Source organism: Lacerta agilis, chromosome 6 (assembly GCF_009819535.1).
Source record: "Lacerta agilis isolate rLacAgi1 chromosome 6, rLacAgi1.pri, whole genome shotgun sequence".
Classification (NCBI taxonomy): domain Eukaryota; kingdom Metazoa; phylum Chordata; class Lepidosauria; order Squamata; family Lacertidae; genus Lacerta; species Lacerta agilis.
Window position 1 is genome coordinate 81,040,321 of NC_046317.1, and position 144,179 is coordinate 81,184,499.

Here is a 144,179-nt window from a genome sequence, read left to right on the forward strand (position 1 = left end):
GACCCCCAAAGGTCATCAAGTCCAACCCCCTGCAATGCAGGAAGCTCATCTAAAGCATCCATGACAGATGGCCACCCAACCAACAGCTTCCCAAGGGAGACTGTTCCACTGTTGAACACCTCTTACTGTCAGAAAGTTTTTCCTGATGTTTAGTCGGAATCTCCTTTATTGTAACTTGAAGCCATTGGTTTGGGTCCTACCCATCTTATTCATCCAGCTGAGAAGGCTTGTCAGAACAAAAAAGTCAGAAATTAAATCGTTATAACAAAAGAAAAACGCTATGGAAAATCACTTAATTTATTTTTGCTCTCAAGCGCCATCTGGTGTTGCATGTTTATAACACATTCAAAATGCTGTTTTTTGATTAATGTAGCTGAGTCCCCAGTTGACTCTAGTGATTTCAGGATTGGCCAAACACCGAAATACTTGCAAAAAGAAACACATAGCTGGTAGTCAAAACCATGTGTGTGCCATGGTGACATTGTGATGTGTATTTCCCTACACCTGTCAATAAATGACATGGAACCAAGCAGTAGAAGCAAATAATGCCATGATGTCATAATCCAGGATGTCCCTACACCCACTCTGGGATTTATATGAAGGGCAGGATATAAGTTTAAATAAATCATGGAAAAGGAAGGGAGAACTCAATGCTGCAATGCTGTTTTTGAGCCAGTCCGGTGGCTTCCATGAGACGGAGGTTAATTGGGAGAGGGGAAGGGAGGAGGGCAGACCCCCCCCCCAAGAGTGTCTGTGATATAATTTGCAGCCAGTTGCTTCTGGGCTGAAGCTTACAAGCTCCATGCCAAGTCTTTATAAATAATAAATTATTATTATACAGGCAGAGGGCCTCCTCGGTAGTGGCGCCTGCCCTGTGGAATGCCCACCCAGCAGATGTCAAGGCAATAAGCAACTATCTTACTTTTAAAAGACATCTGAAGGCAGCCCTGTTTAGGGAAGTTTTCAAAGTTTGATGCTGTATTGTGTTTTTAATATTCGGTTGGAAGCTGCCCAGAGTGGCTGGGGAAACCCAGCCAGATGAGCGGGGTATAAATAAATTATTATTATTATTATTATTATTATTATTATTATTATTATTATTATTATTTGTTGTTGTTGTTTGTTGTTGTTAAAGGGACTCTTCCCCACCTGGAGACTCAAGCTCTCCACGTGCCACCTGGAAAAGGTCAAGCAAACCTCTAGGTAAGACCTAGAGCTCTGGCAATCCCATCTTCCACCCCACCCACCCACCAGACCATATCAGATCCCCTGGCTGGAATGGCTGGTGGGAGAATTGGAAACAGCTCATGGGATTATCTGGGTCCTATTCCTGGCCTTCTGAAATGGGCATGCTGGGAACGGATGGTGTTATTCCTTTCTTTCTTGCCCACCTAAAATTATATTTTGCCCTTCTGTGCACCCCTATAGGTTTCTCCTCTTCTCTCCCCCCCCCCCCGGTGCCACTGCTGCTTCAAAGGCAGCTTGTATCCTGAATTTAGAATTACACAGCTTCACTCCGACTGACGAAATTTATGATGGCAAACATGTACTTGCTTAGTTGTGAATGAATGCATAGCGTGAGGTTAATATTGCATGTTATCTTTAGCAGGGCACGCCGCTGGTGTCCAGAGAAACAGCTCTCTCTGTGACTCCCTCATGGACGAACCTACATAGTTTCTGTTGTCCAGCTCTGGAGGGTACAGCATTCGTCCCCAGGGACACAACAGTGGCTACTTCCCTGCAACGTGATCCCATGCCTTGTGGGAGGCCTCATTATGGATGGGGGGGGCCCTATGCGGAGTCAAAAAAACAAGGAATTGATTCCAGATCTCCAGCTATATTTACTAAACCAACAAACAAGCAAACAAAGGCTTTCCCCTTCGTGATACATTTCTTAAATTATAGGTTTACTGCTTCCTGGCAGGCTAATAAAGTCTAGATGAATGATGAGAGAGTCTGCTGTGAGAATGAGTAAACATCTCCTACTGTCTGGGGAATGTAAGATGACTACTGTCTTATCCTTTGTTACAGGTTGTTAAGATAAAATTGCCCTATATATCACGGCTGCTGTCAATTAAATTAGAAAGAGCAAGCTACCTCCCAGCTCCCAGCGCTTGCGCGCTCTCTCTCTCTCTCTCTCTCCAGTACAAAGGAAAAACAAGGTACGCACATAGACACGAAACACCAGCGTGATTGTCTTAGGCCTTGTTCTCCCAAGCAGCCAACAATGTAGTAAAATACACTGGCCATGCATCTGACCTTTCAGAGGACAGTTGTCTATCTGAAGGCTGTGCTCAGTTTGAAGGGCTGTCTGGTCCAAGTCCGATTTAAAGAGGAAGAACCACCAGACAGGATCACAGAGGCATTTAAGTTGCTCATCAGTACCAACCAGGACAACAGACTGAGCAGGCACACAGAATTTTACCCACTACTTATTTCTAACTTCTGCAGATAAGAATTAGCAGAAGAATATAGACCATAAAGAAAGCTGATCACCCAAGAACTGATGCTTTTGAATTACAGTATGGTGCTAGAGGAGACTCTTTAGAGTCCCATGGACTGCAAGAAGAACAAACCTATCCATTCTGAAGGAAATCAGCCCTGAGTGCACACTAGAAGGGCAGATCCTGAAGTTGAGGCTCCAGTACTTTGGCCACCTCATGAGAAGAGAAGACTCCCTGAAAAAGACCCTGATGTTGGGAAAGATGGAGGGCACAAGGAGAAGGGGACGACAGAGGACAAGATGGTTGGACACGAGTCTGACAAACTGTGGGAGGCAGTGGAAGACAGTAACCTCATTTCTCACCCATCTCGCTTTAAAATGCACTTGGGGACTCGTGTATTGGAATGCTTCCACATGCAAAATAAAAATCTTTTCACAATCTTGTTAGGAAGGAGAAGGATTCTAGCTTAACCTTATTCCTGATATGCCACCATCAAATCCCCACCTAATCTTGAAACTCAGTGGATGGGTCAATCACAGTCTCTCAGTCTTAGCTACCTCACAAGGCCGTTGTATGGTGGTAGGAATTGGGGGAGGAAAGAGGACAAATGTCCATTGTCTTGAGTGCCTTGGAGGAAAGGTGGAATATGAATGAAATAAATATTTGACAATATGAGACACAGCTATCACCATGAAGCAATATCTGACAGCAGGCTTGTAGTGGTCAACATTTGGCAATATTAAATGTTTTATCAGTAAGTATTTGACAATACAACAATGCCCTACTACCTTAGAGTAAGAAGAGTACATCTCCACGCATGCTAGTTTCATTATATAAAACCAACAGCGTAATAATAGAGCCAAGATCTAAACTCCATCTGCATGTATACTCAATGCCCAAACAAACACAGAGGCAGAATCAATTGAAAGTCATATTATAGTAATGATTTCCTTACTTTTGGTTGGATGTACAACAGCAGGGATCATTTGGTTAGTAACCTAAGGGTTACTAATTCTGTTGACAGACAGCCAATGAAGGGGTGAAGTGTTTTCTAGCAACCTGTCAGAATTGCATGAGCCTTGCTGAGGTAACACGTGCTCTGGTCGTCTGCATTGTCTGAAGGAGTTTTCCTCTGAATGTGTCTTCTTGCCATGTACGAGGCCTGACTACTAAGAAAGTGAAAACTTCTCTGGTTTATTTCTCCTCATATTATATGCTGTTTTTCTCCGTTTATCCAGTGAAGTGTCATTGGGATTTCTTTCCCTTTTGCACTCCATCTGTTATTTAAGTGACTTTGCTAACAACTTTCACTGCATTTTTCAGTGGATGATACATGGTTGTTCAAGTGCAGTTACAAAGTACATTTGAAACAAAATAGAAAATTCTTTCCAGTAGCACCTTAGAGACCAACTGAGTTTGTTCTTGGTATGAGCTTTCGCGAAAGCTCATACCAAGAACAAACTCAGTTGGTCTCTAAGGTGCTACTGGAAAGAATTTTCTATTGTTTTGACTATGGCAGACCAACACGGCTACCCACCTGTAAAGTACATTTGGGAATCCTTCCTGGCATAAATTATCAGAGCTTGAAAGACAAACTAGGTATGACGCTGGAGTTTCGTGATTTGTTGTCCAAAAGTGAGCCAAAGGCAAGCATGATTATGATCAAACTCTTTACCCGCACATCAGTTCCTTGCTGCACCTCACATGCTTACTCTGAACATGCTATTAGCTGGGTGGAGCAGGAGGGGGCAGGGAAGAGTAGTCCCCGTATTGGGCCTGTATGCTGTCTCCTCCACAGCTAATAGCAATTTTCAGGGGGTGATTTTCATTGGAGAATCATTGTGAGGGACAGGCCTGATGTCAGCATACAGGAAACTTAGGCTGTCCCTGGGCTCCCCCTGTAACCAATGCCTGACTCCAGGAGCTGCCATTTTGATTTCCTGCAATGCTCCCAACATTGTACTACTCCAGGGCATTGTGGTAAATGTTTAAATGCCAGCTCCCTCACCCAGGTAACTTGCCAATGTTATCCACTGAATGCCACCACCATTAAACAACCAGAAGGGGCCCACTGACGTAGGAAGGAGCCCACAAGAGGACACTTTGCCAAGGACTTCACTCGATCCTAGAGCCTGTCCAGGCAAAGCGAAAGAGTTAAGCTCCATTCACATCCTCTGGCTCCAAACCAAATAGTGCCTCCAGCAGACATCACATGTTTCAGTCATGGAACTCTTACCTCACATTCAATGTTCCCCCAAGTTTGCTTGTTTACACCTTCCTGATTCATATTGTGTCAAACTATATGCCATTGTTTTAATTGTCACTGCCTTGGTAAAAAGATAAGGTAAAAAGACCCATGGATGGTTAATTCCAGTCAAAGGCGACTATGGGGTTGCGGCGCTCATCTCACTTTCAGGCTGAGGGAGCCGGCGTTTGTCCACAGACAGCTTTCCAGGTCATGTGGCCAGCATAACTAAGCCACTTATGGCACAACGGGACACTGTGATAGAAAACAGAACACACGGAAATGCCATTTAACTTCCCGCCTCAGCAGTACCTATTTATCTACTTGCACTGGTGTGCTTTCAAACTGCTAGGTTGGCAGAAGCTGGGACAGAGCAACAGGAGATCATCCCATCGTGCTGATTCGAACTGCCAGCCTTCTGATAGGCAAGCCCAAGAGGCTCAGTGGTTTAGACCTTAGTAAAAAGTTAAGGTAAAGGACCCCTGGGCAGTTAAGTCCAATGGAATTTGACTGTGGGGTGTGGCGCTCATCTCCACTATCAGGCCAAGGGAGCCAGCATTTGTCTGCAGACAGCTTTCTGGTGGCCAGCATGACTAAACCGCTTCTGGCGCATGAGATACCATGACGAGTGCCGGAGTGCACGGAAATGCCGTTTACCTTCCCATCGCAGCAGTACCTGTTTATTTACTCACGGTACCTATTTATCTACTATTTATCTACTCAACACCTTGACTGCCCTGGCAAAAATGCAACATATAAATGTACTAAAATAAAGAGTAAACCTGTATCAAGAAGGCTCCCAGGCACTTCTTCCATATGCTCAGCCTCAATGTGGCTGGGGAAAAACAACATTTCAGAATATATATATTGTTTTAAAGCAGAACATTTTCTCCTCCACATTTCTTTTAAGCCCAAGAAGTATTCCGAATATTTGCACAATACCTCGTGTCAGAGTAAACACATGGCATTTGTTTTTGAAAAGTGAGGTTAGCAACATTCCCGAGCACTTTTAATTACACTCCCGAGCCAAAAGGTCTCCGCTCACAGTGACCCAAGAGGTGTTTGTGCTTCTCTCAGAACTTTTCAGTTGATCAGCCAAGAATATAACACCAACAAAGTTAATGTGTTACTGTTTCTATAGACGAGCTATTCACTGGCAGGGACTGGACAACAGCGTGAAAATAAGGAGAAGGAACTGATCTAAGAGGTTGATTTGGCAGACAGCTGTAAATAAATAAATCAAAGATGTTTCCACCTCTGCAGAACTCACTTAATTTTTCAAAATCTGAAGGCATGGCTTACAACCTCATAAACTATTTTAGATCCAAATTTGGTTAATAAATGCCAGTCTAGTAGTCACAGAGAACATCAGCTTATATGCATACTGACCTAGGCCCCAAATATCTGAGAGACTGCCTCCTTCTCTAGAGACCATCTCAGATGTTAATATCAGTAGAGAGAGCCCTCTTGGTAGATCCACTGCCCTCAAACTTTGGGGAGGGTGGCCTGGAAGAGGGCCATTGTCCGTAGCAGCCCCTATGTTGTGTGAAGACCCGCCACTTTAACCTTCCCTTAGACACCTGAAATATGTGTTTTCAGGACCCAGCCTATTTCTGTGATTGCAATTTGCTTTAATTGTTTTTAATACTGAATTTTAAACGGTTGTAACTCAGCCTGCAACCTGCTGATGAAGGGCAGGTGATAAATTTAACAGCAACAACAAACCATGGGCTCAGCAAACCATGGTGGTGGAGTAGTGATACGCGGATGTTTTTTTTTTCCCCCCACATCCGAAGATTATGGGCCTCTCTCCGTAAGTTATTTTTTGTGCATTCTACTAGCAGTGCACTAAGGTGGAGCACAATTCGGCTGCACTTCTTCACTTCCCCAAATCAGTGTGATGTACAAAACCACCCAGCGACATTGGGAGAATCTGATTGTGAGCCAATGGGTTTGTTTGCCAACCTCGAAGGGGGTGATTAAATAAGAAAGGCATAAAAAATATACCAGAACACTTCACACACGCATAAAGAATAACAGCATCACAATCATTACCCAACAAAATCTGCTCCTGAAAGAGACCTGCCCAAGCTTGACTTGCAAATGCTTAAATATATGTATGTTTTAAAAGACTTAGTGGTTTGATATTGTATTTTATGTGACATTTATATATTATAAATGCACTTCATTAGGAGTTCTAATGGAACTGTACTAGTGCTAGGTTCATCACTTTGGGAATTCTAGGAAGGAAGGAAGGAAGGAAGGAAGGAAGGAAGGAAGGAAGGAAGGAAGGAAGGATTTTGAAAACTTGATTTCTACAAACTCCAACTTCTTCCAAAAGTTCAGGATAGAGAGTCTGTCTGTCTGCCTCTCCATCTTACACAGAAACACTCTCTCACACACTGCAAGTTGAATTTGGTCAAGAAACAAATGGAAAAGTGCGACCTGACCACAAAAGTTTTTCCTCATAAGCAAGACCCTGTCATAGAATGTAATTGGATGCACATTTTTATTCAGTTTGTGGAATGTTAAAAACTAGCAGATCCAAATTGACTGACCAGCTTTCTGTTGCTTGGGGGCTATTCAATGCATCTGCATCTCTCTCTCTCTGTGTGTGTGTGTGTCCCTCCCTCCACCCTGAATTTGATTTAATGTATGTTTAATAGTTCCATGTCACTCACATGCACATTCCGTCAAGAACAACAAAAAGTTTATGGTTTCTCCTACTTCAGAATCAGCCTGTACTGAGGAACAAGCACAGGCTCAGAAGTGCAAAACGACTTGAACCAGTTTGCAACTACTCTTGTGGCTGACTTGGTGGGATTCTTCGGGGCTGGGCAAAGTCATTTTGCTGCCAAGAAGCAAAGGACAAGATGGCACGTCCTTCCATTCTCACTCCACTCCCAATAACATCTGCTGCCTGAGGCACGTGCCTCACTGCGCCTAACAATAGGGCTGGCCCTGGCAAGCTTGTCGCTCCCCAAGCCATGCTAAGGAGTTTGCCTGAATATGCAATTTTTAAAAGTGGGGGCAAGGGCAGGGACACCACCCCCACCCCAATGTCCCTGTTCTCATCCATCCCTGAGCACACTGGCCCTAGCCTTCCCATGGTAAATGGGAAAGGTCTGCAGGGCACCTTCATGCACATCCACTTGAATAATGATGTCTATAATGACTGGTGGAAGCTCTCCAGAGCTTCTGGCATGGTTTCCTCCTCACCCTATGCAGAGATGCCAGGAATTGAACCTGAGACCTTCTTTCTGCATTCAAAGCAGATGCTCTACCACCGAGCTGTGGCCTTTTGCTAGAATCAGGGACCCGCCAGCTGCTATTTGCACTGGGAGAGTCTGACTCACCTCCTTCCCAAGAGGATTGCCTAGTAAAAGCTTGGGACCTTGCACGGTCAGAACTCCTGACACACGGAGAGCCCTTAATGGTTCATCAAAAACAGACCACTTTTATTCGACTTGTTATCAGTTTTTCTCCTATGTTAACTTGTACGCTGTCATGTACTGAGCTTGGATCCTAGAACAAGAGGCAGGTAGGATCCTAGAAGGCAGCAACTTGATTGGTCTGCGGGAGCTGCCCAATCTGGCTCCAGGAGGAAGTGAATCAGCAACCTGATTGGCTTGCAGGAGCAGCCCAATCAGGGTTCAGGAGGGGAGTTGAATCAGCCAATCACGTGGGACCCATTGTGTAAATAATGTATATATAGCCAGAGGTTTGGAGGGGAGAAATTGCTCACTGTTGACCATGAGCTGAAATAAAGAGCAAGTATATTTCATACGCACAGCCCACTAAACCCCCTGCTCCACAGACAAATATACGGAAAGACTTTACTGAGAACTAAATTGTCTCACCCTTTTCTTCTTATATGTGATATTTGTATGGGGCATTGCACTCTCAGTTGTCTCCTGGCTTTCCTCTCCCCTTCCGCTTTTATTTGTTACACTCATCATTCTTTCTGCAATTTGTATGTGCTCATGTCAATAACCATTCTTTGTGAAAAATGGCAATTAAAAAATAAAGCCATAGATAGATAGATAGATAGATAGATAGATAGATAGATAGATAGATAGATAGATAGAGGTACCTTGGTTGTCGAACGGCTTGGCTCCCGAACAAATCAGCTCCTGAACGCTGCAAACCCAGAAGTGAGTGTTCCGGTTTGCTAACGTTTGTTTGGAAGCCGAATGTCCAACGTGGCTTCCATGGCTTCCGACTGAGTGCAGGAAGCTCCTGCAGCCAATCGGAAGCGGCGCCTTGGTTTTTGAATGGTTCTGGAAGTCGAATGGACTCTCAGAATGGATTAAGTTTGACAACCAAGGTACCACCGTAGAAGTATTTGGGGTCTCCGCTTGTGGTGGGGAACCCGTGGCTCTCCAAATTACTGGCAGGCTTCAATTTCCTACAGCCTCCAAGTAGCATAGCCAATGGATGGGGAAGGGGGGCTCTAGATGAAGGGTTGCAGGGACCCCACATTGGCCTGAACTGTTCACGGCTTTGTGTGTAACAAGCAGCTTCTTGGATTGTGCCCAGAAGGGAACAGGCATCCAGTGCTGAAGCTGGCTCCCCCCACTGCATGTTCCTTTTAAGCAAGCACTCAAATAGCTTGGTAATACATAATTCCTCTACGAAGAGCTGCGACTCAGTGCTCAGGAAAGAAATAATAATTTTATTTGTTGAATAGCGCTCATTCTTGTGATGATGCATGGCCTGCAAACAGTCTCCTATCAAATGGGGTAGGTCATTTTTCATTACCCCGCAGAGGACGTGGCTCAAAGCAGTAGATTATAGGAACTCATTTCCTTTGTTTAGGGGAGGGGGGGGGGAGAATATAACTTAATGTTCAATAAACCCAAGAGCTATGACGCAGTGCGACCCTCCGAATGTTCCAAGCGTAGCTGTTAATAGTTTCCTCTCCCAGGACGCAGCAGCTTTACCCCCCTTCCGCCTATCGACTTTGATACATTAGCGAACGAAAACCTCGGACCCTCATAATTCTCCAAAATGATACAATACATCATTGGAAAAGCAACCCCGGATCAACACATTGTTAGCCGTTTGATCTCTCAAGTCAAAACTCATGAAAGGTGTTTTGTGTGCCCGTGCGCAAGTGCGCGCACGCTCATGCACACACCCACACAACACATGCACGCGCGCACACTCACACACATGCACAAATGTTAAAAGCCCGAGTTAACTAAAGACATCCATACAACATCAGGGTTGAATTGCGGGTGATTTCCTGCAATGCAGCTGTTATAAGTTTATCAAGCTGCGGGTGGCTGTAAGCCGTAATCATAACCAGATTGCACAAGAGATGTAGAGGGGGGGTGGGGGGGGAGCAGAGGGAGAACAGATCTTTAAATAGAAGCGGGGGGGGGGAATAACTGGCTAGCTGAAAACAAGAAAAAAGCAGGTCACATGTTAAGAGTTTGCAGCAGGATCGGCTATTACTCAGTAAGGGTGGAAGATGCCAGATTTTGCCATGTGCTTACAGGCATGGAATAGATCTGTAGATTTGACTGCTGATCCGTGGTGGAACTTGATTTCCCAGAGCAGTTCTGCTGCACAGCAGTTGTGTTTTCAAAAGAGCTCGGCTCCCATCAAGGTGAAAAAAGATAAGGCACGAGGCCTACTTGAGAAGCATCCAGAACCCCCTACTGTGGCCAGATTTTTCAAGGGCAGGAGGTGAGGCTGCTTGGGTCTGGGTTGTTGTTGTTTTCCGGCCCCTTCCATCCTTTGGATTCTACTATTGTGGGACGTGCAATGAAATGTTGCATCGTGGAGTGCTGCTGTTCCGGGTTCCAGTCCCTCCGTCCCTCCTCCCACTGCCTGTTTTCCTTCCTTACCCCCACAGCATTTCACACTCAGAGAGCATGAAAAGCCATCCAAGCAGATGGCCATCACTACCTCTTGTGGAAACAAATTCCAGAGTTTAACTATGCGCTGTGTGAAGAAGTAAAGATTCACCTGTTGACATTCTGGCCATCAAACATCTTATTTCTTGTGTGTGTGACCCCTGATTCAGACCCTCCAGGTGTCCCTATTTTGCAGGGACAGTCCCAGATTTACAGAAGCTGTCCCGGTTTCTGATTTGATCTTGGAATATCCCGCTTGTCCTCAGGATGACCCTATTTTCATCGGAGAAATGCTGGAGCGTATGCTGATTTACTTTTGGACCCTATACAGTGCCTTGTAACATGGACAATTGCTCCCATCACCCCTTGCTGCTGGCCATGCTGGCAGGGGCTGATGGGAGTCCACTCAGTCCTCCTCTGAGGAATAGGGTAGAAATTCAGTCCTCCTCTGAGGAATAGGGTAGAAATTCAATTCACTTTGAATTTAAAGGCAAACCTACCTGATCCACACTTTCCAAAACAATAATGGAACCGAAACACAACCATCCTTTGAAATTTGCTCCCCAACAAATTTTGCAATGGGGTTCTCCCGTAAAGTAAATGTATACAAAAATGCATATACTGAGGTAAAGTGTGGATTAAATGCACATATAAGTGAAAATAACCCACAAAAATGCATTATGTGGTGGGAAATGGCATTACCTGCATAACTTCCAACATTTCTTTCATGAAAATAGGGACATCCCATTCCATAATGATAATTTTTCTATTTATACCCCCACACATCTTACTGGGTTGCCCCAGCCCCTCTGGGCAGTTTCCAACATATATAAAAACGTAATAAAACATTAAACATTTTTTTTTAAAAAAAACTTCCCTATACAGGATTGCCTTCAGACGGCTCGGGGGTTGATAACTCCATACCCTCTAACATTTCTCTGATGAAAATAGGGACATCCTAAGGAAAAGCTGGACATTCTGGGATCAAATCAGAAACCGAGATGGCTTCTCGAAATCAGGGATGTCCATGGAAAATAGGGCCACTTGGAGACTCTGTACCTGCCCTACACCTGACATCACACCTATTGTTAGGTGCAAGGTAGGTGGGCATGGCTTGAGGGAAACAACCTCACCTGACCAATTAGGACCCCAAATGGACTTAATTTAGCCTGGAGGCCAGAGGTTCCCCACCACTGGATTAGAACTAAAAGAATTGATCTACAGAGGTGCATTAGCATATGCAAATACATGTCCTCTTTCGCTCTCTCTTTTGGGTGATGCGGAAGTGGCCACCTGAAGTGCCAAGACATAGAGCCATAGGAAGATGGGTCAAACAAACCATTGTTTCCTTTAGCTTGGTACTACCTGCACTTACTGGCAGCAGCTCTCCAGGATTCAAAGAGGGTTGTTTCCCAGTCCTATCTGGAGATGGTCAGGGATTGAAGCTGAGACCTTATGGATGGAAAACAGATGTTCTACCACTGAGCTAGGGTCCTTTTCAGTCATGCCTCTTCAGTCATGGAGTGGAATCGTATCTTTAGGGAGGAGAAACGATTGAAGTAGCCATCAACAAAATCCTCCAAACATCTAAACAGAAATACTTCAGAGCAGCCCAATTGCCCCCATCACAGTCAGTCCACTAGATTTTAATAGAAGCTGAATTGTTTCCATCCACAGTTAATCCAACCACTGGAAACATTTATTTGCTTTGCTATAACCTCTAATTTCTGCTCTCCCCCCCCCCCAACTCTGTGTGGGCAGTAACAGCAAGCAGTAATAATCTTCCCCATCCCCGAAATGGAATTAGAGAAAACAAGTTGAGTTTTCTAGGCATTATTTTGCTTTCAGGGCCAGGTGGTGTCTGCTGTTAAACTATACTGTAGGATGAGAGAGTGAGTTGCAATAATGCACTGAGGGTGGCAGTGGCATGGAGTACTGTAGGTTGGAAAACCTTCAGAGGTGATCCCAGGCATGGGAGACGAATGAATATTTGAAGCTGCCTTATCAGTCAGAATATAGGCCCACCTAATTTAGTGCTGTGTAGTCTGATTTGAAATGACTCTCCAAGTTCTGGCACACTTAGCCCCACCACCTGAGTTCCAGGGATGCCAGGAATTGACTATGGGGCAATAACTAAGAACACCTTTTTAGAGAGAGTCTCTCTGGCTAACTGCTCCCGTGAAAGTGTTTACAGGATCAGTGCATGGAGTTATATTTGCTGGAACTGCAAATATCCAGAAGCAACACTAGTTTGGCCACACAGGTGCATCCTGAACATGCTCTATAGAAAAATATGATGGTTGAGGGTCAAGCTACATGTTACACTCGCCACATGAAAATTTGCCTGGCTTTGGCTGTTCAAAATCACATAGGAAAGGGAAGGAGATGCCATGAATTTTCCATAAGTGTTATCTCTCTAGTTATCTTGCTCAACTAACCCCTGCTGCTGTACTCTTTCTGGGGGATATTCGCTGTGGAAGATAGCTGAAGGAGAAAGCCCTGCCAGCTTACAATAGATTCTTCTTTTGCAATATAGGACTTCAGGGTGCGACTCTACAAAACTTCCCTGAGAATTAAAAGGGAGACTTCAGGATTCCAAATGGCCAGTTTGCATTTGGGTGATGTGAAACATCTATCTGTGATGGCCTCACTCACCCATGCAAGTCCTCACTTGATGGTTTAGTCAATGAATGATAAACATGACAGTATGGGTAGGCCCCTAGTCTTTTTTTGTGCAAATGGAACCCTTCATCTCTGAACTGAAGCCCATTTTTCAACAAAAGGATGCATAGCGATATAGGTTGTGAGGAAAGCAGCACTCCTCTGCAACTCCATGTCGCATGCACAAATTCCATCCTAACAATGTTGTTGCACGCCACCCCAATCTCTGAGTGGTGCAAGATTCCAGGAGTTCCAGGCACTTACCCAGGGTTCGTGTTTTCTTTTGAGAATGAGGCACAATGGAGACTGTGGTGTCTTTGTGATATAGGGTTTATTTACACTTATATACAACCTGAGCCGACAAAGGCCAACAGCATAATCACCCCAAGTGGGTCTTGTTTCTCCCATAGCCACAGTCTTTGATTCAGACATTGCTCTCAAACATTGCTCTGACTTTCTCTCTAGCTTGCTGCTTTACTTCTAAGTCACATCACTGAAAATCTCCACTCCAAACTCTGGCTCTGTCTGTTGACATTTGTCCTCTCGCACCAAGCACCTTAATCCCTCATCACCTCACCAGGAAGCTAATTTAACTTGATTAGCTTTTAACACTTGCTGCATCCAGGGATGAGAAGGGTCTGGCATACAGCTTCACACCCAAAACTCATAACGATTTATTATTATTATTATTATTATTATCATCATCATCATCATCATCATCATCACATTGTTATTGAAATTTCTGACCCCATACCCAACCTCTACAGCAGGGATGGGCGAACCTACGGGTCTCCAGATACTGTTGAACTCCAACTCCCATCAGCCCAGCCAGCATTGTGAGTAAGATGGTGGGAGCTGTAGTCTAGAGTGTCACAGGTTCCCCACTCATCTAAATCTTCCTTCCACTTGGGGCAGAGTCCACTGGGCGTTTCTCCAGCACAAGTGCCATTGAAATGGCAGGAGCTGAGCAATTGGATTGCTCTGTGCCCTTTGCAGGGCTCCCACACACTTGCACTGGAGGAGTTCACAAGAGATTGCGCTCTTGGATACCATGCTCCGCAACCCACAACTGGAAATGATGCTAATTATTATTACTATTGCAGTTTTGACATCTGGAAAATATTGTAGCCATCAGCAAACCAAAGAGAAATCCAATCTGCAACAAGATACGGACACAGCAGGATATCTAGTGAACAACTCATTAAGCAGCTCGGCACCAGGATACCACTAGCATCAGGCCGCTCTTCCAGATCATCATCAAGTGCAGAACTCCAAAATGTGGAACCCAGATGCAAAAATAACAAGGACCACATCAAAGTTCCCCTAAGGGTACAAGCTGCAGATTTAGGAAAGCAGGAGGAAGTGTGTGGTAAAGAAATAGGTGAAAGCTAAAGTTGCCATCTTTTTGCGGAAAGATTTGAAATAAAGGGCTTGAGGGATAACTGCTGTAGGCAAGTGTCCAAGTGTGCTTAATTTAATATATGCATCATCCTCTCTACCCAAGTGAAGCTGAAATGAACTTACAAGTGTTAGGGAATAGGGATGTAAGGAGACATCGTTTTCTGTTCTGCCCTGTGTTTGTCCCACACAGCGCTGTTCCTGTTTCACTGCAATTTGCTTTCTGCAAAAAAAAAAAGCTGTTTGTCTTGCTGTCCACTGTGGTGAAATTGTGTGTCTTACATCACTAATTATGAAATTACGTAATCGCTACATTATTCCACCCCCTTCATTTCAAGGCAGAGGAAACACAATACAAATTGGGGCAGCAGCTTATAGTGTCATGCGTAGCCAGTGTGGTGTAATGGTTAGAGTGTTGGACTATGACCTCGGAGAGCAGGGTTCAAATCCTCACTGGGTCACGAACCTCCCTGGCTGACCCTGGGCCAGTCACTGTCTCTCAGCCTAACCTACCTCACACAGTGGTTGTGAGGATACACTACTTTGTGCTATTTGGATGAAAAGGTGGTATATACAGGTAATACATAAATAAATAAGACAATCAACTTTAATAACCCCCCCTTGTAGAACTACTGTGTCTTTCTAGCATGTATTTAACCAGACATCACCATTTAGATGTTTAAATCAGTGGAAGGCAGCGATGTCTAATGGATGGAGAGGGGAGAGTTCGGACAGGTGACCCATTTGCCATGAGGTGGGATGATATTTCCATCTGTGAAGTGATGGATGGGTGCAGCACTGCCTGGCACACAGCTCACAAGATGATGGCACTTCGCTGCTAACATCCGAAATGAGGACCAACAAAGGGATGGTGCAAAAGAGGTTATGTGAATCTGACCAAAAGCACTGGGGGACCGGAGTGCTGTGATCTCCTGGCTAAACCAGGCATCTGCAGGAGTTTCAGCAGGCAACTGACGCGCTTGGCTGGGCTTGCATCTGGCACCAGGAGGGGCAAACAGTGAAAATGTAAATCACTGGGGAGCTCAGCAGTTGCTCAGCACTTCTCTAAAGCAGCTCTTCTGAAATCTTTAATAAAAATACTTCCAAAAATATATATATTTTTAATGAAGTAGATGGGAGACAAGCTCCCTTGCCTAAGGCCACCATCGTAACACACAATAGGAAGTTTACAACAAATAAAACATTGCCAGGACAGCTGTTCTGCCGACATTTTTTATACAGGGAAAAGCAAAGAATCTTGGGTGACCTTAGAAAGACAGGTTCTTACTTGCCTCTGAATGACCTAGCTCAGGACCTCTCAAGCAGAGCACTGCTGTGGGGTATTTACAGATTGTGTGCCCCCCCCCCCACGGACACACAAGGTGCATAGCTGTGCATCCAAGCAGACCCTGGCTGAGAAGGAAACTGACCCTAAGTTCACCCCAAACATGCCAGCTGTTCACCTGGTTAGAGATGCTAATAGTTTCCCACACAAAATCTTGGAAAATAGTGTCCTCGGTCTGAAACTCTGGAGACCTGCTGCCCTTCAGTGTAGGCAATACTGAGCTTAATGGACTAAAGGTCGGTCTCAGTATAAGGCAGCTTCCTGTGTTTTGAAACAGTGTTTCCCGGAATTGGGTCTCCAGCTGTGATTGGACTACAACTCCCACACCATCCCTGACCACTGGTCCTTCTAGCAGGGATGATAGGAGTTGTGGTCCAAAAAACACCTGAAGACCCAAGTTTGGGGAACACATGAAGCATTTTAGAAAGGCCTTTTGAGAAATAAAATAATGTCGGGGCCAGGCAAGCTTCCATGGGGAGAACGTTCCACAAGCAGGGAGCTGCCATCCACAAGGCCTGTTCTCCCTCTGACACCCTGTGGACATCTGCTGGACGGGGAGTGCAAAGAAGGGCCTCAGGTGGTGAACTCAACAGTTTTGGGGGGTGTCATATGGAGGGAAAGGCACTTATGAGACACTTAACAGGATAGAGAAGCTTGTTTTTGTCCCTCTTGTGCCTTCCACCCATTAGATATCCTTTAATCCAGTTCCTTTTGCCCTGTCTTTAGATGTTGTCTTGGTGTTTACTTTGTTAGCATGCTCCTTACTCATTACTCACCAGGAGGCAGTGATTTTATTTTTTGGATTTATTTTTTATTTTTTTAATCCTAGTGACTTCCAACCTCTCTGTTGTGGGCACTATAAAATTTGCTGGAAGAATCTTCCTCTCGTCCTTTCATCTCATAGGAAGAAACCCACAGCAGCTGCAAATGTCATGTCTGTGAGAGATAAGGTAGTGCTCGGAGGCCATCGGTCGTTGGAACATTGTGCAAGGGGGTGTATTGTAAATGCATTACAAAACGAAGCAGTGTAGAAACACAGGGTTGGATTGAGGGGCAAGAGAGCCTTGTACTTATCCTCTGGCCATGCACATTTCTGACTCATGAGAAATTTGCCTCTGTTAACAAACACACCCCGAAAGACACAGAGAGGAGCAACAAAGTTAGGGTTTTTTTGGGGGGGGTAGTTATGATGGCACTGCTCTCAGCCTACAAGGCAAGCCTTGCATTCTCCTCCTCAGCTGTGCTTCATAGTTGTTGTGGAGGTTTTCTCTCCACCACCACTGGTGAAAGACAGGGGTAGAAGGAAGGCTGCCTGAGGAGAGACAACTGCAGTGGTTTGGTGGCTCAGGAATGGGGAGGAGAATGGGAATTCACCACCAGGACTCTTCTTTCCAAAGCAGCAGCAGTAATGATGATCACCAGAGCACCATGGTAATGGATTGGCCCTCCTTGCTCTACCAAATGAATAAGGTGATAACAAGGATTTCAAGTTTAACCGCTGCCTATGGCAGAATAGCCTAGAAAGAGTCAGAGAATTGGAGGAATGATCCAGCAGGGGCTGGGTATTTTGACAGGGGTTACAATTTTATGCTAGCAGTTTAAGTGGCAACACTTCTTTGCAAGATCCTCTGCCATTCTAATTTACAGCTAAGGACTGCTTTTCAGCTGACTGGAGACCTTTGGGAAAAGCTTGGTGTGTTTAACAACAATCAGAAGTTACTCCACTCACTTTAGTGGAGCTTACTCCCAGGGAGCTGTGCACAGGTTTGCGCAACTACACGACTCAGCGGATCAGGGGTGTGAACTCAGGTCTCCCTAACCAGAGGAGAGCATTAAGGCCATAGGTAAAGATAAAGGGACCCCTGACCATTAGGTCCAGTCACGGACGACTCTGGAGTTGTGGCGCTCATCTCGCTTTACATATAGCTTCCGGGTCATGTGGCCAGCATGACTAAGCCTCTTCTGGTAAACCAGAGCAGTGCACGGAAACACCGTTTACCGTCCCGCCAGAGCAGTACCTATTTATCTACTTGCACTTTGACATGCTTTCGAACTGCTAGGTTGGCAGGAGCAGGGACCGAGCAACGGGAGATCACTCTGTTGCGGGGACTCAAACCGCAGATCCTTCTGATTGGCAAGCCCTAGGCTCTGTGGTTTACACCACAGCGCCAGAGAGTTGCCCCTTTAAGGCTCTGAAACTTTCTCAATCAGTTGGTGCTTGGAGGAGGTAGTAGAGGCTCACCTGTAGCTGTCCATGGTCCAGGAGTCTTGCCATTTTCCCTGTGGGTTCTGGCATCAGCTCAGAACACAACAGGGCTTCTCCCAAGGCTGTCCTCATCAGCTGTCCTCTGTGCCTTTTCCAAGTGTTTTTTTGTGATGTTGGAATGTGTCCTTGAAATATAGTAATGCCTCTTACTTGCCTGGATGGAGGTCCATGTAAACCACGAAGGTCTACCAGGCTTCCATGTTGAGCACACTGCTTCGTGGAAGTGAGTCATGGGCAACTTACACCTGCCACAAGCAACATCTCAATGCCTCCCACATGTGCTGCACCAGGAAGATTTTGGGCATCATATGGCAGGACAGAGACGTGCTCTGCCAAACCCACATTCCCAGCATGTGCACATTCCTGTCTCAGCAACTTCTTCTCTGGCTTGGTCATGTCCACAGAAGGAAAGATGGGGAGCTGTCTTCAGGCACCAGGCCCATTGGCAGACCAACTCTGTGCTACAAAGATGTCTGGAAATGAGACATGAAGGCTGGCAACATCAAACCTGCCTTTGAATGAGAAAACTTTGCAGGCAACCAGAGTGCCTGGAGACAGACCTCCTTCTTTGGAGGTCTTTAAGCGGAGGCTTGACAGCCATCTGTCAGGAATGCTTTGATAGTGTTTCCTGCTTGGCAGGGGGTTGGACTGGATGGCCCTTGTGGTCTCTTCCAACTCTAGGATTCTATGGTTCTATGATTCTAGGTTGTGGATCCACAGCAGTGACCAGAGCAAAGAAATATCATGGTGCATCTGCAGCAACACAACCGGACTGGGCCTTAATCTGCCCCAGCTGCAACAAAACATGTCTCTCCCATAATGCTTTCTACAGCCACAGCAGGTGGTGTAACTCCCCAACAGTGTGACTCCACCCCCAAAGGTGCACTCCTCCATTGTCTCCCGAGACAGATGGATGCCAACAATGTATCCTATTGTACAAAAGTAAGAGTCACATCTCTTGCCTTGCCCAATATTGGCTCAGTCCCCACCCATGCAACCCCTGGACCATATCAGACTGCCATAAGTCTCCAGATTCAGTGACTGACACTCCATTTCCAGAGCTGGTCCTTACAAGCACCATTTAAAATGTTTTTGCTTGATTACAGTGGATTTGTCAGTCCCACTGCTAGAGCACACGATAGAGTGTCTTGGATGTTTCTTCTGCAGCTAGCAATTTTGGAAATGACAGTAATTCATACCATCTATCTCAGTGGCATTGTGGTTGACAGAAGTAAAGTAGTTCATTTGGTTGTTCAGCAATGCCTATATATAGCTCTGCGGCTCTTGAAATTACCCTCTCATCACCATATTCTGATGCCATTCCCCCCCCCCTTTTTAACATGAAGATGCTCAAGTAAGTGGATTAAGAAGATTGAAAGATAAGTTTCAGAGGAAATTGCAGGAATGTAACCCGGTATTTATTCATGGACAGAGAGAAGCCCTGCTATTTCAGAGACTAACAAGACAAGACATTGGGAAATGGCTCTCTGAACTCTTTTAATCTCTTTTAAACGCAGCCACAAGTATGTTTGCTTTAACAGAGTAAACAGCAGTAGGAGGGAGCAATTTGGATCAGGAAAATGACAGATGGATGGATTTAACCACTTCCCCCAGCACTGGGGTTCTGGTCCAGTTCAGGGCTTCCCCACCATTGCTTTCCAAATAAATGAAATGAGGTGGGAGATCTGATCAGAGTTGAAAGGTCTGTAGATTCTTACACTTAGTGTGTATGTGGGGGTTTTATGTCAGCATCATTTGGGTAGGTTCTCTTTCTGTTTGTTTATTGTATTTCCTTGGTAGTGAGAGAGGTTGGTTGGGGGCCCCAGGGCATGGTTGGTTGTGATAAGTTGGCTGCAGTGAGATTTGTTTGAGGGGGGGGGATTGTTGGGTCAAGTAAGCCATATTGATTCATATGCTGTCGGTGGGTTCTTCTTGTTGTCTTGTTGGGCTGTGTATGTGATATAGGGGAGCCATACTGGGGTGAAGGAGTCCTCTTTGTCCCCATGTCTGTTTCCGTCTCTTGGTTAGCTTTTCTAGTAAGCTAGAAAATATACTATTTGATACCATTGGTCCATGCTTACTGCTGACAGGTCTCTCCGGTGTCTGGATATGAGGCTTCTGGCTGCTGAGAGTAGGTGGGTTATAAGCTCTTTATAATGTGAGTGGGCATTATGATCTTGGAAAATGTTCAATAGGGCCAGTTCTGAGTTCTAATACCTAGAAAATGTTCAATAGGGCCAGGGTGAGTTCTAATACCTGTTTAGTTATTTTGCATATCTCTTGTAGGACTGCTTTCCAAAAGGGTTGGATTTTGGGGCATTCCAACCACATGTGGAGGTGTGTGCCTATGGAGGTATCGCCTCTCCAACGTTTACCACTTCCCTCCCTCCCCCCTTTTTTCTTCTCCCCCAACCTTATTCTGTATACAACACTAATGTCTCACATCAGATGTAACTGATATATGGAAAAAACTTTACAACCTGAGAAAAGAGGCAATGCACGTACTTTTGTAAAGAGAATCTTTAATCATAATAATAAAAATATTTTAAAAATTGTTTGAGGATTCCACCACAGGGTTTATGGTAGATCCATAACAAGATACTAACTCATTGCCTAGAACAGTGGTTCTCAAACTTCACACAAACACTTAAATATTGCTGAGGGTCTTGGCGGACCATTTAATGATTTTGTCTGCCAGCTGTAGCAATTGCAATGTGCTGTGTTAGGTGCTATATTATTTTATTTGTATTTTTACAAACATAGCATGGACCATCTGAATGAAGGGGGTTGGACTGGATGGCCCTTGTGGTCTCTTCCAACTCTATGATTCTATGATTCTATGAAGCTTGCAGATCACTGAAGGTCTGTAGACCATGGGCTGGATGGAGTCAACTAACAAGTCCTGCTAGTGGAAGCCTGTGCAAGGACGTCTAGCACAATGGGTCTTTCCTCCCCCCTCCCCCATGCCTACCCCCAAATTGGCTCGGGGTGGGGGTGGGGGTCAGGAGAGCCCCCAGAACAGCATGCTGCAGGTGGAAAGAAGAGATGGTTCCACCAGGCAAGGAGAAATGTCTGCACTGATGGAGTGATCTGCTTAGTACTGCTTTGAATTCCTCCGTACAGTTTTGTAACGCCTGGCTAGGACAACCTCAGATGCCAGATGTTCATCCATGCCAGATCTTGTCTTGGATTAGGAAGACCCCTGGGAACTGGCTAAAGGAGCTCATCTCCACCAGTGAAATAAGACTTCTGCAAGATTCTACAGTCCATTAGAGGCCAGCTAGCTGGCTATAGGACCACAGCCATAATTTGCTAAGGGCTTTACCCCTCACAGCTTCGCCACTAGGTTCAATACAATATCTCCTGCTTCCCAGGAATTGTGATTGAGAGGGCAGGAGAACATTTGTCAAGAGCATGAGTCACTGGAAAGATCCAAGGTGACAGACTTTCTCCATGACACATTAGCTTCCCACAGGAAGGGAGTCTAACTGGGTGGAACATTCCACAAGGTGGAGAGCCAGTGTGGTGTAGTGGATCACAAAGAACCGAATTCAAGACAGAATATGAATGTGGTCACTGAAAGATCCAAATAATTACTCACCAAATCTTCATTCTTAAGCGGCATAGTCCACTGTTCCACATCCCCTCATCCAAACATTCGACTTATCTCCTCTTTTCCGAAGTTTCGGCTCATAAATGCTCTGTGCAAACATGTACTAACATGATACATGTTTCTGTCCCTTTTTCTTGACACACTCTTCCAAACAATGTTTTCCAGAATTGGAAGATACATAGGTGTGAGTGCACAAATGTGTTTTCCTAGAAAGTTGGTAAGTTTCCTAACCAGCACTTATTCCGATTTGTATCCATGTTCCTTCAGATTTTCATCCAACCTGTGCTTTGAGTCATAATTGCATTTATGTGTAGTTTCATGCTTTTGCACATGTACCTTTGAAAGTTGTAACTCCATGTGTTACAGTCCCCAGCTAAATTTGACATGCTTTGAATTTGTGGTCTAGTGGTGTTAACAGGAAATTCCATACATTTTGGCAGACTCCACTCACTCTGACTCCTAGCTTCCCAGGAGGCTACTATTGGTGGTTTAGTGGGTCCGTCCCCCCCAAGAAAGCTGAAGGTTTCATTTTCCAACTTTTTGGCTAAGTGGTCAAACCACTACATTTTCAGAAAACAGCATGGCATATTATAACCACACAAGTGCTTCAGGTTTGCCGCAGTGTCCGAAGAGGTGGATTATTATTTATTTAATTATGGTGGGAGAAGATGTACTAAAGCAACGAATAAGTTGACATGAACAGACTAGGACTGGAAGTTGACTTTAATTTGGAAATGCACCATAAAAGCTGGGTTCATGCACAAATTGCACAAATTCTCTGTATCTGAAGAAGTGTGCATGCACACGAAAGCTCATACCAAGAACAAACTTAGTTGGTCTCTAAGGTGCTACTGGAAATAATTTTTTATTTTGTTTTGACTATGGCAGACCAACACGGCTACCCACCTGTAACTGGAACAAATTCTCTGTGATCTTCCATGTTATTTCTTCTGATGAGTCAATGTCAGGGGTAACAAATGTACTGGTAGTTGTTGGCGCACTCGAGAGACAATGGAGTGCACCTTCAGGGGTGAAGTCCCAGGCTGACAAGCCCCACCTGCCCCTCACTTCCCTGAAGACGCTGAAGAGATGCGTTTTCGGCATTCGCCAAAAGCAGTATAGCAAAGAACCCAGACACACTTCCGAGGGGAGGGTGTTCTGCAACTTAGAGGCTGCCACAGTGAATGCCCTCTCCTGGGCCACCACCCCTGAACTTCTGAGGCAGGTGGGACTACCAAGAGCAAATGTTCCGTGCACACCACATTACAAACCAGTGGTGGGAGTGTACTGGGTGCAGGATGAATAGGTGTGTGAGGGAGTGGTGGGCACCATTTGTTGTTCTACCCCAGGAAGCAGATCCATTTGGGCTAGCCCTTAAGAACCAACCTTAAGAACCTCATGGCTCCCTTAAGAACCAACACCCGCTTCCTCAAGCCTTCAGCTCTGACATTATCCACGTCTTCCCTAACCATATTTCTGGATGTTCTTCAGATTCTTGGCAGTGCTGCATCTAACACATTCTGTTATTTTGTGACTTCTTGGCCAGGGATGTTCATTCTTTAATTCCTGCTGTTTGGATTCATGCTATTGGTTCGAGGCAACCCTTGGCCGAGTCCAAGATGTGCAGGGCAAGATGGCTGCCACCGTATGCCTACCCTTGGCTTGTATTTGTGAGCCTTTTAAAGAAGGAAAGAAAATGTCTCTGTTGCCCTACAGTTGTAGTGTTCTGAACAAGAACCATTGTCTGCAGGGGGTCCTTGGTTTCCTGCTAAGCACAAAATATGTCAATAATCATTCTTAAAATAAAAATAAAAAATGGAGGTAAACAGTGCTACAGTTACATGATCCACTGAAATTCATAACAGACAAATTGAATCCATCCCGCCCAGCATGCAGGACAAACTACAAAAATAAACGCTTGATAGCTAAAACTCATGCGCTGAGGTCCAAGGGAATCCAATCTCTCTTCCACCACCCTCTTCTCCCCTCCCTTCCCAAAATAAAGATATAAATCTCAGAAAATAAGAGTTTCCAATGGCAGTGCTGACAGAAAGTTAACTACAGCTTCTTAAACCCAGATGCCCTAACAGTATTTATCGCTGCACATTCTGTGTATGGTACGTGCGTGTTTTTACCTTGCCCTTGTTACAGCCGACTTCTCAGTAGTAATGTGAAACCAAAATAATGGATGGGTTAACCAAAAAAAGGAGGGGGGCGGGAAACCTGGAACATTCTGTCATCTGCAATGTTACATTTTGTTTTCACTTTTCTTTGTCGTGAAAAACTTACTTCGCAAAAACTAAGCGAGAGGGTTGGGGGGAAAGTGACTCATATAAACATGAGTCCCAAATCTTTCGGGAGTGCGGGGAATTAGTGTTATTTGTTTATTAAAAATACCTTGGGCCAGTCAGCATCTCTCAACCTAACCTGCCTCACAGGGGTGTTGTGAGGATGAAATGGGGAGGGGGAGGAGGTCCAGGTACAACACCTTGAGGGAATGTGAGATAGAAACATAATACATAAATGAAAAAAACAACAACAACCACCACACAATGTAGTTCAAGTCGGTAGGGCAACTTCAGAGAAAGGAGGAATAATAATAATAATAATAATAATAATAATAATAATAATAATAATAATAATTTATTTATACCCCGCCCATCTGGCCGGGTCTCCCCAGCCACTCTGGGAATGGAGAACTACAATGTCAGCCACTCATATAAAAGATTTCTGTTAAGCTGTGTGTGTGTGTGTTGTACTGGTTTTATTGTTGGTATTAATACTGTACACATCCAATAACCGGAGCTGCCTCAACATAATTGCAATAAATTTACTAGCAATTTAATTCCCCCTCCAATGAATGCATTTATTATTTACTTGGAACGTGCACACGCCATTGACAGCAATGGAACCTTGCCCCCCAACCCCCAACCCAAGCGAATGTGTTTAGGATTAGGGGTAACGGTTAAATAAGATTCCCAAATAGCAGAGGGGGGAAAGTGGTTTCGCTTGCAAGAGAACTGGGAGACAACATAGCTGAACTTTGACCCTTTGTAACTCATTCCAGACTCGGCATCTTTCCACTTTCACATAGTTTATGTGAAGTCATCCAAGGAACTTGACACATCAGTAGCACATTGCATAGGGATAAATCCACCAACTTTGAATAGTTTCCCTCCATTAGCCGGGCCAAAGTTCATATCAGAGCCAGATACATTAACGGCTGGGTTAAGGATGTTGCAGTAAAGAAATCTGACCAAAATATCCCTTCGCAGTCAGCACTGGGCTGAGAATATACCGGTAGTTGCTCCCTACCCTGCTCTGGGCTCCTTTCAAATACTTTGCTCACGCTTCATCACTTATCCAGTTACTCCCCCTTAACAGGACTCCTTGTCCGTGAGATCTTTATGGCAGGTAGAAGTTCAATAGGAGCAGCTTTCCCTACCCTTGGTGGGTGAAACGGCACCTGCTGAATTTCTTCCTCTCTCCTGCACCTATTCTATCTCCAAAGTGACCTCTGCTGTGCAAAAGTGCTTGGGGAGAGGGACTAAGGAGAAGTAAATGTTTGGCACGATTGTGAAGGTTCATCACCACTTAAATCCATCCAATCGCTTTCTTCTCAAAACTGAATCCACGCAATTGGGGGAGTCCCATATTTTAACACATGGAACTGTCTCATCCTCTAATTCCAAGCACCCTGGCAGCATGAATACTGAAAGAGACCGAGAAATAAGATAGTAAGGAGCTTCAAGAAAAGCCACCAAGGGCGACTGTCTTTCTCCCACCTGATCATTTGAAATGTGCAGTGTGAATGCATCCACAGGCAGCAGGGCTTCCAAAGGTTGTTTCTGCCCATCTGCAATGTAGGCTGTGGCAAGCACACTATGAGTAGCATAGGAGCATAATATGATCCCTCTTGAGACCACAGCATTAGAGACACAAGCAGGATCTGCAACATGAAGTGCTGCTGTTCAGGATCCCAGTCACTCTGTTCCATGGCTCCTCCGCTCAATCAATTCCCAATTGGGAATTTCACTGGGCTGTTTTGAGGGTTTCCATTCCTTTCGGAAGTCACATATTATATGTGAGTGCGCGTGTGAGAGAGAGGTAAGAGAGAACCTTGCGGTTCCCCTGAGCCTGCTGGTATATTGTCTCTTGAGGGGGAAGTGGGTGTAGTGCTGCTTTGGCTACAGAAGAAATGGCACTCACATCCTGAATATTGGAAATAGGAAGGAAATGTACCTTTTTGGAGTTTGTGGGGTACCTCAGTATGTTCTGTGCAAGGTTCCAGTTCAGTTTCTGGAACAACAGGCAAACATTTGTCTAACAATTAGGGGAACATACAGAGGCATGTCCCTAGTGAATTTTCCTGCTGCAAACAAGTACTTTCAAACTTTATGGCTTGTATCTAACATAGTACTGCGTAACCAGGCTTTGCTTCTTCTCCTTCTCCCTGCTCTTCCCAGATCTGCTCCAGAGGGTTGGAGGAACCTCCAAAGCAGATTTAGAGGGTACACAGTGGGGAGTCCCATTCTGCAAGCAAAAATCCTTGCGCTGAGACTGTTCTGAGCACTACATTGGGTACAAGCCTATTTATTTATTTTTACTTATTGTTCCGTTTCTATCCCGCCCTTCCTCCAAGGATCTCAGGGTGGTGCACGCAGAATCATAGAATTGCAGATCTAGTCCAACCCCCTGCAATGCAGGGATCTCAACACACACGTCTCCTGTCCAGTTTGAAACCATACTAGACCCTGCTTAGCTTTGCAAATGTGCTAGCAGTTTTATTGCTGCACCACTAGGAGTACATGGTTCTCATTTTGTCCTCCCCACACCCCTGTGAGGTACGTTAGAGGTGGTTACTGGTCCAAGGTGAGGCTTACGACTGCAGGAAGTTTTGAACCCCAGTTTCCCAGAACCTGGCCTGACACTCTAACCACTACTCTATATGCTGCCTCCGGAGCAAGAATATACGCTCCATTAAGTGGTGTCAAGGCGTCAGGAGAGAACCTTAATGCTGACAGCATCTTCAGAAATATATCCACTTAAATTGGGCAGTAGGGGAAAGGAGAGAGATTCAACTCCTTGGCTGATGTTTCCTTAGCATGTTTCTCTCCCCCTGCCTTTCTTGTGCCTCTGCAATTTTACTGGAATGACTAAATCTCTGAACTATGTCAGCAGTAAACAGAATTAATTTACCTCTTGATTCTTTGAAACAGCTGCCGACAGCTGTGCTAGAATCAACTGGGCATCTTTGCAGGGCTGCCAGCAATGGATTTACGTTTTTCCCTTGGGGCTCTTACCCCCCCCCCCCACCCCCCACATTTCTGCATTAAGATCTATGTGGCTGCTGTGACTGTTGACAAGTAACCATGGCACAGAATCTAAGCAGTTAGGAATACAAGGAAATAGGAGGTGGGAATGAATCAAAGCAAGGGGGGGCAAGCAGTGATCGAGTTCCTCTCTCTTAGGTGATCTTGAGATGTAGAAGACTGCCAGGCCTTGTGACTAAGGAGGAAAGAAGGAATGTAACTGCATAGGATGCCGGGGTTGTTGTTTTTAACTGAACCAGACCATTGGTCCATTTAGCTCAGGGTAGTCTACCAAGACTTGCAGAGGCTCTGTAAGGTGTCAGGCGAGGGAATATTACCGTACCAGTCTTAACTGGAGACATTGGGGATGAACTTGGGACCTTCTCAATATTATATTTCGAGTTGACAATTGACATGCCCAGTGACTAGGGTGAAGTGGAGGCAGTGGAGGTTAACAGTGATGGAGTTTGGGGAACTTTATATATTTAAAGCACATGATTTCCCTCCCACATACACACACAGAGAGAATCCTGGGTACTGCAGTTCAGCCTTCACATAGCTGGAATTCCCGGCACCCATTAAAAAAAACTACAGTTCCCAGGATTCTTTGGGAGGGGGGATGTATGGTGTGTAACCAGAGACAGTAAGTGGAGACAATGGGTTGAATCTAACGCAAGCCTGAATAAAGGTTTACTTCTAGCAGTATTAGCAAGGATGCCTTGACATATTTTTAAGTTCATCATTTCTGCACTGCTAACACGGCCAACAAAATTACCATGGTAGACACGTTAAATACAATTGCCTGTCTCTTGAAAGGATAGATCTTGTCACTCATGTTCATGTGCACTAGATGGACTATAAGTACACAGCTGAAATCCTGAGTGTACCTGTTTGGGAGTAAGGCCACTGAGCTTAGTGGGACTTTATTCAAGTTCTGAATAAATGTGCACAGGTCTGGGGTGCAAGCACAGGTAGGGCGGAGAGCAGAGGAAAAAAGAGAAATGATCCCATCAACACACAAAACTAGGCATTCTTTTTTAAAACATGTAAAACAGCAATGATTTATTTGATTAAATTGTACAAACAACCTTCTAAAAACAACTGCTCTAAGGGGGGGGAGACCCAAAATGTATAATTTTCTTTTTGCGCCAACAGTTGTTAATAAATATATTTAAATAAGGAAACAAAATGTGCTCAAAGGAGAGATGAATATATATATATATATTTCCTGAACGTGATTGGAAGGAGAGAAAAAATCCAGAAGCTGAAATAAATAATTTTTGTTCTTGCTTTCCTGAAAACTATTTACACAAACATGTACAAACAATGCGGAGTTTACACAGAGATGGGCAGAAAGCCTGCCATTTATTACCCCAGGAAAAACAATATCCCCATAAAACATACTTTAAAAAAAGAGACTGGAGGGTATACAGTGAAACGGTTTATGCCACCTATAGAACAGCAACCAACAGGGGAACAAGGCACTGGAGCTCACCCATATAATATACGCGTACACAATCAGAAGGTGTTATGTATCATTAGCCTTAAAAGAAGCATCTTGAGTTCCCTGAACAAGGCTTATCAAACCCCTAGAAGTAAATAGGTGGTTGAACTTTTCTATAATAATGCACCAGAGGTCTAGGCACTTTCTCATCCTGGCTTCACTGGCCTGGGCTGCCTGGGCAGGGACTGTTGCAAAGCTAAGTGGGGGGAGAAGATAACAAGGCAGGAACAGTTCCAGGTCTTGCGGAGGCCCCTGATGGTCCACAACAGGTAAGCCAGACTTCGCTGCAGGGCCTTGTGTGAAATATTTGTTGGCCCCGACCAATTTTGTGTGGTTATATGCCAGTATCTGATTATGTACCTTCTGATCAGAGATAAAGCACGGCGAGAAAAAGTTTTTAATATACTTTGATCCCAATGCTGTCCATCAAGATAAAGGAGCTATATATGTATATTCCAGGATTGCCTAATTTGGAAAATTTATCGCTAGTTTGGTGTTTCCAGTATCTAATATTTGACTATAAATAAGCTTGGGGGTGTGGTTCTGGATTTGGAATACCAAATCCTCCTTGTTTAACTTGTAATTGCATTTTTAATAATTGCAGTCTTGGAGTCGAAGAACCCCATAGGCATTTTCCTAATAAAGAAATTTGTTTTTTTTGGGGGGGGGGAAATTGGGGGGGAATGTGAACTGATCAGAAAGTGAAAGTAAAGACATGCCGAGGTAATTGTATAACCACTGCATATGACGGTATGGTTATTTAAAGGGTTTCTGGGTGTGGGTGGGCGTCCCTCGTGAAATACACACACCCTATCTGGGGTCCACTCCTCCTCACAGAGACCAACCCCTCCACCCTCATGCTGCCAGAGGGAGAATTAGGTAGGCAAGCAGAGACGTCCACTCCTACTCTTCCTCATGTGGCTGTGCTACAGCAACAAGTATGCTACCATTCCTCTGACTCTGTGAAGGAGGACGAAGCAATGTCCTCTCAGAGGAGGACCAACCAAGGCCCACATCAGCACCAGCTGGCCCAGGGGCTAGCTGAGGTTTCAGACGCTGCCAGAAAGCACCTGTTGCTAGCCCAAGTAGTAGGCTCTGTTTGGAGAAAATGCGGCCTTCCACCTGGGCCCCAAATTTACCAGCTTGCTAGGAGCAGCCGTAAGAAAAAAAGCCGCCTCAGTGATGCACGAACCCCACTGTGATAGCAGCACCCTTCTCCCCTCATTGGAGGTTTGCAAAACCCCAAGTGCTGAATGACAACAACGGCTGTGCTGTGGATCTCAAACCTTCTCAGTCGTTCTCTCACGTGAATGCTGCACTTTTGGGTGTTTTGAAGTCATTTTCCACCAAGGCCTTTTTGAAATGTACAATGAGACAGAGGACTGCTGGTTATTTATGATGCCTGATATTTCTTGCACCAAATCATGTCTGAATTTTGAGGCTGTGACTGGTGGATGTAAGGAATTTTTTAGAGAAGCCGCTCTTGCTACTTCTGGCAGCAAATACCGTGGTCTGGAAGAGCACAGTTCAGATCCTGGCTTGGACACAAATCCCTCTGGCTATTTACTGGGCAAGTCACTGTGTTCTTAGGCCTAGGGTTGAAGGTTAGCACCCCTGTCTCAGGCCGGCCTCCCTCCAATTTGGTGCCCTGCAGATGTTTTGGACGATGACTCCTATTAGCCCATCCAACGTGGTGGAGGCTAATAGGAGTCATGGTCCAAAACAGTTGGTGGGCAAGACAGGGGTTTTATCTATGAATTGTACAGCTCTGTAAAACTTCTTTTGTTCTGCATAATTTAGTCTACATTCTAAGAAGTATTTAGCATCGTAAGGCACAATAAACTATGAAGGGTAATAAAACTCCATGCCCAATTAGTATAAAAGGTACAGTATTCAGTCACATCTTTGGTAATGTGGGCTTTTGGGGAGTCCTTGGTAACACTTTGAGGTCCCACCAGCAACAGCCAGAATTTGCTGTGGACACTTTGTTCAGTGCCACAAATTTCCAAGCATGACTTCGCCAGCAACACAGGCTTTTGGCCAACCAAGATACACAAATCCCACCTGCTCCCCACAAAATTAACCAGTCTGATTTGTTCCTAAGATCTCCGTGTTCATTCATTATATTTTTAGAAGGGACTTTGTATGTGTATGTATGGAAAATTGGGATTTAGCTGTAGCACTGAATAGTCCTTGATAGAGCTATCCTCGATGGTCCAAATGGTTTTTAAAAAGCCATCTTCATCTTGCGGAAAATAATCCTGCAAGTTAATTTATCCCTTCCCAATGTTCAGAGGCCTGCTAAAGTCTCCTTTCCTATTTACTAATCTTTGTATCTTTCCCCTCGAAACTTTTCCAGTGTCCCAAACCTCTTTTTGAAAGTAGTACAAATAACGAAACACAGTGCTTCAGATACAGAAATCTTAAGCTCAGGAGCACAAAAACACCTCAAGTTTTGGAACAGTTCTACCTGTCGGTGCAACCTTAAAATTATATTTGTCTTAACATCATGCTGTTGATTTGTGTACAAGTTGGTCATCAACTGTAGTTCCTAAATCTTTCTTAAAATCTAAAATCCCTGATGCCTATCCAGTTTGTCACCAAATGGGTTCTTCTGAATTTAATTCTGTCCCACAAGTCATATTTCTGAATGTATGACCTGTCCTTTACGACGTTGCAGACCTTCCCAATTTGATAAGGATCCTGTCCATTTCCTCATCCATATCGGTAAGATATAGAACTCTGCCCAGTGTTTATTTATTCATTTAGCACAATTCATATGCCACTGAATGATAATGAAACCTCAAAGCAGTTTACAAGAAATATTAAAAATTATCAATAATATTTTTCCGTGGGATGCTGCTGGATACATGCTGTAGTACCCCCCTGCCATGCCAGATCTGGGGAAGATTCAAACCAGCACTACAGAACCTTGAAATCAGAGAGAGGATGCTGCTCAGGAAAATAAAATCCTTGTGACAAGCACATCCCTTCCAGACACCAAAAGAGGTCCACTGTATTGGAGGCCTAAGGTTTCCTATTGCCTATGGAGATGGAAGTAAATCAAATGAAAGAAAGTTTAAGGATGCGGAGAATGACAATGATTTTCTGTTCCTAGAGTAAAAACTGCTCATTTGTTGTTGTGGCTAAATGTTATGAAAAGGAACCAGTTTTGCAGATTTTATTGTTGGTTTACAGCAAATTTTTAAAATATAAAAATAGGAATTCTGTAGTGGCTTAATTGTGCAAGGTGTCACACAATTAAGTCAACTGCACTGGAGATACATGACAGTGAATCAGATACGTGTGCAGTTTATATGGCTGTCGGTGTGTTAGGATGGGAACATGATGTAGAAATAAGCCACAACCATTCCTAGATTTCTATTGCTGGCTGTGCTTTTGATTGGGGAACATGATGCACAGCTGTGAATCTCTCTCTCTCTCTCTCTCTCTCTCACACACACACACACACATACACACACCAACAATTGGGATCTGCTTTGCAAGAATTGCAGTACCGCTTTGGTGGTGAAATGTTCCAAATATGTAAAATGTTATGGGAAGATAGAAAAGATACATGAAAATAAAAAGTCAGGATTTACACACCCACAGTAATTTTAACAGAATCACTTTTTCATTCAGGCAGCTGAATTCACTCATTTCAGTTCAAACAATTCATTCCTCTAAAAGTAACTTTTACAAACCTGCGCCCTCCCCACACACAACAGACACACAATCACACACACAAGCATGTTTCTCACTACAGATGGCTTTTAGTTGTTGTTTAAAAAGGTTCATTTCCCCCTTGACAAAGCACTTTTGGACAAGTTTTGCTTGCCTTACAGAAGTACGGACCTGTTTACAAAACTGATCCTCGGTCCTTGTTTTCCTTGTGCATCAGTTTGCAGAATGATGCTTATTTGGAAGCCAGAACTGTTCAAGGTGCCGCTTCTGTCTACGTTTCTTTTCTTTGGCCACTTCAGAAACGGTATTCCTAAGAACTGCGGCATGTTTTCAAAGAAGGGTTTCTTTTCTTTCTAACAGCACATGTTATAAGACAACATCACACACAACCCACACGTTCTGCAAGCTGCATGCGGCTTTCCTGATTTGAATGTTTAATGGCAGCCACAGGCTCGTACCACCATGTTCCGGTATTTCTTCAGAATGACATTGGAGCTGTCGTCAAAATAGAGGACGGAGATGGCGTTGAGCTGCGTTGGGGCACAGCAAGGCTTCGGCACTGTATCTGGGTTTATAAAGTGAACCTGTTGGGACAAAAAAAAAGTTGCAAGACATCAAGGTAGTCACATCCTTTCTTCTACGGCTGCCATTACAAAATGTTTTGATAGGTGTTAACACAAAAGCATTTCCTATAGACTCCTTCCTATTAACCCAAACTTGAGAACCTGGGTATTTTAATGCAGAGATGGGGAAGATGTAGCTCACCAGATATTGTTGAACTTTAATGCAACAAGGCCAATGGTCAAGATGATGGGGGAATGCAGTCCAACAATATCTGCTTCCCATTCCTGTTGTTAACCAACAGCATCGCTACCATTTTCTTCCATTTTCATATCTTTCACAAGGAGAAAGACAGAGAAAGTCTGCACCACAGCCGTTCCCGTTCAAGTTTCAAGTGAGAGACACAGCATCATCACTTAACAAGGTATTTGAATTTTGCATTAGGTTTGCCTCCTGAACACCAGTGAGGAGCAGCTGAGAGGGAAAATGGCCTTTGATGTTGTGCAAAGCATGCAATTATAGTTCCTTCCTCTGCAAGAAGATCAAAGCATGGGCAGAAAAGGCTCAGCAGAGAGGCAGATGTGGTCCTTGCAAATATGCAAAAGGTGCTCATGCATTTTGCAACTACACGCATGCAATTTGAAGGATGCAACTGCATTTTGAGCTTGGGGTTTTGAACAGTTATAGGTATGGCTTTGCAGTTCAACTGTGCACTGCATTCTTCCACTGGGATTACAGAGTTCTTTTTGCCTTTTCTCACTATCAGAACATGGTGTTGGAGAGCTCTTATTAAAACAAGCAAACGAACAAAAAAAAATATTTATGGAGGAAAAGGAAAGTGAAACTTGGGTGGAGTTAAATATATGTCTGTGTGTCCATGGGAAACAACTATTTATTTTAACAGTTATTTTAATAAGCTATTTCTTTTATGTGACCACTTTATATGATTAATCTTTTAATGAGATCACACACACACACAAATAGTATTACGTTCTCTCTGGCTGATTTTTATGGAGGCTTTTAAGTACTTCATATCCTCTGAAAGTTTTCTTCTGATGAGCAGCTAATACATCTAGTTTGGGCACCTGCTACTACTAATTCTTCTTGATTTCCTCTGACCGGGAAGCAACTTGTGCACACAATGGGTGCAATCCACTGAAAATTAAAAATGGGCTCAGCCGCTTGCTGAGTAAAAGGTAAAGATAAAGTTACAGGACCCCTGGACAGTTAAATCCAGTCAAAGGCGACTATGAGGTTGTGGTGCTCATCTCGCTTTCAGGCTGAGGGAGCCAGTGTTTGTCCACAGACAGCTTTCCGGGTCGTGTGGCCAGCATGACTAAACCGCTTCTGGCGCAACGGAACATTGTGACGGAAACCAGAGTGCACGGAAACGCCGTTTGTCTTCCCGCTGCAGTGGTACCTATTTATCTACTTGCATTGGTGTGCTTTTGAGCTGCTAGGTTGGCAGAAGCTGGAACAGAGCAACGGGGGCTCACTCCATCATGGGGATTTGAACCGCCGACTTTCTGATCGGCAAGCCCAAAAGGCTCAGTGAAGTACCACTGCTGGGAATGGCCAGCCCAGGCTTCTCCACTTGCAACATCAAGGAGCCCAGCACACTCCTTGATGCTCTGCCCAATCTGTAACCCTACAGGAGTAACAGCAACATCCTGCCTTAAATATCAAGCTCTATCTCCTGACAGTTACTGGCCCTTGCCCAGGAGAAAGAAGGAAGTGGCAATGTGAACACAATGAAGCCCTCCCTCTGTCTTTGTAAGCCCACTCCCCTCCCTTTCTCAAAACAGCACAAAGTTATAGTGGTACCTCTGGTTGCGGACACGATCCGTTCCGTGGTGCCGTTCGCACCCAGAAAAGTCAGCAACCAGAGTGCCGCTTCTGCGCATGTGTGAAAGCACGATGGAGCGCTTCTGCGCATATGACAAAACCTAGAAGTAAACACTTCCGGGTTTGTCGTGTTCTTAACATGAAAAAATGCAACCTGAAGAGGTCATAACCTGAGGTATGACTGTATTTGCACCACCTTCTTCTCCCCATTTCAGGATTCCCTCAAAGTGCCCCTACCCAAATTGAGCGAATCTCAAAACGGGTGCAAATAATACCCAGCATAATATCTAGAGGTTATTTTACCCTGTTAAAATCCACAATGACTAACACCTCACACGATTCAAAAATAAATAAATACAGAATGACGCTGATCGGATTAAGTCAAGCTGTTCAAAAAGGGCATCAGGATGAGCTTACCAGTGTTTGTACAATAGCATGGTTTGTTGCATTCATGTAAGAGTTCAATGGAAAGGCACACTCGCCCTCGCAGTAATATGCAGCATAACCTTCTGGAGCAATGATCCAGTCCTGGGTTACATCAGAGGAAGAGAAGATTTAGTAAAACACTCCACAGTACATTTGACATTTACTCAAGAGTAGATGTTCACAGCAGTGGCTTCAGCTGAGCCATCCCAACCTCTGGCTACACCATGGAGGCATTTGCACATAATGATAAGCCAGACTTTCCGGCTAATCATGGTTTATCAGGAACAAGCAGTGTGCTAGCCATGGTTTATCAGGAAAGAGCAATGCATCCTGCCTGATCGCTCCTCCCTTGGCATGAGGGGGATGAACAACAAACCAGGAAGCCTCGGCTTTGTGTTACGTCTGAACTAGGCTGCACGGTTTGTTGCTCCCTAACGAGCAATAACAACCAACAATCTAAATCCATGGTTTGTGGTTGACAAGCTGACTGTGTCTTGTCAGCGAGCAGGAAAAACACAATCCTTGGTTTGGACTAGTTACAGGTGGGTAGCCGTGTTGGTCTGCCATAGTCAAAACAAAATAAAATAAAAAATTCTTTCCAGTAGCACCTTAGAGACCAACTAAGTTTGTTCTTGGTATGAGCTGTCGTGTGCATGCACACTTCTTCAGATACTTGGTTTGGATGTAACACAAAGCCGAATCTTCTTGATCCTGCTCACACCAGGGGAGAAGCAGAGCAGGAGGAACTGGGTAGCACGCGCCAACAAGCAGCTTGTACTTTACTATAATTCCCTATAAGAAAGTCTGGTTGACTGCTGCATGCAAGTGCAGCTATTGAAGGATTTTGTGACTATTCTGCTGCAGATCAGGGGTGCAGGGCCTCAGACCTAGAGGTCAAATGCAGCCCTACAGGCCTTTGCATCTGATGCTTGTGACTTCCCCTCGCACCATACCCTTGCCCCAGGCCACAGTTCTCCTTTGGCCCTGCTTCGCATCTTATTGCCTGGCTGGTTTTTACCTTGCTGGAATGCGTCCTTATATCCTGATAATGGTTCTGGCCTCTCTGGATGGAAGATAGAGAGGAGGGTGCAAAAGCTACCCTACTGTACTAAGGCAAAATTTACATGGATTGCTCCGCCCTCTTCTGCCTATGGCACTGCCCCTAAGTGGCATGTGAGCAGCCCTAGGAAGGTTGCCCAGGAGGAAATATGGCCCTCCAGTGGAAAGTTTTCCCACACCTGCTGCTTATCAAGAACCATTTTTCACTGTATCTCTCGCTTTGCAGCTGGGTATTTTTGGTGGTGCAAGGGAATCAAGTTCCAGATACTTGGTGAAGGAACCAAATGGCCACATTCTGGAAGGCTGTTGGAGCCAATAACTAGGTGGAGCTTCCATCTTTAGGACTAGTGAATACCCCTTGCTGATGGCCAATAGGGGAGGCAGACTTGGCTTTTGGGCTCCCTGGCAGGCATCTGGTGACTGCTGTTTCAATGCTGCATCTGCCATCACTCTCAGTAAACCACTAGCAATGCCCTGAAGTCTTTGAGGATGGCTATGAAGAGGAGCGGGGGGCGGGGGAGTGTTTGGGGCACCCCACTAAGAGCACAAATTTATTAACCTACACAGGTAATCTTTTGTGATATTGGAAAACAACTGCATTTGAGGCATGTGCCCCACTGGCATTAAGCAACCACTTCACATTTTTCAAGATTCAGTATGCAGGGCTGATCAAACTGTGGCTGATTTGGGTGAGGGCATTCGTTCATCATTAAACCAGCAGACATTTAGATGGGCGCAGCCAAATTAGAGTTCAACAAACTAAGTTGAGAGTATGATCCTGAGGAGTTGCAAACCTGCAGGACTGATGACCAATCAATAATATCCCCCCCCCCCAAAAAAATCCCTCCGGTTGTTATGACTTTGCAGACATACAGTGGTACCTTGTTTTGCGACCGGGATCCGTTACGGAGCCTTGGTCGCTAGCCGTAAGGATGCAGGGCAAAGCACATGTGCAAGTGGCAAACCCGGAAGAAACCCGTTCTGGTACTTCCGGGTTTGCCTCGGACGTTCACCGGAATGGACGCTAGACGAGGTGGACGTTCATGGAGGTATTACTGTACATTAGAAGTTTGCAGCAACTGCCAGGATGGGCTTAGGCCCTGCTCTTCTCTTAAGGGTCAGAACTTGGAAAATGGGTCATGGGATTCGCATTACTAGCACGATAGCAACAGAGGACTAAAAAGGCACCACAAACCTCTGATTCCAAGCACAGAAATCACATTACCTGCCAGCCAAGATCCCTGAAGCTGACATAGAGCTCATGTTTCTTGCAAGCTTGTCTCTGGTCAGTGCTGCTGTTTTCTGAGTTTGAAAAGTGTTGAGTAGGAAAAGGAGAGAGAAAAAATTACCATTTTAGCTGAGATTGACCAGCAGCACACTACACTGCAATTTTAGTGAATGCAACACCCAGTTAAGGGCACTTTCTATCACCCTCACCAGTGACTTAAACGAACATTTTAACGCCAGACTTTCATTTGAGGGGGCACATATCAAAATTTGAGTTGGGGGCAGGATCAAAATTCTGCCTCAAACTCTGTGCGAGGAAAAGCTGTTGGCAGTATTGCGAGGGGTGAAACAAGAGGCCATTCCCCTTGATGACTTAATGTATTATAAGCTTCAACAATAGGAAACTTTGTTAATCAACATTTTAAGCAGCCTATTGTTTCCCGTGAAAAATCAAGGAAGTCCCCAGAAATAAATTATTGTTACCTCTGATCCACATAGGTATTTGCAAAATCAGCTATGCCATCTCACTCAAACCAGGGCAAAACCTCAGAAAAGTAAACAATGCTTCTGTGTTTACACAACCCTAACCTGTATTTATTCAAGTGCTTTTGCCTATGGCTACTTGTTCATTAACTGGGCAAAGGCAAAACACACTCACACTTTAGCCTCAGTCAGGCTTCTCCTCTCTGGTAGGTGGTTGTAAAATCACACACAACATGCGGTGCCTATTTCTCCATATAGTTTGGTGCCCGGGCTCAGAGTTGGGAACCACGGCCATGTTATGGCTTGGTGGTTCTGCGGCACACAATGCGGCAAACTTGTGGATGGGCAGAGGTGCCATTGGTGGGGTCCCACCCAGCCAGTAGAACTCCTGCTCCACCCATCTTCCACCCTGGCTGCTGGCCTGTATTGCCCCAGCCAGCATTCACTCCCTGAAACAGAAATTGTTCCAGCTTTTAAACAGCATTCCCCACCAGCGTTAGCTTTATGGAAAGCACACACCTAATGCCCGCATACCTCCGAGGTTTGACACCCGAAAGGCTTCTTGGTTCTTTGGCGTCTTCGACCGGTTCTGGTTCCGCTGTTTGCCTCCTGTGGAACGGATGCTGCGGAGATGCACCTCTGTGGCTTTGAAGAAAACCACGGTGAATGGCTGCTTGTTTTGCGGGCCGTGTCTTCCAATAAGACCAGCTAACTTGGGGTTGATGCTTTGCCCTAAGGAGATGGGGGACGGACAGACTCATTAGCTCTGAAGCGGAGTGTTACCTGCTTCCCGTTTGCACCAGGAGTAGCAGGAAGACAAATAGTCGGACCTGCAAACCCACAAACTAAACTTCCCATGGCTTTTCCAGACGCACGTTGAGGCTAACTTAAAAACTTGTCATCGACATCCATTTGCCTCAAGAGACAACGGAGTGAGCCTCCAGGGGTGAAGTCAAGCTGCTGAAGAATCCCAGCGCCTGCTGTGGCTGCAGAGACCGGTAACTCCTAACTGCTGCCCCCTGCACTGCATCTGCAGCACCAAATAACCACCCCAGGGTGCAAGCCTGTGGATATGGAGTTCCTGGGCTGCCCAGATCACAAGACCCCTCTCTCAGCCTTGTTGATGTGGTCCAAAGGAAAGCAGAGCAATATGTTTGGCACCATCCTGGCTACAGAAGTTGCAAGAAGGTGGAATGCAAGGTACCATCCAACCATCTTAGGGGCTCTACTCTGGATTTGTGTAGGGTTTACTCCTTTGCCCTTTCTTCTCTGAAAGATGTCCCCCACAAGTCAGTGGTTACAGGGTTTTTTTTTCTTGGGGGTTTGCTCCCAAAGCCTTTCAAACTAGGTTTAGGATAAAAAAACTGGGCCCTGAAATTAATGCAGCTTTTCTCGCAAGCAATGCTTCACCACAACAAATTTTGTGTTATATGCCACGGTGCCCAAACTGAAGCAAATGTTACGTTATGCTAGGTCAACTTCAATATTAGACTCCCCTGGGTTTTTTATTATTATTATTTATTTGCAGTATTTATTTTGCTTTTTGCTTTTAAGAGAGGTTTCTTTGAGTTCAGCAGCTTAGAATTTGATGTGATCCTGTAAAAAGGAACCATAAAAACTAGGCTCAGTGGAACACTAAATTCTCACTGGAAGGTTATTGGCTTAAAACAAAAACGTCTCATCTTAAATAAAGTCCAATGCCATTCTGGATAGATTGGGCTTGAGGGCAAGAAATGGTGTTAGTCTTACCAAGATATTTTGCTTACTGACACCAACTTTTGTACTTCAGTGTGCAAGCTGGACTATGCCTGGCTATTCAGATTTGTGTGTTCCCACAAGCCAGGGTTGATTGCTCTCGATGCTACAGCCTAAAGGCAGTGTGGTACAGTGGTTAGTGTGTTGAACCAGGACACGCAAGACCAGGGATTATCACCACTCTGCCATGAAGCTCACTGGGGTAGCCGTGAACCAGTCATTCACCCTCTCAGGCTAGCCTACCTCAAAGAACCATGTGTGCCACTTGGAGCTCATTGAGGAAAGGTGCGACAGAAGTCTAAACAAATATATGGTGGTAGTCCACTATGTTTTACTCAGAGCAGATCCATTGAAATTAATGGACCTAACTTAGCCATGTTCATTCATTTCAATGGGTCGACTTTTAAGTAAGATGCCAGAAGAAATGGGATCACTGCTCTTTTGACCTGCTCTCGCCTAGGCAAATTCAAAGTGTGTATTCTGGCGTATAAGACTACTTTTTAATCCAGGAAAATCTTCTCAAAAGTTGGGGGTCGTCTTATACGCCGGGTGGAGAATCTGCGGTCGAGTATATCTCAAATTCTATATTTTAACTGGAAAAGTTGGGGGTCGTCTTATACGCCCAGTCGTCTTATACGCTGGAAAATATGGTATTTACAGCAGGCTGGGTCAATTTAGAATCTTCCTATTGGCTGCCAGTTATAGGAGAACAGGATACCGAACTAAATGTGTTTTGGGACTGATCCTGCATGGCTATTCGTATGCTCAAATGGTTGCATTATTTAAACAACAACAACCAAACTCTGGTTCTTTAGGACTTAAAAACCGATACTGATGTCCCACAACTAAATGTAAAGAGACAACCATATTCTCAAATGACTCTCCTTAGGCTTCAGCACCTTGAAGGCTATATAATTTGATGCACAGTTCCTTGGGAGCGAGTCCCATTAAACTCAACGAGACTTAGTGCCAAGCAAATGCACAGAGGTTCAGGCTGAAGGATAGCTCTGCTCTCCTTTCCTCTGCAATGAGACAAACAGGATGTGAACCCGTAATAAGTAAGAAACCCAAGTAAGCTCCGAGAAGTCAGCTGCTGCTCCAACATATTGTCAGGGAGGAAAGAATTAAGAGTGCTTAGAAGATGACAGAATGCCCCAGGCTAAAAAATTACTTCAGCCTCTCTCGCATTGCTTCACTTTATCCAAACTTTCTAAGAGTAAACAAAGAGCCTTTAAAATTCCCTTTCCTTCCCTATCGTTGCTGGATCTCGCTGGCGCTGATACAAAGGAATCGAGATTGCTATTAAATATGAACTAATGTATTTCATTATCGTTTCAAACAACACTTCAAAACAACTCTGCTTGGGCTGACCAAGGTCTCCATGGGACAACTGGGATGGACACCAAAGGCCGTGTCAATGCCATGCATTCCATCTGTTCCTCGGCTAAGCTACTACCCATATAATGGATCTCCTTGTTCCTCCTGGTTTTCATTCTTGCTTGGTTTGGAAAAAGGGAAGTCTGTTTCTGGTGATTGCATTATGCTCTCCAGAGGGCTGGGGACAGGGTGTTCTGAATGTTGCCAAAAACAAAACAAAAAAACCAGAAATGGGTCCAGGGTTTGGGGCCAAGATGTCACCATCGTGTTGTTCTGTTTCACATTTAAATCAGTAAATGCTAGAGAGGCAATGGGAGCTATGAACCTGTGTCTGGGGGATCACTTTGGAGCTGGTTAGGGTGAATAAACAGAAGCCACCCCTGATGAAATGGATTAAGTTTGTTGGTTGGGAGTTCTGTTGCACCTGGAAGAAAAATTCAGCCTGAGGATGCATTCCCTCTGAGGATTCAAGGATGTTACCACTTGAGTCTGGTGCTGGCCTTGAATATACTACTGTGTTGGGATTTTTAAATACCTAAGTGGCCAAAGACCCAGCTTGGTAACCCCCCCCCCCAACATACATTTGTGTACACACACACAAAAACAAAAACCTGGGTAGCACCCCTGTAGCTACAGCTCAGAATTAGCTCATATTTTAAAGACATAAAATATTATAGAAATGTCAATTGGTCCAGATCATTGCCCCCAGCTCGTCCATGGGAGGCTCAGTCCAAGGTTACCTGTCACTAAACCAACATTCCCATAGAGCTACCCAGTCTTAAACCCCACCAGGATGTGGAACTGCTCAGCCTGGTCTCGCTTGACCCTGCTTTGTGCCCACTGACTCTGCTTACTGCTGGTCCCTTGCCCATCAGAACCCTCGTTCTGCTGGGATTATTACCTGCTGCGGGACAGTGGGTAGGAGTCGCCTAACCAGCTCCATCAGCAGACGCCCTGTGTCAGGGCAACACCTGAGCAATGGGGTTTCCTCCCCTCTCTTCCACCTGCGCCCACCCCCACTGCAAAAAGATGGCTCTTGGGTGGGTCAGGAGAACAGTGCGCAGGGAGAAGGCGTTGTTCCGTCTGACTATCCGGAATGTTTGCACAGACGATTGGCAGAGCGTGATGCTAAATTCCACCCAATGCCTTTGGAAGTATTCCAAGAAGCTGCTGAAGGAAGCATCAAAAGGGAAGGACCATAATGCTGGATGGAAGGGGAAATATATATAAGGATGGTAGGTGTCAAGTGGACACTAGAAGGACAAGAAGTAATAGTCATAGGAAAGCAGCAGAGGCCTATATAAAGCATGGAAAACTACTTCTAAGACTTCAGTAGGCTGGGTCCATCCAAACTCTTATCAGCAATCACGAGGGACAGCGCCATCCTTTTTTCAAAAGCAAATGAATGCCGAAGTGACAGTCTTTGAAACTATCTGGTTCCTGTGGAGCTGCTCCAGTAGAGCTCCGTTATTAATCTGGCCCATGTACAGGAGGCAGGAAAGATGAACAAATCAGAGGGGCAGCAAGAATGGAGGGTTGGGATAGGAAAACGTCGCCATTTCTAAAAACAACTAGCCATAAACTGCAGGATGAAGCCAAAATGGAGATTTGTCAGTGATGACTTTTCTGAAACATACCATCTATGCTTTCCACTGATAGCTGCAATCCGAGGTTGTGTTGTGGGTTGACCACCCAGTGATTACTAGTTGCTGTAATATCAAACACTAGCCAGCCTTCTTCCGCGGCCCAAATTGTCCGAGTGTCGAGCAAGAACAAATCTGAATCCCTAGAGAGAGATAAAGAAAAAGGAGAGAAAATCATTAGGATTTTTGAGGATGATTAAGACATATTACTACATTAAAACAATACTAAAAGCAACCATGGATAAACCATGGATATACAGCAGGAATAGTCGACAGGATGCCCTCTAGATGTAAGTCCCTGACCACTTCCCATGCTTACTGGGGTTAAGGGGAAGTTGAGTAATTAACATTGGGTAATCTCTGACCTACAGGGTAGCACCAAAGAGATGGAATGGGCAAATGAAATAAAAAACCAAAAATGCATTTATGACTTTTATCCCTCCAAAAAACTGCGAACGTTTATAATTTATGGGAAGAAACCACACACTTTGGTGTCGACTCCGCTGCTTACAGCCAAGCCTGTCTTTATACTGAGGTACTCTGGACCACAACACTTCAGGCAGCAGCCAAGCAATACCACACATTGCAATCAGCCAAAAAAACCCAGGCAGGCAGCAATCACACCAATTCTCTAACTGATGCAGACAAAACACACACATACACAGGCTGGCCGAGAGAGAATACATAGCACAAAGATTTTAAAAGAATACTAGGGCTGCAATTCTTTCTTGGGGTAAGTCCCAGTGAACACAATGGGGCTTACTTCCGAATAGAGATCTATAGGACTGCACTGTAAGTAAACAAATTATATAGAACTGACAGAAACTATTGTTTCATTTGAATGCAACATTCAAACCGCACATTTGCTTTATTCAAACAAACGCAGAGCTTTACTTGAAAATTATTTTTACTGGGACACTTGTAAATATTTTAAGACATGATAGCCTAAAGCAGGGGTGTCCAACTGGTCGACCCCTGGTTGTTACAAGTCGACCGTGGGTGAAAAGGAGCAGTTGGCCCCCTCCCTCTTTGCTTTATCCGTGCATGATTTCAAGAGCGGAAGACGGAGTTCACCTGAACCCCCTAAAAAAGGTCAACAACTTTGACCTGCCCCCCCCCAAATGGGTAGATCACTGCCAGTTTTTCATTCTGTGAGTGGATCACAGTCTCTTGGGAGTGGATGTCCCTGGCATACACTTTCCTCATGCTGTTTAGATTTTAAGTGAGCAGGGTGGGGGGAGAAGATGCTGAGAACTGTTCACATGTGCCCCAGATAAATAATGGCTTCCAAGCAGTCTTCAAACCTAGCCCCACTTCAGGGTGCTTCATAATTGTAATGTTTCAGTGACATCCTGTTGCATGTTGTTCTGTTGCATTCCACAGAACAAATACTGCAAACGGAGGTTTCATATCAACCAACAGCCCTTCAGAAAACAATACTTCACAACTAAGGAAGGAGGGAGCTCATCTGAAAGTTATCAAGTGATGTCCATTGCTCAATTTATGCACCAGCATAAAGGACCATCTCACCCCTTGTACACTGAGCCAATCGCTGCACTCTGCAAGAAAGGGCATCTGGAAGGCACCATCTTACCAGGAGGTCCATTCCACATGATGTCGGAATCGGGCCATCAGTGTGGCAGCACCTCCCCTATGAAACTCCCTCATGATACAACTCAGGCAGGAGGCGACATCTCTGTTGCCTTATTATGGCATCTGTTGAAGACCTTCCTTTTTCAATAGTTAGAGAAGGACAGTATTTACTTGAGTCTAATGTCCCATCGAATCTAACGCGCACCTTAATTATTCAGAACCTTGAAACCCAAAAAAGTATTTGCTGGCGAATGTAAATGTGCCATCGAATCTAATGCGCACCTTAATTCTCACAACGAAATTTGGCTAAAAAGGGGGAGCATTGGATTCAAGTAAATACGGTATATTCTAGTTAGAATCTGTAGGAAATTTGAAATTATATCTATATCTATGTGCACAGGCAACCCCCAAATTTTTTTTTGGGGGGGGCTGCATTCTGGGTCATTGCACATGATGGCAGAGGGCACATAAGGCTGCTCAGCCCCTCCTATTCCAGCTTTTCTGGCCACTTCCGGGTTGCCGCAATGCGCGCATGCATGGGCGTAAATCAGTTGTTGCCTAATTGTTTTAACTGTTTTTTAGCATGTGCAATTCTTTTTAATTTTTTATATACGCAGTTTTTATATATGTTGTAATTGTACTGGGAAAGTGCTTTGAGATGCTTCATAAGAAGCAATGCATAAATGAAGTCATCATAATATGTAATCATAATATACAACCCTTTTTTATGGGGAAATGTCACTAGAAGGTGGCATTTCACCTTCATTCTTTTATCTATGGTTCCTACAAGAGCTTTTCCTGTCTTGCAAACACGCACACTGTGATACTGCAATATGATCATGAGAAATAAAACACGTTCGGCGGTTGAATTGCAACTTTTACCATTTACAGGAGTGCATTTGCAAAGACAAGTTAATCATAGGATGATATAGAGGAGAAACGTCACCCCTGCTAATAATCTGAGCATCTCAGGGGCTGAACGGGAGAGAGAGAGAGCAACAATGCAACCTGTGAACACACAACCACATGCACTTACTTTCAGACGTCTGGTCCAACTATAAAAGGTTCCATATACGGTAAATATACTGCTAATATATGCCAATCTTGCACAAACAACCACAACATCTATGTTTATACTACTAGCATAGATATTGTGGCTGTTTGTGCAAGCTTGGTAATTGGATATGCAAACACGGCACCTTCAATTTCGGTCTGTTTTGCTGACTCTCGTGTATCATCTTGCCAAACATCTTGTGCACACTTTGCATAGATATTTGTGTAACTAATTACTTTGCGATCATTCCAACAGAGGCAAAGATGAGACCAGCTGTGTGTTCATGAGACAGCCTTAGGAAGCCAGGAAGCTGTTGGACCACTGACTGGCAGCAGCTCCCCAGGTTTTCAGACCCAGGTCTCTCCCAGCCCTACCTGGGACCTTCTACATTTGAGCCTGGGACCTTCTACATTCAAAGCAGATGCTCTGCCAATAGGCCATTGGAGGGTGGAACTCCCAGTCTTTCTGGGATAACATTGTGGCAATGGGGAGCCCCCCCCCCCGATCCCGTTCCTGTGGCTTGCTTCCATGCCCCCCTGCCAGAAATAACTCTGCTCCAAATGCCAGTTGCTAGGGGACTGAAGAAGCAACGAGAAAGGACACTCTGGCCCCACGCACCAGCCAAAGAAACAGGGCCTCACTAATAATAATATTTATCCTGCCCATCTGGCCAGGCCTCCTCGGCCACTCTGGGCGGCTCCCAACAGAATATTAAAAACACGGTAAAACATCAAACATTAAAAACTTCCCTAAACAGGGCTACCTTCAGACATTTTATAAAAGTCAGGTAGTTGTTTAGTTGCTTGACCTGTGATGGGAGGGCGTTCCACAGGGCGGGCGCCACTACCGAGAAGGCCCTCTGCCTGGTTCCCTGTAGCTTTGCTTCTCGTAGTGAGGGAACCACCAGAAGGCCCTCGGCGCTGGACCTCAGTGTCCGGGCTGAACGATGGGGGTGGAGACGCTCCTTCGGGTTTACTGGTCCGATCTTACCGTTTCCTGAATGATGGGACCAACTGCTACTCAGGGAAGAACAACCCACAAGGGGAGATCAGTCTGACTGAATAATAAATGTTTGTAGCTCGTCACTTTGTTCCGGCTTCAAAGAGCTGAATCTCCCTCCTCTACATTTTTTTTTTCTGACGTTCCTCTTCCACTGTGGGTTTTGCCTGTTTATTATTGATACAGCTTCTGACATGTGCTGAAGACGCATCTCTTTGCCCTGGCTTTTGACAAGAGGTGTCTATTTTAAGGGCCCATCTTTTTTTGTGACTGTTAAGTTGTTTTGAACTGTTTTTGCTATTGTGTTTTAATATTACGTTACCCACTCTGGAATCTTTGGCTGAAGGGCTAGTAAATAAATAAGTAGTAGTAGTAGTAGTAGTAGTAGTAGTAAATGTGGTGAGCCACTTGGGGAGACAATAACTATCTGAAAAGAGTTATAAACGCATACCTCTTATTTAATAGTTTAATTATTTAGCTATTTAAATGTGTACCTCTTAGGCCTAAAAACTGAATAAAAAATAGGCTCGGAACAAAAACAGAACCTGCCCAACAGACTAAGATTCCAACATAGTAAAAAAAAAAAACTTTGCATCTGGCCTACAATACTTGAGATTCGAATTTTAGGGCCAATAGGAGACTGCATGGAGGGTCAGCACTGCTTCAGGAAGGAGCACCAGGAAGGAGAGGGGTAAGGTTAGCACAGTGCAAACACACTGGTAGGAGCCCTGGATTTACTCCGCTGACAGTGTTTGCACCGTGCTAGGCTCTTTATCCTCCCCGCCTTCACTTTCTCCGTAATCAGCAGGAGCAACACAGCTGTGAGGTTGTCAACTGAGCACTGCTGACACACCATTGCCATCCGCTACTCTTGAGGATGCATCGTACGCTTTTAACTTTTTAAATGCTATATTTCGAAACTGTTGCTCATGCCAACACCCTGGAACCTTATGGTAAAGGCCAGGCAGGCAACAAATAAATGAATGAGTAAAATCATTAAAGAAATAATCACATAAAAGGGGAATGGGATTGTGTTAGCTCCACACACATTTGCATCATTCTCCAGGAGTTGCAGGATGATTGCATGGAGCAGGGATATCCCCCTGCACTCGTGGAGGTTCCCTGCATGCTCTAGAATCCCAGAAAAATCACTTTGACGTGGCATCAACACCTCCAGAGGGCTTTAAAAATTAAACTAGAAGAGGTGGAGGTGAAACAGAATTAGAAATCAGCGAGCTGAATTGCCCAAAATGAAATAAATGAGTTTTAAAGCATTTGAGAGAAAGAAACGGAATAACACGAACAAAAAATAATTGGCAGGGTCCCATAAAGTGGCAGAAGATTTTTAAAAAGCATGAAAATGCAAGAGAGAAAGAAAGAGATATGGTGCCAAACCAGCAATGAACAAACAGAAGAATATAAAGACCTACAGAAGAATACAGAGGAGGAGAGCAGTCCTAGAATCTTAGAATTGTAGAGCTGGGAGGGACCCTAAGGATCCTAGCCCAACCCCCTGCAATGTGGGAATATGCAACTGTCCCATATGGGAATCAAACCTGCAACCTTGAAGTTACCAGTACCACGTTCTAACCAACTGAGCTATGCAGAGCAGAGGAATAGTTAGTTGGTGGTCTCTGATTATAATTTTTATGTGTTTTTGTTTATATATATATATATATATATATATATATATATATATATATATATATATACACACTCTGCTGCAAACAGAGTATCAGGCACCTTTTGAGGTTGCTTGAGACACACTTTGTAAGTCCAGGCCGCAGACTTCCCTTTTCCCCTTATAAAAGGCCAGCCTGGGGAACAGACAATGCTTTTGAGGCCTCCCTCTACTGGTTTGCATCAAGGAGACCACACAACTTGTTAGCCAGGTTTCTGCCACTGAAATGCTTCCTGGGGCTTTCAAGTCATAACCAACATCTGACCGAAGGACTCCCACAGGAAGCAGGGATGAGAAAGCATTGCTCTTGGACTCAAACACCAGCATCTGATGTGGAATTTCCAGAGGTGAAAGGCTTTCATGCTTCCTTTGCTGCTTGACTCATCTCCTTCGCCCACAAACCACGATTCACGAAAGTTTAAAGGGGGGGGACAGGGAACGGGGAGTAAAGCAGCCACTTCTTGAAAGCTACTGCTTTTATTATTAAACTTACACAGGGGAGGAAATTGCAGCCTTTGAGAAAGAAAAGCTCCCATGCCGACATAACGCATGTCACTGCACGCCGTGAGTCCGCCTGGGAAATTGTATAATGCGTTTGTTTTCCTGTAGTTAGTTATAGTCCTGGGCAAACAGCAGGCCTGGAGGGGGAAACCCTCAGCAAGGGAGATCAAAGGGAGTCCTCCTTGCCATATGCACACACTTTTGGAACTTTCCTACCCTGGTGACCAATAATTTTACTCTACAGCAATAATGGATTAGCGCTCCCTGCTCTAGCCGCCAAAGAGTGGGACAGAGTGTTGGAAGACGAGCATCCGCGATCACGAAACTCCTTCCAAGCTAAACAACTCACTTCTTCCATCATGCCTTTTTAGTCAAGAAAAACACCAACCAAACAAAGCACCGGCTCGATTTGTTATTCATTCGGTTTCCTAAATGCAGAAGGCGCAACGCAAAATGAAATCAAAGGGCATGCCAATCAATCAAGTTACGCCATACGAAAGCCACATTAAGTCACAGGGGAAGGAAGGTTCCGGGCCCCGTTTCGGAGCAGCGTTGGGCAACTGGCAAGATTGGAGTCAGGATCCAGCCCACGCTTTCCGAGCCTCCAACCAAGCCTGGTGCAAATTTGTGCATGGAAAGGCTTTGGGTGAACTAGGTCTCGAGGGGGTATTTCTAGTATTTGGCCTAATGAGTCCTCTTGAAGTGCTCAGCTATAAGATATAACAGCAGTGTCTGTGCAGTTGGATCAAGTCAGACACCCGTGAAAACAGAGCCATTCATCAGTCTTACTGTTCACTCAAGTCCAAGGCATCTCTCCTAGCCTACCTTCAGCCAGCCTGCCCAAGATGGAGCTCTCTTTCTCTCTTTTCTCCCTTCTTCTTCCTAGCACCCCTAGTTAAAAACACTCTTCCTGTCAGCTCACACCCAGTTACCCTAGCAACCTTCCAAATCCCCAGTCTCTGTTCATACCTCAGGGCAGTGGGGAAGGACAATTTCTCCTGCATTGCCAATCGCCCTCATTTGTTTATTAATGTCTTGGTCGTTTTTTGCACAGGCTAGCCCAGGAATTCCTCTGCATGTTATATTTCTCTCTTCGCATTTCAAATAATCAAAATCTTTCTATTCTAATCTTTCTGCCTGGCACAACGAACATCGAAATATGTCAATCCTTGATTCTTAGACCAAGGCTGAGTCCACCCTGTGTATGCTTCTCAGCAGCCACATCAAGGGATAGTTTGTGCATGTGAAACAGCCATTGTGGGTCAACAACCATCACAGACAGAGCTTTCGTATTGCTTCGCGTCTTCTCAACCACCGACAGTCTGAAAAGGATGAGTTTGCACATTCAGATATGAGCACTGTGGTATGAGATGCCACTCAGTTGTTCCAGCCACTCGTGCATTTATTGGCTCTTGCCTTTTCATCCCCCAGCTCAGGCTGGGGTCTTTCCTCAGTCACTCACCTTCCTGGGTGTTCCTGGAGGACCTGGTAGACACTGATCTGGAATGTTTCATTATCAAAGCGTTCTCGGATATAGTCTTTGTAAATCCGAAACTCAGCAGCCGTCACTGTTTCACCCTCGGGGATTCTGGAGAGGTCAAACCGGAACTCGCGGCGATGGCTGCGCTGGTGATAGAACTCTTTGTCATGCTCCACTGCAAAAAAAAATAAAAAAATGCACACTTAATGGCACTTACGCTTTTTGGATGAACCATAAAAGCATCCTGCTTCTATATGAGCAGAGTGGTATACGTCTGAACGTGGACACAGAGAATGGGGGAGAGGGGAGGGCACAGTAGGGGGTGGTGGGGTAGGGATTCTACCAACAGTATAGAGACCCACTACTCTTGCAGAAAAATATTTAAGAGGTTGCACATCTGGTGTACAGACATGCTGGCTGTACGAAGAGTGTGCACTCCAGCTCCCCAGCAGCGTTAAAAAACTGAGATATGAAAGCTAGGAGCTAAATGGCACCTTAAACCTAGGTTAGAGGCACCACAACAGAATTTCTAGGCACACTTTTTTTTAATAGCAAGAATACAAAGCTGAAAATGAATGTAATGAAAATGAGTATTATATTCATTTTTCACATGGTTCAGTCTTCATCTGAAGACTGCAGAAACAACAACAACGAAGCCTTACTTCCCCTGCCTGCCACCATAATATTCTTATGAGGGTCCCTTCTCCAGTCCTCAAAGAGTGGCTGGAAGTGGGGAGGCAGAAAAAGGTCCTGCAGTGGCAGTTTTAATCTGAAATCTTAGGTGCAGTACGGCTCCCAGAGCTCAGAAACTGCTTGCATTAATGAAATCCCCTGTCACAAAAAGTGCGTAGAACGATGGGAACGCTGCTCTCCAGCATGCATAGAAGTCAGCACAACTCTTTAAGCACCAGTGAGATACATTCAGTACATGGGAATATAGTAAACAACCGGTCTACCACCCATAGGCAGCCTTATGCTCATATGTGAAGACTACACAAAGGAACAGAGGGCAGGGATGAACATGTCAAGCTGGATCCTGCCCATGCCACTGTGCCCATCACCCTCCACAAGTTGCAGGGTGACGCCTGAAGCAGGGAGCCTCCTCTACTTGTGGGGGCTCCCCATACTATTTAGAACCCTGGAGGGTGATTAGAGGAAGTTGCCCACTTCAATTTTCTCCACCAACCTAGATGACTTTAAAAGAGGACTAGACCAATTCATGGAGGAGGGCTATCAAAGGCTACTTGATGGCTCTGCTCTGCTCCCACATTTGGAGTCAGTAATGCTTCTGAATACCAGTTGCAGGAAACCACAGGGCTCTTGAGCTTGTGTCCAGCTTGTGGGTTTTCCAGTGGCATCTGGTGCTGGGCTGAGTGGGTCATTGGCTTACTCCAACCGACTCTCTTTATGTTCAACTCACTGAGAGCAACAGGCATAGTGACACAGAGGGCAGAGATCCCCACCTTTTCACGTAAGCAGACACCCAAACAAAAGAATCCAACTTAGATGTTGCCAAGGCACAGGTATCAATGTATGACCAGGTTGCTTTTTACCCAGGAGGGGGCAGAGCTGGAGCACCAACCAGAGTTGATAAAAAGCACCTCTGGGCACAGGTGCAGCCCCAGGGCTGCACCTAAACAGCTCTCCCGGGCTGTGAAATTGAGCGCAACCCCGTCAACAGCAGGCCAAACACAGCCTCCAAAGTCAAATGACTCAAGGACCATCAGCACTTCCAGCCTGTCTGGACTGAGTTTGCTTGTTAGCTTCATCCACATGCACATTAATGGCTCCAGGTGCATTTGAGTAAGAATTACAAACAGAAATATATGCCTAATGAGCCTGTCTGAGGGCTGAGCTGCGTGACCTCTGTGTGACTCATGTACCAGGGTCCGATGCTCCCAATGGCCCTATAATATTTGAGTCACCCATCAGCGGTGGTAAATTTGAAGGGCACATTACAGATCTTAGTAATACCTTTGAATCATCTGACGTTGGCTCTGTGGCTGTCTAGTTCCCATCCTCTGCAAAGGATACTTGCACAGAATAAAAGCTTATTGCGGGCATCCGACTCTCTGATGAAGAGCTAGATGGACTCATTTATTCAAGGCTAAATTAACCATTATGTAAACATGCCGTAGGATGGCACCAACACCTCTCAGTTACAACCCTTACAGTTCACTTCATATCGTTTCTTGGATCTTGTTGTTTCTGCCTCTTGATTGTGCAGTCTGCTTCTGAGAACCTTCATAAGAACACAGGAAGCTGCCTTATACACAGTCAGCCCATTGGTCCATCTAGCTTAGTACTGTCTACACTGACTGGCAGCAGCTCTACGGGGTTTCAGGCAGGGGTCTCTCCCAGCCCCAGTTGGAAGTGTGAGCAATTGAATCTGGGAACTTCTGCACCCAAAGCTGATGCTCTGCCACTGAGCTACAGCCCTTCTCTTCATGTTGCACCCCTATATACAGTAAATATCACTTTCTCCCTCCCATAATAACTAGTTTGCATTTTCACTGTCCCCCCACCCCGTAAATCACCACCACCTTTTGTTTTCTCTGCATCTGCAAAAAAAAAACACCAAACATTTTTTCTTTATTAAAATATTTCTAATCAGCCTTTCCGCTGCAAAAATAGACTGCCCCCCACCCGTCCCACCAAGGCAGCTAACAGTTAAATCATAAAACCCAACAAAATATCATGCCATTAAACTGAATTAAAAACAGCAGCAAATGCAGAACAGCCTAAAAGGCCGCAATGGCTCGCATGACAAAAACAAAGGGAAAGAATATGGCCAACATGTGCTTCCTTCATCCATGGATGTGCAAAATTAGACTTAAAAAGCAAAAGGTCAGAGGTCTATGGCTGCGCCATTCCATGCAGTCTTTTTCCTGTTAACTGGGTGTACTTGTTACTTGTTTGCTACGGAGAATGCAATTGTTCTTCCTCCAAGCTGTGCTTGATGAGGTTTACACACTCTAACCACAGTGCCTTGTTGCTGGGCTGATACACCTCTCTTCCCATCCATCCCGGCACAACCTCGGCCACAGCTGTGGAGCCGTGTCTGAAATGTGGCTGCGAGTCTCTGGCACCACCAGGTCATTGCCTGGGCATCGCCACTGAGATCTCCGACCCTCCCTCATCCCAGTGCCACTTTCAACAGTCCTTTCAAAGGTGTGATTATAAATTACTGTCCTTGTTTGAAGTCTATCAGACGGGTTGCTCTCAAACCAAGCCACTAACCCCAATGGCTAGGTTCTATCTCCACTGTCGGAGACAGTCTGCTTCTGAATCCCAGTTGCTAGAAATGCTTCCCAAGCCTTACTCCTGTTTTTAGGAATGGTGGCATTAAAAAAAACAAAAAACCCTAATAAGGGTATGATCTAGTCTCACCGTAGAGGCAGAAGTGTACATGGATGAGCCAGTCTCTCCACCTCAACTTGGAACATGAGTAACCTGCATTGTGCAGAGATGGAAGACCAACTGAACATGAACAGCTTTTCTGTTTCCTGTAAATGCCCGTCGTGCTCCTTAATATTGCAGGGGAGCAGGGGAAGAGCCCTGTATCAAACTGCAGCCAAACTGGAACTAGACCAAATTGCGAATTATTTTTTGTTGGCTTCAAAACTGATCACCCTGCTGCCCCAGATAACAGGAAAAAAACAACAACAGAAAAGTAAACCTATTCCCATCTTTTAATTGCACATTTCTAGAAGCAGGGCAGGTTTCATTTGTGAATAAGCAACATGAAGCAACAAGATGTGGTCACCAACTTTGAAACCATCTAAGGGGATAAGAAAGGTCTGTGGGGGTAATGAAATCCATGACTACCAGTCACAAGGCCTACCTACATGCTGCTTCCAAGTTCAAAGGCAGCAACCTATAGGTTTCTGGTTGGCTAATCTTGCACCAGATAGGCCTTTGGGCTCTTCTCAAGGGCAAGGATGCAACCTTATCCATGCGGCATCAGATCATCATTAAACAAGGTAATTATTTTTTTAAGAAATGATGCAACCATTTGCATGAACATGCAGATGGCATGAAGAGGAAAAACACGTTAGGCTTCAGAATAGCTGCCTCCCTTCCCCTGCTCAGCTTCCCTCACCCCATTCTTTAATTTGACTCGGGACGTATTGCTCAAAGAACTTTCAGGATGCAACTCTCGATTGTACCACTCGCATGTACCCATGGGAAAGCTTCTTATCGTACTCTCCTGCCAGCTTTCCCGTCTGCTAAAGCAGCAACACCAATTTACAGGCAGGGCTGGGAAGATTCATTATTAAAGCCTTTGAAGATTAAATGAGCTATGCACAATGCAAGCACATTTTTATTCAAAGTGAAATGGCCTCACCAGTTTCCTCCCAGCTATTCCCAGAAAACAAATATCCCACAGCTAAATTGACATAGGAAGCTGCCTTTTAGAAAGTCGGAACATTTGTCTGCCTGGCCTGGTACTGTCAACTCTGTCTGGTAGCAGCTCAGACTAGGGGAGCCATGTGCCTTCCTTCACAGAGGACTATCCTCTATTTGAAGGCATCCTCTATCTGCTCAGTCCATGTTGCATTTTAAAGAAACCCCCCCCCCCAAAAAAAACCCAGAAAGGAGCACAAAAGCGCTTTGAACTTGCCCATAAATAGTTAGCACCTGGGCAGCTGGGCAACTAACTTAGCAGGCAACCAATCGCCTGCTCTGTGGACCTGCCACCTGCTGTGGTAAGAACATACAAGAGACCCATGCTGAATCAGGCCAGTGGCCCATCTACACAGTATCCTGTTCTCACAATACCAAGATAGATGCCTGTAGGAAGCCGGCAAACAGGACCCGAGTGCAGCAGCATTCTTCCCACCAAGAAACTAGTGTTCAGAGGTTTCGCCTCTGTGAGTTTTGTCCAATCCTCTTTTTATCCCATAAAATTCATGGTACGATGTATTGCAATTCTATTTAAATGTGCACGCACACACACACACAGTTTATGCAAATCTGTGCCCTCTATTTGGGTGGTGCATGTTCTTTCTTCTTCTTTTTTTGGTGGATGCAAAAACAGGATCCAAGTTCCCCTGCCATCCAAAGTAAGGTGTCTGGTGACCAGAGACAGGGTCTTGTCAGTCACGGCACCCTTCCCAGAGAAATTCACTTAGAGCTTTCTGCTTTCTTTCAAGAGCCAGGGAAAATACTTTCATTTGCCCAGGGATTTTTATCTGCTTGAATTTAGAGAGGTGGTTTTTGCTGCAGACTTCCAGGACACTTGACCTGGGGGCCATCAACATCCATGGGCCTGTCTCATTTATGTCATCAGAACGGCAACTGCATTGGGATGAATGGTGAGATAACTCTGTTCTCAGCTGTGCAAAGAAATTTTTTATATATGGCAAATATTGTTAATGACTTGGCACACGAACTGTAAACAGTTATCCTGGCCTGTCTGCTTATGACACCTTCTTGACATTTAAACAGAACGTTTTAATGTGCAAAGCCCTTTTTTGGTTTTGGGTCATGGTCCAATGAGATGATTAATGTGCTCCTATTCATGTGTAACAGCCCAGCTTCTCAGCAGCCCTCCCTCATGCTGCGCAATGCTGTTTCAATTCAGTGGCATTTGAAATACAGATTATGGCAGAGCGAGGGGGAATCCTCCACACCAAATTGTGCTATAAATTCCGTGTACGCCTCCGGATGACAGATCATCTCCTGCTCGTACTTACAACCAACCTGTGAGACAGATCACTATTATTCCTAGCTGTTGACTTCTGCGTAGCCCTGGCTGAACGTCAAAAATCCATTTTCATAACATATTTTGGTAGTTGCTGGTACGATCTGTCATGAGCTATTATATGTAGGCACAGAAAGTCTAGGCTGCTAATGACTAGGCAGCTTCCTAATTGCAAAACATTTGGAACTGGCTCGTAAATATGGTAAGACCACGATAACCGCTGGCCTGCAAACAATTGCAGTACTTCACCTGTTCTTTCATACCTAGTTCAGTCATTAGAATCTTTAATTCAATTTAATTTTTTTAAGCTACTTTGCTGGCTACCTGGAGGTGACCCGTTTAAGCTACACGCAACGTTTGCAAACCGGGCTCAGGGCTACCGGGTCACCAAAAAAAACCCCACACTGCTATTCTTGCCAAGCATGTTCCAACTGGTGCTGCAGTTGTTTGCTACAGGTTTGTAAGGTGCCTGGGGCCAGGGGAGAGCTGAACCCAGCGGTCAGACACTGGCGCCTTAGCTCCTGCACTATGAGCTCCAAATGCAAACCTATCAGATCTTTGCTTCATGGGTGCCATCTAGGCTGCAGTGCCAGCAGGAGAGGCTGGGGTGGGAAGGTGGAGCTGAGGAGTTGCCCCCTCCCCCAGCAACAGCAGCGCTGCAAGTTACCTGGATGGGGTGGGACCAGGATGGCAATGAGGCTGTGCCAGCATGGTGGTGAGGTTGGCACTGGCAGAGCCAAAGTAGCACTCTCGTGGGTACAGCCTCGCCCTCACTGCTGCTCACCCCATCCTTTTCTGTCTGTGAATATGACTCTGGGACACAACCGCTGTCAAGTTTTAACTTTCCACCTCGAAGCTACTAACATGAGTTTGGCCAAACTGCGAGAGGCAGTGAAGGATAGGCGTGCCTGGCGTGCTCTGGTCCATGGGGTCACGAAGAGTCGGACACGACTGAACGACTGAACAACAACAACAATAACAGACTGCTGACATATTAATTAACATAGGGTCTCTGGTTATTCCAGCTGAAGAAGAATCACCGAAACAGGGCCTTGTCCTGGCATATTAATTTTATAAACTTTAAGAAATAGATCTATTCATAGGAGATTTGAAGAACTTGAATCAACTGAATCATCATTGTGGCCTGTGTTCTTGTTTTTTCTACTAATTTCTGCATTGCTTCTATCAAAAACTCAAACTTTTAAAGTTACATATCAGAATAGTGGCTTGGGTATATGGAATTGGATTTTTAAAAAATCCCCAAAAGACCCTTCCAGCTAGGGTTTATTAATTCTCCCGCCCCATATTTCTCCTTGCTCCCTGGATATATTTGCTGACCCAGAAGTAACAAATCCTTTCAGAACTAATTTATGAGAAACATGGACCCTCAATCAGCATCTGCTAGGTGACTGCAGTGCCTCTTATAGCGTAGTTAAGTGTTTAAAGAAAAATATGCTACACCATCAAGAAAGAGCCCAGTGGGACCTACAAAAGTATTATGGAGGCTTAAACTGCCCTGAATTCATACTGCTTTAGTTCTAGCATTGGGGGGGGGGGGAATGGGGCAAAGGCAACAGTGCCCTGGTTTGCACATCACATTAAAACATAGTTTAACCAGTGTTTTCCCCCCCCTAGAAAAATAGGTGCTGGTACTCAACATGAAATTGTTACAGTAAGTGCTACACTTTTTAACAACTAAAAAAAGAGGTGCCGGTATGGCATACCCTTGAGTATTAAAAAAAAAGCACTGAGTTTAACTATGGTTTAGCACAGTGTTTTTCAACCACTGTTCCGTGGCACACTAGTGCCGCGAGATGTTGCCTGGTGTGCCATGGGAAAAATTTGTTTATTTGATTTCTATTCAAGAGAATTACTTTATATATAGTCAATATAGGCACAGAGTTAAATTTTTTAACATTTTCTAATGGTGGTGTGCCTCGTGATTTTTTTCATGAAACAAGTGTGCCTTTGCCCAAAAAAGGTTGAAAAACACTGGTTTAGCAGGCCCAAGCGGTGTATTGGTGCCTGCAGCTCAGAAGTCCCCGCTTTCCTCTTTCATGCTGGCAGCAGCAAACCACAAGACTTGGTTCGTTGTGTCATCAGAACCAGGGTTTGTGGTTTGGTTCTCTCCAAATAAACCAGGAACAGTAACCAAGGTTTGTTTTTGGCTTACTGGTGCATGGTTTACTTGATGGGAGGTGCAAGGCAGGTAAAGGTAAAGGGACCCCTGACTATCAGGTCCAGTCGTGTCCGAATCTGGGGTTGCGGCGCTCATCTCGCGTTAATGGCCGAGGGAGCCGGCGTACAGCTTCCGGGTCATGTGGCCAGCATGACTAAGCCACTTCTGGCGAACCAGAGCAGCGCACGGAAACGCCATTTACCTTCCCGCTGGAGCGGTACCTATTTATCTACTTGTACTTTGACGTTTCTTTCAAACTGCTAAGTGGGCAGGAGCTGGGACCGAGCAACGGGAGCTCACCCCGTCGCGGGGATTCGAACCGCCGACCTTCTGATCAGCAAGCCCCAGGCTCTGTGTACTTTTGAGCAATGTGCACCAGCATGCTGCTAATTCACATTAAACCACAGTAGGTTCAATTATGTGCAAACGCAGCCAGTTATACGTACGATCACGCACCCTTATGAGTTCTGCAAACCCGTAATAAATCAGTTTGGTGCCCTGCACAGTCCCTATCTTTAGTAGTTCTGGAATCATGTTAAATTTGTTTATGTAAACTAAAGCAAGCAAACCCTTCATAATAAGTCATATGGTTTATAGCATATTCAGATGAAATAAGTATGTTTGTCACCCAATTAAATAAATCTTAATTCCTTTTTTTTTAACTTGGCCACATTTATTTTAACTTTTGTACATTTTAAATTATAGTTGTTCTTCTTAGTGATCATTTTATTATCTTACCCTTTTTTGCAAACCTCTTTGGGGTTTCTGACAATCGAGCAGTTTAGTAATAGTTACAGGTAGGTAGCCGTGTTGGTCTGCCATAGTCAAAACAAAATAATAATTTTAAAAAATCCTCCCAGTAGCACCTTAGAGACCAACTAAGTTTGTTCTTGGTATGAGCTTTCGTGTGCGTGCACACTTCTTCAGATACACTGAAACGGAAGTCACCAGACCTTTATATATAGTGAGAGAGTGGGGAGGGGTATTACTGCAAGTTTCTTGGTGAGGTTGATGGACTTCCATTTCATGCGGCTCAATGTAACTTTTTGAATGCTGTAAGCCACCTTGAGCATGGTTTTTTAACTCTGGAAAGGAGGCATACTAACAAAATGATTGATTGATTGATTACAACTGAGAGGCCTTTTGTAAGTAAGAAGAGAAGAAGAAGAGAAGAGTTTGGATTTGATATCCCGCTTTTCACTACCCGAAGGAGTCTCAAAGCGGCTAACATTCTCCTTTCCCTTCCTCCCCCACAACAAACACTCTGTGAGGTGAGTGGGGCTGAGAGACTTCAGAGAAGTGTGACTAGCCCAAGGTCACCCAGCAGCTGCATGTGGAGGAGTGGAAACGCGAACCTGGTTCCCCAGATAACGAGTCTACCGCTCTTAACCACTACACCACACTGGCCAATAATCACCCATTGATGGCTGAAATGGGTACCTTTCTCCTCTCCCCCCCCCCCCCGCATGTGTTTGTTTGGCTTTGGCTTGTATCCTCCTTGATCCCACTTGCACTTCCTGTGCTACCCGATTAACAATTAACCCTAGGAAGCAACACTGTGCATTATTTACAAATCCCTACTTGACCTTCTTGTTTGATTAGTTAAACCTTAAACAACCACAATGATGCATTCCAGTTTCAGAGAGTCTGTTCAACTCAGGGGGGTGTCTTTACCTGAATTTTCTCCATTCTAACCCCCCACCCCCACCCCGTGTGAGCTGCTGCATAGAGGAAGTGCCATATTGTCAAGAAATGAAGAGAGGCGCTTGCTAGCAATCGCAGTTTATCATGACAGAGCTTAAAAAGAAAAAAAGATTCTTTGCAACTATGTTGGAGATTGCTGCTTGAGTGTGACAAACAGACTGTACTCTCTCCACGAAGCCACACACAGCCCAAATAACCAGATAATTGTGAACCATCAGCAATAAAGAAACACATGTTGACAGCCCCCAGATTCTGAGACATTTTACATAGTGACTGCCTGTTGGCATCCTCCACTTTTTCAGTGCAAGCACAGTAACTGGACACTACATTTTAGGGAGTTTCTGCCGTCTAATGGTAAGAGTGTCAGGCTTGGATGAGGATTTTTGTTGTTGTTGTTGTTCAGTCGTGTCCGACTCTTCGTGACCCCATGGACCAGAGCACGCCAGGCACGCCTATCCTTCACTGCCTCCCGCAGTTTGGCCAAACTCATGTTAGTAGCTTCGAGAACACTGTCCAACCATCTCATCCTCTGTCGTCCCCTTCTCCTTGTGCCCTCCATCTTTCCCAACATCAGGGTCTTTTCCAGGGAGTCTTCTCTTCTCATGAGGTGGCCAAAGTACTGGAGCCTCAACTTCAGGATCTGTCCTTCTAGTGAGCACTCAGGGCCAATTTCCTTGAGAATGGATAGGTTTGATCTTCTTGCAGTCCATGGGACTCTCAAGAGTCTCCTCCAGCACCATAATTCAAAAGCATCAATTCTTCGGCGATCAGCCTTCTTGATGGTCCAGCTCTCACTTCCGTACATTACTACTGGGAAAACCATAGCTTTAACTATACGGACCTTTGTCATCAAGGTGATGTCTCTGCTTTTTAAGATGCTGTCTAGGTTTGTCATTGCTTTTCTCCCAAGAAGCAGGCGTCTTCTAATTTCGTGACTGCTGTCACCATCTGCAGTGATCATGGAACCCAAGAAAGTGAAATCTCTCACTGCCTCCATTTCTTCCCCTTCTATTTGCCAGGAGGTGATGGGACCAGTGGCCATGATCTTAGTTTTTTTGATGTTGGACTGAGGATACCTAGGTCTAAATCCCCACTCAGCTATGAGGCTCACTGGGGGACCATGGACCAGTCACTCCTTCCAAACTCTATGATTCAGCCTAACCTAGTCACAGGGTGGTTTTGAGGATGACATGGGAGGGGGAGGGCCAGGTATACCACCTTAAGCTTGCTGGATATGAAGGTAGGCTATAGTAGAACCATGATATTTAATGGGACACTAGCACTGCCCAAGGCATGCTGGAGAACAGCAACAACTGACAAAAGATAGACATAATATATTACAAGGACAGGAAGAAACCTTATGGGCACACAGGAAGGAGAGAGTTTGAATGCTTCATCTGTAGGTGCAGAAATCATTCAATGTGTCAATACGAATAGAAGTCGTTAAAACTACTGCTGTGATATAAGGGATTGATATCTGGAATGGAGCATAATTGAAATTTATAAGACTTTGGAACACAGAAACAAAGAAAATCATCAAATCATTAATTCTAGCACATGAGGGGCCACCTAAACTGTATAACTTGGCATCTCAATGATTGGCATTATTAATTGTATTATAATTTGGCATTGTTATAATGAGGCTATTATTGGATTACTGAAAACTAATAAAATTTATTATCAAACAAACAAAATACCGGTAATGATATTTAAAACACACACACACATCCTTAAAATTAGCTTCTCCAAGATCTTGACCACCATCCTGTTTTGCAGGAAATGCCGATACAATACTTTTTGAAACACTATTTCTATTTATTTTTTTTATGTATTGGGTTGTATCAAAACCATTAGTTGCTTTTTAGTCCCCCTGAAATCAATGGGACAAGTTTGTCAGTTAAGTCAATGGGAATAATACACGATTGTTGCTATTCTATTATGTTAGCTGCGTTGGACACAGCTTTTGTGGGAAAGTGGAATATAAAATATTATCGCCGTCCGTCTTTGGCTCCACAGAGTAATTCAAAGCACTGGAAAAACTACATGGGATTGGTTTCCAACAACCGAGTGGTCAAGATCTCTCCACGAAACTGCGCCTGCCACCAACTCCACTAGGCCTACTGTTAAATCTTTTAATAACAGTGTGCTGTTCCGAGCAGCAGTTCATCAAGACCATCAAGGCCTAACCAGTCTGACTGCACCCCAGTAATTGAAGTTTTCTCTCACTTCTCATGCCAGCATTGCAACTGCAGTGGGAATTGCAAACAAAAATCTTCCCTCTTTATGCATGAGCAGCACATGACGTGGGAACCATGCACCAGTTTCATTCCCAGGACTGCTGCTTGCTGAGCCAAAACAAAAGTCATTCCACCAGCAGTAAAACTGGGGGTATGACCACAGCTGGCCAACGTGAGACAGACTGTGGCAGCTAGTTGCTCATTTAAAAAGGTAAAGGACCCCTGAACATGTTGCTGTACTATATTTTCAGTGACGGAGAGATTACCTAGATGCGTCCTCTGCTTAGCTAAAGGGTAAATGGACCCCTGACCATTAGGTCCAGTCATAGACGACTCTGGGATTGCGGCACTCATCTCACTTTATTGGCTGAGGGAGCCGGCATACAGCTTCCGAGTCATGTGCCCAGCATGACTAAGCCGCTTCTGGTGAACCAGAGCAGCGCACGAAAACGCCGTTTACCTTCCTGCCGGAGTGGTACCTATTTATCTACTTGCACTTTGTGCTTTCAAACTGCTAGGTTGGCAGGAGCAGGGACCGAGCAACGGGAGCTCGCCCCATCGCAGGGATTCGAACCGCGACCTTCTGATCGACAAGCCCTAGGCTCTGTGGTTTAACCCACAGCGCCACCTGCGTCCCTTCACCCCTCCTTAGATCACAGCTAATGCATACTGAATCCCAAGAAAGAGAATCAGCATTATGGGGTACACAATTTTTAAAAAACCCTGAAAACTAGCCTTAGTAGAGCATTTTGTCTGCTTCTGCTAGAGATCAGTGTCTGTTTTAAAATGATCTTATTGCAATAGTTCCACAGTGTAAATGTTCTGCAATATTCTAAGCATTCAAACTGTAAGGCTAGAGGATGAAAATATCTGTTCCTTTTGAAAAATGTATTGTCTTGGATCTGAAGGACAGTTTGCTCCACTGCAAGCCTGTCCTAAGGCAATAAAGATCTACAAGGGAGGCTCTCCTCTGTGACCCACTGTTGTAAGAAGTGCTTCTGGTGGGGAACCAAAAAAGAGGAGATTTTTAATGGCTGGGCACCTGGATTTTGGTATCTCCTCCCTAGGGAGGTTTGCCTCCCCAAACCCTTTTGATGGCATTCCACTAGTGGCAATAACCAAACCCTTTGCCCACTGGCCTGTCACCTGGCATATTTTATTGGGGTGTTTCCTATGCTGCTTGGAGATAAGGCTAGCACTATCTTTGTTTTCTGGGCAGCTTATTTCTTTGGGGCATTCTTTTTTTTATGGCGTGCTTGAGTTTTGCATTCTGACGAATTCTCTTTCTCATGGTTATTGCCGTATTGTTAAGCCGCCTCCAGCAATTCTCTTTCTGTTGAAAAGACGGGATAGGCATATTTGTAGCAAATAAATAGAACGGGATGTGGGCATCTCTTCCCAACACCAGTAAGGAGACCCAAAGAGAAAGAGGGCAGAGCAATTCTTTCCTTCCACTTAAAATGGCAGCGGGGTGAAGAGAGAGAGAAAGAAACAGGCCAACAGGAATGTGCATACAGTTTTGAGTGCGTGCGCACATTTAAATGCCTCTCTGCTTCTTTCCTCCCCAAAAAAGGCCATGAGGGATTTGCGAAGGACTTTTAATCTCTCTCTCCCCACCCCAACCCCCAAACCTTGAGTTCTCAAATTCCTGAAACTAAATGATAAGCAAAGGGAAAGTAGAGTCTAAAGGACAAAACGAGGTATTACACGCACAAACACCATGCATTGTCCTCGCCAGCATAAATGCAATTCAATGTTCACCACATCAATTGGTGAAGGGACTCAGACCGCATGGAGATGTGCACCTTCTATTCTTGGCACCAAAGTCAAGTGTCCCCTTTTGACCACATATCTGATGTCTGTATGTTCAGTTGATCTCATAGAATCATAGAGTTGGAAGAGACCACAAGGGCCATCCAGTCCAACCCCCTGCCAAGCAGGAAACACCATCAATGCATTCCTGACAGATGGCTGTCAAGCCTCCACTTAAAGACCTCCAAAGAAGGAGACTCCACCACACTCCTTGGCAGCAAGTTCCACTGTCGAACTGCTCTTACTGTCAGGAAGTTCTTCCTAATGTTTAGGTGGAATCTTCTTTCTTGTATTTGAATCCATTGCCCTGTGTCCACTTCTCTCATAAAAGGGCTCCTACACATGTACAGACATCCACATCCGGGGTGGGGGTGGCATCCATGCAACTGGAAACCTTGAGAAATCGGGGTTTTCAACAGTGTGGAAGCCCCTGGCACACACACAGCCAAACCGGTGAAGGTCAGGGCCGTGGTCAGAGTGTCACATTATGGGACGTCACTAGTCAGCACGGTTCTGCTCTTCACACACAAACGCATTTCTTCAGGGTGTAAGTGTTCCACTTTGCTCGGTATGGTGGTACCTCCCTGTGTCATAGAATAACAGAATCATAGAATTGTAGAGTTGGAAGGGACCACAAGGGTCATCTAGTCCAACCCACTGCAATGCAGAAATCTTTTGCCCAGCGTGGGGCTTGAACCCATGACCCTGAGATTAAGAGTCTCATCTAATGGAAGATGGCACCTCAAATGAAGGAGAGGGAGGCAGGCGGTGATGTGCAGAAGGATTACACTTATTTGCACAGATACAGCTAGGAGTGGTAATACGTAGGCCAACGTTTTTCCAAATTTCCCTCCCCGAATTAAAAGTGGAGAAGCATGTGACACCCTAAAAGGATTATTTTCAGAATGCATGGGAGTAAGAATTACCCTCTTTTTCTCTGAGTCAAGGCAGTGAGTGTGCCTCCTCGCAGGGAGGAGGTTAGTCTGGCAGCCATGCTCATGCACAGAAGCAACAAGAGTACAAATGAAACATGAGGGTCCTGTCTACTGGACGTCCAGCAAAACTCTGCAGCCATAACCCTCACTCTATTCACAACTTTTTAGTTTTCAGTTGTTTGCTACAATTTCTATATCAACTTGCATAAGTAAAAAAATCATACTGGCAGCAAACAGCATAACTTCCACAGAGTAAAGGATAGGCAATAGTACTCTGCAGTCCAGAAGCTGCTAGTTATCTACTACATTGCTTGCAGGCTTTCAGATGCTCCACTTTTTAAAACCCTTGGGATGATATTTAACTAAATCCTTGCACCCCAAATCTGCCCCAGAGAGTTGGGGGAACCCCAGAACAGATTGAGGAGTACACAAGAGAAGGCGAGGAGGAGAACGTTCCAATGTACCAGGAGAAACCCTTGTGCTGATGGAACGTTCACCTTGGTGCTATGTTGAATACAACCCTTGCTGTTTAACCCATCACAGAACCTAAATGGGTGTTCCCAATTTCAGATGCTACAACCAAGGCAGCAGTTGCATCCCAGAACACATGGCAAAAAAAATCCGCACCTTTGCAGGGGCACCTTGTCAACTGCTGGGGCCTCCCATCCCTGAGATCCCCTTCTCCTAACCATTGTTGCCTGTCATGTTCACCCAACCTCTCTGAGCCATAGCTGTCAAACTATTCCCTTTTCTTTCGGGGAATCCTATTCGGAATAAGGGAATTTCACTTTAAAAAAAGGGAAAAGTTGACAGCTACGCTCTGAGCATGAAAGGAGTGGAAGAATGAGAAGACATCCTCTGTCTGCCTTGAGTTCTCCCTCTGTGAGGTTGTGCGTGTTAGCAAAGCCACTTACATAAAGTTGACTGATAACACATTACCGAGGAAAATGAAAGGAACAGAGAGGTTTTGTTTTTCTTACTTTAGGCCTTGTACGTAGCAGGGTGACATTCAAGCAAATATACCAGAAGTTTTCAACCTTTTGGAGTCCACGGCTCTCTTGACCAATTACATTCTTTTGGCAGCACCCCTGTGGGGCTCAGGAGCCCATTCCTTCCAGTAGCACCTTAGAGACCAACTAAGTTTTTTCTTGGTATGAGCTTTCGTGTGCATGCACACTTCTTCAGATACACTGAAATGGAAGACACCAAACCCTTAAATATACTGAGTATTACTCAGAAGGGTGGTGGGAATGGGTGATCAGCTGATAGGTGTGGAAAACCTGTTGACGACTCTTAAGGGCTGCAATTGGTCTTACAGGGAAAGGCAAGGGGTGAGATGGCTAAAGATAGCTTTGTCATGTATAATGAGATAAGAATCCAATGTCTTTGTTCAGACCAGGTTTCTCCATGGTTTTAAGTTTGGTGATTAGTTGCAATTCAGCCACTTCTCTTTCCAGTCTATTTCTGAAATTTTTTTGCATTAAGACAGCTACTTTGAGATCTTTTATAGCAGGCATGTCCAACAGGTAGATGGTGATCTACTGGTAGATCACTGGACGTCTGTGGTAGATCACTGGTAAATCACTGGCTCCCTCCAAAGAAACTCAGCAACTTTGGCTCCCCTAAAAAAGCTCTACATCTTTGACCTGAAGCCTCCAAAACAGGGCTTTCCTTCCTAAAAAAAACCTCAACTTTGACCCGAACCTCCCAAAACATGGATGGCTTTCCTTCCTAAAAAAAAAAAAAGCTCAACAACCTGAATCTGAACCCCACAAAAGGGGGTAGATCACTGCCAGTTTTTAACTCTGTGAGTAGATCACAGTCCCTTGGGAGTTGGCCACCCCTGTTTTATAGAATGTCCTGGGAGACTGAAGTGTTCCTTCAGCCTCCTCTCCTCTCTCTCCCCTCTCCTTGGGAGTCCTCTGGGCAGCCACATCTGCTGCCCCTGGTCTCTAAGCCAACCCCGCTGCCCCGAAGAGAGGTGCCTCCTCACACCGCCCCACAGTGGCCTGGGAAGAGGATACCCCCAGCCTTAGTGGCCCAACAGAGACTGGCCAAAGGTGAACATGAGGTCAGCACCTTACTTTAGAAGGCAGCAGCGGGTGCTGCCAGGCAGAAAGGCTCCCCTTCGGTGCCAGGCACTCAGCTCCCAGGCAAGCCTTGCACACATCCAGCACAAGAAAGGCCAGAGCGGCACCTGCCTGCCTAGCCTCCCACTTGTCTGTCCATTCCCAACAGCAAGGGCTGGTGGACTGTGATGATTGGGCTTTAATTCTGAATTTTATTTTTTAATTTATATCCCACCCATCTGGCTGGGTTTCCCCAGCCACTCTGGGCAACTTACAACATGTATATAAAAACAATTTAAAAAAAAAAAAAAACAAATTATCCTATGCAAGCAACAAACAAACCAATAAATCAGTTCCAGTTACAGGTGGGTAGCCATGTTGGTCTGCCATAGTCAAAGCAAAATAGAAAATTCTTTCCAGTAGCACCTTAGAGACCAACTGAGTTTGTTCTTGGTATGAGCTTTCGTGTGCATGCACACTTCTTCAGATAAGAAATATCTTCATGAAAGCTCATACCAATAACAAACTCAGTTGGTCTCTAAGGTGCTACTGGAAAGAATTTTCTATTTTGCTTCAATAAATCAGTAACAACAATAACGAACAGTTTACAGTTATACCCAAATTAAAATAACCACCAACCCCAAACTAAACATTTAACCAACCCCAACCTGACAAAAACGAAACAGAAGAACCAAAATTAGAAACTTTTAAAAACATTTTAGTCAGTTGCCACTAACCAAGAGTTGTTGGTCGCTTGCTCTGAGGCCGCCTCAGCTCCTGGCAACCAGCACCCACTGACCAGCCCCAGAGTAGCCAGAACTGCTGCAACAAACAGCTGTGCAAGCCTTTGGGAGGCAGAGACGAAAGAGGGAATCAGAGGAGGGAGGGAAGGGAAGAGGGACAGAGGCTAGTGTTGCCCTCGACACCCATGACCATCATTGAAGGAATCCCAGGGTGCCACGGCACACTGACTGAAAACCACTGGAATATACAGATGAGAAACGTCCTCAGAACGGAGACATAGCCATGAAGATTGCTGCCAGGTTGCTGAGCAACACCTCAATCCACCCTTCCTCCTTGGCTAGTTGACTTTAACACTAACAGAATTAACCCTCGAGTTACAAACAGAATGACCTCTACTGCTGCGCTTCCAACAGTGCGGAGTGGGCCTAGTGGAAGAGGGCAAGTGAATTAGCAGTGATGACAGTGGCAATGAGGAAGTCGTCCCACTCAAAGAGCCACTTTAAACCCGGAGCTGGCATAGGCACCCCTTATCTCTGAAATTCTGGTGTGCCACCCAAAATGATGGCATTCAAAATAGAACATGTATGGGCCCGCAAGCTCTCCGAAGACGACAACCTCCATCAGCCCCAATGGCCAGGAATGGTGCAAGTTATAGCTCAAAGCATCTGGACAGCACCAAGATGGAGCAGGCTGCTGTACCACAATAATTTCCAGAAGGGTAGCTGTGTTACTCTATTGTAGGAAAAAGAGAAGTCTGGTGGCATCTTCAAGACTAACCAATTTATTATGGCAGAGTCATGATGACCACAGTCAACTGTCATATTAACAATGTTATGGGCCGAAATGTCTTTCTATCTCCACTTGGTGCTTGACGTAAGTTATGAGGGTTGTTGCAAATAAAACAAAAAGTAGACAATGATTAAGGCAAAGTTACACAAGTTCGTCTTCATTTACCCCAGCCCCCTTGACAAAGAGATTTACATGCTTGGATCACAGAGCTGAATCAGCACCTTAAAAAAAATAAGAATCCACAAATAAGGGTTCTGGAAGCAGAGTGCAGAAAATGCTCCACACTGTGTAACCAACGTGAAAATGTTTCTTTAATACTGTGAAAACAGTATTAGCGTTACGCTGTCAAAAATTATGGGCACCAGAGCAAGAGGCTTTGTGCTAGGAAATCAACACACTGCTTTCATAGGCTCCAGTAAATTAATCTGATAATTGGTTCACTGCTGCAGCCCACGTGCCTGTTTTGAAAACACAGGCTTCCTCGAGTATTATCATTGGCATCCCAGTAGCACCATAGTGTTCAAAACACAACAATACACTACCTTGCAAAGCAGGCCTTATTTCTGCTGTCCTTAGCCCAAATGTGACTTGTACTGTCACGCAAAACCAAGCAACGTTCCTCAAGGGCCAATTGCTAGTTGCCAACCATCATGGCTTTGTGCTGGTGGGAATTATTTTTGCTTCTACATGGCAGGACACTGGATTTCTGCCAATCCCCTGAATTGCTGCTGTTCCCTTCCCCTCTCCCACCCCTGGAAAAAAACTGTTCCTGTAGGATGGTGGACCTTCCAGAACAGTATATGCAGAGGACTGCGGTAAATATAGGGGATATCAGTGAAAATCAAGTGCAAAATTCAGGCAAAAGCACTTTTCACAAGTATAAAGCTAGCACCGGACCCACTCCCTACTGCTGAGGTTTTAATCAGAATAATGTTGTTGAAAACCAAATCATCTGTCCTGAAACAGAGCTGAGACTTTCCTTTTCCTTCCATCACAAATGGACTTCTCACTTAAAAAAAAAAAATCTCTAATAGCAATGGGGCATATCACATCTGCAGCCAGACTGGAAGTAAGGAACGTCCCTCCTGCTGAATGGAATGGGGAGAAGACATTTTCCATCTGCACATGTATAAGCATTAGCTATTACTTTGTCAACAAATCCTCTTAATACAAACCATTTCTTATCATATACAGATGTTGAGGGGGGGAGGGAGAACCTGAATACTGTAGTACAAGATTAAACACTTTAATGTCAACATGTGTGCCATGAAGCCATGAACAATGGTACCATTGTGGAGACACCAAGAAGTCGGAGCTCAGGGAAGATGGATTTAATTATCTCTCAAGCTGTCGCGTGTTCGTCTCAGACGGAATCAAACTCCAGAAAATTAGTCTGTGCGAGTTTGAGGTAGCCATCCCAACACTCAGCCACTCACAGAGCTGCATTTGGAAGACATGGCTTTCCAAGCTTACACCCAGAAGGATCTTGTTCCATCACCCAGGAACCAAAAACCTTCCTGAAGCTACAGGAAGTGATGGGATTGCATAAGGTTGGAAAGGACCACATCCTGCTATTCCATCTGTTACTCAGGAAGTCAGAAACTCTATTAAAAGTTCGAGTTGGAGGACATTCGTATGAATAAGAGGAAGGCATCAGATGCTAGATGTTAGGGCAGAGGAAGCAAAATGAAAAGAATTGCAAGCACAACAGAAGACGGAACCGCCATCCTGCAGCAAAGAGCATCTCTTTCTGCAGGTTTAAGCATTTCATTTTAAGACAGCAACAAAACAGCAATCAGACAAGAGGGAAAAGATGATAAAGGAATACCATGAGTTCTAGAAAAGCTTCGTTTAACTGGGGGTTAGGAAATGTCTTTTAACCAGGCATAGGCAAACTCGGCCCTCCAGATGTTTTGAGACTACAATTCCCATCATCCCTGACCACTGGTCCTGTTAGCTAGGGATGATGGGAGTTGTAGTCCCAAAACATCTGGAGGGCCGAGTTTGCCTATGCCTGCTTTTAACTGTAGCAAAAGTCAAGACAGCTTGAGAGAGTTTTACTGCGAGGTGGTCAGGGGAGCAACTGAGGCTTTTCAATAATAGACTGAAGGATTGTTGGCAGTTGTTGCCCACACTGGAGAAGTTTAAGCATTATGTTAATCTGGAAGAGGTAACCACAATCTTGTTTCTGTATGTATACACGCATTATAAGTAAGTGAGTGTGTGTGTGTGTGTGTGTGTGTGTGTGTGTGTGTCTGACTTAAGTGCCTTGGGGTGTAGATTTTGGCGTGTGGAATAATTTTTGCTCATTTCCCGCTTCTCGTCGTTGGTGCTGCGTTTGAGGGAATTTGCCGTTTCCCTTAAGCCATATTTAGCCATGTCTGTAAGGGTTAAGGTTTTTTGGGGGGCGGGGGTGAGGAGTTTCCAAAGTTAGTTTGTTGTCTTTGTGGTTATGTGGTGTCATTTAATGGTTTTGTTCCTCTCGGGGCTGTCATGTGGACTTAAATTTGTCGTTGCCGCATTGTGCTGCTGTCCTTCAGAAGCAGCAACGCAACTGAATCTAAAGCGGTGTCCTTGGGCTCCCAGGTGTTGTTGGACACCAGTTCCCATCAGCCCCAGCCAGCTTAGCCAATGGTCAGGGACGATGGGAGTTGTAGTTCAATAATATCTGGGAAGGCAAGGAACACTAGAAAACACCATCGCCTAACAGAACCAATGTGAGACAGATGGGGAAGAACAGATTTATCTTGAGGTTGCCAGATCTCACAAGAGATGGGGGCTCCCTTGCTGTGCCAATACTACAGGTGGAAAATGAAGACTGTCAAGAGATGCAGCTGTGCTCCCTTTTGTTCAGTGCTCCCTTTTATTCAATTTGGCTATACGAAACTATATCTAATGTGTCATTTTGGCGAGAAAGAGAAGATGGGGATATATTAAGTGCAGCTGGGGCCATCAAGCATTTTAACAAGATATGTTCAACTGAATCCTATGCATCCCTACTCAGAAGAAATCTAATGGAACTTACTCCCCGTTTAACCATGTTGGGTGGCCTTGACTCCTACATTACAGAGGAAAGTCCCCTCTTTGAAGGGCTGTGCCCTGTGTCTGGTTTAAAGAGATTTGTAAAACCTAACATTGAAGAATAGGGGCCATGGAAATGCCCATCAACATCTTGACAATAGACCTGGTCACAGTACTCCCCACTAAAGTGAGATCTAGGATATTTTCATTTAAATTATATGAATTATTCCTAAATTTGCACCAATTAGCATATGCCTGTTTTCTGCAAACCTGTGTCCCCCTTTGACCTTCCTTTTTTTTAAAACAACAACAACAACAACACTAGTCACATCCACACCAAACATTTAAAGAACATTTAAATAACATGGCTTTTCCCAAAGAATATGGGAACTGCATTTTATTGAAGGTTCTAGGCACTGTAGCTCTGTGAGGGCTCAGATACAATTATCAGGGTTCTCCGGGGAAGGCCATGACGGCCAGTGTGTCATAAGTGTGCTTTAAATGTACAGTATGGATGTAACCACAGCAAAAGAAACTAACCTGTAAGTGCGTAAAAGATTACAGCCTTAAAAGGAGAACTGTGTTGTTGTTGGTGGTGGTTTTTGAGTGTAGGCTTGCCATACCTCAGGAAAAATCCTGGTTTTCAGGTGTAAAAATTGTGTTTTAAAAAAAAAATCACTATTTGGGGGGGGGGAGTTTCCCCAAAAAAGCTCAACAAATTTGCAGGTGTCATTAATTTTACTTTTTGAAATATGGCAACTCTCTTTGAGTGAGCTTGCTTCAACTGGTTTGCAGTACAAAATTAAAACATAGAATGGTCAACACTCAAGAAAAGTCCCTCTTCCACATTAAGAACCGCCAGAAATTCATGTACATGAACCATGTGAGAGAAGGTGAAAGGCAATTCAAATGTCACCTATGAAAATTCACTTCCTCTAATTTTTCAAAGGCTTGGAACAAGTCTGATGGTGTGTTCCTTTATTTTATTTCTTTGTTAAATGCTTCCTTTCGTGCTCAATATGATGGGGGAGGGCGGGCCGACTTTTGCTCTTAAGGTGATTGCTTTCAAATTCATGTAAGTTGAAATTTATCTTTCCAGTAGATTTCCCCCCCCCCTTCTCAAACCTGCCTCCTGTTCTTTATTACTGTGTGTGCATTAGAAAGTTAAAGTTACAAATGCAACAGGCTCGCAGGCCTTTGCAAAAAAAAAAGAAGAAAAAGTCTTGAAGAGCCAACTGGATTGCAGGCTGGTACAGCTGGTTTAAGGTATTTCAGAAGTAAATGAAATCAAATGAGAATTTATAATCCTTCCTGAGGTCTGGATTCCATCAAACTAAACTCATTAGGCATTAAGGTGCAGGTGCAGCTAAATACAGTAAAGGATTGTTCTGTTTCCCTTAATACCATAAGATCCACATCTTGAGTTCAGAATAAAAGTCCTTCAAAAGCGCAAGCATATAGAACCCATACATCCATCAACTGGCAACACTTAAAGGAAAGAGATTAGGTGATGGAATCTTCTAATGGCTTATTGCTATCGCTGGAATGTTGACTAGATTGCTGTTGACTAGATGGTTGTCTTGGGAAAACAAAGCTCTTTATCCCGAAAAAGTTTCTTAACGTAATTCCCATGCCTTTTCCCTGTCAACCTCTGAAACACCTGCTCTGTTGTTATTTTTCAAGTTCATAGTATTTTTCTGTCTTTGCAGCTTCAAACTATATGCATAGCTAAAAATTTATTGCTAAATTTTAATAAATTCTTTTTTAAAAAAAAAACTATATGCATAGCTGTCAACTTTTCCCTTTTTTTTAAAGGGAAACTCCCTTATTCCGAATAGGATTCCTCGCAAGAAAAGGGAAAAGTTGACAGCTATGACTACCGGTATATGTGATGTGAGAAACACATGATTAATCTCCCAGTTATTTACTTGGAACAGCTTTCATCCACTCTTCAGCCAAAAAAAAGGCCCCGGAGAAGGTAATGAACAACCAAATGAAACAAAAGAGTCCCTGCGCCTGAAGGCTTACATTCTAAAAGACATGGTATAAAAGGAAGAAGAGCTGAGGAGGGAAGAGGATTAAAACAAACACCCAACACCCCTCAACTGCGCCAACAGAGGTCTGTGAATCTACTGAAGCCCAAGGGAATTACAACTGTTTTTCTAATCAGAATAATTTATTGCCCAGCTGCTTTCTCACCAAGGAGTTGGGGGTGTGGAGCCTGTGTTTTTCCCCTTGCAGGTGGAAGAGTGATTTTGACTGGTAAAAAGGAACAGAGAATAACTTGCACACATGCTCTTCCAATGAATTCAGAACCCTCTATGAATGTATTTGAGCGCAACAAACACACCCAAGGAGGCTAATCACAGGTCTCTTGCATCACGCGCAATTTGACTCTCTCATCCAAATCCAAAATCATCCGGGAGGCGTGCCATTAGAATCCATGCTCAGGATAAAGTGGCAAAACTCAGGTAGGGAGAGATGAAGCACAAAAGCTGGTATAGAAATTATGCTCAACAGTGGTTCCCTACAAAGCATGGTATGCAAAAATTGGGGTGTTGCACTCTTTATCCCTCCAGAGCAAACTTCATATTCCCTAACATCTGCATTTTTAATTACCATTTACACACACCTTCCACAATTTGGTGTCCTTCAGATATTTTGGACTACAGCTCCCAGCAGCTCCAACCAGCCCGAAAAAGAGTCAGGAATGGTGACAGAATTGCAGAGTTGGAAGGGATCCCAAGGGTCATCTAGTCCAACCCCCTCCCATCCAGGAATTTCAACTAAATCAGACATGACAGGTGGCCATCCAACCTCTGAAGGAGGAGAGTCCACCACCTCTTGTGGGACTCTGTTCCACTGTTGAACAGCTCTTAGTGTCAGAAAGCTCTTCCTGGTGTTCAGTCAGAATCTCCTGTCTAGTAACTTGACGGGAGTTTTTGCCCAACACCATCTGGCAGCTGTATAAATGGAGCACCAGAACCACCAGCCTCCCATATGAAAGATGAAAAGACCTGAATTCAATGCTAGGGATCATTAGGAAAGGGATAGCAGAAATAAGTACAAGACGGCCTCTACAACTCTACATTGTACCACACTTGGAATATTGGCTTGTATCCAACGTAGTGCTAAGTAAGGTAAGGTAAAGGTAAAAGACCCCTGGACAGTTAAGTCCAGTCAAAGGCGACTATGGGGTTGTGGCGCTCATCTCGCTTTCAGGCTGAGGAGCCGACGATTGTCCACAGACAGCTTTCCAGGTCATGTGGCCAGCACGACTAAACCGCTTCTGGCACAACGGAACACCATGATGGAAACCAGATTGCATGGAAATGCCGTTTACCTTCCCACCACAGCGGTACCTATTTATCTACTCGTGCTGGTATGCTTTCGTACTGCTAGGTTGGCAGGAGCTGGGACAGAGCGGCGGGAGCGGGGATTCAAACCCCCGACCTTCTGATCAGCAGAAGGTCCCTTTTGTAGTGCTAAGTAACTGTCCCATCACCACAAAGATTTCCACTGGTGCAATGGGAGTTTCCCCTCTCTCCTCTTCCCACGTGCTCCCTAAATCTTTTCTGGGGGTTCTCCCAACTTTGCACAGCAAATGTGGGGAAGATACAAGCTCCACAGGAGGAGTCCTGTTCTGCAAGAGAAAATCCTTACACCGATGGGGCAGTTACTTAACGCTACATGGAATCTCCTGTTCCGGTGTCACCACACCTCAGAAAGTGCCCCCCTAAAGCTGGGGGTGTGGGGTAGGGGGGAAAGCAACCAAAACGATGAGGATTGAGCAACTCCCCCATGAGGAAAAGCTTTGGATAAAATGAAGAAAAGGGTGTGTGTGAAATTATGCATGTGTGTGAAGCAAGCGGACAGAGAGACATCTTTTTCCTTCTCTCGTAATATGACCCAGGGTCATTCAGTGGAACTGAATGGTGGGAGATTCGGGAGAGAGAAAGGAAAATGCTTCTTTTAAAAGGGAGTTAGGCAAATTCTTGGAAGACGAAGTTGCCAAAGGCTACTAGGCGGCATGACACTCCCAGAACACCCTGAATACTAGTTTCTGAGGAACAACAGTAGAAGAGTAAGCTGTTGTCCTCATTTTCTGCTTGTGGGCTTCCCAAAGGAATCTGTCTGACCATTGCTGGGACAAAACGCTGGATTAGATGGGCCCTTGATCAGATTCAGCTGTTTTTTCTTCCGTTCTTAAGGTCAAAAGACGAGGGTTTTGGTGGTCCATATATTAGCAAACCACCACAGTGGCCTGCAATAACCAAGACATTTAAAAATTACTGGTGAAACAAGATACTCGTCTAGTGCTGTATGTAGGTTAGTTACAGAATGATGCTAAAAAAAAATTATTTAAAAAAAATCAAGTTCCCCTCCACTGCAGCCTATTATATGCATGAGGGTAATTAGGGGCCCCAGTGGTAATGTAGTTAAAACACAAGTGGGTGAATTTATAGTTTCCTCCAAAAGGAAACAGCCAACCACTACTAGGTTAGGTTTTCCCTGCCTCAAATAAACATTTATTACTCCATGTACTTAACAGATCATGGAACTAAAGTTACATTTTTCCACTTTAAAATAACCCCAATCACCCTTCCGAAACAAACCCGCCCGCCCCCAACTCATAATCAAAAAGAGGAACTTAAACTCCCATGCAAATATTTATAGAGCCACACTGGGGTCAGAAAAAGTGATGGGCAAAATATATATTTTAACCCTCAAAGGTTCCCTCTGGGCTTATAACTTTATAGTTTAAAACTGCTCCATACTTTTAAAATAAAATGAAAATGTGCAAGAATAAAATTCTCTGGGGTCTATTTTTCGTGAATATGGTGCTTTTTCATATTTATAAAAAAAGCAATAACCAGAGTTAATTTTAAACATATTGAGAGGCAGGGGCTTCTCTCTTCACCCCCATACAAACACGCACAGTTTTTAAGGATCCAATATTATTATTATTATTATTATTATTAATTAATTAATCGCCTTCCACACAAATGTCTCAAGGCAATATGCCATCCCAGACTACCAATTTCTATTATCCAGTAGAAAATTGTGACTTTTGAGTTCTTATAGAACTTCAGCAATGACCATTCAAAAAACAAAATAAAAAAAAACCCATACATATTATTGTTCATCCAAAAGATGTATGGGCACCCTTGTTCCCACCCTGCACTCAGCTCTCAGCTGTGGCACCCCGGAAAATGGCTTTGACTGGCTGGCAAAACCGGGCGAGGGTAGCCAATGGGTCTCAAACCCTCTGTGAGTTAGCGGGTTTCCCTGCATGCAAAGCCAGGCTCCAGTGGATTGAATGGACAAGACCAATAGTGGGTCCAAGTGTCAAGAAGGCGTTTTCTGCACATGCTGTAGACTCAGGGAAGTGAGGAGCAGATGGGGCTTATCAACCTGGGAAAGTAGTCCATCCTTTTAACTGGAAAACAGGTGAGATATGCATCCTGTTGTTTTCATTGCTATAGTTCAACTGTCCGTGGCCAAGGGCATTTTCAATCTATGTTCTCTATTACAAGAAAATGATCAAAGTAAACCAGATATGTAGAATTAACATGGGAAATCTGCATGGCAATTGACAAATCTGCAAGTATGAAGGACACTGTTGGGTACAATGGTTTGAGCCACCTGGGTACAGCCCAAATATCTGCCCTGAACCCTTAGTATTTTATCTCAGCCAGCTCTTCCTTCCAACCTTGTCATCAATTCACCTCTCCATTTGAATTGTACCACACCTAGAGTCCGGCTTGTTACAGCAGGCAAATTGGGATATGAGCAAGGGGAGAAATGTCTGGACTGGGCAAGGAACAGACAGGAGAGGGTACACCCACTCCAACTCATGATACACCAGGAAATGTTAAAAGACACAAGGTACCTCTGAGCCGCACCAGACAGATCTCTGGGTTGCGACCTGGAAACCCTAGGAGGCATTACAAACTGAGCCTAAATTCCCAGAGATGTTATTTTCTGCCTTGAAATGCAATAATAATAATAATAATAATAATACTAATAATAATAATCTGTAAATGCACATTTAGTAACTTACTAGAAGTGTATGCACAGAACCTCATTTTACATTCCAAGCTGGAGGAGAATTTCTGTGGGAACCCAGGCTGAGTTCGTAATACATCCATACAATTTACATTCCGAATCACATAATTACGAACTTGCCGGACAAGAAAGGCCATCCTATCTCTGCCAGTGGAGACACAATGTTCCTTTTTTTTCTGACTCATACGACACACAGAGAAGTACTGCCTACTCAGACTGCAAGGTGAAAATTAAGAGGCAAAGGAAAAGGGGGAGGGGGGGAAGAGAAGGATCGTTCAGGGACTTCTCTTTATTGCTTTTCAGCATCTTCAACCTCAGTTCTACAAGCGTTGCTACTGTATACATGATTGGATAAAAGCCTCCACAGGGACAAAGAGAAAGGAAACCAGCTGGGAACAGGGAGAAACAAGACATTTTTTTAATGAGCACCTGCATAATTATATAAAACTATCTATTTGAGGGTTGTTCTCTCATTAAAGCTTTCCGAATAAAGGCATGCCAACTTGGGGGGGGGGAGGGGAGGAGGAGCGGACAGTGCTTTAAAGGTTTTTAAGAGTTTCCTGTCATAATAAAACTAAGAGGATTTTCCATTCCAAAAAGCCAGCTTAGCTTCCCAAGTCAAACAGACTTGATACTACAAGGTTGAGCACTAAAGGAGAAGAAAAAAATCCATTCCCACCCCTCAGGCCCTTTAGCTGTTAAGAGTGTTCCAGACACATTGACTCAACCCTGCCAAGTCGGACACAATGAGGGGTGGCTCCAACCGCAGACTCAGCATGATCTTTGTCTGTTAGAGTTGCAAAATTACCTTTTCCTTTTTTCCTTTTTTTAAACTGCTCTGAAGAATCTTGTTTTGGTCTTTCTCCTATTCTTATCAGCAGAATTCCCATCACCGAAACACTGCAACAGTTTTATATTCTTATCAAAGTATTAAAAGTATCTCCTCCTACACATACATACATACACACACACACACACACACACACACAACGCTCACCGACGCAGCATAAGGCTGAAATCAACCGGCCAACAAACTCACTTGGAAGCTACTGCAAGAAGATAAAGAAGATTTCATAGAGCAACAGAAACTTAAAACTCCGCAGGCAGATTTCTCTCTCTTTTTCCCTTCCATGTCTCCAGTCCCCAACTCTGCCACACACACATACACACACACACACACACACACACACACACACACCTCCACCCCAAAAATAGTTTGGAAATATTTGAAGGCAATTTACTAGAAGCCTTGAGTGACAAAGCTCATTACTTAAAGTGCTTTTCCTTTGCCAGACGCTTTCTGCATTCTTTCGCTGCTTTGCTCTCAGGAGACTTTTAAATCCATTGAACCAAAACAGGGCTCTGCTTGCCGGCCAAGGAAGGCATTGGCGCAGATGGCAGGCGCTACACCTGTTCCAATAAAACAGGAGATTCAAAACCATTTGGTGTCATTAGCCGCATGAAACCGAAGGCAGCCTGTGCTCTGAAAAGCCTCCTCGAGAGAAGGGCCGGCGTGGGTGAAGTTGCCCTGCTTATGTCAAAGCAAAAGGAGATGCATCAAATCAAAATGCTCTGAATCTTTAAAAGAGAGATAGCGCACACAACGAAAACTAACCCACAAGCTTATACAATTTCCTTATTTTCTTTCACATTATGTCATGGCAAAGCTTGGCCATCTGTACCTTGCAGCATCCTTCAAGTGTTACTTAGCACAGCCATCATAAACACAGTTACTAAGGCAAGAGCAGCCAACCTCTGGTGCTCTGCAGATGTTGTTGAAGTGCAACGCCTGATCAGGGATGATGGGTGCCGAGACACAGTGGGATTTGCCTATAAGTAAACATGTAATGGGATGCGGGTGGCACTGTGGTCTAAACCACTGAGCCTCTTGGGCTTGCCGATCTGAAGGTCGGAGGTTCGAATCCCTGCGACGGGGTGAGCTCCCGTTGCTCGGTCCTTGCTCCTGCCAACCTAGTAGTTCGAAAGCACGCCAAAAGTGCAAGTAGATAAATAGGTACCGCTCCGGCGGGAAGGTAAACGGCATTTCCGTGTGCTGCTCTGGTTTCAGTGTTCCGTTGCACCTGAAGCGGCTAAGTCATGCTGGCCACATGACCCGGAAAAACTGTCTGCGGACAAACGCCAGCTCATTCGGCCTGTAAAGAGAGATGAGTGCCACAACCCCAGAGTCTGCAACCGGACTTAACTGTCAGGGGTCCTTTATCTTTACCTTTTTTAAAACATGTATATCTGCACTACAAAACTCCAATCAGCTTCATCCAACTTTTAATAGTGGCTTCCCCCAGACAATTGGAAATTGGTGGGGGTGCAGAGGATTCTCTGCAGGGGTCAATGTCAATGTTGCATTTTGAAATGTTTCCTGTTTGTCAGTTACCGGTATATATGCCATGAGAACTCACAGCAGCAACACATCTATGAAATATCTCAAGGTGCAGTTCTTACACATTGGTTTGGAAAACTCCAAGATACACAGAAATAGCATCTCACTTCAGATGCTACAAACCATGGACATAACCATGGTTTAGAGTTTTGTGTTATGAGAATGAATCTAGCCTCTACCAAGGCTAGGCACTCCCGCTCCTCCCCTCCTCTTTGGACATGGCTGTGAGGAGATCGGAAGCTCCTGCTTCCATTTGATCAACTGTTGTTTGAACCCTTAACTTTGGGCTAATCAAAACAAGATAGTTTCATAAACCATGGACTACAGTTAGCTTGTTTCCAACGATCACTGGTCAACCTTAACACAGTCTGTCCCAGCTTGGGCACCATTTGTGCAAGCTATGGTTTATCAAAAAGTGGAAGCTTCCAGACTCCTTCTTGCAGCTCTGTCAGAGGAGAAGGAGGGAGTCTGAGATGTTCTTGTAGTGCCCAATCTTTACATGAGTAAACCACTGAGATGATAGTAATAATAATGCCCATCTGACTGGGTTGCCCCAGCAACTATAAATAACCAATTAATTTAGAGTTGTGAAACTTCCTGAGATGTACTGGTGAAGGGTGATAAAGAAGAGGAGGAGGAGGTGGTGGTGGTGGTGGTGGAGGAGGAGGAGGAGGAGCTGGCTGCAACATGGTGTACACTGTCGCTCAGAGATCTCTAGCTTCTGTTCCAGGAAAAGGTAATGACCATTAAACCAGTCCATAGAGTGGACATGCCCTCTCTGTGAGATATGTTTTGAAAAGTTAACTCTCATTTATTTTCTTACATTTATACCTTACTTTTCTTCCATCATGGAAGACAAGGTGCAATACATGGGAGCTTCCCAGGTGGTCTTTCATTCAGGTATTGGTAAGACCGAGACCTGCTTGGCTTCGGCAAGTTGGTGGTCTAATGTGGCTTCAGACTGCACCCTGGGGCCCCTTGTGGTTCAAAGGGCCATAAATGATCATAGGAGGCAGAAAAAAGTCTAGCAGGAAAATGACTCTAAGGAGGAACACACACTATTCCCTACATAATGGACCTAACAGCAGGTTTACATATAAACTTCAGGGGGGGGGGGTTCCGCACATTAATGACTTCATCTGACACCTGAGTAAATGTACAGGGTCACCTGCCTGATAACTGTGGGGAGAGGGAGGGAGAGAAAGATCTGCATGCATGCCTGAGGGTGACTTCAGAGAGAACCTGTTAGCATACCGCAGCAAGTAAAATCAAGTACCTCAAAGCTCTTGGAAGTGTATAGATGTAAAACATGAATTAAAATAATAATGACTTGATTTTTTTTTGTGGGTAGTCATTTCCTTTTAAGGTGGAAGCCCTAAACACCCTTCCTTTGCAGACAGTGCCACTGAAATCAGGTTGCAAGTAACTGTGGGGAGGGATCAGTCCATCGGTTTCACTGCCTTTGGATGCAGCCTGGAACGTGTGCAAAAACAGTAAATCTTTTGCATTTGTCCTTCGTTAAATGAGCTAATCCGACCCTTTTCATTATTATTATTCTTCATTAAAACTGAAAGCCTGCTGTACTAAATCTTTCAAAGCAAAGACTTGTAACCAATATTGTAAACACCCCATCCTTGCTTTGCGCTCCCAGCACCGGGTACAAAATCTGGCAAGCTTGGCCAAGGAATCTCCCCCAAGTATCATTTAGAATTGGCAGCCCCGCGCTGCAAAGCCATTTACTTAAAGCGATGGTTGGCAGCGCTTGCTCTTCCATGGGAACAAATTAACATTGGCATCCCAAACACAGGAAAGTAAGGAAATTAGAAACACAGCTCAGATTTGGCCGGCACTTTGAAATACTGTACCATGTGCTACTGATGTCAATTAATGAAAAGCAGAGATTTTTGCTGAGGGGGTCTGGTTTTGAAACACATTAACACACATTCAGCATGTTTGCACAGGAACCAGATTATAAACATCTTGGTTCCAAAACAATAAAGCAATTACACTGGAACTTGGAGCTTAGAGCACACAGACCTGATCTACATGTTCAGAAACCTTGCGGGGTAGCAAACTGTAGTTGTGGGGAATCCCGTAACTGAATGGTCTCCAACAACACTGCCTCTAGAAAGCTAGAGTGTTATGGGAAACATGTCTAGCTTTCTGCCTGACATGCTAACATTTCTAGGTGTGGGGAAGTTTTCATAGAGAAGACTATGAATCAGTGGTAGAGCACATGTTTTTATAAGTCCCGAACTCAATCCTGGGCATCTCCAGTAAAAGCTATTTCAGACAGTAAGGTTCTGCCTAAGACTCTGGACAGCAGCTGCTAGCCTAGTGGGTGGGAGACAGATCTCAGGATTACAGAATCTACTTTGGTTTTTGCTAGAACCTCAAAAGCCAACAACCAGACCCAAATGAAAAACAGTGGCCCAGGAACCAGGTACAGAACTGGTGCAGGCTACTTTCGAGCACATGCCTCTGGTGCTAGAACTGAGCTCCTGCTCTGGAAGGTAGGACTTGAACCAATGGCTTCAAGTTACAAGAGAGGGGATTCCGACTAAACAGGAAGAACTTCATGGTGATAAGAGTTGTTCAACAGTGGAATGGACTCCCATAAGAGGTGGTAGGCTCTCCTTCCTTGGAGGTTTTGAAGCAGAGGTTGGGTGGCCATCTGTCATGGATGCTTTAGTTGGGATTTCTGCTTTGTGGGAGATTGAACTAGATGACCCTTGGGGTTCCTTCAAACTCTATGATTCCATGACTCCTAGTCTTTGAACAGAAAACTCCACACTTCCCACTCCTGCCCCAGCTTTCTTTGTTTCAGAAGTCTACTTTGGCGGGAGAGGAAGTCTTTTCTTTTGCTATTGTTCAACAACTGGAAATCAAAAGTCCAGCCAACCTACAGCAAATCACCCAAAGATCTACCCTAAATTCCCAATCTACCTTCTTCCCACCCCAATGCTAGGCAACACTAGAATAAGATGGACCTGGTATAAGGTACCTTCCTATGTTCCCTAGGCATTTAAAGCAGCATTCTGAAGTGTACCAGTCCTAAGGAGGACTGTAGACTATGATTGTTTTGAGCGACTAGATAAGCCATTGTTTGGAGGTTTTGCTCCACTTAGCAAGAACGTACCAAAGGCCAAAAGGAGAATGTGGGGCTCTAATTTGTGTTGGACTCCATAATAGGGATCTGCGGCTATAAGAAGAGAACTACAAGAGCTCAGAACTACCTACAACTAGACACTGAAGCCCCCTAACCCAAAGCATTTAAGGACTTCTGGTCTGTTCCCCAGATGGAGCGGAAAGCTTCAGTGATGAAGAAGTTCTAACTGGAAGATCATATGAGAGCTGGAGGTTCTACCTCTTCCTGGCTCTCATCCAGGCCAGGCCCTTCTATGCGGATGGAAGCTCACCCTCCTTTCCCCAGGTAGCCGGGGCACTTCAGCGCAGACCAAAGGCCAATGGAGACTGCAGAGTGATAGGCCATAGCTCAGGGGTAGAGCATCTGCTCTGTATACAGAAGATCCCAGGTTCAATCCCCAGTACCTCTAGGTAGAGCCAGAGAAGACCTTTGCCTAAACCCCCAGAGAGCTGCTGCCAGTCAGTTCGGACAATAATGAACAAGGCAGAGAAACAGTCTGAATCAGTGGAAGGCCGCTTCCTTTGTTCCTATGCCATTATGAAAGAGGGATTGCACTAATATATGTTCTGGGGATTCGGCAACAGGACTGATTTCATGCTGCATTTATAGCTGACTTCCCTGGGGCAGCTGCAAAGACAATTATTCCACTCTGCACCAGGGGAAAGGGCTATGCCAGCTGGAAAGGCCCTCCTCTTTAAGAACTAACAATTACAGTTCTGAGTGATATCTGAGCTTCTTTAGCAAGCATGATGAACTACTTAGGCTGCACGTGCCTCGTGCATATTGGTAAATATATATAACATGCATTTTTATTTAAAAATAAGCAAGAAAGTCAAGAAAATATTGCACATAATTCTTCACTTCTCTTAAAAACTACAGCCACATCAGCATGTTAAAATACCTAAGAACTATTTTGTCAGACCAACGTAGAGAGAATAGTCGTACATCATCCCTAAATTTACCTTTCCGAAACTAATGACAGCCAAGCATTCCTTAACACACTGATTTTCATACTTACAATTTTCAAATGTGCATACCGGTATATATTATGGAATATCTCAATGCAACAAATAGCTACTATGGCTTGGATCAAGACTTTGCTCCTGCCAGCAGAATGGCAGGTGACTTTTGCCCATTTCCCCATTTAGATCCCTGCACACTCCAAAAAACTGCTCCAGAAGGTTGGGGGCAGACTGGAACAGTACGAGAGGTGGCACAGGGGATGCAGCAGGCCAAATATGAATCAATAAACAAAAGAGGTCCCAGAAGTGCACAGGGAAAACTACTACCGTAACACCAAACTACTTAACTGCAGAAACATTAAACATCTTTCCTTTGCTCTAGACACCTAAGAACCCATGATTAAGTGAAATGGTCCACTCTCATTGCCGTCTCACTCGGCCTGAATTTCGGAAAAAAATACCCACGGTTGCACTCTTTCATTGAGTACTTAATCCGAGGCCAACCATAACAAGCTACCACATGCTAGCCTTTTCCTTGTGAGGATCTTGGCTGTAGCCTACTCCAGTTGTATTGGGTGAAAATATGGTTCAATTAGAATAATGCAGGATTTATGCTTGTGTAACTAAAGTCAAGGTCAGTTTTCGTTCTACTGCTAATGAGCAATGGTGCTTGCTCTTTCAGACAGGTGCTTACCCTGAGTATGACGACTATAAAGCAACACTGAAGCCGGGAGGGGGAACATGTGGCCCTTCAAATGTTGATGGGATGCAACTCATCCTCAACTACTGGCCATCCTTGCTGGGAGCCAAAAACATCTGCAGCACCCCACCCTTGCATTAAAGAATCCAGTTCCCGCATCCCGATCCTGGGTTTAGGAACACTCAGTGTAAACCCATTGAAATGAATGGATGTGACCAACTCAGTCCATTCATTTCAATGGGTCTACTCCGAGTAAAACATAGTGGGATGCAGTCTCTTGTGCGTATGTGTTACTCATTAGAAGTCCCATAGAATGGATTTTTAAAAAAAATTATTTCTAAAGCGGTCCCTTAGTTTTTTTCTTGAAAGACTAAAACGGACACAATTAAGTCAATCCCGGATGAACATTATTGAAATAAGTCAAGTGTGTGACAGGAAGGGTTTAGGAAAAAAGAAAGGGGGGGAGAGATACCATTATTGCCAAATGTGGTGCATTACTGGCTAAAATATTTCACCTGGCCACTCTTAAGCACTCTGCCTTATTCCTTCACTCAGCTGATTTCAACCCGTCATCTCAGCCACTCTTGGGCATCTTGTGCATTAAGACGCACTGAGCTGTGTAAAAACTAAACATGTTATTGTTTTAGCCACAAATTAACAGTTTCAGTATAAATATTAGCATTTCCTCACTGCGGTTCAAGTAGAGAAGCCATAACAGCTATAACAGCATACTTTATTTTGACTAATTAAAAACAAAGGCCCTTGCAATTTAATATATTGATTCTAGCGGTGGGACTTAACCCCCTTTTTGTAATAAGTGTACACAGCTGCGCCGCTCGCCCCACCCACCCCCTTTTAAATGTAATCCCCACATTCCTCCTGACAGGATCCGCACAACTCTGTATTAGCCTTAACCTCGCTGACACTGCCAGAATATATTAAACTAAAGCATAACAGTGTCCCGTTTAAAAAGGCATCTGTCAACGGCCCCTGACTAGGCTTTAATAGTTGGAAGCGTTTTAAAAAATTACCGGTAACCTTTCCAGTTGCATTCATTCCCCACCTCTCCACCCTGTACCGTTCCCCCACAAGATGTCCCAAACTGGATGCAATTTTTATTAAGAAAAGGGAGAAGTTCTCTCTCTCTCTCTGTGTGTGTGTGTGTGTGTGTGTGCTTTAAAAGAAGCTGAACAAGCAACGGAGAAAAGAACAAAATGGCCAAATTAGATCTCTTTGTGTCTTAGAATAAAATTGCTCCCCAAATGTGTAAAACACTCACTTCACCACTGCAGTGACTAAGAGCAACCTGCTCCGGCTGCCCACACTCTCCAAAGACAGCCGGTGTGCTTATGCACACACAGAGATGTCAAAACGTATGCTGCTCGTCAACAGCAATGGCCACGCCATAAGAACACATGTTATGGGTTTCTAGAGGGGCCTTCCTTTTTGGCTGTACATTGCAAGACTTGCTTTGGGGCTTCTTAAACCACAGGCCTTGATGAGGGTCTCTGTAGCAGCTCCTGCTCCCAAAGCTCTGGTTTCTGGTGATTCTAGCAAAGTCGACAGGTTCACACTTTTTGGGATGCCCTTAGAAAGTACCCTTGGCCAGATCTGATTGCCCAACTGCCTCGCAAAATCAAAAATGAGTTGGTAATGCCTTTCCGTGCCCCAAAGGCATGCGCAATGGATCTCCTCCTTGCCATCCTCCATGTAAACAGCAGTGGCACATGCCCTCCTGTTAAAGAATCATAGAACAGTAGGCTTGGAAGGGCCCCCGATGGTTATCTAGCCCAACCTCCTGAAGTTCATGAAACTCTTTTTCAACCATTTTTTTAGCTTTTCAAATTCTTTTGAACAACTGTCAGAACATACATCTCATATGCATTGACTTCCCATCCAGCCTTCCATGGTGTTTGTTTCTTACCTTATAAAGTTGCTATATTGCTTCTATTTTACCCATTATATTCGTTAATTAAATATTATTAAACTTCCACTTCCTATCAGCCGCTATACTTCAAATCTGCAGTGCAGGAATCTCAACTAAAGTATCCATGACAGACTGCCATCCAACCTCTGCTTAAACACCTCCAAGGAAGGAGAGTCCGCCGCCTTCTGAGGAAGTCCGTCCCACTGTCAAACAGATCTTGCCATCAATAAGTTATTGCTGATGTTACCAGTAAGTTGGAATCTCCTTTCTTGTAACCAGAAGCCATTGGTTTGGGTCCTACCCTCCAGAACAGGAGAAAACAAACTTACTCAATCTTCCATGTGACAGCCCTTGAGATATTTGAAGATGGCAATCATACCTCCTCTCAGTTTTCACTTTACCAGGCTAAGCACACCCAACTCCCTTAACCATTCCTCAAGGATTTCCAGACCACTGATCATCTTGGTTGTCGTCCTCTGTATGTTCCAGGCCTGACCAAGGCAGAATAGAGTGGTACTATTACTTACCTTGATCAGGACACTATACTTCTGTAGTTGCAGCTTAGAAAACCCACGCTGGTTCTTAGTAATCAAGGCATCCTTTTTTAAGTGCTCACAGACCGACTATTTAGTTATACTGTATGCTCTAGGACCTTTCCTGGTATCAACACCACGTTGTCTGGTTGATAGTTACCTGGGTCTTCTTTTTGCCTTTTTGAAGATAGACCTCACCAGTATTCCAAGAATTCTCAAAGATGATGGACAAGAGTCTCTGAGATTACATCAGTAGGTGTAGGCTCACCTGGCGCCTTCATTACATATCTTTATGTGAAGGGTGAAAACATTTCTTTTCAACCAGGTCTTGGTCTGATCAAACAATCTTTGGCCTTTTAACTAGATTGGGGGGTATTTTTTGTTTTGTTATTATGTATTTTGTGTTTTAAATGTTGTGAACCGCCCCGTGATCTTCGGATGAAGGGTGGCATAAGAATTTAATAAAAATTAATAATTATAATTTTTTAACCTCTCTTGCAAGCCTGAGCTCATTCTGAGATTTGGCCCACCCAACCTTCTCCCTGCAATTATTGGCTACTCATCTATACTCTTCCTTTGTGATTTCACTTTTCTTTCATTTCTTACACATGCCCTTCTTAAATCTCAGCTCATTTGTAAGCTCCTTATGCAGCCAGAATGGTTTCTTTAGATGCCTCCCACTCTTCCTCCTTCATGGAATTGTCTGCATTTGTGCCTTCAATATTTGAGCTTTAAGAAACTCCCATTCATCTTGGACTCCCTTCTCTTTGAGTATTTATGCCCATGGGATCTCACTCAGTAATTCCTTCAGCTTTTTGAAATCAGTCCTCTTAAAGTCCAGAGTGCATGTTCGACTACACTCAGCTTTCCCTTGCCTCTATAGAATGAAACCCAAGGGAACATTATCACTTCCTCACAAGTTTCCTAGTACTTTCACTTCCTCAATCAGTTCCTCTCTGTTAGAGAGGACCAGGTCCAAGAAAGATGTTGCTTCTTGTTGCTTCTTCCACCTTCTGGGAAATGAAAGACCTTTTGGTCTTTCTTCTTCTTCTTCTTCCCCACCTACAGTATAAGGTCCATGCAGCTGCCATTAAGACCATTTCAGCAACTATTCGCACCTCACTTGGAGCCATTAACACCTCATTAACATGTCACAAGCAGTCACTTTTCCTCCAAGGCCTTGAGCTGGGAGAGGCTACAAAAGGGGAATGTGGAGGGAGAGAAATCTCCGAACAGACCATATAGCTTCATTCAAAATGTACTAGAGTCAACTGGCTAGTGGAGCATCAGCCAGGTGCCACATTGCTGGTTACAACCCCAGAACATTAGATCAATACATCAGTGTATATACTGATTTCTTTGCATGCACAAACAGAAATCTGGACAGGATTTTACTATTGTTTCTAGCAAATAAGGCTTTTTTGTCTTACTTTTCAGCTACCTTCCTGCAGATTTCTGCTCACCATGCCCAGCAGCTAAAAAGATAGCAATGATATGCATAACCCATCAAGGCAAAAGGGGTATCTCTTTGAATAGGGCCCTACTCTGCAGAGTGCTTAGCATAACAGTTAACCCAGCCATATACTGAGGTTGTGCAAAATGAGTAACAGCCCAGGGTCAAGCATTACTCATTGCCCATAAAGAGTTTTGTGCAAGCCTCATCTTTTCCTTTAGCATAGAGGAGGGGTCCCTTTAGCATCTAGGAGGAGGTCCGTAGCTCATAAGAAAAGCCTAGGCTTTACATGCAAAAGAGCCCAGGTTCAGCGTCTTGCATCTCCGGATAGGGCTGGAAAAGAGACGTGTCTGAAACCCTGGAGAGCAACTGCCAATTAATGTAGCAGCCAATATATGTGAATAAACAAGAGACAGAGCAGACAGTTGCAAACATTCAGTCTTTATTTGCAAACCACTACAGTGGGGTCCCCCTCCTGCCAAGGTGAGGAGTTGGGTTTGGTCTCAGTCGCAGGACTGCTTCTCTGCACGAGGGAGGTCCATGGTAGGCGCAGAAGGCCTACCCATTGACTTGAAGAAGAAGAAGAGTTTGGATTTGATATCCCGCTTTTCAGTACCCGAAGGAGTCTCAAAGCGGCTAACATTCTCCTTTCCCTTCCTCCCCCACAACAAACACTCTGTGAGGTGAGTGGGGCTGAGAGACTTCAGAGAAGTGTGAATAGCCCAAGGTCACCCAGCAGCTGCATGTGGAGGAGCGGAGACACGAACCCGGTTCCCCAGATTACGAGACTACCGCTCTTAACCACTACACCACACTGGCTCTCCAGTGCAGCCTATGAACTATGAGCCTGGTGCAGCAGGGACTGTGAGAGGAGATGGGGTGGGAACTGAGGGGGGTGTCCTCAAGTGCTATTGGTGCATCAGCCAACAGTGGTTATCTGCCCCCCATCATGGTGAGGGAGCACACCAAATTTATGGAGGGTGCCCCTGTGTTGGGCTTGTGGCCTCCAAGTTGGTCAGTGCCCCTTCCACTGAGGCAGAGGAACTGGCTCCTGCAAAGCGCTGAATGGAGTCGCTGAATGGAGATGGAGGGGCAGATCTTCAGAGCTGCGTGTGCTGCGTCCCTTACCTGCCTGCGGTTGTGGCGCTCCTTCCTGGATCCCATCAGCAGGTGGTAGCAGTGCTGCCACCTCTTCTGCAGCAGAGTATCTGCAAGGCAATCACACAGTGGAATGAGAATGGGGGCTAGCAGTTGCCTACCCCCACCTGACTCCTTTGGAAGCCGTGGTGCCAGATCCCCTGCAAAAGTATTCACCCCGCAAAGGGAACAGGGCTTCTGGGCGGGGGGAGGGGGGTTTGTGAGTGGCATTTGGGGTCAGGGTGGTGCTTCCTCCTCTCAGACTGACCTGGTTTTCTGTCTCCATGGCTGCTCCTCCCCGCGAGTGGTTGCTGGAGGTGCTGAATTGCCAGGGTGCAGCAGTTACTGCTGCTGCATTTCTGCTGGGAAGAGAACCTTGGGAGAGAGCTGTTAGCATGAAGGCCTTGTCCATTCCCCATTTCTGGGCGTGGTCTCTGTTTGACAAGTGCTCCAGGTGCAAAGTGCCTTTCACCAGGTGCCCGGAGCCCCTCTCCCGAGTGCAACACCCCTGCACAAGGAGCTCTTAAGGCAGCATGCCGCACTGCGGAAAGCACAAATTGAAGTGAGCTGCAGCTGGAGCATGCTTGGTTTATATCCTGCTGCCGTCGCCACTGTGCAATTTGCTATGAATTACAGCGGATCCTGTGAATGCTCTTTCAAAGCATTGTAGGCAGGGCCGTCTTTAGCATATGCGCCGTCCGGGTGCAAAGATCTGCCAAGCGCCCCCCCTCACCAGTAGCCCCGAGATCGCTGCGCTCTGCCGCCAGGCCCAAGGGAAGCGCCTTCCTACTCCAGCCCCGCCAGCGAAAGGCAGCAACCTCCCGAACTTCCCCTTCATGGGGGAGGCCAAACTTCTAAGGGGGTCAGGAACCCGGCAGGGTTTGTCTTGTTGAGACTCTGCGGCAGCGACATTGCATTCTCTTCAGCTGCCGCCCAAAGGTTGCCTTTGCAGTTTTCGCATTTGCTCCTGCCAGCGGTGGGCGCCTGGCGCCCCCGAGAATCCGGCGCCCGAATACCCTGCAGTCCTTGCACCCCCAGGTAAAGACAGCCCCGATTGTAGGTGAGCCTGAGCTGAAATTTCTACAGATTTCTGCAGACCCTCCCCATGGACTTTCATTGCTGGTGGAACTCATGCTAGGTTGTCAGGTCACATGACCAAGATGAACAGGCTTAGGATCCAGCATAAGGTGCCCCCCTCCACTTCAGTCCCATCCTCCCCACTCCCCCAGAATTCTTACAATCTGCTGGTCTTGGCTCAGCAGGAGCTTACGCTAGCATTGCCCAGCTGAGCCAGGATTCAGCCATGAGATCTGGAGTTGCTCATCCCAGCAGATCTGAGCTCAGTATTGCTCTCTAACTTAGGTCCATTGGTTTCAATGGGTTGACTCCGAGTAAAACTTAGTTGGCTACCACTCTTAACTTTTTTATTGTTTGTGTCGTGAAGAACACATAATATGTTCAAACTACAAGAAAGAAGATTCAACCTAAACATTAGGAAGAACTTCCTGACAGTGAGAGCTGTTTGGCAGTGGAATTTGCTGCCAAGGAGTGTGGTGGAGTCTCCTTCTTTGGAGGTCTTTAAGCAGAGGCTTGACAGCCATGTGTCAGAAATGCTTTGATGGTGTTTCCTGCTTGGCAGGGGGTTGGACTGGATGGCTCTTGTGGTCTCTTCCAACTCTATGATTCTATGTCAAAAATAAATTACATGTCCTCTGCCCCCACCCCTTGTAACATACCAAAATATTATAGCATCGTCTAAAGATCAGATATCAGCATTAATGGCCCAGAAAGTTAGGGTGTCTTTCAGTGGTAGAGGCTCAGCTCTGGAACTCTCGTTCCTAAATGCAACTGTTAACCTGAACACTTTGATATTCAGAATGAATGACATCCTAAGAAGAATCCAACTGAATTGCAGTCTTTGCTTTGGATTTTGTCCCTGGTTAGGAAACTGTTTTTTTTAAAAAAAGAACTAAATAAAACATCCCCTGTCAATCATATATACACAACATAACATACACGTGCTAGAGGACCTGTTCTGAATCTCTCGTGCACAGCGATGATATACTGAAGCAGGCTTGCAAACCTGAAAACAACTCCCTCTGCAATATTCCTCCTGAGGCCTATGCACTTAACCACTTGTTCTGGTACTTTAATTACAAGCCTATGCAGCTCCCTGTTTAAAAAGTCAAGTAGTTTGAATGCTTCCCAACCCAGAGAGGTTTTCAAAGCCTCCCGATGCGAAATGCTAGAGGGGAAAGGAGATTATTTCAGGAACGTAACTAAAAGCACGCAGACCCCCACCTGCAACACACACATACACAGACCACTCTAGATCTGGATTTTGGAACATACGTTTTCCATTTCCCCTTTATCCTTTGTATCGCCATAAATAATCACCCTTCCACCTTGCTGAAAAACATCACACCACCTGATATTTTTATTTGACACACATGCTATAGAACCCACCGGTCCAGGCCATGTCTCGCGTCAATTTCTATGGTCCATTCCACGCTTGACGGTGCTGCCTATGCATCAGATTAAAATGCTGAGGGCACAGAGCATGGGGAGAGGGCGTCTCCCAATGGATGCTCCCCAGTTCTAGAACATTCTAGAGGTTGTAAAGCACAAGCATCTTCAAAGAAAACTTTGCAGCTTTTTTTTTTTAGCGAACTTTTAATGGGAGATGATTTGACAGGCAATTTTGAACACTTTTATACATTCACATATAGAAGCACCTTTTTGCATATCCATATTAAGATTGCTGTCGTAGGGCCTATTCTTAAAGGTCCCTAAGGAACACCGGTGTTGCTTTGCTTTGAGCCTCTGGGCGGGTTTTATAAATCTCAGCATAAAATGACCCAATGCACACGCTTCTCAAAACAGCCAGAGACGTTTAAAAAGGGAGGGAAAGAGAGAGAGAGAGAGAGAGAGAGGGAGGGAAAGAGAGAGAGAGAGAGAATTGTATTTACCCTGATGTATGGACCACATCATGTGACCCTCGGCAGGCCTTCCCAGGGCCAAGATTTAATCTGCTTTGTTTCAAGTGGGAAATACGTGGAGATCAAATAAGTTCAAATGCAGGTCAAATATCCCTTCAGAAATTCTTTTCATTTATACAAGCCGGGAAATGAAGTTTAAGAAGTGTGATTATGAAAGGGTTACTACAAACACAGCTGTACACATACTCTTATATCTGAAGCCTCTCCGAAGTGGGGGGTTGGGGCTGGGAGGGAAGAAACTTTGCGACATCTATATTAACCTTTGGCTGTACACCAAGGAAGGCCTGTAGCGAGATGGAATGCAAAGCAGCCTTTTTCCAATTTTTAACACAAGCCAGGTTACAGCTGCAAATGCCTGCCCCCTGCATTCACTTCACAAAGCAATTCCCAACGGAGGATTCTCTACAAGTCCCCCCCCCCCACAACCACCACCACCTCTTTAAACTGCTTCAGAATGAAAACGCTAATGCCCTACAGTGCTAAAAGCCTGCTATTCTAGGGGGGCAACGGCATGCATATTCTGGTGCCAAATACTTGTCAGGGGGGAAATTTGGGGGGGGGGGGAGAGAGAGAACTCCACCAGATGGTATGAAGTAAACTGAAACTCGAAGTCTCCTCAGCATCTTCGCTTACATGAACCAAAAGTCACTTTTGTGCACTCTTTCCAAGAATGAGTAATTTTCCTGATTTTCCCCTTCTCCCCCCCCCCCCGCTCTCCTCCTCTCTCTTTCAGTTTTGTCAAGCATATAACCACAATTTTATACTTGTCAGTGAGGTGACTGGAGTTGACACGGGCGTAAGAGGAAAGAGTGGAGAACACAGAAACGCCACCCTTGCCTGCAAATATTTTCAGCAACCTGTTCTAAGCAGGTGGGACAACTCCGACCTTGCTAAAGACCACTCAGATCAGGGGCGAGCCCAAGGTAAGAGTAGGATCTACTGGCAGATTACTCAGTGACTTGCATTACATCTGCAAGGGTTTCCGACTTCCAGTAATTGAACAATGGAAAAATTTTATTTAAAAGAAAAACCTCTGAGACGGCTAACCATTTATTAATCACTTACCTCTCGGCTTCAGTGTGCCTCACCTGTAAAATAGGTGTATTCATTAGTTGCTTTTGACCTCGTCTTAGTGCAGCCCTGCTGGCCGATTTTAGTTTTGTGATAGGAATTATGATCTGCAGCAACTCAGATGTAGATCTGTACTTGCCTATGCAAGTTAACTCAGTGGGTGGCCTCTTGGGGTGCAGGAGATAATTGGAGCCATGTATGGTACCATTTAAGAAGGTAAAAGCAGCCCTGTTGGATTAGACCAAAGGCCTATCTAGTCCAGCATCCTGTTCTCATGGTGGGAAGCCTGCATGGCAAGATCTAAGAGAGACACTGGCACTCCCCAGCAACTTGTATTCAGAGGCAAACTTGTACTTGGCCCCACCCCACTGGCCACTGTTTTAAACCTGGCTTTGATTGGACCTCAACGCTCTAGTAAATCATAGAATTGTAGAATTGGAAGGGACCACGAGGGTCATCTAATCCAACCCCCTGCAATGCAGGAATCTTTTGTGCAACTTGGGGCTCGAACCTACAACCCTGAGATTAAGAGTCCCATGCTCTACCAACTGAGCTATTCCAGTGTATAATGAAGTACATCCTATAAGCACACCCCAATGTCAATTACAGGGCTACCTGAGCGGTGGAAGGGGGAAACTGCTTCCATGCTGATGCACTTTTGATTCACACAAAAATGAATTTGCAGAAAAGAAAAAATATTACAGCAAAGCCTGCTAAAATCATGTTCAGAATGAAATGCATTGCAAATGTGCCCAGGCTATGATTTTATTCCTGCTTCATCACCAAAACCACAACTAGAAGAGTTCATGCCCTTGTATTTTTATTTATAAAATTTATGAGTCACAGTTTCCAGCTCCATTGCCTGAGCATAAAAAAGCAATGTATAAAAGATAAAATCACTTGGCCACCTTTGAGTTAAATCTGTACTTCTCACTGCTGAAAGATCCAGCTGCGTTTCCAAGCATCACACAGAACCCTGTTGAGAAGCAGCAGCCTAGAGAGATGCTTTTCAAACCTTGTTCCAAAGAATCCCAAAAGGATTTATCAATGAGATAAATAATAATAAAACAAACATCTCAGAAATACAGCTGGATTCCTGATCTCCTGTGATCAGGGTGGAAAGGGTGCCTCTCAGTTCACATGAGGTAACGTTCTCCAACAGCCAGGACCAGTGTTTCCTATGAGCTCAGCACGTACCTTAAAAAACTCTGAAACCTATAAAGCACTTGTAGCAGGTCCACAGAGAAATCAATAAGGAAACAGTTCTCTGAAACTGAAATATATCCAGTTTGGGTATCACCATTCTGGAATCATGGCACATTCTAAAAACAATTGCAGTTAAAAAATACCAGAAACAGTTATCATTACGACATTCTAAAAAAACAGTTAAAAGCATTTTCTCATCTTGTGGTCTCAGGGATGTCAGGGACAGTATCCTTCAGCCATCAAATGCCTATAAGCAGGAAAGTTTTCAAACTGCTTCTGAAAGCAAGATACACCTCACCAGAGAGGGAGGACATTCCACACAAAAAAAGAAGCCACCACCGGAAAGGGCCTGTCACTCCACCCAAGCAGCCCCTGGTGGCATCACCACCAACAAGGCCTTGTCTGCCAATCATAGTGTCCAAGATGGCTGATACTGGGGCATGTGCTCTTTCAATTACCTGGTTCCCAAGCCATTCATGGCTTTATATGCCCAAATAACAAGTGCAAACAAAATATCTTCCCTAATAACACCACTATAAACAGACAAGGGGCTGGGGCATGTGCAAAGCCACCCACAGTCTGGGAAAATGTACAGAGGAAACCAAGTCAGACCATTGGTCTATCTAGATCAGTATTGTCAATACGTACTACCAGTGGCTAGCTACAACTTCAGACAGGAGTCCCTCCCAGCTCTTGCTGGACATGCCAGGGAGCTGCTGCGTGCAAAGGAGGTGCACTGAACTACCTACAGCACCTCCCTTGCTACTTGGCTATGCCCTGTCCTTCCTGCAACTTATGTCACCAGGCACAAAACAGTCTCCATCGGTTAGCGTGGGGCAGGCATAGGGATTGCGAAAGCGTCGCTCCCAGTTGCTGCCGGGTGCCACAAGTGGGGAGAGTGTTGCTGCGTTCAGGTCCTGCTTGCGGGCTTCCCACAGCACTGTGAGAACCGGATGCTGAACTAGACCAGGCCAGAGCCTTATCCAGTCCAGCAACCCAGATTCCCACAGCAGCCAACCAGGCATCCTGCTAAGTAAGACTTGAGAACAACAGCACTCCGAAGGTGTTGTTCCCCAGTGAGTGGAAGCCCTTCACATCCTAATCACCCTCTAAAGAGATCCAAAAAGCTTAATAAAAAGTATTTTTTAATAAAACAACAACAACCTGCCTTTTGATCTTCATTTTACTCTTCATTTTAAAGGGCGAAGTCCTTCCTCAATTTGCAACAGAAAGACAATGGGTTTTACCCTGGGGTGGCTATGTTTCAAATGCAAACCTCTAAAGCAGAAGGCAAGTATCTCCACAAACCCCTCAGGTTATTTTGCATGTCTGAGGGAGGTGGGGTGGTATTGTTCTCTCCTTGAATACTGGGATTTCACTTACCTATTGCTCTGGGGAAACCATCAATCTTGCCTGGGGGCCCTATTCTGAGGGAGGGAGTCCTTTGGTGGTAGCTGGGCAACTGCCATGCCCTTGCCTGCTGCATTTCACTAAGCCGAAAGAAACAGGTGATTGAAATGGTGTTCAGTTCCCTACTTCCCATTAGACTTACCACAGCTCCTAAGCGGCACACCTGAGGAAAAGCAGCAGCAGTGTGGTGCAATGGTTAGAGTGACAGGCTACGTCCGGGGAGAGCCAGGTTCCAATCTCCCCATCCCAGCTGCTGCAACATCAGGGTTGGGGTGGGGGAGCTTATGCCGAGCTTGCTAAGCTACTGCGATGGAGTTCAGGGAGGAGACGTCTCCAGTGTGATGTGGTGTTGGCAGTCTGGCTGGAAGGTGAGCCAGTTGGAAAGGAAGGGATGGAGCAGGAAGACCTCCCGGCGGATGCAGCGCTGCTCAGCCCAGCACAGGACAACAATGGGGTGTGGGTCTCAGCCACCAAGAAGGGAGCAAGAGGAAAGGAAGGGAGCCGGAATACATGAGGACAGTTCCACACTACACATTTAAAGCATATTCCATGCATGTTTAAAGGGCACGGCTCCCCCCCAGAGGCTGCTGGGAACTGTAGTTTTTTAAAGAAATGGTAGCTCTGTCAGGGGATTCTGTCTATATAGGATTCTTTTGGGGAAGCAATGTGCTTTAAATGGGTGTTGGAATATGCTTTATCTGCCCACATAGAATCATAGAATCATAGAGTTGGAAGAGACCACAAGGGCCATCTAGTCCAACCCCCTGCCAAGCAGGAAACACACATGCGAGTGTGAAAAAGAGGAGGGACAACAACAAGCAGAGAGCTGTGTGATAGGAAAAACCAAGGAAAAGGAACAAGAGGCGACAGGAAGATACCGGCTGAAGCAGGAATAAGGGCCAAAATTGTAACACTAAGAGCATATTACACCACAAACCTAAAACTGATTGAACCGTCCATCAGCTTTGGGTAAGGAGCACCGTTCAGGGGTAAGACATCTGCTTTGCACACAGAAGGTCCCAAGTTCTATCCCTGCCATCTTCAGGTAGGGGTGGTAAGAGCTGCTGCCAATCCATGTAAACAATAGATAGCTAAACCGACCTCTGGTCTGACTCTATATAAGATGGCTTCCTCTGCTATATGTCCCAGCTGCCCTCGGGAATTCAGAGCAATTGGTGCCTCTAACAGCCCCTCTCCTTGCCAACATTTCCATCATGAACAGGGAAGGGCTGTTGACTTCATACCTGCTTGTAAGCTTCTCAAAGGCATTTGATGGGCTTATGTAAAAAGAATATTCAGCAAGGTGGAAACTTGCCCAGGGCTACAAACAGTGTAACAGATGGGATCTCAAATTCAGACATCAACAACTCCCCTGCCCGAAAAAAGAATCCATTCTCCCTTTGGCTAATGTACCCTCCCTCCTAAACGATCAGTGTCTTGTCAGTGGTGGTTCCACACCTTTGGAAAGCCTTCCTCTGCGTGGTTTGTCAAATCACCGCTGTTTTTCAATTCCACATCTGTTTAAGGGGCTGGAAAAAAGAGCTGTTAGCTGCTGCAGGCATGCTGCACTCTGTTACTGGCAGAGCAGGCAGGGTCAATACTCCCATAAACCCAACTTGCACTGTTTTGCTGGCACGCTAGTGCTAGACACTTGCATCCGTAACTGCCATATTAGGGACAACCCCTCCTTGGAAAAGAATAGCAAAGATCAATGCACACCGGTATTTCCCGTTTCCTTTGCCCTTATGATGGCAGTTTGGAGAATGGTGCACACTAAACAATGATCTGCAGATTATGGGAACTGTCACTCAGTAGGACAGGATTTCTTAACAGTGAAGTTTCAATACCTACATCAAGTTAAAAGCCCAGGTTCTCCAGTGTGAGTCACGACAAGTAAACTGTTGTGGTTTCCATAATAACTCAAGTTCGTTTTCAAGGTGGCTTTGCACATTGCAAGGAAGCATATGACCATTGATTGCACTTTCTCCCTCTGCAATTCCAGTGTAACCAATGGAGGGGGGAAATCATGCATCACCTCTGTGGCTGTCTATGCGTCAGAGGATACACAGCTCCTCACACATTCCCCAACTACACTTTACCGTATTGAGCACAAAAAGAAACGAATAAGTGTCGTTTGCTGGTTCTCCATCTTTCGGTGCTTCCTTACAACTTACAAAGCTACTCTGTCTTCTCATAAAGGATCATTTGTTCCAAATGTAAAATCTTTTAGATCTTCCGCCATCCTTGCAAAGCTTGCCCACCTAGCACCTCCTTGAAAAACTCCTTCTCCCGATGACCAGACATGCAAAGGAGTAGGTAGAAAATTGCAAGGAAGTCAGTTAATGTGTACCAATCTGTTGCAATTATTGAGGGCTGTGTTTATTTTATTTAAGTTCTGTACTTAAACTTACTTAGGAAAAGAAACTGCAAATGCTGCCATAGTGCTATGACACTTCTCTGCTGCAATGCACATTCTGGCATTATGGCGTTTGCTGCGCTAGTTTGACGTATGTAACAAAACCCTACCTGGGAAATACAATGCCCACAAGAGTATCTCTTACAAAACCAAGGCACACAGTTTAATACGGGCTGCAATTTTAAAAGATCGCTATAGAAACCCTTCAGGTTAAAAGGGGGGGGGGACACCACCTCACAAAAGACCTTCTAATTTCCACTGTCAATAGAAATCTGTATGTCTGAAAGCAGGTGCTGTGCTTCGCTATATAGGCTGGCTAGCAACTAGTCTAATTCATTAAGAAGTCTATAAACAAGCTGGCCTTTGTCCCATGGAGATGAAAGAACTGAGACTACAATGGGATGAAAGGTGTGCACAAGGATGAAGAAAGCTATTATGGATCTATGTCCTTTCTTAAACTCGTCCTGGCATGCACTGTTGACAGGGGAACAAAACCATACAGACAAAACTCTCAGAAGTGCCTTGTTGCTAATAGTTCCACCTGTCTATGTTAAAACGATTGGATCTTGCCTATCATCTTACTAATGACAGACCATGCTAACAGAAGGCAAACACAACAGAACTATAACAGCACCATGGTTTCTTGAAGAGCATCTCCTGCAGAACAGCATTAGACTGGTCTCTACAATCAGCAGGCAGAAGGGGAGCGACTGGGTGCTCTGCCATAAAGCAAACTGCCTACTACACCATAGAAAATTAGAGGAAAAGAGGAAAAGTTGAGCCTATCCTTCTCCCTGATGTGGTATTTTTCTATGTGCAGGGGTTTTTTTCAACACAAAGGTAGCATCAGGTGCACAGCCCTCTTAAGTAGCTGAAGGGGGGGCGGAGAAACCCAGTTGACTGTATATGCTGGCACTAAGAAGGGGTTGGGTTTGGACCCAATATAATACTTGCAATTATCTTAACTTTGTCCCATTAACCTGCACAGTGTTGAAGCATGTTGTCTACTTTTATACAGTATAAGCTGTGATTTCTTCCTAAACAGGACCTGACAAAGAAGAGCTTTCTGTTCATCATTTCAAATGAAGCTTTACACTTTTCTCTGGGCTGCAATTTTTGTGAGATTGCTTAAACTCTCAAATGAAATGGTTTGTTAAAATATTTCAAACTGTAACACAAGACTCCTGTAGCTTTTGCTTACATAGAGATAATGTATGAGGATTCTAAGACATTTGTGGAAAGTCAGCTAGCTTTTTAGGAAACAAATAATGCATGCTGTTTCTCTGGAACTGCCACCTGTGTTTATCTACTTCTACTGCTGGAGAGATTTAGAAAGTGAATTCCCCCCTGCGCCAACATGGCACGCAAGGACTGGTATTAGGACCTGTGCCTTTTAACTTCTTCATAAATGATCTAGAGTTAAGGGGTGAGCAGAGAGGTAGCAAAGTTTGCTGTTGATACCAATTTATTCAGAGTAGTTTAAAAGAAAGGTGGATTGCAATGAGCTCCAAAATGATATTTCCAAACTGTGTGAATGGGCAGTAAAAGGACAAATTTCACGTTAAGGGTTATTGGGAATGGGGTGGAAAATAAAACTGGCATTAATGCTGTTAATACAAATCTAAGGTTCAGGCAGCGTTGAAATACTGTGTACAGTTTTAGTCACTTCACCTCAAAAAGGGCATTCTGAAGAAGGGGGGAAATCAGAAAAGTGCGACCAAAATGATACAGTGGCTTGGCCAATTCTGTTCTGAGAAAGCATCACACCATCTGGGGCATTAGAAAAGATGAGGAAAACAGGGCGTGATAAAGGTGCATAAGTTTATGCATGGTATGAGAACCCAGGATCGCCAGTGAAGCAGAATGTTGGAAGATTCAAGGCTGACAAAATAATTTCTTAAAGCACAAAATTATACACAAGGAATCTGCCACCAGTAGAGCATGCGACTCTTAAATCTCAGGGTCGTGGGTCTGAGCCCAGCGTTGGGCAAAAGATTCCTGCATTGCAGAGAGTTGGAGATGACCCTTGTGGGCCCTTCCAACTCTACAATTCTATGGTTCACACCTCACTGTTCCTGCTCTGAAACCTCCTCAAGTGATCCTCATAGGATGGCATGTATACTTGAACTGCAGTAATGTCTCTGCTTGCCTAGGTATAAGACCAAGAATTGAGGGGGGGGGCAGTGTATGTACATGCAGAAATCTCATACTTTTGCATGCCGGAAAATAGCCTACTATTACAAAGGTAAGAGTCACACCTGTTGTTATGCCCACTTTGCCTCTGGCCCTGCCCACCACTGGTATGTGGCCCCTGAAAGGCTGCCCACAATGGAATGTGCCTCTTGGGCTGAAAGAGGTTCCCCACCCCGAGATAAACAATGGAAAATGTGAGCTATTTCATTCATTCATGTGCATCTCTTGATTGCTCACCGTTTGATACAGCTGAGCAGTTCCATGGAAAGGCAAGGCATTGATTGAATGGAATACTACAGTTCTATCTGTGGTGTTCAACCTGATGGTTTCATCACACAAACAAGTCATTGCTTGACGCTGCTGCAGCCACCAAGGGACGGATGTGTATATGCAAAGCAGCTCAAAGTCTTGCAATTCTTTGCTCACTTACGTGGGACCACATTCCTCTGAACACAGCAGTGTTTAGTTCAGAGTAAGCCTGCACAGGATTGGGCTGAGATTAAAGTCTCATGCTCTGCAGACTAAGCTATCCTATGATTCTATGAATTGAGTTGCATTGTTTATAAGTTTGTCCTGGTTTTCCTGGATTTAGAAAGTGTGCCTGAACATTTTGGCTCTGTGTTTATGCACATGTATCTACACACACACACATTTACATACATACACACCGTGTTAATAAACAACTGCGTGCAGGTTCACATGGTCGCCAGTGTGCGTGCACCCAGTTGCCATGATCCTTCTGCATCAAAGAGGGGGTGGAACGATTACAAGGATCAGGTGTATATCACCCGATTCACAAACGATGACATACATAAAATGGCAAGCTACTGGCAATTCTCTTTTGCTAGCATACTTGAGAAGAATAATCTTGGTTCAAACGCTCAGCTCAGTATAGGGTTTTTCCTTACCAAACCCAAGTTTTACAAAGGATTCCCAACAATGGAGTTCCATACGGGTTCAACAACAATGTCTAAAGCAGAGGTGCAGAACCCTTGTCAGCCCAAGAGCCACATACTATCATAGGCAACCTTCTGGGGGCCACATTCAAGTGGTGAGCAGGACCAGAGGCAAAAGTGGGCATGCCTCTAATTTTTGTATAGTACATACACCCACACCCATCTCGTTGCCAGCGATCCAAGCCAGCATCATCGCAGTTAAAGGAAACATTCTACCCAGGCAATACCGAGTAGGTTCACTGAAGGATCTGGCCTGGAGATAAGAGGTGTGGCCTCAGAAAAGTCCTGATGCACGGGTGAAGAGGCCTGGGGACGGCGATTTGACACCTCCAACTCAGGTCTACTTAGAAGTGACACCTCTTTAGCCAGGGGTCAGCAAACTTTTTCAGCAGGGGGCCAGTCCACTGTCCCTCAGACCTTGTGGGGGGCCGGACTATATTGGGGGGGGGGATGAACGAATTCCTATGCCCCACAAGTAAGCCAGAGGTGCATTTTAAATAAAAGGACACATTCTACTCATGTAAAAACACGCTTATTCCTATATCATTCGCGGGTCGAATTTAGAAGGCGATTGGGTGAGATCCGGCCCCCGGGCCTTAGTTTGTCTACCCATGCCTTTAGCCTTTTATCTCCCAGCAGCTGCATCTTGCAGACTATTCACAAGACTCTTCCAAAACCATCATTTTATCATCAACAGTCTTACTTGGTGCTCATCTGGACAATCATGAAATCTTAGGCAAAAGAACCCATATACACAACAACAAAGATGAGTCAGATTATCATTTCATATTCAAAGGGTGTGTCCCTTCAAATTCCCGGGGAGTCCCTTCTTGTTTAGACTAAAATTGTGAGTTGCAGAGTAGAGGGCAGTGGGGGGAGCCTGGGGCTGCCTTTACAGCTCTTCGCTGTCCTGAACTTCTGTTTGGATTTGGTCTGGATTCACAGAGTTGCAATCTGTACATGTGGTGGTTTCACAGATGCATGTGACACAGGCTAAAAACAGATACAGCAAAACTAGTGCCTATAATTATATATTTTAAATAGACAGCTTGCCCCTGAGAGTGTTCTACTCAAATCCAGCCAGTTTATTCTGACCCATAGCACACCAAGAGAAATCCCCATTGGAGGACCACATCCCATTAAAAAGGCTCAGCCAACCGCAAGCCGAAAAGTGACAACTTCCATTTAATTTGCATAAACCCATCCACATGTGCTTACCAAGAGCACAGGCTAGCAACCCAGGCCAGCTCATTAGAAAGAACAGCAAATGAGGATTTACTAGAGAACCTTTCTTGGGGTCATTAAGATCACAAGCCACTTACTACAGAGTTCTTCCACTGGTCTAAATAGGATCCCTCTAAAGTAAAGGGTTTGGACACTGCAGCCTGAAAAAGAACCCCACAAAAAATCCTACAAAAACTGGCTCTTTGGAGAAGCTTAAATACTGCCTCTGTTTATCTCCTTTTCCACCAGGGGACCTCTCCATTTACAGCAGCTCCAGCAATGTTGCAGTTATTCAAAGGTGGTTTAAGCCCCTTCATCTGTTATGTGTTGCAGTCTGTGGCCTGCTGCAGTTCAGGTTCCCAAGTCTGAACTAGCCTCACGGCAAAGTGCAGGCAAACACCACTAAAGTGAAGAAATAAAGATGGACATTATGGCATTCCTGCTCAGGCAGCAGCAAAAACGAAACAAGATTGGGAGGTGAACCAAAGAGTTCTAAGTCGCCACAGCAAATATCTCTGAGCCAGCTCCCGAGTGCATTTACAAAATGACACTAATTGAGATTAATTAATCCACAATTAACAACACCACATGATCAATCATCACAGTTGCAACCACAACTGAGAACCACCTTTTTATAGCTAGTTCTCAAGACTTCTTGATACAGAGCTGTTTTCCATACTTTATCCATACTTCCATGGTAAAAGAAAAGAAATTATTACACTTTCAGCACACGCATATGGAATTATTCTCACAATCCTAAATTAGTCACAAAAGTCTTTATTCTAGGTTAAATTACCCCATAACAGCACCATACCCCTCCCTGTTTTACTTGATTTTTAAAGAGCTAGACAAGTACACCACCCCTACTGTGAACTTGGTACCAAAACATGTACATTAAAGTATAATTAGGGGCCCATGCACAAGATTCTGTAACCTCCAGGCTCCATGCGCTTGTACACAGTAAAATGATGCAATTTCCTCATCTTTTAAAAATCCATACTCATTGGTGAAGGTTTCAGTTGATGCTTGCAATGCACGCTGGCTGCTGCAAGCATGGAACCCAAAGGGCTCTATTTGCTACTCGGTGGTTAATCTGCCTTTTGAACATGCCATGGTTTGCCATGCATCTTGGTCCTATGCATTCAAGCACCACTCACTCCCAAGTTAGTGTGCATACGATTGCAGCCTTAAAGTGAATCTATGAATGCTCTCTGCAGGGAAAGGGCTGAAGATAGCTGATGGCCCAAACCTTTGGCCTTGAACAAGTATTTAAGGTGGCTATCCTAGAAACACTCAGTAATAAGCAAAAGCACATATCTGAAGATCACTCAGCACTGACAGGTTGCATGTTAAATTAATGGCTCTTGAGCTGGTGGGACACTACTGCCCTTGTTGAGTATGGGTCACCTAGTGCTAGAAGGAGCGATATAAAGTTTTAAGGAGGACAGGATCCTGAGGCAGGTGGACCCACCCTTCTCTCAGTATTCAAAACACACTGGTAGGGTGAATGTCCCTTAGAAGAGGATCATAACTGATTCACATTGGATTTGTGTGGATAGCAGTTCCTCCACTTGCTCCATCCATCCAACCCAATTAGCAAAGACCCACTAATTTGTTCTGATGTTTCCCTGCTTGCAGATTTGAGGGGCATCATAAACCCGCTTTTCAAACACCATCACCTTTTCAAATGCCAGTGTTGGATAAGAACCCCAATCAACAGGTCTTTGGCACACAAGAATGGCACACCAAGGATTTGCTGTCCTGATGGTTGGCGCAAGAATGGGGGATCCCGGAAATTAAAATAAACATTTTGGGGGGTGGAGATCAAAACACTTCAGGAGTGCTGCACTAAACCCCTTCCCTTAACAGTTGTCTCATACGTGTAACCAGAGGGTTCCTCAAAAGGTGCTTAAGTGGAGTGTTAATATTTTTAAAGCCCAGTCTAATACTTCTGGGTGAAGGGGCAGCATCTGAAGCCAGGACAAACATTGAAGAGATAATAATAAATAGTTCCAGGTCAGTTCAAGCAGGGTTGTTGTTGTTTTAAAAAAGATTAGCTCCATGTCTGAAGAGATGTCTGGCAAAATGTCCTCTCATGGGGGGTGCATCACTGCATGGGTCACTGCAATTTCCCACAATGCCCTGGAGTACCACTATTGGTGGGGCATTGGGGGAAATGGCTCCTGCGTGCTGCTAGAGAAGCCCTCAGCAGGTGTCTGCCCAAACAGGCCCTACAGGGTGGCACATGGATGCCACAGGAACTGCCCAAGATGCCAGGCCTGCATTGCTGGTGCCAGCCACTCGGCCTCACCATCCCACAGGTTCCTCCTGGCTTCCCCGAGGCCACGAGGAAGTGTCCGTCTCCAAAGTGTTCCCCAAGCACCTTCTCCCTCTCCCTGCAAGCCAAGAGACTCACCCATGTTGACGAAGCTCATGACCATGTCGGCCTCGGTGAGGAAGTTGCTGTCCTGCAGGCTGGCCAGGGGCGGCCCCTGAGTGCTGAAGATGGGCTTGTAGGGGTACGAGTAGCCCTCCCCGCCGTCGCTGCCTCCGGCGCCCTCCTCCTCCACCGACATGGCATTGTAGAGGTCCAGCATGAACATGGGCGCCGAGTTGTGCTTGCCGTGCAGATGGGGCCTCGGCCGGTGGGGCAAGCCCAGGATGGAGAGGATCTCCCGCTGCATCTCCCGGCGCTCCTGGCTGCGGAGCCTCCGGTGGATGAAGCTCGAGTGCACCTCGTTCTCCAGCGTGAAGTCGGCCAGGGCGCAGCGCAGCTCCACAGCCCAGGCGCCCAAGAGGAGCCAGATGAGCAGCCGGGCGGCAGCCGCCTCCGCCGCCCGCCGCTTGAACCACCCCGCCGCGCGCATCTCCGTCACGGGGGGCAGAGCCAGGGAGCCGGCGGGCTGGGAGGCGGCGGCGGCGGGAGAGGCGGCCGGCCGAAAGAGCCGCGCATTAAAAAGGAAGGGGCAGCCGAGCGCCCCGCGGAGGGACCCGATCACTTGGCCGGCGAGCTGCCCTGGAGAGCCCACCGAGAGGAGCGCATGATAGCCTGGGCGATCCCGGGAAGGAGGGAGGAGCGAGCGCGCTTAGTTGCCGAGAGCCATACGCGGAGAGAGGGGAGGAGAGCGGCCCAGCGACCCCGGGCTCCGACCTGGCTGCTTCCCTCGGGGATGTGCTCGCTCCCTCGCTCGCTCGCCCGCCCGCCTCGCCACCAAGCGCAAGGCTTCTGAGCGGCGGCTTCGCAAAGCAGGCGGGCAGCGGGAGTTCGCGCAAAGGGGCGGAGCTCGGCGCGTTGCACTCCCTTGCCCAACTGGTATCAGTGTCCCGAAGTGAAGCCACTGGAAAAGCCAGCCTCGCCGGCTGCGTGGGACCGCCGCTCGCTTCCCCCGCCGATCCAGGCTCTGTGTCCCCAACGACGCTCGGACCCTTGGGGTGGGGTGGGGGGAGGAGGGGGGGAAATAAAGGTTTTTACGCACGCGGCGTGCGCATCGGCCTTCCACATCTGGCGCCCGGGAAAGCGAGGCACTTGTTTTACGCAGGCACGCGGCGCGTTTCCACGACACCCCCCACCCTTGCCCGCTTGCTCCCCCAGGTAGGATCTCACGTGGGCGGCCTCGGACGATCCCCAAAGCGAGCGGCTGCGGCTCGGAGTGAAGTTGTTGCAGTTCCGGCAACAGCAACGCCCCGCCAAAGTTCTGGGACGGGGGAATCAAACCACAGCGTTTATTTCTAAAGTGTAGCTGCTAACCACCTTTTTTATTGGGGGGGGGGGGTTGTGAAGTGGGAACTATACTTCTGGTATACTGTTCTTCATGTATAGGGCTTAGCAAGGAGCTGTGCAGTTTAAAGCTAGCAGGTAAAAACAACATAAAGCTCGATACTGCTTCCTTTCAGTCTCCGTAGCTTTATGCTACAGAACTACGTAAGTAAGGGCGTTGCTCGGTCTTTAAAAGGACTCTCGGAACAGGCTCATGATGCAAATTTGCATAGACTTTGCAAATGCTAATGTGTATGAATGGATGCAAATTTAGATCTCTGAACAAATTAAGACGGTGAGTGGCTCGCACTTTGCAGCATGCTCACTGCCTTGAATGCAAAGTTGTTTTCAAAAACTTTATTCATGTTTAAGAAAGGGTGGCCAGAAAATCTAGGGCCCAGTGCAAAGGACTTAAAATATTTGAACCTAACCTTATTAAATCCTACCCCCACCGTACTTTGCAGGGCACCTCCACGTTTCCTCTTGGGGGGGTTCATTTTTCCTTCACAATACACATAAATTTGAAATATTCACAGCAATTCATACAAAATGTTAAAAACCAGTTACCAAATAAAGCAGAAAGCCAAACCAAGTTCAGATTATAGATAAGAAAAAATAGAAACCCAGCCCATCAGTAGCAGATAACAGGAAGTTCATCCAGGTAACTGGACTTCCATTAGACTGCAGCTGCGTGGGGAATTACAAGACTGAATGCTCCTCCACTTTTAAAATAATACCCCAAAACAGAAATTTAGAAGTCAAGAAGATGGTTTCTAGTGTGTGTTTGTTTTTAACCTTTGATTATCTCTTCCCTGTTCCCATGGAGAAATAGTCAAGTACACAATATCCCATCTGCAGTCCAGAAATAATTTTGCTATATTCTTTCTTTATTTGTCCAGCCAATATCAATTTGATAGTAATCACTGACACTTTCAGAAAGTGACACTTGACTACCGCCTTTGTTGGAGCTAGAAAGAAAGAAAAAAAGGATTATTCACACACTTGTTTTTACATAGTGATGACTGTGTGATGGAACAGTTGTGAGCTATTATTTTTCTCATAGCAACTGGTCTTCTGAATGCCCACTAAGTCACTGTGGTTCACCATGTCCTGGAGAATGTTCGGCATACAAGTCAGGGTGAACACATGAAACTGCCTTATACAGACAATTGATCCAATGCCTACTCTGCCAGAGACTCTTCAACAACTCAGTCTGCACTATACATTTGAAGCAGTGTCATGGCACTTTAATCACACATGGCTTCCCCAAAAGAATTCTGGAAACTCTAGTTTGTTAAGGGAATTAACAGCTGTTGGGGGACCTCTATTCCCCACACAGAGCAACAGTTACCAGAGAAGTTTAACAAGGATTCCCTCTTGCCAGGGCACTCTTGAGAACTGTGGCTCTGTGAGGAGAGTAGTCTGTGACTTTGAGCTTGGGAGATCTGGTGTCACTGGGGCAGACCGCTTCTCTGACAGTTCACTAGGGAATGGGAGGCGGATGTATCCACACCTGCTCAGTGATCTTGTGGATGGGTGTGTCACCACTTTCTCCTTCATTCACCTGAAGCATGTCCAGGGAGGAAAACCTTTTCAAATTGTATCAAGTAACTACACTCACCCTTGTGGATGGCAGGATCTAGAATCACTCTAGATCCGTGGTTCCCAATGTGGGGCACACGCCCCACAGGGGGGCAATTTTATTTTTGATGGGGGCAATTCGAGAATGAGTTATTAACAGTGAATGGCCTTTTAGGCTGCCTCCGCGTGAATAGGAGTTCACTTTTTGAATAATAAGAATTATATGTAATGGGGAGGGGGGCGGGCATCAGGATTTTAGAGATACTTAGGTGGGGACATGGGCAAAAAATGGTTGGGAACCACTGCTCTAGATTGAAAGGAGTATGTCGAGGACAAGCATGAACGATTGCATATTGAGAAACACTTTTTAATGATACAAACAGGTTAGCATGTATGTGGGCTAAGACAGCCAAAGATCAATTTTCCGCAATGGAATAGGGGAAAGGAAAGTTGTCATGAAAATGTTTAAGCAGAGCCAGCTTATGGTTCGATAAGATAGTGAAATAAGCTTGATACCATCATTGTTAGCTAATGTTGCAGCATGATCTTAACAGTTCTTGATCTCCCCACCCACGTGCACATGTTGTATCTTGTCTTCAATTTTAGCATAGACAAACCTGATGATCCAACTGGCTTATCATATATAATCTTTGCCTCACAGCAACACCTGATTCTGACTTGGGCTTTGAGGGATGCCACAGTGCATTAAAAAAAAAAAACCATTCGCTGCTTACAGGGGTGAGAGGTTGTGTCACCAGGTCAAGCAACTGCTGAGCCATGATTACACAAAACAGGGGCTGCTGGTCCTCTTGATGTGATATTAGGTGCTTAAGTTGTTCCGCTTTGGTGCAGAGATAGACTCTGAGAGCAGTGGAGCAGGAGCAAAATCTGGAAAAGCCAACTTTTCCTTTAAGAATCATTCAGAGATTTTAGCTGCCATCGCCCCCATTGGCATGAGGTGGAATTCAGCTCCTAAATTTTTGCGGCACCCCTGTGGGGCTCAGGAGCCCAGTTATATCACCCCTTGCCTGCAGAGCTGGCAGCCTCTCACCCTTTTTCGAACAACCTCCTTTGTGGAGGCCTCCTCTCCCCTCTCCTTGGGAGTCCTGTCCCTGGTCTCTGAGCTGCCCCCCTCCCCAAAGAGAGAGGCACCATTCACCTGCTGAGCTTGTAGTCAAGGCTGCTGCAACAAAAAGCCCTGCAAGCCTTTGGGAGGCAGAGACACAAGAGGGCATCAGGGGAGGGAGGGAAGGAAGGAAAGAGGGACAGAGGCCTGCGTTGCCTGCAGCACCCCTGACCATCATTCAAGACACCCCACAGCACCCTGGTTGAAAACCACTGTCCTAAACTATAGAGAGAATGGCACTGTCTGCTGGTTGAAGCATCTGTCCCAGGATTAATTTCACTTGTGTCTGTTAAAATGCTTATGATGCCCCCTCCAAGTTGGTGATTTTTTTTTTTTAAAAAAGCAGGTGAATCCTACAAAATGTCATAGGCACAAGAATAGTACATCAGTGGTGGATTTATGCTGGACCACCCACTCATTTTTCCACTTTATTAGTAGTTCTGTGATGCTTCCTCAACGTTACTGGCATGAAAAGGATTTCAGCAGGGAGCTGCAGGACATGGACTGTTTGAAGCAAAACAGCATGACTGCCCCAGATCTTTTGCAGGCACAAACAGTATTGAAAGCAGGATCGTGTATAACTGCCCCAACACCATCATGAGCACAAATAATTAGTAATGCACAATGCAAAAGACATCTGGAGAGGCCATGAGCATCACTGTTTGTATGGATGCAGTTCTTGAAATGCTTATCTGCAGAATTTGTTTTCGTTCACCGTGCAGGAAGGTGGGGCTACAATTACATTCCAACTGCCTACTTCCTATATAAAGAGCATTTTTAATCCCCTGCCTACCTCTTTTTCCATACAGTCATACACATTTGAGAGTGTCTCTTTTTCCACTTTCCCTCTCAACCCCTATATGGAAGTCTCTCTTTGGTCATAATTATTGGATGCAAGTGTGGCTCCCTTACTCCTCCTTTTCTGCAACAGGGTTTCTGAGTCAGGGCCATTTCCTTTACTGTTTCCCTTCTCTGTACTCAGGTGAAGCTGACAAAGCTGGAGAAAAGCCTTGTCAGGTTGTTGCTTTTTTTAAAAAGCAGGTACCCGGTATTTCATTGCTCACCGGTGCTGGTCTGTGGAAGGGGAAACTAGTTGCATAGAGTTTCTCCACCATCTTGTCAGCTCTACCACAAACTGGAGCCTGACTTCAGTGAATTTGACAAGCTGGAACATGTCCAGAAGAGGGCAACCAAAATGGTCAAAGACCTGGAAACAATGCCTTATGAGGAACGGCTTAGGGAGCTGGGTATGTTTAGCCTGGAGAAGAGAAGGTTAAGGGGTGATATGATAACCATGTTCAAATATATAAAAGGATGTCATATAGAGGAGGGTGAAAGGTTGTTTTCTGCTGCTCCAGAGAAGCAGACACGGGGCAATGGATTCAAACTACAAGAAAGAAGATTCCACCTAAACATTAGGAAGAACTTCCTGACAGTGAGAGCTGTTCGGCAGTGGAATTTGCTACCAAGGAGTGTGGTGGAGTCTCCTTCTTTGGAGGTCTTTAAGCAGAGGCTTGATAGCCATCTGTCAGGAATGCTTTGATGGTGTTTCCTGCTTGGCAGGGGGTTGGACTGGATGGCCCTTGTGGTCTCTTCCAACTCTATGATTCTATGACAAGGGTTTCACCGCATATGATGTATGTAGCCTGAATGGGAAAGCAATTTGGGGCAGCATTTTGATGTTGTTGTGCGGACACTGCTTAGAATATGCATGCATGAGCAGCACCGACTTCACAAGAAACTGCTAGCTAGAAGCTAGCTAAAACTGCACTGAACACAGTGAGACTTCCATGTAAACACGCTTAAACTGTTCACTGATTAGATTGAGGTTGTCATTTAACAGCCTGATCCTTATTGTGTTTATGCAGAACTGCTCTTTATATAAGGGGATTCCGCCCGCCCCCCCCCCCCCGCCACCACCCCAACATAGCTTTGAATCTGCTCATTCCCTAATGTTTCCCATTTGGATTAGTGGGATATCTTGCTTATTTTCCCTGAAAGCTTGTGTGCAGGACTTTGCTCATTGGCTAAAACATGGTTTCTCTCACTGCAACCTTCCAAGATTCTTCTTAAGCTGCAATTCGAAAGCTCAGAATCAGGTCACAGGTGGTGAAAGCTGAAAAGTTTGTCTGGCATAACAAGCTCCCTTATGAAAGTGGATTAATAGAATCATGGGTGTACCTAATTCTTTTGTCCTCAAAAAGCAATGTTTGTCCCCAAAGGTCTGCACTACTGGTGCACTGAGTAAGCATCTAATTCTAAGACCTAGTCTAGGGGCCTCTACAGACATCTTTCTTATGTGTATTCATGATTATTTGTGCTCATGATGCTACTGGAGCAGTCATACACAATCCAATTTTCAATATTGTTCATGTCTGCAAAAGTTTGGGGGAGGTTGTATGGCTTCATTTCCCACCAGTGCATATCCTATAACTTCCTGTTGAAATCCCATAACTTTTCATACCACAAAAGTACAGTCATACCTTGGATCCCGAACGCCTTGTGAGTCAAACGTTTTGGCTCCAGAACGCCACAAACCCAGAAGTGAGTGTTCCAGTTTGCGAATGTTCTTTGGAACTCGAGTGTCGGATGGGGCTTCCGCGGCTTCCAAATGGCTGCAAGAGCTTCTTACTGCCAATCGGAAGCTGCACCTTGCTTTCCAAACGTTTTGGAAGTCGAACGGACTTCCGGAACAGATTCCGTTCGGCTTCCGAGGTACCACAGTACTGTACTGGTATTTTTTTTGAGGGGAGGTTTCCCACTTTTGCTGTGCTATACCTCTTCCGGGCACCAATAATAATGGTAGCATGGGGAAAGCTGAGAAGAACAATGAATAATGCAGAATGGTGTATGGATGGTCTAGTATAGAAAAGGTAAAGGGACCCCTGACCATTAAGTCCAGTCGCGGACGACTCTGGGGTTGCGGCATTCATCTCGCTTTATTAGCTGAGGGAGCCAGCATACAGCTTCCGGGTCATGTGGCCAGCATGACTAAGCCGCTTCTGGCGAACCAGAGCAGTGCACGGAAACGTCGTTTACCTTCCCGCCGGAGTGGTACCTATTTATCTACTTGCACTTTGACGTGCTTCCGAACTGCTAGGTTGGCAGGAACTGGGACCGAGCAACAGGAGCTCACCCCATCGCAGGGATTCGAACCACCAAGCTTCTGGCCAGCAAGCCCTGGGCTCTGTGGTTTAACCCACAGCACCACCCATGTCTAGTATAAGTCCACCACTAATGTATTACTTTTGTGCCATGAACATGATTCAGAATGCCCAGCAAAAAGAAGAAGATAAAAACAGTTCAGAGCGGCCCTCCTCAGTAAAAAGCTGGCAAATAGATCTCTATCACAGTACAGTACAAAAGTTGCTGCTAATTTTATTCCCAGCTAATCTGGCTGTATATCTTTGCTGAGCATGGGAAGAGAAGACAAACATGATGAGGCAAGATTGTAAAAGCCACACAATTCCCCAAAGCAACTGAACATTTTTACTATGGTTGCCTTGACCTTTTTAATTATCTTGATGAATATTGATTTGCTTGCTAACAGCTTCATAGCCAAAATAGCTTCCGAGAAATAATTGTGTAAAGATAGCCATAGTCAGTACCCATATTTAGCAGTTCTCATACTGTTTTTTCCCTAAGCCAAGGATACACCCATTGACAGTTTGCCTTTATTGAGGGTTCATCTGTTGGCTCATTTCCCAGGCTTTGAAGCAAATAAATCCACTTTGTGTTCCATATTGCCCTTTGCAGCCATTATTGGTGATGGTGATCCAGCCAAAACACGCCTGTGATTCGCTGGCAGGTCATGACTAGGCTGCAAGCGGTTTCCTGGCAGGACTCCCCTGTGCTTAAATAAGGTTGTAGGCAGGTGTTTCCTGACCCTTCGGGTATGTTTCTTCCCTTTGTCTTCAGGATTCATTTCTCAAAAGTCTCTCAATTCCTGCCTTCCTATGTACAACCAGTCCTGTAGGTGGCACTGGCTGTTACCTTCGCCCTCCTCAGTCTGTGTTCCCCTTGTATAACTCAGAAGGGAAGAAGATGGAGACAAAACTAGAGTTAGTTGGATCTGCCTGTCATTTGCTGCACCTGTCCTTGGCTCTGTCTCCACCTATTGTTGGCCTCCTGCCTTACACCCAACCAGCCCCAATGGACACCAGCCACCACTGAGAGAGAGTAGACATTAAATGAGCCAGTGGTATGATTTGGTCCATGGGTAGGCAAACTAAGGCCCAGGGGCTGGATCCGGCCCAATCGTCTTCTAAATCCAGCCTGCGGACAGTCTGGGAATCAGTGTGTTTTTACATGAGTAGAATGTGCCCTTTTATTTAAAATGCATCTCTGGGTTATTTGTGGGGCCTGCCGGGTGTTTTTACATGAGTAGAACGTGTGCTTTTATTTAAAATGCATCTCTAGGTTGTTTGTGGGGCATAGGAATTTGTTCATATATATTTTTTTCAAAATATAGGCCGGCCCCCCACAAGGTGTGAGGGACAGTGGACCGGCCCCCTGCTGAAAAAGTTTGCTGACCCCTGCTGGTCTATGGTACTTTCTGGCTTCCTGTTTCCAGAGTTTATGCCAATGACAAAATGCACTGGAATGATTGATAACCAGTTGTCAATATGGTTTAAGTTTTATAATCACATTGGGCTACTTGCATTCAATCTTGTTGGTTTCCATTGATGTTGGTTCAACATACCATTCGTCCCACTCCCAAATTTCTGGTTAACAACTGGAGGCCGGAGAGTGTGGAATCCGCAATAATTCATATTTTTTTCTGCATAGAGATGCACAGATGTGAAGAGTTTAACCTATTCATTTTTGTTGCCCATTTTGCAGATATGACAAAAGCCACCCAAGGAAAAAAGAAGTCAGCAGCCCTAGTCATGACCAATCATTTGGAAATATTACTACTGAACTGCCACTCATGTAGCAGTGTATGACCATTGAAAGGGAGTGTGATAACCATAGTTTATTACCCAGAAAGTACTAATGAGGGAGGGGTTGCAGTAAATCACATGCTTTTCTGGCAGAAGATCCTAAGTTTGTCCCTGGCATCTCCAGAAAAGGAGCCCTGTTTGTTTGTTTGTTTGTTTGTTTTAATATTAATTTTTATTTAAAAAGGAGCCCTGTTTAAAGCCTAGGAGAGTTGCCAAAAGTAGATAATACTGAACTAGGTTGACCAATGGTCTCACTCAGTATTCCACACCACACAATACTTTTAGTTAGACACTTGTGCATTACATCTCAAGAAAGATTTAAAAAAAGAAAATATACGGTCAAACAACTATAAAGCTATTACTTACAATAGCCCTGTTAAACATTTCAGAATTGAAACACCATACTCTTTGAATCGTTTTTAAGTAATATAGAATGGGCACATTCACATTAATGTATAACCAAGAGAAGGTCTGTGAAAGTATTACCTGTGCACCCCTCTCCTCAAGGCTTATGTTTATACATTTTTGTTTATTTTTAATTTGCATCTTTCCCAGGTTGCTTGCAACCTTGCATGAACACATCCACGTTTGTTAATAACCCATGTGGGAAATGCACCTTGCTCCCAAGCTCCCATGTAATAAAAACAGTTTGCTGGGAATACAGTATTACAGATCCATGATCTCATCCCAGAGCAGCAGAAAGAAACCAGTTTTTCTGCTTTCCTGCCTTCCTTTTGGCCCTCTCTCCTCTCCTCCAGGATGAAGCAACCTGTGTGCTGGCAGCTGTTTCTTCAGATTCTTCCATGAGATAAACATCCAGCCCAGGGTGCCTCTTTCCCGCAGAATTCCACTTAGGTCATATGACAAGATCAGCAACTTTTGCTGTTGTGTCTTCCAGAGTCTCATATCTTCTTGTTGTTTTTTCATACATTTTGTGAGGTTTGCTTCTACTTCTTTCTCTTTTTTAATTGTTGTTGCGCTTTGAGCAGGAGAAGCCCAGTCCTCCGCCACCCCACCCCAAAAAAAGCTTCCAAAAAGCAAAGTAACTAGTTGCCCATCCCCATGTGGTGAGTTGTCATGCATACTATGCATTCAAATTGAGGAAGCACATGCCAGAGGCTCATTAAGGTCATCTGCATGCAAAATTAACTCCAAAGGCAGTAAATGGATCTGGGGATTAGGCAAAAATGGGACAGGCCCACTTTATCAAAGGAGGCCACAAATGGATTCAGTGTTCTGAAGCTTCTGGCAGGGGCTGTGGAGTTCAACCAATCCCACTCTGTGCCAAAGAAGTTAAATTCCAATGCCAATGTAAAGGATCAGTCTAAAGAAGAGCTCAGTGCTCAAAGATTGATGCTACACAGGCCTGCAGCCCAAGCTAAACAAATAAAGGAGTGGGTATGAATATCTGAAGGAGCGAAACCTAAATACAAACAGTCTAATATATGTAAAGGAAATTTAATTTCTCAAATAAAAAAAAAATTGGAGCATAGGTTCAAGGTTCTTGCACCAGCCTCGGTGTGGCTCCTAGCATCTCTATACAGGGAGTGGCTGTTGTTAGAAGCAATTAAATAGGCCTATAAACTAGCTCTGCAGATCTTTTTTTCCTTTGGTATGCATAGGGATGAACCAGATGTGATGGCAGCAGTTCTGTGTGTTCGAAGCACAGAGCACCCCAGTTGCATAGAGATTTGAGAAGTTTCCTTGCATGTTATCTGTCTGTCAAACATAGTATTGCCTGGCAGTAACTCTCCACAATCTCTGGCAAGGTCTTTCCAACCTGACCAAATGTTACCTGACCATTTAACTGGAGGTGTCCAACAGGTGGATTGCGATCTACCGGTCGATTGTGGGGCGTTCTTGGTCATTTGTGGTTGATCGCATGGTCCTGATGTATTCCACCACCCCCCCCCCAAAAAAAAGGGGAGAAGCTCAACAACTTTGGGTCTGACTCCCCCAAAAAAGCTCAACAAGTTTGGTCAATCCAAAGGGTAGATCACTGCCAGTGTTTTTATAGTGGGAGTAGATCGCAGTCTCTAGGGAGTTGGACATCCCTGCACTAAGCTATTACCCAAAGGAAGATGTAGGGAATCTGGTTTTAAAAAGAAAAGCAGCATAAGGGAGAGCAGTTAAAAAACAATCTCAGCCAGCATCACTTTTAAGTCCCAGATGGTGTGGAGCTAAGGAATGCCAGCCTAGAGTGAGATTATTTATGGCAGGGAAAGGATTCCCCACTCCTCCTCACCTGAATGACCCTTTTGCTTTCAATATCAGACTCCTGCCCTGCCCTCTCTTTCTCAGTGACTAGAGCAGTTCTGTGCCACAATATCTAATCTGGCTCCCAAAGGGGACTTGTTGACCTGCATTAAGCACATTGATATGGTTATTTTGAAGGACAAAGAAGTACGTAACAGCAACAAATGCCCTCAAAATGCTTTTCTACTTGGCCATTTAATCTGAAAGCACACCTGAGATCAGGCCTTGCCTCCTGGCAGCTGAAGTCGCCTTGATCCGTTAGTGACATTTGTACCGGCACCCATGGGAACCTGGTCACCACCACCAAGGCTGCAGTCCTGATGTCAGGCTTATGGAGGCAAGTGAACTTGCACAACTTGGTCAGATAAGCCTCTTGTTGTTTTTATATTTTTGGATACAAGGCCGCCCAACTCTTCTTACTTACTCCTTTTCCAAATGAAACTGAAACTCCACTTTTACCCCTGGGCTGGTTCCTACATGACAGTTATCAGATGGTTTGTTTTTCACTGGCAACCTCAATCATGTAGGAAATAATCTGCATGGGTCTTACATCTTCTATGACAATTAAGAGATTTGTGGTAACGACATAATTATTTTAAGCAGGTTTATGACACACTCGGAACTCATTACAGGAAGGTATCCCCTTGTAGCTCTCAGTACTGTGGGAAAATTTGCCATGGTTAAGGTTGCCAACTGACCTGAAAAAACCTGGCCTGGCACACTCTGGAGCAATTAATGATCTGTAGAAATCAGTAAGTAAAGCTGTCACAGCATGAGATTACTACTTTCCTGTGCTAATGCCTGCATGCCAAGGTGCTGTTAAAGGAACAGGGGCTGGTTAAAAAAAAAAAAGTTGGAAACCCTAGATAGGGCTGCCAGCTGCCATCTTTGTTTTTATTTTTACACCTTTGAGGCTTCTGTGCCTCTCTTAAGTAGCACATTGGAAATAAATAGAAACAATACTTGAAGCTTTTCTTGGCATGCAAGTTAAAAAAAAGATGGGGGAAAGGTGATAAATTTCTATGAGTCAAGCTCCTGCTGGGCACAGGAGCAGAACCAGGGGAAAGGTAGAAATCATAATTGGCATTAAATGAAACTACAACTTCTCCACATCTCTGTAGCGTTTTGTATTTCTAGGCAAGACATGTCCCAAGATGAACTTCATTGCAGTGCAAAGCACAGGAAGGCAGATCACTGAAATGTGTTCCTTTAATAGCATAAATGATGTTGAGGAACATCCCACACATATACACAAACATAGACTGATGAGCAACTGAAGCCAAGAAATAGTGACTTGCTCCAAACCGTTTAGGTAAGGGCACAGCTCAGCTACGTTGCACAGCGTGAGAAGGTAGATTCTGAATTGCATTTTTCAAATTCTTCCTAATAGAAGAACTCATTCGCAGTATGTAGAAAACTAGAACATCAGGAAGACAGATTTAGGCTTGGGCTTCCCAACCTGCAGAATAAGGTGGTATAATGCTGAAATGGGAGCATTGACTTGTCCACTCAAACTGCATGTGGGAGGAATCATATTTTTGAATGCTCTGTGGTTAAAAAGACAACAACCCTGTGGGTAGAAAACTAGCACAGTAGGCAAAGAGCTTGGAGAGAACCGTTCCAACTAATGTGCTATTTTTTTCCTCTTCATACAGTTTATTATTTGGTGTGAGCATTCAGGGCCAGCCCATCCATTAGGCAAAGTGAGCCCCTTGCCACAAAAGGCGTCAGTGCCCCTGCCTCTGACCTATGGGCCCTGCTCACCTGTAGAGCTGCCTGTTGCCATGGACCTAGGAGCATTCAAAAGTGTTTTCGCACATTAGCAGCAGGAAGAGGAATGCTCATTCATTTCACCTCAGGACCCTTCTCTTTTTCTGCTGCATGTGTAGGATCAACCTGGCGCTCTTCCTGGTTCACTAGTTTGCTGCATAAAGAGTAGCGTGCAGTGCGTGGGCAGGGTGCAGGAGGAATAAAGTTAATTAATTATTGTGCTTTTGACTAGCAAGGGAAATCTTCCATATCCTGTGTAATTACTTGGCAGGGATCAAGCATTGATTAATTTGTATTCCACTATTAATTACATAATAGTGCATGCTCTAGTTATCTCCCGCTTGGACTACTGCAATGTGCTCTACATGGCGCTACCTTTGAAGGTGACCCGGAAACTGCAATTAATCCAGAATGCGGCAGCTAGACTGGAGACTGGGAGTGGCCACCGGGACCACATAACACTGGTCCTGAGAGATCTGCATTGGCTCCCAGTACGTTTCCGAGCACAATTCAAAGTGGTGTTGCTGACCTTTAAAGTCCTCAACGGCCTCGGTCCTGTATACCTGAAGGAGCATCTCCACCCCCATTGTTCAGCCCGGACACTGAGGTCCAGCGCCAAGGACCTTCTGGCGGTTCCCTCACTGTGAGAAGCAAAGCTATGGGGAACCAGGCAGAGGGCCTTCTCGGTAGTGGTGCCTGCCATTTGGAACGCCCTCCCATCTCATGTCAAAGAGATAAACAACTACCTTACATTCAGAAGACATCTGAAGGTAGCCCTGTTCAGGGAAGTTTTTAATCTGTGATATTTTAATGTATCCTAATATCTGTTGGAAGCACCCAGAGTGGCTGGGGAAACCCAGCCAGATGGGCAGGGTACTAATAATAATAATAATAATTATTATTATTATTATTATTATTACCCCAAACTTCAAAAACCACGGTTCAGTCTTTTTCCTATCACCCACAACCATGTTGCTGTACTATATTTTCAGTGACGGAGAGATTACCTAGATGCGTCCTCTGCTTAGTCAATCATAAAAACCAGCAAATCTCACTCCTGTCTCTAGGGAACAATCCTGTACATAGTTAGCAAGGTGCTGAGTAACGCGCAGTTACTGCGGTATTTATTTTATTACTTATTTATTTCATACAATTTATACACCACTTGAATGGTGCCCAGAATTTGCTAAGTGCTGCACACAGAATGAAAAAGAAGGTTGACCCTGCAATCTAAAAGGCACCGCACAAAAGGAAAGGGAGGTGAAGAGGTAGAATATTTTTCCCTGATATACTAGGGGTTTTTTTTTTAACTTTCATAGAGTTGTTGTTAATATGGTACACATTACAAAATGTCTTCCTCCATGTGCAGCTTAGAATGGAGCAGTCCACTGTACTCCTTCAGAATTCATGTTAAAACCAGACATTGGATCTGCCTAGTTTTGTGGAATTTGCTGTAATTGGGTGATAAGACTGGAGTGTGCTATGCCAGACCCATATAGTGGAACCTTGGTTCTTGAATGGCTTAGTTGACAAATCATTTCCCGAATGCCGAAAACCCAGAAGTAAGTGTTCTGGTTTTCAAACATTTTTCAGAAGCCGAACGTCTGATGCAGCTGTCAGCTATTTTTTCCGGGGCGCCTGCAGCAACCGGAAGCTGCGCCTTGGTTTTTTACCGTTTCGGGAGTCGAACGGACTTCCGGAACGGATTAAGTTTAAGAACCAAGCTTCCACTGTATTTGAAAACTGTGTTGTGTGAAAACATCCCTGCAAATGTATATAACATTTTGCCCCAGCAGCTTAAAAAACCTTAACACATCAGTGACAAAGATTTGGCACAGCATTTACTTTAACATGCAAGTTTGCTTCATGAAAGGAGCTTTTTATGTGAGGGATTATTAATTACGGGATTATTTTTATGTGAGGGATTATTAATAACGATAATAATGCACAACTACAATATATAATGCTGACTGCAAAGCTCATATTGATTTTTAGCATGATATACATTAAAACTGTATTCCCTATATGGCAGAGCTCTCCAGCATAAATTATCCCCCTTTTCAGCAGTCAATGAGAACCCCACCCCCCTTTATGGTTTTCTGAACCGCGTAGGCAAATATATATTGTTGGACAATTAAGATGATTTTTTCAGTTAAGACATCAAATTGCAAGGAGGACAATGGAAACAAAACGTCTTTTGTTCAGGCTAAACTGTTCCTAATGATCCCCTGTATCAACAGCGGCACCAGTGGAGGTATCAACAAGGCCCTGTATTGAGACCCCTTTCAAAAGGCTAAGCAGAGCAGAACGTGAAGTAGAAACTCACAGAGAGTTGCTGGCTCTTCGCACCACCTTGGTGGTCTGACTGCAGAAAAGGGGGGATAGGAGAAAACAAGAGCAAAAACAGATAGAAACCTGACATATCATCCTACAAATAGCAAGGCATGTTTGAAATTTGCTCTGGGGCTTCATTTCATTTTCAAATAAGAGACTGCAAGTGAGGACCTGTGAAATTTCATGGAAGTGTGTGCAAGAGAGAAGGGGTGGGGTGAATGAACCCTCCGAAACTTTAAGGGTGCCTACTTATGTGTCACAGAAAAGGAGAAAAGAAAAAAATAAAGTGGACACAGATTTGCATCTGCTAATTTATATGTATAGGTAAAAAGGTAAAGGGACCCCTGACCGACTCTGGGGTAGCGGCACTCATCTCACTTTACTGGCCGAGGGAGCCGGTGTACAGCTTCCGGGTCGTGTGAGCAGCATGACTAAGCCACTTCTGGCAAACCAGAGCAGCGCACGGAAACGCCGTTTACCTTCCTGCCGGAGCGGTACCTATTTATCTACTTGCACTTTGACATGATTTTGAGCTGCTAGATTGGCAGAAGCAGGGACTGAGCAACGGGAGCTCACCCCATCACGGGGATTCAACTGCTGACCTTCTGATCAGCAAGCCCTAGGCTCTGTGGTTTAACCCACAGCGCCACCCGCATCCCTTCTATAACTCATTCCTATAAATTAACTAGGAATAGAAATCATTCCTATGAATTAAAATAGAAATATATTTCACAATAGTAGTGAAGACTGTGACCAGGTGACCTGTGCGCCTACTCAGCCTGCTGTCCAGCTGCAAACTGCTGATGGACTGCTTCAAGGCTGCTCCTCTACTTCAGCCAACCAGCCTTTCAAATAGGAAGAATCCTCCCACCTTGACTTCATGCAAACACAAGCTTGTGATGCGCCACTACAAATCCTTGAATGCGTACTGCATGATAATTGTCTTACATTTTTATGTATATAAAAAAGGAAGATAAGCATAATGAACATTTGCAGTGCAATATTCCCAAATTTATCCTTGCAGAAGGACTACAGTTCAGTGGCTGAGCATCTGCTTTGCATGCAGAAGATCCCAGGCTCAATCCCAGCATCTTGAGGTAGGGTTCAGAAAGATGCCTGGAACCCAAGGAGCTGCAGGAACCCAAGGAGCTGCAGCCCAAGATAGGACATCAACAGTGTAAATAGGCTCCGTTTGTGCCATCCCTCAATGCATTGTTTAGCCTTGAGGAGACTGAGATGAGATGTGATAGCCGTCTTCAAAATACCGTATCTCAAGAGCTGTCACATGGAAGATGGAGCAAGCTTGTTTCCTCCTGCTCTGGAGCATGGGACTCGAACTTTATGTTACAAGAAAGGAGATTATGATTAAACAACAGGAATAACTTTCTGACTAAGCTGTTCAACAGTGGAACAAACTCTCTATGGAGATTGTGGTCTCTCCTTCCTTAGAGGTTTTCAAGCAGAGTTTTGATGGCCATCTGTCATGGATACTTTAGTTGAGAGTTCTGTATTGCAGGGGGTTGGACTAGTTGACCCTTGGATTCCCTTCCAACTCTCTGATTCTATGAACCCTGAAAAGCCACTACCACTGAATATAGAAAATACACAGCTTCCTATGTTCCCTACTATCATTAATGTGCTTAGGCTTGCATTCTTACAGGCCTATAGCCAGTGTGATAACGTTCAGTGGAGGACCTTATCGTTGTACATCCACTTGTCTCTTTGGGCCAATTTCTTTCTTTCCTTGTGAAATAGGTACAATAGCACAAATCCAGGTTTTATTCATGCATGCCATGTGATGATGTAGGCTGTGCAAACAGAAATATTTATGGAAGGAAACCATTCATTACATTGTTATCCTGTGCCTATCCCAGGTCAGTCTACATGGTTTCCTCTCACCACTTTGTCCTCACAATAAGCCTGAAAAGTAGATTAGACTCAGAGAAAGTAACAGTCAGGTTACCTAGTAACCTGCATGGTTTCCTTGGGATTTGAACCCAGGTCCCTCTACTATATTTTAATACAGTGCCTTGTGAACCACACTAGCTCTTAAGAGTCTAGAGGAACATGATAGGAAATGAGACACACAGCTGGTGTACTTGGGGAAAACATGGCCTTAAACAATTACATGAAGGGAAAAACTGCAGCACAACTTGTAACCTTAAGCTATTTAGATCCTGTCAAAATCCAAAGCTTCAGAGTGGCCTGCAAGTTAAATGCCTGTCCTAAGATGTTGTGTACTTCTAAGCAGCTGTCAGAAAAGTGTCTCTTTATGCAACTGGGGGTTAAGGAGGTTATGAATCATTTCCTGGTTTAGTCCCCTTGTTTTATTTTATGCCCAAAATGTTTCTGAACAATGTGAAAAGCAACCTTCCGCCAAAATCCAATCGGAAAGAAAATGCACGCATTGAACTCCTTGCCTCTTTCCCCATAATTAGGAGGTGGTGATTGGTCTGATAATAGGACCCCTTCATGTGGATGGTTTTTGGACTGACATTGATTTAAATCTGCCAAGCCTTTTCAGAAAGGGGTCAGGAGCTTTGTGAACTGTTGTGATCCAGTTCCTGACAGTTGTTTGGTGAGGGCTAATATGCCAGCAAGTTTGGAAAACTCAGCAGTGGCCAGAGGATTGGAGAAGATCAGTCTACATCCCAATCCCAAAGAAGGGCAGTGCCAAAGAATGCTCCAACTACCGCACAATTGCACTCATTTCACACGCTAGCAAGGTTATGCTTAAAATTCTACAAGGCAGGCTTAAGCAGTATGTGGACCGAGAACTCCCAGAAGTGCAAGCTGGATTTCGAAGGGGTAGAGGAACCAGAGACCAAATTGCAAACATGCGCTGGATTATGGAGAAAGCCAGAGAGTTCCAGAAAAACATCTACTTCTGCTTCATTGATTATGCAAAAGCATTTGACTGTGTCGACCACAGCAAACTATGGCAAGTTCTTAAAGAAATGGGAGTGCCGGATCACCTCATTTGCCTCCTGAGAAATCTCTATGTGGGACAAGAAGCTACAGTTAGAACTGGATATGGAACAACTGATTGGTTCAAAATTGGGAAAGGAGTACGACAAGGCTGTATATTGTCTCCCTGCTTATTTAACTTATATGCAGAATACATCATGCGAAAGGCTGGACTGGATGAATCCCCAACCGGAATTAAGATTGCCGGAAAAAATATCAACAACCTCAGATATGCTGATGATACTACCTTGATGGCAGAAAGTGAGGAAGAATTGAAGAACCTTTTAATGAGGGTGAAAGAAGAGAGCGCAAAATATGGTCTGAAGCTCAACATCAAAAAAACTAAGATCATGGCCACTGGTCCCATCACCTCCTGGCAAATAGAAGGGGAAGAAATGGAGGCAGTGAGAGATTTCACTTTCTTGGGTTCCATGATCACTGCAGATGGTGACAGCAGTCACGAAATCAGAAGACGCCTGCTTCTTGGGAGAAAAGCAATGACAAACCTAGACAGCATCTTAAAAAGCAAAGACATCACCTTGCCGACCAAAGTCCGTATAGTTAAAGCTATGGTTTTCCCAGTAGTAATGTACGGAAGTGAGAGCTGGACCATAAAGAAGGCTGATCGCCGTAGAATTGATGCTTTTGAATTATGGTGCTGGAGGAGACTCTTGAGAGTCCCGTGGACTGCAAGAAGATCAAACCTATCCATTCTCAAAGAAATCAGCCCTGAGTACTCACTAGAAGGACAGATCCTGAAGTTGAGGCTCCAGTACTTTGGCCACCTCATGAGAAGAGAAGAATCCCTAGAAAAGACCCTGATGTTGGGAAAGATGGAGGGCACAAGGAGAAGGGGACGACAGAGGATGAGATGGTTGGACAGTGTTCTTGAAGCTACTAACATGAGTTTGGCCAAACTGCGAGAGGCAGTGAAGGATAGGCGTGCCTGGCGTACTCTGGTCCATGGGGTCACGAAGAGTCGGACACGACTGAACGACTGAACAACAACAACAACAACAACAAGTTTATATTAGAACACACAACCTGACTAACTCCAATTCTTTCTACCTAGAAATGAACACCATGAGGAGAATAGCTCTTTCAACCAAGGCATTCAGTGACCAGTGCTGCATATACACCATACATTTCCAACACATTATGCCACCCACTCCAGATTCTGGGAACTGTAGTTCACTCCTCACAAAGCTACAATTCCCAGCACCCTTAAACTCCCAGGGCTCTTTGGGGGAAATAATATGCTTTAAAGTTTAAATGTATGTTTTCTGACTGTAAGGGTTGTTTCAACAGTAGAACAGACTCCCACAAGAGGGGGTAGACTCTCCTTTGGAGGTTTCTTTGGATGACCATCTGCATTGCACGGGGTTGGACTAGATGACCCTCAGAGTCCCTTTCATTTAACCACCTCAATACCATTGTGAGCACAAATCTCTGTGAATGCAGAATAAAATGAATGTCTCGAGGGGCCCAAAGTGTGTAATAAAGGGAAGGTGTCATTCAAGATTAGTGGTTTTTGATGGAACTGGATGGAAAGATTTTAATGATCAGGTTGTTTGTTTATTTAACAGATTTCTTACCCCAAGGCCCCAGAGCAGGTTACAATATTAAAATCCCATAAAAAGATTTAAAACAAATCAAAGAATTTACATCAGACAATGGAGGTGGTCTCACAAAAATCAAAGGCCAGGGTAAAGAAGCAAGTTTTTAGCAAATGATGGAAACTATATAATTATGCTTCTGTCCTGTCAGCTGTCTGTCCTTAATCTGTGCTGGCTAATATAAAACTGATAATAATAATAATAATAATAATAATAATAATAATAATAATAATACCTACAAGGATTTCTTCCGTGTGCAAACATATTCATATATGCTTGTAAGGTATTTGGGGTCTAGGTTGCAAGACAAAATGTACCAAAGAATGTATCACACTTTAGAGTTTTATACCATTAAATTATGCCACATGTTGTATCTGTTACTTGAAAAGTTTCTACTCAAAAGGCAGCAATGTACTTATGAGTCTTTCTGATAAACGGTTGACTACAACTGACTGCAGTCTGCTGGCTGCAACTTCAAAGGCTTCATGGTTTGGAAATTCCAGACAGATAAAATATTGTTGAAAACACCTTACCTTATTTTCTGAAACTCTCCCCAGAAGAGCTCCCTCAGAAGAGGATTTTTTAATTTATCCAGGGCAAAATGAGCAATTAGGTTTTGTGAACCTTTTTTTTTTTACTGTCATCATTTTCTTTTCTTCCCTTTTAAATTGCCTTCAATCTGTTTTTTAAAAGAGGTGTGAACTGCACACATCAGAGGAGAGACTATTCAGTCACTTGCCTCAGTCACTTGCCTCTTGGGTATTCTTATTATTATGGAAAACTTTACTTGATCCTATGCATCATCTTCGGGGTGTGTGTGTGGCTGCTCTTCCAGTCTTATCACTGGAGGCCCAGGTGACCTTGGTGACTAGGAACCAGCTTCAGCTAGTATGACAGCTGCAACTGTTCCTAAACCAGGATAGCTTGACCAAAGTAGTCCAGGCATGGGTGGTAACTGTGATGCACTCTACGTAAGTCTTCCCTTGCAGTTGGCAACAGAAACTACAGTGAGTGCAGAATGCTGCAGCCTGATTGCTGACTGGAGTGAGATCTTACCAGCCCATTATAACTCTGCATTGACTATATGCCTCTGATACCCTTCCCAGTGACATTTTGTTGTTTTTGCAGACTCTTCCCCCAACTTACTTTTCACCAACTGTGGTTGCTGGCACCAGGTATGGGGCTCCCAAGGTGTGGGGAGTGGAGCGCTCACCCCTATTCACCCACCCGCCATTGAGGGATGGCACAACAGGGCCTATTTACACTGTCTGCCAGCTCCACAAACCTCAAATATAGTTCAGGGGTATATGGACTGCCATGAACAGTAAAAGGGATTTGATACCCTATCCAATTTGTCACACTGGTTTATGGATTTCATAGAATCATAGGATTGTTGAGTTGGAAGGGATGCCAAGGTCATCTAGTCTAAAACCCCTGCAATGCAGAAATATCAACTAGATCACACATGACCAATGGCCATCCACCTCCTCTCATGGGAGTCTGTTCCTCTGTCAAATATCACTTATTCTCTAAATGCTACTCAGGGCAGTTCACAGGAGTTTGTGAGAAAGGAAACTCCTCTATTCATTGTTTTCTTATACTTTTGCTTGGAATGAAAACCTACAAGTGTTGCCAGTTTCAGAGTTGTAATGAACTCAAAAGCTGCCTTTCTAAATCATGCTGTTTGAAAATGTGGCATTTCCCCCCTTTCTTTTTACGGAGACCCCCAGCTACAGGGGGTTGGTTATTTGACCTGAAATGACCACATAGAGTACCTCTTTTTAATTCTACATATGATCAAATAAAGCGATGGCCTTCTTAACCATAATTCATTGCATTTAACTCTCTCCCCCTTTCATTCTCCTATGGTGCAACCAGTGGTTCGACATTCCAGCCAAGCCGCTTCAAAGAGGACTATGAAGTTTTAGTGTTTTAATTTTATTACGGTATTCCTTTCTTCCAGTATCTCTTGCATTGGAAAGATAAGACCTTCTTTATGCCAAAGGCATGAAGTTGTACAAAGCATCCATGCAAACCTGGTTGAGTAACAAAAAGAAAGAAAGAAAGAAAGAAAGAAAGAAAGAAAGAAAGAAAGAAAGAAAGAAAGAAAGAAAGAAAGATCTCTGGAAAGCAGTTTTTAGATTCTATGTGCACGTTTGGCCACATATAATTTCCTATGGTAATGCCTCTCTCTCACTTTCCCAGACTTTTACTGGCACCAATGAAGCCTGCAGGACCTCATTGTAATGTTAATTAATCATCTTAATCGACTGTTTGAACAGAAACATTCATCACCTTTTGTACCACAATGATTTTTTTTATATTAAAAAAAACCTTAAATGGTTAAGTAGGCAATAAATGCCCATCAGACCAACCACTGTGGGCTAGTAATCTATAACTATAAATCACAGGTAGATCATAATTGTACTGTTTGTACTTCAGGGATTTCATAATTAGCTAGCCTTTAAGGGGTCATTCATGTTCACTCTAAGGAAAAGTGTCTTTATGTGAAAAGCATTAATTTTAGTGACTTACATCAAGTAAGAGGGGGAGAAGGCATAGCCTTTTTTTTCTTCAAAGAAATGACATTCATTGCTGCTGTACTGTATTTTAGAACCTTTGTTCACCATTATGAGCTTCATGCATTAAGAACATTAAGTACAGCCTACTAAATTAAGCCAATGGGCCCATCTCATCCAGCATCCTGTTCTCACAGTGGCCAAATGATATGTGGCCAACAGAAGGGTGCCCATGAGGGAATGTACTTCTTGGGATGAAAAAGTTTCTTTACCCATAGTGCAGGCAATACTGAGCTGAAAGGATAAATGATCTCAGTTTAAGGCATTTTCCTATGTATTTTTTACTTCAACATTTATTGGGGATTTCTTCCCTATATGGAGATCCCAGGACTGAACCTGGGAACATTTGCATGCAAAATGTGCTCCACCACTGAACTAAGATCCTAAAAATTAGGCTATGCACTCTGCATCTCTAGCACATATAAAGAGTGGGATAAAGGAATGGGAGAGGGGAGCATGTATGCACTGAAGCACACACATCCTGAATAAAACCTAAAACAAGCAATCTCCATACATATTGAATATGGGATGTCCCTGGAGAGCCAGTTTGGTGTGGAGAGCCAGTTTGGTGTAGTGGTTAAGAGCGGCAGACTCGTAATCTGGGGAACCGGGTTCGTGTCTGCACTCCTCCACATGCAGCTGCTGGGTGACCTTGGGCTAGTCACACTTCTCTGAAGTCTCTCAGCCCCACTCACCTCACAGAGTGTTTGTTGTGGGGGAGGAAGGGAAAGGAGAATGTTAGCCGCTTTGAGACTCCTTCGGGTAGTGAAAAGCGGGATATCAAATCCAAACTCTTCTTCTTCTTCTTCCCTATTTTCATCGGACAAATGTTGGAGAGTATGAAGATGTCATATTTCCAACTACAGTGGTACCTCGGGTTACGAACAGTCCTGCTTATGAACGCTTCGGGTTACGAACTCCACAAACCCTGAAGTAGGTGTTCTGGGTTACAAACTTTGCCCTGGGATACGAACGCAATCTGCTTCCAGGGCTGCGGGAGGCCTATGTAGGGAATGCGCGCCTCGGGTTAAGAACGCTTTGGGTTAAGAATGGACTCCCGGAACGAATTAAGTTTGTAACCTGAGGTACCACTGTATTAAGTCCATATACTGAAATGAACAAGACCAAAAATGAATTTAGCTATAAAGTATTCTGCCTAAGAGAATGTAACCTAATAAAATTACATTTATGATTCTAGATGGATAAGGTAATGTTACTGTAAATGATATTTCTCGCTTCTAAAACTTGCAAATATGATCTCTCTAATCAGGGTCATGTTCTGCCATTAATTTTTAAACAAAATGGATCCAGCAGCATAGCCTGCATAAAAACTGGTGCAAAAGTTCATAAGTGGGGGCTCATAAAATGAAATAAAAAATTCACCACCTTCAAACTTATTATGAGCCAATTCCAAATGTCATTGACATTTGGGCATGGCTGAATTTGAACTCGCCCCAGCACCATCATGCCACACAACTGACCTTTTCTCCCCCTCACCCCACACCTTACCTGATGGTACCAGAAATATATAATTTTCTAGAATGCCAGAGTATTTTGTAGAGATAGAAATCATGCCAGAAAAGTGAATGTTTCAGGGTTCCTTGCTCCTGAGAATCTCTTCTGCATGCTCATCTCAGTATCCAAAATACAGAAAGCGTTAGGATGCTATGGGTTCTGTCAACTTGTTCAAACACAGAGTAGGCGCCCATTGAAATTAATGAACTTTAGTATTTGGGAAGGATATTTACTGTGTGATTAAACCTTGCAAAGGGTCTGACGTAATACCAGGAAACAGCAGGAGTCAGGAGAACTTCAATAGTTGTATTTATGAACAACAAAACAGCAACCCAACATAGTATCTAGGACTTGCTAGCAGGCAACACTAAGGTTTCAGCTAATTCCCAATTTACTAAAGAGGAAACAATACCCAGAGAAGGAAGAGAACTTTATTTGACAGACACAGTCTTTCAAAAAGACAGGCCACACAACACCATTTAGTTATATCTATTGATTTCAGTCAGCTTACTCAGACTTAACTGGACACAACTCATAGCGTCCATGGTGTCTGATGGCCTTATTAAGTACTCAGGTACTCTGGTAAAGTATATGTACCTTTTCAAGTGTTCTAGGTATGCCTGTCTCTAAGGGTGCTCCAAGATGCAACTTAATATTTTAACTGGGTAGTTGGCGACAGGTTTTTAAACAAAAACCAAACCAACCCAGATTTCTCCCAGAAAGGTAACTCCAATTTAAATGAAGCGGAAGGGAAATACAAGCCGGCATTTTTATGACAATATTGCTGCTTAGGAACTTGCATGCCTGAGGGGTGCTGATGTCACAATACACACCCATCTGGAATTACCCCGGAGAGCTTCTGCTAGTCAATGTAGACAAATAATGAACTAGATAGGCCAATGTCTGATTCAGAATAAAGCAGCTTCTGGTGTGACTGTTGAATTAGAATGCTGGAGTAGACAGAGTGAAAATGAGAATTGCTGATTGAATTCTAACTACCTTTAAGAAGGCAGGAGTCTGGAAAAATGCCCCCCCCCTCAAACCAATGAAACTACTGCAGGTCTCTTTCCCACGCAAACCCTCTAGTTACTCTACCACACATTAAGCCAGAATGATACTTCCTCTTTGCTTATGCCATTCTTTGCTCAATCCCTAACAAGTTGGGTGGCATCCTAGCCCTTTTATTTTCGATATTCATCCTACTTATTATGCCAATAACCCATTTATCAAAACAACGTACCTACTGCTATTGCCCACTCTCCCAAATACTATTTTGACTTTTAATCTCAGAGATCATCATTTTAACATAAATTGGGGACCAACCTGTAGAACACCCATTCATTATTAAGCCAATTAGCTTCAACACTATGCTTCACAATCTTTCTTCTCCTCCTGCCTATAATCAAAAACAAACTCCTTAAAAGATAACCAGCCCTAGTAGCTTAAATAACCTAAGCACTGGTCTTGTAAGCCAGATATAAGAACACACCATAGTAGGACATCAAAAGAGAAGGCCACAACCCCTCATTGCCAGCCCCAAAACTAGCATTTTAAAACTATCTTCTGTCCATTCTACCCAGCCACCCCAAGCAGCTTTTTTGCCTCCTCCTCCACCCAGCCGCCCCAGATGTACTTTACTATTATGTATATAGAACATTAACTGATTTACCCCATGAAATAATAATATATACATTATCCTATATATCAGACATAGTACATATACATTTAATTATGCATTAAATATTTACCCCATGAATATCCTTATATATACTAGTACCTATAATTTTACATAATACATAACTATTGTACATAATACTATATACCATATGACTATTAAATACATATTATTACCTTATTTATTTATTTATCTATCTATCTGTTTTACATTCAGGCATTACTTGAAATATTTCTCATCAACATGGAAGTGCATTTTATACCCGGTTATTTATTAATCTGGAATATCACGTGAGAATCATCAACCCCTTTATATAAGGCCCCCCTCCCTAGTATCACATCCATAACTTGAGGTTGCATCACTTTCTCACTTTTTCCAAGGCCTCTGGTTGTTAGGTAAGGACCATGCTATTCTCCATCACCACTTTCTCACCTTTTCCAAGGCCTCTGGTTAATGGGTCAATTCCCCTTACACCCTTGCTCATAGCATAACTGGTTTTCCTGGCAGCTGGTATTTTTTATTTCTCTTTCCCTTCAGATCACATCTCAAGTGCACACACCAATCCAGTTTCTAGGTAGATTAAAAGGTAAAGTGCTAGTGATCCTGCCAAGAAGTAATATAGAATCATAGAATCATAGAATCATAGAGTTGGAAGAGACCACAAGGGCCATCCAGTCCAACCCCCTGCCAAGCAGGAAACACCATCAAAGCATTCCTGACAGATGGCTGTCAAGCCTCTGCTTAAAGACCTCCAAAGAAGGAGACTCCACCACACTCCTTGGCAGCAAATTCCACTGTCGAACAGCTCTTACTGTCAGGAAGTTCTTCCTAATGTTTAGGTGGAATCTTCTTTCTTGTAGTTTGAATCCATAATATCTCACAGCCCGGCCTACTTCACAGTATTGATGTGAGTTTGCCCTTTTCATACCCTTCCTCAGAGGGCTCCATCTTATTCCCCACCCTTTAATTTCTAGTCAGAATCTACTTTCCATTTCCTTCACTCTTTTTTTGAACATTCTGAATGGGTTTGTTTCAGTTGGGCATGGTTAGGATTCAAAGAAGATACAGTAATTTCAAACTAAAGTCAGAGTTACTGAATGAATTTTTCCTTAAGTGGGTACTCAGGCCTCATATGAACTGTAAGAAGGTCCTAAACAAACCTTGTGTGGTTATTGTATTTAATAAATGTAGCTTATAACAGAAAGACAACTTATAATACATCAGGTAACCATTTTCTCCCAACACAACCTTGCAAATTCACACACAATGTGTCTATTTCGCTATTTCAAAGGTGTGTTGAGCTCACTGCAATAAGGAAGAGCTCGATACTTCAGTTACCGGTAATTGTCTTCATATCATTCTTTTTGCAATTTCACTGACAGAACAGTTAATAATTCAAGAACTGAAGTGCTATTTGGAAGCAGAATTCAACTCAGGTCATTCACAGTTCCCATTGCCAACCACAAAGCAATAAGTCATGCTTTTCTGCATACCCAAATACAACATGTGATTTACAATGATGACATCAATCCAATTCATTTGGGCTTGTTCTGAGCCTGAAGAAAAGAACATAGGAAAGAGTCCTGAAAAAATGTAAATGTAAAAACATGCATTTCCCCAAACTTTTAAGACTGAATGGTTTGGGAGGGGGCAAGGAAGCATTTAAAATACTTATTAAGCAAAATAAGAGAAACAGAAAATATGGAGGTCCATAACAAATTGACAGGAATCCTTCCACTGCATTTCATGATGAGCAAAATAAAATCAAGGATCTTTGGCAATAATGTTTTAATGTTTTTGTCCATTTTCCTTTTATCCCCACATACACAGGGATTATGTTCCCAGGTACTGCACATATACATGAAATTGCGTATAGTGGGAAACACTATCTAAAAAGCCAAACTCTGCCAAAAATTCACAAAAATCTGCCAAACACCACCACAATTACTGCTTCCAAATCTCCTTTCTCAAACTCCAACTCTCCACAGAACTCAAATGTCAGTGCAAAGCCTTCTGAGATTGCAGTTTGCACTTTTAGTGTCCTTTTGCAGTTTACATAAATTTATTTAATTATTTCCTGGTGTCGCATGTATACATTGTCGCACACGAGTCAAACATGCAAAAGTGGGTAGACGCCTGTATTCCACCCTGAGTTCTAACTGCATAAATTTTAAATGCACCACACCCTTCATTTCAGTGGTTTGATAGACGTGTAATTGTAAGCAGGCTGCATCTTAAATTCTTTTAGACTATTTTTGGGGTGCTTGGAGTAATCTTACATTTTGTAAGATTATGCTACCATGGAAAACTGGAAAAGAACAAGAGATCATATTTCTAACTGGAGACAAATATAATGCAACTACTGTGCAAGCTTTTCTTGCAGGGAAAAATAAGCTAATTTGCAGTACACTAGCCGAGATTTCAATGCAATACAGTACATTGCTTTACTCAACACTGTGTTGATTAACAGTGGATAGACCATATAATTGTTTAATTTTTTGAGTACCACATTTTAGAATAGAAAGCAGTTGAAGAGAAGACAAGATTTGCTCCCCCCCCCCATATGAGCCCTTCTCTGTATGTTGAGGCCCTACTTAAGTTTTATTGGCCTAATAAGATGAGTAGTTGGTTAGTTAGTTACAGGTAGGTAGCCATGTTGGTCTGATGTAGTCAAAATATATAAAAAAATAAAAAATTGTCCAGTAGCACCTTAGAGACTAACTAAATTTGTTCTAGGTATAAGCTGTCGTGTGCATGCACACTTCTTCAGATTAGTTAGTTAGTTAGTTACATGCAGTCATTTCCTCAGAAGTACCAAAGGCAGGAGACCACAAGCAGATTTGTTAGATCCTGAAGCACATGCTCTACTACCTTTAATATTCCAGTGCAATTCTTAAAAAGTACCACAGTAGAAGACAGCTGAAGAGAAGAAAATCCCTTCTGAGGCCTTCCTTGCTGAGAGCTTGTTGGCCTAGTGAGGTTAGAAATATAGTGACATGAAGCAGCCCCGCTTTAGGATGCATACATGGAATTCCCTGCCCAAAGAGGCCCACCAAACACCCTTACGTGTTTTTATGATGATTGGCTAAAAGGCTTATATCTCAAGAAGCATTTGAAGGACTTCACAGCATATTTGTCGATCTTTCAATGTGCTTGTTACACTGGCTATCTTTTTTGCAGGACAATCCAAGGCTAGATCTACACAGCTATTTTTAAAAAATGGTCTGGAAATGCTCTGGAAAAAACCCATTTTAAAGCTCATAATGGAAAATATTGAGTTGCAGTTTCAGCTCTACAGCACCATCTGGTGTCATGGGTGTTATAACGTTTAAAACGTTGTAATTTGACTAATGTAGCTGAGTCCCAAATCCCAGCTTGGTAACAGTAGGGGTGGAGTCACCACCACATCCCTAGCCCTGTTTCTCATGCAGCGTTGGATGGAAGGTGGGTGGGCAGGCAGCAGATCTGGTTCAGTCCCTCCCTCTCCACAACCCTGGAATACTCCATTTGGGAGCTTGCAAGTTCAGCTGGTAGAGTGGGAAGCTTCGTGGTAGTGCAGTGACAAGTCATTCCATGGGCAGGGTGTGGTAGGACTGGGTTACTCCTCCACACAAACCAACCCCCCCCAGCAGCCTAGCACAAGGGGGGGATGGATGACAGCTTTATTTACTGATAATATAAAACACATGGAGAGTCCCTTTGGTGGGCTTTAAAATACATTTTTATATTATAAATAAATGTTAAAAGAAAACATTGAGAGAGTGTGAAAAGCTTTCGTTTTATGCTGTATGGGAAAAATACAAGAACCTATTAGAGAACAAAACCCCATGGTGGCTAGCACCATTAGAAGCGTTGTCAGTAAAAAATAAAAAATAAAAACTAATATGGAAAAAGAATGGGCAACATATAGAGAATTGTTAATTGAGGAGGAGGAAAATCAATTGAAAGTAAAAAAAAAATGAAGATATAAGACACTTGTTAACTGATCGGCTCCAATATCATCAATTAAATGATATTTTTAGGCTGGATAAAGAGCTGGTTTTGGTAAAGAACTTTCAAGATTGCAGAGAGAACTGTTGGAAAATAATGAAAAAAAAAATCTGTCAAAAATTTATAAATTGGTGCTGGAGTGGGAAACAAAAGATGAGGAAGTAAAATCTGTAATGATTCACTGGGCAAAAGATGTGGGACATAACATACAAATTACCTCATGGGAAAAGTTATGGAATAAAGATCTAAAATTTACTGCTTGTCGTTCATTAAAAGAAAACATTATGAACATGATGTATAGATGGTATCTGACTCCTACAAGACTTGCAAAAATGTATAAGAACACAACCAACCTATGTTGGAAGTGTAAAGTTAAGGAGGGTACATTCCACCATATGTGGTGGACATGTAAAATAGCTAAGGGCTTCTGGGAAATGATATACAACGAACTGAAAAAATGTTCAAAATAACTTTCATTTAAAAACCAGAGGCCTTTTTATTAGGTTTAGCAGGAGAAGAAATACGGAAGGATAAAAAGTATTTGTTTTATATGCGACGACAGCGGCAAGAATATTATATGCCCAAGGATGGAAAGAGGAAAGAGCCCCATTGAAATGAGCAGGGCCATCTTAAGCATATCTGGTGCCATGGTGCAAAGATCCCTCCGGCAAGACCCCCCCCCCCCGTTTCCCACAGTTGTTGACCTTTTCCCAAGCCGCTGTGGGGATCACTCTCCCCCCGCACGCATGCCAGCCATATGGTTGATGGGGCGCAGCTGGCATGCGTGCAGGGAAAGGGGAGGCTGCCGGCAAAGCCGCACATCTCCCCCACTCACTGGGGCGCCCCTAAGAGGCAGGCGCCCTGGTGCAATGTGCCACTAAGCCCAATGGGAAAGACGTCTCTGGAAAGAAGAATGGATATTGAAGATGATGGAATATGCAGAAGTGGCACAGTTAACCGGGAAGATCAGGCACCAAGAGGACAATAAGTTTAGTAGAGAATGGTATAACATTAAAAAAACACTGTAAGAGTTTAAAAACATTAGCAGGATTCACATAACGCTTGTAATTTAAATCAACAAAGGATAAAAATGGAGTATAACAAAGATAAAGGAATTAGAGGCAGTTAAAAGGGGAAGAATTCTGGAAGCCAGGGATGGGGGGGGGGGGAGGAAGTCCTGGGCTTCAGGGAACCCCATAAAGGTATTGATATGAATATGGTTTTGTGAAAATAAGTGTATATGTCTGTGTCTATATGTATATGTGTGTGTGTTTTTAAAAAAGTATGTTTTCTTTTTGAAAATTTGAAAATAAAATTTAAAAAAATTAAAAAGGAGTGTATGAAAAGCATGATAATAATAATAATTTATTATTTATACCCCACCCATCTGGTTGGGCTTCCCCAGCCACTCTGGGCGGCTTCCAAGAGAATTTTAAAATACAATAGTCTATTAAACATTAAAAGCTTCCCTAAACAGTTTCAAACACAAAATACAAGTTCCTGAAGGTTCTTTGTTGTTGAGACTAGATTTTGGTAGACTTCACACTGAAAGGCACCTCACTGATACATATTTCTAAATTTGCTTAGACTATATAACCTTAGGGGCAAATTACATATCATCTGTGATCTCCCAAGAGGTTCTGTTCTTTTTTATTATTATTATTATTAAAAAGCAGCCATTTGTGCTGATTTGGATTGGCACTTTGGGAGGGATTAGCTCTTTTCCAAGTGCTATTTCCCTTTCTTAAATTGCTTATCCCATTAGCTGTGGTGGAGGAAAATATAGGTATTCACATAATACAAGCCCTCTTCCTGCTCCACCCCATCATTGGTTATACTAGCTTTAAGGTGGGTTTCATTGTGTTATGTACCCAATAGCCTAATGGGTCACCCCCTCCCTTCAAAATAGCATTAAATATTTAAAAAATCAGTATTGCCAATTTGCAGCACTGAGGGTGCTATGGGTGTCAAGACAAAGTCAACTTGGAACAAAATTAATCCTCTAGAATAAAATTTTCTCCTTGGTGCAGTGAACCCCCAACAGTGTTATGTAATGTTTTCTCCCACATCATGGGCACTTTGGCCCTTAATCACATGGCACAAGAGCCAAGGAAATATATTCCCTAGCAAAGCATAAAAGAAAACCAGCATTCGAGATCCTTACTAATTGTAGTGGTCATGTCTATGTGGCTGCTACTGACCCAAATGTACCGGTATTTAGGTCAGCAGCAGCCACATAGTTACACATCACATGACATCATCACAGTCTTCATGGTCCCTCTTTGATTCTATGAATGTTTCGTTCATCTTCCAAATGGAGCAGCCAGTGAATTGGTGTTGGTCTAGGGACACTGATAGCATCACATACTACATTTCTTCTTTTCCTATATATTATCAAAAAAAGTTCCCCCTAGTCTATGAAAATTTGTCTCCCATAATCCACTCTCTGTGAAGGGATGGGGGAGCTTTGAATGCAAGCCAATTATTTTAAATGGAGTCATTTCACACATACAGTTTGGAGTCATATATTACTAGATGAAGATAAATCACACAATGTGCACAGCATGTGTGAGTGCGCCCACTGGTGGTTTTTAATATTTGTTTTCAGAGTTCAAAAATATGCACATGAAATAAATACTAAACATAACAGATAAAAATATCAGTTATTTCCTAAAACCACATCATTCACATATAACATTCACTCAGAAGAACTGAAGCAGTGTATGATAATAAAGTTAAAATAAAATACAAAAGATACAAGCTTTAAAACCCATAAAAACAATTTTGCAATTATATAAGTGTGATGAACACTTTATGATAGTTGCTCCTATCTCATGCTAGAAAAAGTATAAATATCTTTAATGTTAGATTCCAAAGGTATTGTGACAGAGATTAGGCATAAGCTTCCTTCTCACTAAATAAAGGATCTGTTAGATTTATATGTGGCTGAAAGAGTCAAAACAAAGAACAATGGTCAGAAAATAAAATCCCTCTATTGTACTGGCCTGGCTGCCATGATACTAAATTACCTGCAGGTGTTTCTCATTCAAACGTTATGTAAGCTAAAAACGTATTGGATTTTATTCTTTAAGCAAGGCATGTCAAATCAGAAAGGATATGCCCTCTTTATGCTCTTTGCTGTGAATGACTTTTCATCTCCTATTTCTATACTAGAGGCCCTGTTCATTAAAAAAGATCAACATCTTTCCATGTAAGCAGCAGGTGATAGGTCTGGTTCCCATACTCAGCTCTTGTTCATAGTCAAATCTGCTGGTGCATGGAATAAATTTTTCTTCAACATTTTCTCACAGCCATGAGAAACTGAGAAGTGATACAATAACAGATCCAGAAAATTCTTGTTGCCAATTATATTGTCTTTCAACTACTTCACATTTCTATTAACACTCTGGTCAGTGACTGATATAAATTGATTCATTCTTTCTATTAACAAAAGCAACTGGATTCCTATATGTTACCAAATTGCTATAATTTATTCTAGAGAGTTTCTTAGTAGGAAAATAACCTGTTCCTGTTAGAGGAAGGGAAATAAGTGGCATTGTCTAATATGAGACAATATGTATTATCCAATAAGATTCTTTGAAAAAACTAAACCCATAATTATGGATATAATAAATCTGAATGTTTTGTAACTATTAAACCATGTGGAGTCAAAAGTTACTTTTTTAAGGATTATGAAATAATTATGAGCATAGTTTAATTTCTTAAGGTGTGTAATTTACTGCATCACACGCTGCATGTGGAAGTAACCACTTGTCTTTAGAACATTAAATAATTAGCACAGAAAATGAAGGCGATAAATTTGTTTGTACAGATTTTTTTATATGTGTTTTGTATTATTATTATTTTTAAAAATGATAATACTTATGAGCACAACCTACATTTAATTGACTAATGTTGGGAACTTGCCAAATTGTGACCATTTCACTGAGAACATTCTGATACTTGAGTTTAGCTAGAAGGGCAATTTCAATACTAAATTATCATTATTTCTTTCAATAAGACTAATGTAGGAAATGATATTCAATTTTGGAGTCAAGCCTAATTGCAGTGGATATTTGATGCTGCATTGAAATAAAAGGAGTCTTTAAAATATCTTACTATAGTGCACAATTTCATTTGCAAATGTTATTTAAAGTCCTGACATATACTTGTCAGCATGTGTATCAAATAAACCTTGAAACACAGATGCTTGATATGGAGTTCTTAAAAAGAGCTACGGGGTTTGCATAAGTATTTTCCATTTGATCTCAATATACCTGAAGGCAAAAAAGGTGTGTTATTTAAAAGGATTTGTTAATTCCCTCTTCTTTTGTTGTTTCTTTGATAATTGCACCAGTTTCTTTCATGTTGGAGCCTGAGGCTTTACTAAAATGAAAAACTTAGATTTGTGTTACCACTATCATGGTGGGCTAAATCTCAAATTTCATATACTGGTAATTCAGTTGAGACTAATTGGTGAAAGCAATGTCATGAACTTTATGTCCATGGTGTAGACCCAAAGGTAGAAATCAACAGGAAATTATTCTGCCCCCGCATGGCAAACTGCTGACAATCCTGTGGCATGGATCCAATGCTGGCCCAATTTTCTATCTATCATTGTAATTTTTGTGAAAGGAACTCAGGAATCCATTCTAAATTGGTTCACAGCATTTACAAAAATAGCAGGTTTTGCAGGTGGCAGCAGAGGCAAATTTAGGGTAGTATGACTGGCTCAGCTGCACTGGGCATGGAGCCAGGGGCGGAGCAAAGGGGCGGGGGGGCGGTCCGCCCCAGGTACCGCCCTGGGGAGGGTGACACTCTGGGGGCAGGCCCCACCCCCGCGATCGACACCGTCAGCGCGGCAACTTTTAAAAGGCTGCAACGCACGAACAGCAGCACAGCATCTGTGCTGCTGTTCATGCGCTGCAGCCTTAAAGGTTGCCACACCGCACAGAAAGGGTGCCGGCCGATCACGCCCACCATCTTGGGTGGACTGCGCATGTCCACCCAAGATGGCGGGAGCGATCGGCTGGTACCCCTTCCGACCAGCGTCGCGCTGCTGTTCGCCCGCTGCAGCCTTAAAACGCGGTGCGGCACTGGTCGGAAGGGGCGCCAGCCAATCGCGCCCGCCATCTTGAGTGGACTGTGCATGTCCACACATGCGCAGTCCACCCAGGAGGCTGTGCACGCGCCGTGACATCAGGGCATGCACACTGGGGAGCGGCACACCGCCCCCCGGGGAGGGGTGCCTTGAAGTTTGCCACCCCGGGCAGCAGAGCGGCTCACTACGCCCCTGCATGGAGCCTCAAGGGTGCTACAGGGGACACCACAACTATGACATTGAATGTAAAGTGAGAGGCACAGGGACACCAAATTTGGTATAGCACAGGGCACCAATGAAATTTGAGACACCAAGATCTGCCACTGGTGTTAGATTACTGGTATGTCCTGGGAGACTAGGGTTAAAATCTGGACTCACGACATGAAGCTCACCAGGTAACCTTTGGCTTGTTACCTTGACCTCAATGTCATTCTGCCCTACCTCTATCCAAGTGAACTTCAGCACTATACAGATAAGCTTTTGTGGCATTGCCTCACAGCAACTGCTGCTGGCAATTGCAAATACTAGCAAAGTTTTTAATGTGGGCAATTATTATTATGCCACATGGTGAATATCAACAATTATGTAACAGCTTGCTAATTTTGTATTGGAAATCATGACATAAAGTCTGCTCTTAAATACAAATGTTCAAAACATAGCACCAAAAATTCTTATGTGGGTAGGATTGTTTGCCTTTGTGGTTACTTTTTTTTGAAGCTCTCCTTCACAAAGATTTTTAGACAGTGATAACAAGAGGAAAGTATCTTTATCATAAAGCTTCTAGACGTTGTTAGCTCTATTGATTTGCTGTACAGTACAACAAAACTGCGGGAGGCAGTGAAAGATAGGCGTGCCTGGTGTGCTCTGGTCCATGGGGTCAAAAAGAGTCGGACACGACTGAACAACTGAACAACAACAACAAAATTAGGAGAATTTATACTAACCCATGCACTGTATTTGAGCCACATGTATACACCTCTTGGGTCCTAGGCTAGATTCACCATATTTTGCTAAATACTATGCTGTCATGATTTGGGAGTTTCCCATTGTGAAGACTGGCCCCTTACTTTCCCCTGTATTTATCCACTTTATAGGCTGAGGCTCTGCATATACCTCACATAGGTAAGTGTGCTTAGGATCGCAGCGTTAACATTTTCTGCACCCCTTGACATATTGGCTTTTTTCTTATCACAATTTAACATTCAATAGCAACTGGGATGTTCTCAGTTGCAGGAAAACTGGGACCAGTGGTAGAATAAGTAAGCTTATGCCACAATAATATGTATTAAGTATTGCAGATGCCACAAGAATCTTGCTTTTGCACCAACAGATGGCTCCCTTCCAACTCTACAATTCTATATGGTTATCCTTCTGGAAATAATGGTATCCTAGTCGTCACAAAGAGCAGGATGTCAGGATTGCAAACGACATAGGGCAGGGGCAACGCTTTTGCCCAGTTTAGCATGTGGACTTTTGTGGACTAGTTTTCACTTCGTCGGATGCTTCAGTTGGCATTTACATGGACAGAGGGACGGGAAATATGTGCGACAAATTTCGAGCAACACCATCATCTTTAGACTATATAATACTTTAATCCAGTGCTTTTTTCCTGGGGGGATGTACGCATACCCATAAACATTTTGTGAATCTTTGTACTTTTGTCTATTTACTGTATTTATTTTTCCCGATTTGAACTATTAGGATTGTGCAACAAGTAATAATCACCTCTCCCTCCTTTCCCGTTTGTATTTTTTCTAACACTAGTACAAATCTGTTAAACAAGTCGTCCCTGGAGTTGACTTTCTGTTTATCTGTGGCGGTGGCAGATGGAAGACCGTTTTTAAAACAAAAACAAACAACGAAACCGTAATGTTTGTTGCCATCCAATCAAAGCGTTTCCTCAGTAAATCATTTAGTGCAACAACTAGCAACCCTAGTATCTTTCATCTGTTTGTTTTTATTTTAAAAGCTGGGTACTCGTGGCAGTTTTCCCTCAGGATTTCTCTCGAAGCTTTATTTCCTCCCCGGTTGTTTGTTTGTTTGTTTGTTGTTGTTGTTTTAAAAAAAGCATCCTTGTGGCAACTTTCCCTCATAACCTCCCTCAGATCTTCATCCCTCCCTTCAACTCGGTGTGTGTGTGAGAGAGAGGGGAGAGCCCGCCTATATCTCCTAATTTGATTGGTTGTGTGGCTCAGAACTGCTGAAGACTGACACAAAACCGTCTTTGCTGGACAGGTGCGCGCGCTACCTCACCCCCCCCCCGCCCGCCCGCCCGCCAAAATATCTAGGAGAAGGCGGGAAAGACCGTTGGTTTTACGCGCGAGCCTCTCCGCTTCAGGAACGCCACGGAAAAAGCATTAGCAGAGAGGGGCGAGCGACAAATAGCTTCCCTTTAGATCACACACACACACACCCTTCCATTTAGTGCCTTTGCTCCATCTTTAGCCATGACCTTCCCTGGAGAGACGAACTGGTCCTTATTCACCTTACTGGACAAACACCGACTTTCACTCAGGGAAGCAGCTGGTGTACCACTTGGAAGCAGGCATGGTCCCTTTGTGGCCAGCCAGAGCTGTGAGATCTCTAGGTAAAGACTCATAGAGTCAAGCAAGATGGAAAGCTTCTTCCACTGCGAGCACCACAGAGGCAGCAATCACCACGTGTGTGTGTGTGTGTGTGTGTGTGTGTGTGTGTGTGTGTGTGTGTGTAAAAACTGCACCACATTAAACAAAAGAGAAAGAAGGTAGCCCAGGTTCACTCTTTCGTCCCTCAAAACAGCCCACAGAGCAGATACTGGTAAAACAGTAAAGTGGTGCTTATGCAACAGTTCACTCCATCAATGTAGGAGACATGATCCATTGGATGGCCATTTCACAAAGGACGGGATAGAAGTGGGGTGGGGAGGACTGGGAAAGAGATTTCTGATCTGTCATCACCTACTGTAATATGAAACTCATGCTTGGAAAGGGGGGGAACTTCTTAGCTCAGTCCGCAGTGAAACTGTACCCCAGCTACTAGCATGCAACTAGCTTTACTGTACTGAAACTGCTGTTTATCTATAGTACTTTTATGCTGTTTTGCAACAAAGTATTTCGAGAGCAAACATGTTTTTGTTTCTCAGTCCTGTGAGCCCAAAGAAGGTTGTAACTGAAACATGTTGGACATAACCACTTGCATTTTTATACACTTAATACTTCCTCTTTTCTAGTTCCAACAGTTGGGAGATATTGGAGTGGAGGATCTTTCCCTCAAAAGTACATTGAAATAATGAATGCTTGACTCTTCAGCTTAGTCCCAGTGGCAGCACCTACCCCACTGCCAGGCGTAACATGAATAAAAGACAACATTATTACCACAGAATTGCTTCTAAACTGTTATATTCTCAGAATATGAAGTTGCTTTGGATATTTGGCATTAGAAAGTTGAAAGCAAGCCCTGCCCACTGGTAAAAGACAGATTGCAGCTGGGTTTTGTGTTGCCTGTTTAAGTATCATTGCAATTTGCTGCAAACCACCTGGAAGATTATTCCATTGAAAAGCAGGATATCCATTTTCTAAACAAATTAATTGGTAACTATTGGTCTTTCTAGCCCACAATTATCTCCTCCCCTGAGGAACCCTCCTCAAGATAGATAACATAACAAGCTCATATTGCAAATAAGTTTACAATAATGATGTTTAATTAATTAATTAATTAATTAAATACAACAATCTAAGCTGGTGGCCATAATCTTGTGGAAGCATATTTGAAGGTTTAACTATGTGCTGTGTATAGAAGTACTTCCTTTTGTCTGTCCTGCACAGTGAGAAACATCTTTTTTATCCACTTTTCCAGCACCATGCATAATTCTACATAGCTTGAACTTCCCTCCTTACCTACCTTTTTTCTAAACTAAAAAACCTCAGAAGTTGTAATTTTCCCTCACAGGGGAGTCCACAACGGTGGAACTG

At 44.3% G+C, this 144,179-nt stretch overlaps 2 protein-coding genes across 7 annotated transcripts in view; one reads left to right on the plus strand and one right to left on the minus strand.

The window, feature by feature from the left end:
• Window positions 1–31,818: 31,818 nt before the first annotated feature.
• Window positions 31,819–106,308, minus strand: BMP7 (bone morphogenetic protein 7). 2 transcript variants are annotated; one of them, XM_033153598.1, is made up of 7 exons: window positions 105,436–106,308; window positions 50,003–50,195; window positions 42,707–42,855; window positions 38,457–38,669; window positions 37,453–37,529; window positions 35,160–35,270; window positions 31,819–32,920 (listed from the first exon to the last, which is right to left on the minus strand). In XM_033153598.1, the coding sequence occupies exons 1-7, from the start codon at window positions 105,884–105,886 to the stop codon at window positions 32,771–32,773; spliced, it is 1,344 nt and encodes a 447-aa protein (XP_033009489.1). In that variant the 5' UTR covers window positions 105,887–106,308; the 3' UTR covers window positions 31,819–32,770. The 2 variants fall into 2 exon arrangements, with proteins under 2 accessions (XP_033009489.1, XP_033009490.1); XM_033153599.1 differs by having other exon boundaries at window positions 38,472–38,669; window positions 105,436–106,305.
• A 36,337-nt stretch (window positions 106,309–142,645) lies between these two features.
• SPO11 (SPO11 initiator of meiotic double stranded breaks) overlaps window positions 142,646–144,179 on the plus strand; it is a 22,289-nt gene continuing 20,755 nt past the window's right edge. For 4 of the 5 annotated variants that reach the window (XM_033153604.1, XM_033153600.1, XM_033153601.1 and 1 more), the window contains exon 1: window positions 142,646–142,816. In XM_033153604.1, coding sequence (XP_033009495.1) covers window positions 142,677–142,816 — 140 coding nt within the window. In that variant the 5' untranslated portion in view covers window positions 142,646–142,676. Of the gene's footprint in view, window positions 142,817–144,166 lie in introns of those variants that run through there. The other variant, XM_033153603.1, reaches the window with a different exon arrangement.

Coding starts and splice junctions, on each gene's coding strand:
- BMP7 (XM_033153598.1), bottom strand. CDS start 105,886: ATGCGCGCGGCGGGGTGGTTCAAGCGGCGGGCGGCGGAGGCGGCTGCC. Junction 50,196..105,435: donor CATGAGCTTCGTCAACATGG/GTGAGTCTCTTG, acceptor TTTTTTTTGCAG/TGGAGCATGACAAAGAGTTC. Junction 35,271..37,452: donor TCAGGGATCTTGGCTGGCAG/GTAATGTGATTT, acceptor GATGTAACCCAG/GACTGGATCATTGCTCCAGA.